At 48.2% G+C, this 132,677-nt stretch overlaps 2 protein-coding genes across 3 annotated transcripts; one reads left to right on the top strand and one right to left on the bottom strand.

The window, feature by feature from the left end:
* Positions 1-51,342: 51,342 nt before the first annotated feature.
* Positions 51,343-89,256, top strand: Daam2 (dishevelled associated activator of morphogenesis 2). Its single transcript, XM_013029623.1, has 24 exons — positions 51,343-51,554; positions 54,300-54,389; positions 54,490-54,564; positions 55,126-55,220; positions 58,157-58,490; positions 59,824-59,934; positions 61,209-61,312; positions 62,264-62,330; positions 63,417-63,534; positions 65,893-66,031; positions 66,746-66,804; positions 66,945-67,129; positions 67,439-67,738; positions 71,999-72,106; positions 74,629-74,735; positions 75,502-75,586; positions 77,992-78,098; positions 78,245-78,333; positions 82,202-82,370; positions 82,539-82,646; positions 83,958-84,018; positions 85,416-85,547; positions 86,522-86,692; positions 86,811-89,256. The coding sequence occupies exons 1-24, from the start codon at positions 51,381-51,383 to the stop codon at positions 87,030-87,032; spliced, it is 3,210 nt and encodes a 1,069-aa protein (XP_012885077.1). The 5' UTR covers positions 51,343-51,380; the 3' UTR covers positions 87,033-89,256.
* Positions 89,257-91,167: 1,911 nt separating this feature from the next.
* On the bottom strand, positions 91,168-114,514 carry Mocs1 (molybdenum cofactor synthesis 1). 2 transcript variants are annotated; one of them, XM_013029621.1, is made up of 11 exons: positions 114,343-114,514; positions 109,687-109,813; positions 108,212-108,379; positions 98,724-98,888; positions 96,756-96,817; positions 96,364-96,475; positions 96,111-96,223; positions 95,586-95,696; positions 94,478-94,598; positions 93,975-94,022; positions 91,168-92,124 (listed from the first exon to the last, which is right to left on the bottom strand). In XM_013029621.1, the coding sequence occupies exons 1-11, from the start codon at positions 114,463-114,465 to the stop codon at positions 91,367-91,369; spliced, it is 1,908 nt and encodes a 635-aa protein (XP_012885075.1). In that variant the 5' UTR covers positions 114,466-114,514; the 3' UTR covers positions 91,168-91,366. The 2 variants fall into 2 exon arrangements, with proteins under 2 accessions (XP_012885075.1, XP_012885076.1); XM_013029622.1 differs by having other exon boundaries at positions 92,037-92,124; positions 93,960-94,022.
* Between the last annotated feature and the right edge of the window lie 18,163 nt (positions 114,515-132,677).

Here is a 132,677-nt window from a genome sequence, read left to right as displayed (position 1 = left end):
TGTTGACCCACACGGGGCTGCAGTGATGGCCTGGAGCATGGAAACATAAATGGACCATTTCTTCATCTGGGCTGGGAATTTTATCCCCCCCCCCAAACACACACACACACACACACACACACACACACACACACACACACACACACACAACTGTGCTATTCTTGTCATGGATACTCTGACTTCAGACTCCTGAGTTTTCAGAAGTTTTCTTTCCCATCCTTGGATGCTTAGGGAATACTTGTGCCCCCATCAGGACAAAAAGAGGAGAGGAAATTCTCTTGGATGTTAGCACTCAGTAAAGTAGAGGCTGGGAGGGCAGGTCCCAAAGGAGGTGTGGGAAGCAAGATGCTTTTACCTTTTGAAGGCCAGTATGCTCCTTGAACTTCCTCTCTCCCTAGTCCCTACCTCCAACACTGTTGAATGAATGCCGAGGGAACAAGAGCAGAGGATACTGAATGAAGAGTAAGAAAGACTTAGAATAAAGAAAGCAAGTGGAGGCTTTCTTCTTGGATTTTTGTGGAGCCAATTGAAAAACACATTTCACTGTTCTCCCTCATTTCCATTATTTAAAAATAGGCTATACCAAGCGCCCTGGTGGCTCACACCTGTAATCCTAGCTACTCAGGAAGCGGAGATCCGAGGATTGCAGTTCGAAGCCAGTCCAGATAGGAAAGTCTATGAGTCTCTAATCTCCAGTTAACTAGCAAAAAGCCAGAAGTGGTGCTATAGAGCCCAAACTGGTAGAGTGCTAGCCTTGAGCAACAAAGCTTCTAGGACAGAGCCTAGGCCTTGAGTTTAAATCAAGGACTGGCAAATAAAAAGGGAAAAAAGGATGGAAGGAAGGAAGGAAGGAAGGGAAAGAAAGAAAGAAAAGAAAAGAAGAAAGACTTCATAGGTGGGGGAAGGGACCCATACCCATCAGAGAAGGACTTCTGGAAATATTCTCATCCCAACATCTCATCCTTAGTGGATGCTGAGAGCCAGAACGAGGCTTTCAACTCTCAATGTGTGCAGTTGCTCCAGCAAGGCTCAGTAGAATCCTGCTTTTCCTGGGTCTGCTCTAGGAGTTACTTTACCGGCCGTAGACCCAGGCCCAGAGCTGGGGATGATGTAGACCCTCACTACAGAGAATCTTCTCTACTGAAATGAACTCAAGGCCTTGCACTTGCTCTACCATGTTGAGACACGCCCCTAGTCCTTTTATGCTTGGGTTCTTTTTGAGATAGGGTCTCACGTTTTTTCTTTGGCCAAGGACCGCCTGGACTGTGATCTTCCCATTTACACCTCTCACCTAACTAGGGTGAAAGTCAAGTGCCACTGGGTTCTAGCTTGTTTTGGTTGAGATGGAAGAGGGGGACGGGTTGTAAACGTTTAGCTTTGAGCTGGGCCTTGAACTGTGATCCTCTTTGAGCTCTGCCTCTCAAGTAGGTTTACACGTGTGATTCACTGACCTAGTTAAAGGGAACGTTGTACTTTCACCCTTCTATTTCCAGCCATCAGGTGCCTGTGGCATTTCCTCCCCCTTCCAGTCTAGCCTCATGTTTTCCATGATTACAGGTGAACAAATAGAGTTTCTGGGGCTCAGGTCACTCTTATATTCCTCTCTCTAGAAAGAGAGACCAGTAAGGATCATCCATAAGTATGCCTAGTCCGTTATCCCTGGGGTGAAAGTAGTCCCCAGGCATCTCCTCTATAAGACCCTTCTAGAACTTGAGTTACCCAATCCTGAGGACAAAAGGCAGCAGAGCAGCATGGGTGTGAAGGGGTGGGGAGGAGAAAGTCAAGGTGGTTCCTGTATGTGTGTGGGGGCGGTTGGGGGGGTGAGGGCGGGGGTCAGGATCTAATTGTGTTTTGAAGGACAAGTCTGAGGGCAGAGGTTGCTTAGGTAGCCATTGCTGGTGGAAGGTGCTCAGATCAGACTAAGGGGGAAATCCAATGGGCTGTCAAAGATGGGAGTTTTGACCCTTATGGACATCTCCTGTGGGTGTGGGTGGGAGGCTGGGCAAGATGACTCTGAAGAGGGACAGGAGCATCTGATGTTGCTTGTGAGCAGCTTCAGGGCCTCTTGCCCCATCCCGGGGCTTCTAAGTTATCCTTCAAGTTGACATTTAAGACTTTGAAGATCACATTTGTTTTTGTTTTGTTGAAACTCTCTCTTTAACTGTGGCCTGGGATGACTTTTAAGCTTTTAAGAGGCTCAGCCAGTGGCCAACTTTGCTTGAGATGGCCCAGATTTTTTTTTGGGGGGGGGTGGGATGGGGGAGGAGGGAGGTCAGTTGAATTCTTCCCTCCTGGCAGCATCTATTTCTTCAGCTCTCTGTTCACATTTTTTTTTTGGTTTGTTTATTTTGTGTTTCCTTATGTGGTTCTAAAACTGCACAGTCAAGATACTGTGAAGGGAGGAAGTGCCTTTCTTTGAACTCGCATATCATTACGACAGAGCTGCGCCAGGCTTATCGGAATATGAGCAATAGCACGTGTGGCTATTGAGTTTCTAGGTTCTCCCTTAAAAAAAAATCTGGACAAATGAACATCAGGGCATTTGATGTCTCTTTAAATCTTTGCCCGAGAGTTGCTGAGTGAGTTGTTAAAGGCCCCATGTTTCTAGGGAATGAGCTTTGGAATCAAGGGTACTGAGTTCTGAGTTCTGGCACCATGAAGTCAAGGGCTGTTCAAATCTCTCTCCTCCTCCTCTCTCTGTTAATTGAGCAAAATAAGGATTCTTATTCCTCACAGTTAGTTCAAGATGAGATGAAGTTATCGACGGGCAGGGTCTTCAAAGCTGCTCTGTGTTGAGCCAAACGTTAGTGCCTTTCCTGTCCATAGTTTTGAGCTCCCAGGAGTACTTGTGTGTAGACACTTGTCCATGAGTCAAAGAAAATAAGCCACTTACTGAAGGCTTAACTCTACTGCCCCAAAGTCACTCTGGAGATGAAGACCTTTAAGAAAATTGCAGCACAAATAGTCTTTCCATTGCAGGTAAAAGGTGGTCCCTCCCATGTGACCTTTGACTGGAGTCAGTAAGGTCACCAGATCACTTACCCATGAACTTGGACTATGAAGAAAGTCATACATCTGACTTTAGAAATTCCAAATGTTGTCTTGGTTCAAAGATAAAAGTCAAAGCTTGTGGAAAGAAATAATTGAGGGAACGCCTATTCATGTACGATCATTTGTTGTGATAATTTACGATCACTCAATAATAATACACAGTTTAATGACAATATTCCCTTACATTTGTATAGCATTCTACAATTTGAAAGGCCCGTGGTTTCACTTAATGTCACAATACTATGAGATTCATATTAACCACACTTTATAGCCCAAACTTGGAGGGCTTAAAAGATTTATCCCATTTCACATAGCAAGAAAATGGGAAAAACAGGCGGAGTGGGGGGTGGACAGGAAGCAGCTCCCAAAGCAATGGGTCTCCATGCTACACATTAGAATCATGCAGAGAGACTGTAGAAATACTTGCGCCCACCCTAGGATAATGAAATTAGGCAGCCGTAGTTTCGTAAGTCTAAGTTGAGAACCACTGTCCTAAGGAAAGAGTGGAAATCACTAAACGTAGTGCCTAGGATACCATACACAGGGAAAGCAAGCAATAAGACTTGACTAGGATTTAAGTTCTATGAGAACCTAAAATAGTACCGAGAAGATAGTCAGTAAATATTGGCTAATGAATGAATGAATGAATGAACAAAATGCTGTATGATAAGGCAGTGACAACTTGAACCTGTCACCTTATTGGATAAAGTTTTATTTGAACAGAGCCACATCCATTAGTTTATGAAGTGTCTTATGGCTGTTTTCAGGCTGTCATGACAGAATGGAATAGATGTGGCAGAGACTATATGTCCAAGAGAGCTAAAAAATTTTACTCCTGTCTCCTTACCTGAAAGGTGGGCTGGGTCCTGCTCTGGTTCCCAGAATGAACACAGCAAATGTATTTGTGAAGAGAAGATTATAGACATCTATTAAGAATGGAAGTTCTAGAATCAGAGAGAAAACCCATGTACCATTCCTGGATCAACCACTTACCTATTTCATTATGAGACTCTGCAGATTATTGCCTCTTTGACTCAGTTTTCTCTTCGGAGACATGGGGATGGTAAGAAGATAATACCTCCCTCACAGTTTGGTGGTGAGGATTGTGAGCCCTGGGTTGAAGGCTATGGCTATGACTGCTGTTGTACTTTATAACAGTCGGCTAAGTTTCAAACCAGTGTCACAAGACAGACAAAGGATGTAGTAAGAAAACAATTAGCACTAAAGTAATCTGGAATGTCAGAAAATGATGGGAGGTTTCTGAGATGTTGGGTCATTACAAGACAGTAGGAGTCAGGCCCAGGATGTGCCAGTGAGGTGCTCTTTCACAGCTGACTGCATTGTCTATCTACAATTCCTATCATTCCTTAAAGGCTCGCTTAGCATTTCTACCACCTAATATACTCACAAGAATGTCCCACCTCTCTTTCCACGTTTGTAGTTCTCTCTACTGGGTGTGTCTGTCCTGGCTACTCATTCTTCTAGGCTTGCGCAGACATCCCTCTCCAACCTTCTCTGCAAGGCTCCTCACGACCATCCCTTCCTCCGTAACCCCATGATCTTGGCACACAGTTCCATTGTGACATTTAACACAGTGCACCATGGTCAAGGAAGGACTAAGTCTCCTTCATGCCCTCTACATGTGTTGGAGTTTATGGAATTCAAGTTGCATTGTAGAATGCACATTTTAAGCCAAAGAGCATCCAAGTAGTGTCTATAGATCCTTAATCCAATGCAGTGATACCCACGAGACTTGCATAGGTATGGAGGAAAAGTACCAGAGAGAATCACCACAACTAGTCACATGGACAAGAGCTACTGGGTGCAGAAACCAAGTAGACTCATTGTTTCCTCATCTCTGTACTCTTTGGCGGCATTGCAGTCTGGAATGCTTCTCTTAGTGGCTAGCTAGGGACAGGGAAAGATAGAAAAAACTTAGGGCCAACTCTGACTTCTTGTCAGCAGATGTGAAAAACTGGGTTTTTGGGCTCCTCTGACTAAGTGCCAAGATCTTTGGGAGTTGGGCTGGGCCGGTCAGCTTTCATGGACACAGTAAGAAGGAGAAGCTTGGTCACAGATAATAGCAACCAGCAGGTGATCCCTGGCTTTGCATCAGCCTTGCAGATTCTAGTGACAATTTTATTTTGGCAGCAATGACCTTGCACGCATAAAAATGTTAAAAAGGAAGTTCTTTCTAAGTCATCATGGGACAGCACATAAAAGTCTTCACCTTGAATTAAATATTTCTTTAGGTCTTCCCCCAAATGGACAATTAGGGGCTGCCTCCTAAGAGGGAATGGAAGAAAGAGAATGAAGTAGCATTTTCATTTGGCCCTTTACTACATACTTGGTGCATTGTGGGTAACTTTGTATATAATATTGTTTCCTTGATCTTTCCATATTGTGAGACAGTTCTTCCTTGCTTAAGCATGGGAATCAAAGGCAGGTAGAAATTTAATATCTCCTTCTATGCCCTGGTAACTAATGTTGATAGGCTTAGTAGCATGTGTGTCTTTCCTTAACTTGTCCTCTGCTCATAAAAACCAGCAGGTATGCGTACAAGTAGGGAGTATCTTGCTTGAGTGCTTAGGTTTTCTTTTTCTTTTCTTTTCTTTTTTTTGGGGTGGGGTGGGGTGCCAATACTGGAGCTTGAACTCAGAGACTTGTGTTCTTGCTGGCATTCTACTACTTGAACCACACCGCCACTTCCAGCTTTTTGCTAAATAATTGGAGATAAGCCTCTCTAGGATTTATCTGCTTGGGCTGGCTTCAAAGCTCAGTCTTTAGATCTCAGCCTTCTGAGCAGCTAGGATGGAACTTTTTCTTGTCTTGCTTTATTTTTTAATATCCAAACATCCATGGCTTTCTGTATTTGAGATCATGTCTGGCCTTGCTTCCATCAATCTCCTCCATTGGGGTCACCCCGAGTGACCACCTTCAGTCTGCTAGATCAAGCATGACCCACCACCAGGAAAGCTTTGCTTTGGCTCACAGGGTGTGTGGTGGGGTGTGTCCAGCCTGCTGATGACTCTGGAGCATGACTTCCCTGTGTGTGAGCTCCTGAGGGTCCAAGGAAGCTGTGGAACACATTGGGCCCTGTGCCTGCCTGCTTTCATTCACCTGAGGTAAACTTACCGACATCAAAGATTGGTTTGGCTTCTACTAATTTTGGAGGGTTCAGTCCATGGTGAGTTGAGCCTGCTGCTTTTGAGCCTGTGGCAAGACCAAAACTCATGACGGGGAGCATGTTATGGAGCCAAGCTACTTGTCTTGTGGCTTGGGTGAGAGAAAGAAGAGGAAGAGACTGAGGGTCCGCCATCTTATTGAAAAGCATGCCCAATGACCTAAAGGCCTCTCATAATGGCTTCCACCTTTACCACATGGGCCCTTGGGATACATTTCAGATCCAAATGATAGCCCAGCTTTTCCCCTTCACTAGTGCTAGCCTGTCTTCCTTACTCACTGAACATAGAAGAAACATAGCCTGGGGATGGAGCCTGCAAGACAAGATTGGAGAACAGTCCTGATGGGGGAAAAAATCAGACAGTGTAGCATCAGGACTATGAATTTGGACATTACACTCAGATTGTCTGGTTGAGTCCACATTTTTGTGCGAACCATGACGCTGACTGTCTTTAGGACCAGATCTCCAGCTGCAAGGAGTGCTGACTATAGTCATTCCTCTGGGGAGACACCTTTGCTGAAGAGGCATTTCCCTACTTGTACACCCAGTGGGAGCTAAGAAGGCCTGGGGCCCCTTATCTAAGAGGGGAGCATCCAGCTTCAGGCTCCCCCTGGGGAGATGGGGCTGCACTAAAGCTCCAGAACCCCCCTGCCCTCTTACCACAATTCCAAGAGCCTTCCCAATAAACCTCCTGCCCTCTCTCACACAGTCTGTCCCCCGGTATCCGTTTTAAAAACTTTTTCACCATTTACTAACCCAGCCTTGTCTGTGCCCTGGTGTCTGCGCTGTGAATTACAGATAACAGCATTGCTTTCACACAGGGCTGTCAGCAGAGTCAATGGGAAGGTGCCTGCAAAGTGCTTGGCCCAGTGCCTGGTAAAACTCTACAAGCTTTAATGGCTTCAATGAATTTGGGAGGAATCCATTGTTTTCTAGATTACTGTGGTCGCTATGTCTGAGTAGGAAAATGTGCACTATTTTTGCCTCTGTCTTTTGTTCCGGGTGCTTTCTAGGTGGCACTCAATTGATATTTCTATGAAGAGAATCGTGTAAGTGGGCAAGGGTGAGCTCACATCTTGAGCTACATTGCCAGATGCTTCTTTAGCTCCCACCCCATGCTAATTGGAGATGAGTGGATGTATGGAGTTATACACAAGACCACATAGCCTTGACAAGGTCCTGCCTGGACAGAGGGCTGGACAAGCTGGCCTTTGGGAATTCATTTTCACCTAACTGGGGTTTTTGCAGGATGAAATGTGTGTCTTGCGGGGAGTGGGGGATGTAGGAGGAGGCTGTTGGCCCCCTAGGAGTTGCTCTGTGGCTTCATGGGTCTTTCTACCAAGACTTCATTCTTCCCTCTGTGTGGTTATCTCTTGCTCCTTTGTCCCAAGCACAGGGAGTCTGTTTCTCTACCTCAAGCATAGGGTCCACTTTAGGACGTAGTGACAAACAGGTTAGTTCTGTGTCTCCCATTTTTTCTAAGGGAAGAAGCAGGTACAAATTGGTAGTGCAGGGTCCTGAGGGCCTGGTGATAAACTGGAATTGCTGTGATACTTCCATTTTTCCTGGCCTTCCTTTCCAACCGCTGGCATGTTCTGGGACACCAGCTGGGGAGGGAGTTCTCTAGACCAGGTACTGTGCTAGGTGATTTGTTTGTTTTGCTTTTTTTTTTTTAATTCCCTCTACTTCAAGTCTTCATAGCAATCTCATGAGGTGAGTGCTGCCAGACTCTCTTACAGACAAAGAGACTGAGCTGCAGATGAGGAAACCTGACTGGCTTTGCAAAGAGGCTACAGGAAGAGGTGGCCACGCTTTGCAAAGATTATACAGGAAGAGATGACAGATGATCAGAGTCAGCATACGGAAATCAGGGCTGCCCGAATCACACTGGGACCTCTGGTGACTTGTGATTCATACAAAAGAGACAGGAAGGAATATGGCAACTCAATGACCTTGGGAAGGCAAATTGCTTTCCTGCCCAGGGGCTGTTGGAGAAAGTCATAAATTTCCTGGAAGGCAAGAGAGACCGTGTAATTTGCTGTCTAAACCAGGACTCCCTCAAGAGTGAAAGGAGAACTGGCTGGATGGGACAGCGAGGAAACAATTCTGAGCACGACCCTGGGATGTGTGCCCCCCCCCCAGCCCAGGAAGGCTGAGTGGACATGGCTGTACTGGTCAACAAAGCTGTTTAGGTTATTTTTAACCCTTTCAAAATCCTGTCTGGCGTTGGCCCTGAAGCGCTGTGCCCTTCCTCTGCTCCGTTTATGCAAAGGTAGAATTTGACCTTCTTCTGTGCCTCTCCACACCTGACAAGGTGCACTTCCACTGGCACTTCCAGTTACCATGGTGACTCATCTGCCCATGGAGCTCCCAGAAAGCTAGGCCCGCCTTTGCCCCCATGGCTTTGACAGCCACTAGCCTGGTGACAGTCCAGAGCTAGTTCTCAGGGAAAACTTGCTAAATGGAGGTGCCCTTTGTTCATGTGTTCTCCCCTTCATCATTCATTCATTTGTAAACATAGAATAAGAGCTTAGTTGAGACGGTCCTCTTTTTTTTTTTTCCAGCACTAACTACTATTCCACTGGTCTAGACAGGAGGTCAGTAGTATGCATGTGTCTCTGTGTATGCCTGTGTGTACATACAAAAGGACCAAGAATAACAGGTAACAGAATATCAGGACCCAGGTTTGAATTCCTGCCTTCCATAAAGTATGGAGCATTTGTAAGCCTTCGTTTTTACCAAGTGTACATGGAAATGTTGTGAGCTCACAGTGCTGAGTTGAGTTTGAATGCTGTAAGGCCTAGGAGACGTACTTGGTACACTACAGAATGCTGTAGAATTCTCCGTGTTAATGGTTTGGGTTGCCCAACAAATACTCAGGAAGGTTTCAGGTAGTGGGCAGTGTGTGCTGAGTGAAGTGCCAGGAAGGCACCCAAGGGAGAAGAGTATACTCTTGTTCTGCACTCTTCAGGCCGGTGACAGCGCATATGGGGCAGGTCTGAAGGACGAGGAAGTGTTTTTCATAGATAAGGAAGTGATCAGCCGATTCTTCAAGGCCTTAGAAATTTGCCATGGGTGAAACTATAGATGCTGCCACCAGCAGAAAGATGGGCAAGTGGTTCCCAGGGTACCCTCTGTTTATGTCCGTGTACCCATGTCTTACAGATAAAGGATCTAATGAGAACACTTGGAACTCTTATGCAGTATTAGCAGGGTTTAAAAGGAGGCATTCTCCACTTGGCCTAGGGACTCTTAGAATTTCCCCTCCATACACTCCGTCTCTAATATCATAGCTCATTTAAAAGCTCTTTGTCTCATAGCCATTGTGCAAAGGAAGTCTTCCTTTCCCCTTCCTTCCACAGCCCTTCTTCCCTCCTCACATTTTCCAATGAAGATGTAAGGAAGTGTCTGACTCATTCCAACGTTTACCAGGAAAAACCCTTTTGGTTTCTCACAGCATGGGAATACGGTTCTGTGAATTATTAAGGTGGTTCTGAGGAATAGTATGCAGCTGAGAAGATGCCCCACCCCACATGGGATCGAGGGAGTACATAAATCCAGATCACAAAGAGACTCCCTGGCAGCATCACATTGGCAAAAAATTCATATTCCTTGTGGTAGATGTAGAGCAAGAGGTAATTCCTGTGGTCACCCCTGGAGGTGTGTCTCAGGAGCAGGGCAGTTTGCATTATTTAATAACCCTGGAGATGACATATCCCAGGGCCCAGCAATTTCACTGCTGTGCAAAAGAGGAGATATGTTCAGGAATATTTGCTTCAGCAACCCACCTGTCCATCACCGACTGGAAGATTGGTTAAATGCTTTGATACATACAAACGATGGCATCTTAGGCCACGCAGAAGAAAGAGGAGACCACTCTCGGGAGGCACATGCCAGTCAGGCTAGCTCTGAAGCAATATTAGGTGCAAAGAACAAGTTGCAGGAGCACGCCATTGCTACTCAGGCAAAAATAATACTCTCCTTTATTTATAAATATTTTCAGTGTAATTACAGCATAAAGTCGTGTTTGGGGAATAACCATAAAATTCAGAGAATTGAATTGTGGTAGAAACATTAGGAGAAGTCTTCTGCTACTTTTTTTTAATTTCTTATACTGAGAGGTAGATACACATGCATGTATTTGAGTACCTATATCTTTTAGAAATGCAAAATATTTTTAGTTCAAAAAGTTAGTTTAAAAAAAAACAAACTTTTCTTCTCAGCTTACTTGGGAGACAGAAATTGAGAGAATGGTGGATCAAAGCCAGACAAAAGGAACGTTCACAAAACTCCATCCCGATCAATAGCTAGCTAGACATGTTGGTACTTGCTTGTTGTCTCAGCTCCAAAGGAAACATAAATAAGACGCTCACAGCCAAGGCTAGCAGGGGCAAAACCATGGGATACCTTATCCCAAATAACTATACTATAGTTTTTGGAGAAGAGTCTATTTGCAAACATCACATACACCTAAAATGTCACAGAAGGACCTGGGACAAATGGAAAGCACCTTTCTATTCACAGGTTTTCACATTTGCCAATGTGCAAATAGATGTGAAAAGCTTGAGGTATCGCTTTCATGGTAGTGTGCTTCCCTAGCAAGCATGAGGCTCTGGCTCTGAGGTTTTTTTGTCTTGTTAAAAAACATTTGCTGTAAAGGTGATGTACAGAGAGGTTACAGTTACGTAAGGTAATGAGTACATTTCTTTTTGAACAGTGTTACCCCCCTCTCCCTCATCCTCCTACTCCTCCCTAACTCCCCTTCTCCCCCCACCCCAAGTTGTAAAGTTCATTTCCAACATAGTGCCTGTTGCATTGGTTTACCTTTCTCCCACCAGTTATGTGATTCCCCTTCCCTTCCCCAACTCAGATGAACTTATACACAAGACCATGATGAGAAATCAAAAAGTGTCAACAAGGAATAAACCAAAGGAAGAAAAAAAGAAAGAAAAAAGAAATAACTGCAAATAGCATACTAAAAATACATCTTCTTTCCATTTCTTGGGATTCATTTCGATAAACATCATTTTATATGGTCATAAGCATATAGGTATTGAGCCATTGTGATCCTCTTCTAAGAATATCCTAGACATATTCTAGTTATTCCAAAAGAGGGAGACCATGTAGCCTATGTTTCTTTGGACCTGGCTTCCTTTGCTTAATATCATTTTTTCCCAAATCTTTCCATTTCCTTATGAATGGGTAATGCCATTCTTTCAGATGGAAGCATAGAATTCCATGATATATATATATATATATATATATATATATATATATAGTTATAGCACATTTTCTTGATCCATTCATCTACTGAGGGGCATCTGGGTTGATTCCATATCTTAGCTATGGTAAATAACACTGCAATGAACATGGTTGTGCTGGTAGTGTTAGTGTGGCCTTGTTTGTGATCATTTGGGTAAATGACCAGGAATGGGATTGCTGGTTCATAGAGGAGTTCTATGTTTAATCTTTTGAGGGATTTCCATACTGCTTTCCAGAGTGGTTGAACATGTTTCCATTCCCACTAACAGTGTAGTAGCATTCCCTTTTGGCCACATCCCCACCAGCGTGTTATTATTAGTTTTCTTGATAATGGGCATTCTAACTGGGGTGTGGTTGAATCTCAATGTTGTTTTGATACGTCTTTCTTTTATGGCCAGAGATACTGACATTCCTCATGTGTCTATTGGCCATTCTTATATCTTCTTCATAGAAGTCTCTCTTTAAGTCTTTAGACCACTTTTTAATGGAGTTGTTGTTTCTTTGAGGATTTTGTTTTTGGAGGGTTTAGTTTTTTTGAGCTCTAAGTATATTTTAGATATGAGGTTCTAAGTATATTTTAGATATGAAGCCCTTGTCTGATGTATAGCTAGTAAGGATCTTCTCAAGGTATTTTTTATTTTTAAGTTTATTTTTAAATGGGCACAGACTCCTCATCTATCTCCTCTGCCCATTGGCAAATAGATGTGAAAACCTGTGAATAGAAAGTTGCTTTCCAGGGGCTGGGAAGGTGGCTCAGTGGTAGAGTGCTTGCCTTGCATGCATGAGGCCCTGGGTTTGATTCCTCAGTACCACATAAGCAGAAAAAGTAAAGCTGGAAGTGGCGCTGTGGCTTAAGTGGTAGAGTGCTAGCCTTGAGCTGAAGAGCTGAGGGACAGCACCCAGGCCCAGAGTTCAGGCCCATGACCAGACCCAAAAAAGAAAAAGAAAGGTGCTTTCCATTTGTCCCAGGTCCTTCTGGAACATTTTAGGTGTATGTGATGTTTACAAATAGACTCTTCTCCAAGATGCCCTGTGAACTTGGCAACCACTCCTGTCTTTGAATTACAAATCTTGGCCTGATTTTTCCCCCCTTTTCTGACTCATGAATTTGTTCCATAGTATTTTGACAGGTAAACTAAAGTCAGAGCAGAAAGCCAGGCAGCAGTTCTCTGTCCTTCCCACGTCACAGATGTTGACGTGTTCTCCACTCTCCACCCATCCCTTCCTTGGGAGTACCTGAGAATTCTCACCAGAGTTACAAACTGACCACAGCCCTGGTCCAGGCATCGCTTTGTTCAGGTCCACTCGTCTCAAGTGCTTCTCAGAGCCATTAGGTGAAGGATTCTACTCTCCTTCTCAAACAGCCGGCTCTCCATGGTGCAGCTTTTCATCTTCTAACTTTTATTCTTACACAGCCAGCTCTGCTTACTGGATAGATACCCTGCTCCCCTCTCCCACCCCAGAAATTGCTTCACTTCCCTTTCTTTGAGGATGGAGCCAAGCTGACTTCTGGGAGTCTTACTGATTCCCAGAGTGCCGCAGACTCAGCTCATTTGTGCACCTGCCTCTTTCTTGCAGCCTCTCTCCCTCTATTATAGAACAGCCCCTCGCCTCTGAAATCTGACCCAAGTCCTCTGAGTCACATGACTTTCACTGTATTGTCTTTGAGGGCTCCTGTGCTCACTTCTGCCCTTGACCTGCCCTTGACCCTCAACTCTCACTTCTAAGGCAGTGAGGCTCATCCATCCAATGGGCTGGTGCTTGTGCTGGGTGGTTTTTCCTGTCACGTCCTGCTGATTTATATCACATACAATTAATTATCTTCATTAAGAAGATGAAACTTGCCAGGCACTCATGGCTCACGCCTGTCATCCTAGCTTCTCAGGAGGCTGAGAGCTGAGGACTGTGGTTCAAAGCCAGCCTGGGAAGCAAAGTCTGTGAGACTCTTATCTCCAATAAACCACCAGGAAACCAGAAGTGGTGCTGTGGGTCAAGTGGTAGAGCGCTCACCTTGAAGCTGAAGAGCTTGAGGGACAGTGCCCAGGCCCAGAGAGGAGGAGGAGGAGGAGGAGGAGGAGGAGCTCACATGCAATTGGGACTTATTTGAGCAAACCCTGGTTGCTCTGAAAATGTAAATTGCAGCCTCCAAGACTGAGCATACATCCTTTCCATCAGAGGCTGGTAGAAACTCCTACCAAGGCTATCCCTGACAAGAACTCAATGAAAGGACTGTTTACTGCGGACAGCAGAGAGGAGAGAAGCTGGGGAAGTACCCCGGGCCCAGCAACACCGGGAAGCTGTTACTATTCCCATGCCTGGAGGGGAGGGAGGGAGAGGGTGAGAAATAATGTCCCTGGGGTATCTCTCTTCCTGCCCTCCAGTCCTCCATCTGCTTTCCATAGATGAGTTCCATTAGCCCCTGAAGCTCTATATGGGGCATGTATTCCATAACGGTCAGCCTATGGGCCTGGTATGTGGTGAAGAGGGATAGGGAACAGATGGAGAAGGGCAGGCACCATACCTTCTTCCCAATGCGTTGAAGCTCAAAAGATCAGACAGAAAGAGGGCCTGTCTCTGATTCACCCTGTACTAGCTTTTTATGCAATTGAGCCTATGGTTTTAGGCTTCCTGGCTTCAAGAGACTTAAATGATTAAGTCAGACAGAAGGTTTGGAGGAAAGGAGAAACTGACTGATGGTTGTGGGTCAAAGGTTTTGTTCTATGTTTATTTTATTTATTTTTGTCAGTCATGGGGCTTGAACTCAGGGCCTGGGCGCTGTCCCTCAGCTCTTCAGCTCAAGGCTAGTGCTCTACCACTTGAGCCACAGCATCACTTCTGGCTTTTTCTGTTTATGTGGTGCTGAGAAAATGAACCCAGGGCCTCATGCATGTGAAGCAAGCGCTCTACCACTGAGCCACCTTCCCAGCCCTGTTCTATGTTTAAAAGGAAGATGTTTTTGTTTCTTGTGTGTGTGTGTGTGTGTGTGTGTGTGTTAGTACTTGGGCTTGAACTTAGGACCTTTCACTCTTGACGCTCTACCACTTGAACCACACCTCTGCTTTGGCTCTTTGATGGTTAATTGGAGATGAAGAGTTTCATACACTTTCCAAATGGACTCTTTTTTTTTTAATGGAAGGAAGTAGTTTATTCTTTTTTTTTTTTCAATTGTGAAAATGGACTCTTTTTGAATGGACTTTGGAATTGCCATCCTCACATTTCAGCTTCCTGAGTAGCTAGGATTACAAACATGAGCACCCGTGCCCAGCTAAGGAAGATGTTTCAAATCACACTTGGGAACAATTCAACTCAATTTACTCACTGGCCCACAGAGGGGAGGGGCCTTCCCCACCATGGCTGAGACCTGAGCTGAGCCCGTCTGCAAGCCACACTTATTCTGAGGGTCTGAAGGGCTCTGAAGAGCATATGAGTGGAGGGCACCCTTGGCGGGGGCTCCCATGCCAGTGTTTTCCAGAGTTTTCCTCCCAGCTCTGCCTCTTGGGTACCATTCGCCACCCTCCCCAGAGGCTTTCCTGATGTGCCTGGTCTCCTGTGAAAGCTGTGATTGGTGTCAAGAGGCAGCCTTGACCGAGTGACCCACTTAGAAATGAAAACTTGATCTTTAAGCACCGTGGCAAGGGACACAGAAGGCAGATGACACGTCTGCACTCCTGAGGTAGCGAGCCTGCCCTTGAGAGAATTGCCCATCTGTTAAGGGAGTCTATCTGTGTACTCCAAAGGGAAGGGAGAGCTGAAAAGCAACACGTCAACAGGTGCGGTGAGACTGGGCAAGGCCAGGTTGCACTTGATCAAAGGAGGTGATGGATGGAGCTGTTAGAGTTTTGGGGGAGGGGCTTTCAGAGCAGAGCCCCTCTTCTGCCATGCGGGCCCCACATGACTTTGGATAAATCACTCAATTCCTTTCCATAGACCTCAGGTTCTTCACCTGTCCAATGGGCATGATAAAGGTGTGCTCCTCATTATGTGAGTGCAGGCTTAGCACAAGACCACCCATGCGAAGCACAGAAAGGCTTAGCTGGGAGCCAGTGGCTCACACCTGTAACCCTAGCTATGCCGAGGCTGAGATCTGAGGATTGCTGTTCAAAGCCAGCCGGGAAAGGAAAGTTGTGTCTAATTAAGCAACAAAAAGCCAGAAATGGAGGTATAACTCAAGCGGTAGAGGCTGGAGTTTGGAATCAGCTAAAAGGATAGTGTCCAGGCCCAGAGTTCAAATCCCTATACTGGCGCGCACATGTACACACACACACACACACACACACACACACACACACACACACACAGAAATATTCAACAAAAATTGGTTGTTAGCAATCTGATTTGTGTTTTGGGAGGTGTTCATCACTGCTTAGGAGAATTCCAGAGAATTCCAGAACACTGGGCCGGCTCCTTGGGTGTCTTAATTTTTCTCATTCATTGCCCTCTTTTGACCAGGGTCACTGGTCTCAGCTCTCTTGACTCACACCCAGGACCCACAAAGGACCAATGAAGGACAAGAGACGTTGGAGGAGCTGGTTGTGTGGTCCCTTAGAGCCATGAGAAATCTGAAGAGGTCATCTAGCCTAGTGCCAGTTCTCACAATGGCTCTAGAGAAACAAAAGTTGTGCCGGGCACTGGTGGCTCATGCCTGTCATCCTTGCTACTCAGGAGGCTGAGATCTGAGGATTGTGGTTCAAAGCCAGCCTAGGCAGGAAAGTCAGTGAGACTCTTATTTCCAGTTAACCACCAGAACACTGGAAATGGTGCTGTGGCTCAAGAGGTAGAGTGCTAGCCTTGAGCAAAAGAGCTCAGGGACAGCACCCAGGCCCTGAGTTCAAGCCTCACGAGTGACCACCCCCCCAAAAAAAAAAGTTGTGTAAAGCAATTTAAGCTCGGTTCCTTCCTCTTCCCTCCTTTTACTTCCCACAGGGCCCCAATACTCAGAGAGTCACCTCCATAATAAACTGACTTCAGAATTTCTAAACTAGCAGACTCTCCACTTTATTTATCCAGAGGGACTTTTTTTCATGAGATACCCCACAGAACTAGGTTTTGAGGTTGTATCCATTACAATTCAAATGTATTTCATGGAATAGAAACCCGAGTAGAGCTTCTTTATCAAGTTGGGTTTTAAGAAGTGTTTTCTTGTAGACAAGTCTACGGTGCAGAGTTGGTGGAGCAGTTTTGCAGCGCCATCCGGTGCCAGGTTCTCTCTAACTCTGCTCTGCTCTCCTTTGGTCTTTGTGCTCATTGCCCAATGGTGACACAATGGCTATGTGACTCTCTGACCTCACATCTGCTTTCCTGTCGGGAGGAAAGTACATGTAGTTACTTCTGCTCTCTTGAATGGGCTTCTGTCGATGCCCTATGCAGAAATAGATCAAAACTGTGTTCTGTGGAAGTCCCCAAAATGCAATCTAGATGAAAGCTGAGCCTTTCTGAGCAGGACATGTTATTGTGTCAAATGAGAGCCAGGGGCTGTTTGTATGTAAGGAGGAGAGAAGAGGCGGCCAATTAGCCTTGGGTACCACACCGACAGGTCTCACCTTCTCTTGTAACAGTGGATTCTCAAAGCATCCCATCCAAGACAAAATAAATACAGAGAAGCAAAAACCTTTGCAATCAATAGGAAATCACTAGGAAATACAAAGCAGAAAGCCACCAGGGCTTACAGCCGCACATGGATGAGGCAGCGGGGCCTGACTCCCCAGTGGCTGGAGTCCTGTGGCTGATGACTCTGAGCCTTGGTGCACAGAACTGGCTCAGGCAGAGGTGCCAGGGAACTGTGACCCAGCATGGAACTTGCCTCGCCCCTCACCCTTACCAGCCTCTAGTCATTCAGGGAGTGGCTGGAAATGGGACACAAGGGCCTCTCCTGGCCCTGTGGGCCAATGTGCCCTCTAGAGCTCTTCTGCAAGGGTCAGGCTGAAGCCAGGCCTCCTTTCCCTCCTTCCCTGTAGATTTCCCCTGAGCAGGAAAATCGTAGATTTACTTCTAAGGGATTTGATCCATACTTTTTCCACAAGCCTGCTGTCGCCAGAAAGATTTTGCTTGGCTTGGGGACATAGGAGAAAGGTTGATCTTTGGCCTAGGGATGGAATTGTAGAGCTTGAACTTGGGGCCTGGGCACTGTCTCTGAGCTCTTTTCGCTCAAGGCTAGCACTCTACCGCTTTGAGCCACAGCACTGCTTCTGGTTTTGTAGTGGCTCATCGGAGATAAGAGTCTCACAGATGGGCTTTTCTGCTGGGTTTGAACTGTGATCCTCAGATCTCAGCCTCCTGAGTAGCTTGGATGACTGGTGCCTGGCTTGGAGGTGCTAGCAAACAAGAATGAGGAGATCTCTCTCCAAGGGGAGGACGTTTCATCCCAACTCCAGCATTGGGCTGTGTAAAGTGTGTGTGTGTGTGTGTGATGAGTTCCCTCTTACAGCCATGGCAGCTGGGTATTTATAACTGGATGCACAGAGTCCTTCTCACACATGGCTCTAGAAAATGAGAACCTCATGTGGAGTTTGTTTAGTTTTGCTCCCCGCCTTCTCCATCCATCCCAAGCCTCCAGCGCTTAAACCCCATGCTGTAACCAGAGCCACCGCTGTGTGGAGGAGCGTGGCTACCACGGAGAGGTTATGTAAATTCACCATTGGCTTCTCCTCTCCAGTCAGGCTACAGGGACTGCTGGGGAGAGCTTGGGGGTGGGGAGGAGATGACAGTAAACAGGCAGACCCCTGCACCACTGTCCTCACCAGAAAGTCGCCCCAAATGAGCCCCTGCGGAATGAGCGTTCCTTGAAACACCTCCTCTGGTTCCCTTGGCATGTCTGAGCTCTTTGGAGAGGACAGATTGTTCTTTTCCCCAGTTGGTCTGGGTTCTTGGGTCAGAGGATGGCCTTCTCAGTGGGCCAGAACTCGCTGGGCTGTGGTCTGTTTGCCCCAGTCACTAGGGTTCTCCTGGTGGGGTGAGATGGGGTGTGATCCAGGTCCTTCCCTTCCCCCCGCCCCCATGCACACACACAGTGGATTCCAAACTCCTCGAGCTGCTCAGGCAGCAAGCAGGCCCCGGGCTCTTCTACTGTTTCCTGAGTGGTAGATATAGTTGCAGACTGCTCTAAGGGGAAGAGATGGAAGAATCTCTATAGTTGGACCCTTTATGATTTCTTCCCTGGATGTAGAGTCTGTACATCCATGCGTCCACCCTAAACGGTGCAGGTCTTGGAAGATGGATGTGTGTGTCTGGTGCTTGGTGTTAGGTTTTTAAAAAGAGGTAGCCGAGTAAGAACTGCACCAGCACTCACGTGGTATTCAGGTAAGGGGTAGGTTTATTCAGTAGACCTGCTGGGACCAGGCAAGGTTGGCACTCCACGTGGCTGGGAAAGGAAAGAGGAAAGAAAGGAAAGAGAGCGAAAAGAGCTAGAAAAGGGAGAGAGAGCAGAGAGATAGAAACGAACAGAGAGCTAGAAACGAACAGAGAGAGAGCTAGAATAGAACAGAGAGAGCTAGGTAGCAGAGAGAGCTAGAATAGAGCAGTGAGAGAGCTAGAATAGAACACAGAGAGAGGTAAGAACAGAGAGAGAGAGAGAAGAGAGAGAGAAGAGACAGAGCAGAAAGAGCAGGGAGAGCTAGAAAAGAACAGAGAGAGAGCCTGGGCCTGTGCTAGGCCTTATCTAGGGTATGGGCGGGGAAAGGTGTGGCCACATCAAATTCAGATGTGACCTCAGCGGATGCAGATGTGACCTCTTCCAGGTGTCCCAGTTGCCTAGGTAATGCAGGTGGAGACTTTGCTGCGAGGAGGGTGGAGTCTGCTCGCCATCCAGGAGCGGACCTTACACTTGAGGTTATGGTGGTCTTCCCCATTTCCTGGTCATGCCTTTGGCTGCCAGACTTTCTGTAGCTCTACAAACATCTACTCTTTAATCCCTCCCCCTCCCCTTCATTATTGTGGCCCCTCTGTGTGTTGGGCTGAGCACTTGCGCAGTCTTGCTGTAGCTCGGCCAAGTGGCTATGATCCTCTTTCAGAGAGCTGAGGTGACATAACCTGGCCACAAGGTCCATGCCTGCTGCACTTTACCCCCCCCCCCATAGGTTCCAGCCATTCTCCTGGGTGGTGATCTTGACAACAACCACTGGATTCCCACTGTGGTATGACCCTCCCCCTCCGCCAGACCTCAGCAAGCATCAATTCTGCATCTCTCACCTCTATCTACAGAGTGTAGAGGCTGGTGACTTCTGACCAGCTGGTAACTTGAAACTATCTAATTCCAGATCTCATCCCACCACCCTGGGCTCAGAAGCTCTGTTCTCACCAGCTCCTCCTCCTCCTCCTCTTCTTCCTCCCCCTCCTCCCCACCTCCTCCTCCTCCTCCTTATCCTCCTTGTCCTCCTCTTCTTCCTCCTCCTCCTCCTCCTCCTTCTCTCCACCCCTCACTCCATTGTGAGTACTTGTGAGTTTCCAAACCTAGGGGAGAGCCAGCCATTCATTAGTTCTTTGTCTTGTTTCCAAGAATCCCAGATAGACAAGAATTCCTCATTGAAAAGCCAGGCATTCCTGAGGAAGTATCTGTCACCAAGAACAGCCAGCGAGCTGCCTCTCACTGGGAAATGGGCTCTTGAGCCAACCCAGGAAAATGAATGTGGATTTCAGACCCAGAGGGAAGAAGATTGATTCTTTCCAATACCCCCCCCCCACACACACCCTTTGCCCATTCTCTAGCTACCCACCCTCCCTTCCCTCAAACCACAAGTGAGGAAATTGCCTTCCCAGGTCATCTGAGGGTATTAACCACATGACATTTTCCACTGGCTAGAGAGGGAGAGCAGAGGCAGTCTGGGGTGGGGTGTGCATGTGTACCAGTTCTGATAACTGCCTCCCCCTGACCAGCCACTTTATGTGGCAGGAACAATACCTGTATGAAGAGTCCTCTACAGAGAGAGTTTTTTTTGGGGGTGGGCCTAGATCTCCGTGGGGAGGAAATATCTCTTCCCACTCAACTTTACCCCAGTGTCTTGGATGATATCCTCAGGAACATTTAGAAAGTGACACACGGATCCGCTGTATATCCTACACAATTAAGAAGACTGAGGGAAGGGGTACGTAGGGGTGGGATGGATGAGAACATTGAAAGGGGTGGTGATGTTGATCAAGACCTATTGTATTCATAAACTGCTTTGGTTAAGTGGCAACCTCTTTGTACAACTACTTAAAGATAACTATTTTAAAAAATGAGTAGAAAACTCTTGGGGGAAATAAAAAAGAAAAAGTATGTGCTATGCACACCAATGCATAGCTTAGACACCGAGAAGAAGAGCTAAGACGAAGTTCACGAGTTAAATGGGCAGGGTAGGGTATAATCAAGAAAAGCTTTAGTAGGATATAAAGGTGTGTGTGTGTGTGAGTGTTAAAGCAACTTCCTCTCCTGATTCTAAATGCCCATTTCAGGCTTATTATAGAAAACACCTCAGAATCAAGGGCAAAGGAACTGAAATCACTGTCCTGCATAGCTTCCCAGTTCACGAAAGCATGTGTTCCCTGATCACACATCTCTCACTAAGTCTTGCTAGATGTAGGTCACTGAAGAACCAGCAGGTCCCCTCCTGAACAGCTAGCCGTGAGGATGGCAGCTGGGCTGAATTCTCTTTAGTTCCCCAAAGGAAGTGAGGAGTTCCAGCCCCAGCCCCACAGACGAATCCCCTTGGCTCTTCCTCCAGGAAGTCTGCCAGCTTGGATTCCATTGAATGCTGGTCTCTGGCTTCCTCCATTCTTTTCTGTACAAAAGACTCCAGAGCCACTCAATAGTTGACATTGTGATAGGCATTGTCACCTGAGGAGGCCTGCCTTCTGTAGAGATTCAGAATAAGTGAGCCAATTCCTGCCCTCAAGGGGGGGGTGGGGGATGGGGGCGGGGGTCAGTGGTTCCTACACTGTGGGAACTAAAGCACCAGCAGTATCACATACCTTGGGAACTAGTTAGAAATGCCAGTCCCTGAGCCCATGCCCAGCTCCTGTATGAAACTTATGGGTACAGCTCCATGGCACAAGTTCAGTCAGACTCACATGGAGATTCTGGTACACATCCCAAACTGAGAAACCACCAGTCTCCAGATTCTAAAGAGTGGGTGGTAGGTATTTTCCATGTTGTCTCCACCTCCAAGTCCCCATTTCTACCCAATTAAGATGACTAATTAGCTCGGTGCCTGGTGGCTCATGACTGTCATCCTAACTACTCTGGAGGCTGAGATCTGAGGATTGAGGTTCAAAGCCAGCCTGGACAGGAAAGTCCATGAGGCTCTTATCTCCACTTAACCACCAGAAAATTGGAAGTGGAACTGTGGCTCAAAGTGGTAGAACACTAGTCTAGCAAAAGCTAGCACAAAAAGCTCAGGGACAGCACCTAGGCCTTGAATTCAAGCCCCATGACCACCACCACCACCATCACCAACAAAATTATTAATTAGCCTTTAGTCACAGGCAGGGTGACCTAGAAGTTAATCACATGAATCTGGATTTCAATTCTGTTTCTATTCATTCGCTCATTATGTGCTGTCCTTGAGTGAGGGGCTTAGAGTCCCTAAGCCTAGACCACTTTCCCCTTATGAGGGGTAATAATGAGATCCCTGCAAAGAGCCACTGTGAGTGTTCAGTGAGACTGTCTATGTTAAACATTAGAGCAGAGCCTGGCACTTAGTAAGCCCACAGAGAGTGTTGTATACCATTACTGGATGCCTGCTAAACAACTCTCTTTGGTACTATATTGATCTACATGCAAATGTATACACACACACACACACACACACACACACACACACACACACACGACACCCCCCCCATCACCACACACACACACACTTGTACAAGGACCCTCTGAACCATGGTTAACTTCACTGTGGTTTGGAGAAACAGTGTGTTTATATTACAACAGTGCAAACAATTTGAAACAGAATACTAGACACCCTTGTGCTAAAGGAGATTGCTTGGCCTTCCTCTCTGTCCTTTGGGGCTCTCTCCTGGCCCAGCAACCCAAACAAACAAGTCACTGCCCTCTTTATCCTGTGGAGTGGTGAGATTTTCCATTCACCAGCCCTGTCCTCAACCCTGCTTCCTGGCTTCAGTTTGAAAATCTTAAAAGACAACTTCAAAATAATGGACAATTTATTCTGATCCTTATGTTGAATTCCTCCCCACAAGGGAAATAAAGAATGGCCATGAGATTTAATTCCCTACTGGTGTGAACTGAGGTAGAAGTCAGTGGTATGGTCAATTTGGATTTATTTGTATCTGTATCTGAGTCTCTCTCTCCCTCTCCCTCTCTCTCTCTCTATATTACATATATATATATATATATATATACACACACACACATATATATGTGTATATAGATAGATAGATAGATATCTCCTATTGAAGCATATCATTTTCTAAGTGTTCTTCGTTTTGAACCTTTATGTCCTGATAACAAGGGATTTAGTTTCCACCAGAGTTTCTCAACCTTAGTGCAGGGGCAGATAATTCTTCATTGTGTGGGAATGTCCTGCATGTTGTAGGATGTCCAGTAGCACCCCTGTCCTCTACTAAATAGATGCACTAGCATTCCCTAGTTGGGACAGCCTAAAACATCTCCAGACATCGCCCACTGTCTCATTGGCAGAGAGCCACTGGTCTAAGCCAAATTCTTCGTGAGATAAGTTAAACCCACTGTACTTATTCTGCCCCAGGGTTTATTCCTGCCGTGTCCTTACAGGTCAGGGATCCAGATGCATCCATTGACAAGAAAGATGCAGAGTCTACCATCTTTGCTCTTTAAGGGGATGCTGGGTGGTTCCATTTCCTCATACTTTCTCATACTTAACTCACCTGCATTTGATACCCTGACTGTCCCCCACCCCATCCCTCATCTTCATCCCATTCCATTCCCCATCCCTTCCCATCCCCCATCCTCTCCCAGCCCATCCCATCCCCCAACCCACTCCACCCCTCATCGCATCTCCTCCCACCCCACTGTCTCCAGCATCCTCTGTGATTCTCTGGGCTCTCCATGCAGTTGAAAACGGCACACGCAGCCAGGGGATGGCCTTTGGGTTTTGACTTATAAATACTCATCATCTCATTTCTAGTCCCAGGAATTTTTTAAAACTCATGTTTAGCATTCTTGCTGCCGTAGTGGAAACTTTTGTTCTTTGGAGCGCTTCCCACTCTAGGCTCAGGTCAGATTCCTCAGCAGAACTCAGCATTTTCTAGGGAAGTTTCACCAGTGAGATTGTACCTTTGATGTCTTCATACAACTGCAGCTGAATTCTGGGCGAAGACTCCCAGGACCCTGAGACAGACCTAGGAAGCTGAGCAGCTGGAGGAAAGGCTCTCAATGGGACACCAGGATCAAAATCCTTTTATGGCTCCATTACTTTTCTGGGTGTCTTGTCTCAGGAAAAGTCAGGGTTTTAACCAGTCTAAAGTAGGTTATGCTTGATAACACATGGCCCCACCTTCTAGTGACTTACAGAATATAGAAGTTTATTTCTTCCTCATGTTGCCTGTCCCATCATAGATGGATCAAAGGGCTCTGCTCATGACAGACCTTTAGAACAAGCACCATCTTAAATCGCTCTGTGTCCAAGGAAAAGAGAGCTGGTCCTGCCAATTAAAAGTTCTAGACTACCAGCCTAGTGTTGGTGGCTCAGGCCTTTGTAATCCTAGATACTCAGGAGGCTGAGATTGGAGGATCATAGCTCAAAGCCAGCCCACGCAGGAAAGTCTGTGAGACTCTTTATCTTGAAAAAAGCTAAAAGTGGAGCTTTGGCTCAAGTGGTAGGGTACTAGCTTTGAGTAAAAGAGCTCAAGGCCCAGGCCCTGAGTTTAGGCCCTAGTCATGGTATGTATATGTGTGTGTGTGTGTGTGTGTGTGCATGTGTGCGCGCGCGCATGTACACACACGTTCTAGACTACCAATAACACTTGTGTTATGCCTTTCCAGAGAAACAGAACTGACAGAATTTACAATCGGTCTGTCTAGATTTACTTTCAGGAGATGGCTCACACAATTTCGAGAGAGTGGCAAGTCTAGCATGGGGGCAACGTTAGTGGCCTTTGTGTTTTTTTCTCTTGGGTTTCCGCTGATTGGAAGAGACCTATGCCTGCTTTTGGTTCAGGTCTACTAATTTATATGTTAAGCGTGTCTAAAAAGATACCTGTATAAAAAACATTTTGACAGTGTTTATTAGCCTTTCTTTTCTTGTCTTTTCTTTTTTTGTCAGTCATGGGGCTTGAACTCAAAGCCTGGACCCTGTCCCTGAGCTCTTTCACTCAAGGCTAGTTAGTGCTCTATCACTTTGAGCCACAGTGGCACTTCCTAGACTGGTGTTTAACCAAATAGCTGGCCTTGCGGCTTGGCTAAATTGATACATGAAATAAAATCGCAGCCGTAACATTCCATTTCTACTCTTTATTCATGGCTAGAATTAGTCATGTGGCCCCATTCTGATACAAATGCTCAGGACAAAGTATCATCGGGTGCCTGGAACAGGGGGTGGGAGAACGATAATATCTGAGCACTATTCCCCAGCATTACTGTAAATAATTTTTACCTAAGGATGAAGGAAAGTAGCAACCCATGGTATTTTTGTGGCTCTAGGATATATAAGACTGGGCTCAAGAGACTTAAAAGGAAAGTTGGAAAACAGCTGGGTGAACTTGGTAAGAGAGGACAAACTTCCTTCTCCTCCTGAGATTGTGAATGGCAGGACCTGGGGCTGAATTCTGGTGCTTCTTGCCCGTGGGCTCAGCTGGGCCCATGTGAGAGGCAGACAGAAGCAGGGGCTGACTTCCACTGGGGAGTGAATCTTGGGCTTAGGGGTGGCTATGTTAGCCTTTCCTCTAGTGATTGTCCCCCTTGAAGTAGGGAGCTGAGAGCAGACATCTGGACACAGCTAGAGCCTGGCCCAAGCAGTAAAGATGGAGTGTCCATGCCAGATTTCTTCCTCTTTGGGGCGGGGTGGGGGAGGGGGAACAAATTTGGTCAGGATGGGCTGTTTTCAGAGATGCCTGAAGCAAAATGACATTTGCAGCCTGAGGGTGAAGCGACCCCATGTGTCAGTCTCAGCAGTGGAATCTAGCCAATTCTGTGTACCCTTGGGACAAGAGGACAGACCAGGCCCTGGGCTTGCTCCTCAGGACCCGGGGTAGTCTATGCTGTCCCTTTGGACTGGGAGCAGCTGCCCTGAGCAGTGGCGGATAGTGTCATAAGGGGAGGGGGAAGATCTGCCAAGGGCAGAGAAGAATGGAGAGTCTGTTATGGCTGAAGCCTGGGAACATGGCCTGGAGGGGAGGCCCACGCTGCCCAAGCTGGCAGCAGAAGGAATGGGCCAGAGGTCCATGTCACCGTGTGAATGGAGCTGTGCCAGCATCCTGCCCTGTGTGGAGCTCACGGTCCTCTAGTTCCATTTCCTGGGCATGGATACAGGTGGGCTCCTGCGCTTTGAATGCCAGGATAGACTGTGGAGAGCTGATCTGGGCTGAACGGAGAGGAAGCCTCCCTGGAGGAGGCAGATATTGGAGCAGCCTTGGTTCTGACACTCACTGGAGGCTAAAGTTTACAAATCACAGAAGTCCTCTGCTGAACTGTGCTCTGACTGATGTTTTCTGTGCTTCTCTCTTGCATTGGGTTGAGGAATTTCCCCAGCTGGAACATGCCAAGAAGGAATTGAGAGGGCATAAAGTGCTGGAGAGCTGACTTGCCTATGGGAGAAGGCCATCTTTGTGGAAGGGACAATGGTAGTCGCCATGTCTTTTGTACCTCGAATGCTTCGGTCACCGAGCCAAAAGCTTACGGTCTCATTTAGTGCTTATAGGAATGAAGAATTTCCAAATCGAGGCTCAAAGGTTATGCTGCTTGCCTAAGAGGAACAGAGCTGATAAAGTGCAGAGCCAAGACCAGAACCTGTTCATTCATTCATGCATTCAATCATTCATTTTATTTGTTCAACTCAGTTGAACTAGTGGCCTACCTTGGACCAGCCAATCCACCAGCCTTGAGCCAGTGGCAATCACCAAAGACACAGGAGGGGCAAAGGCTTGGGAAAGCCAAGGGTCAGCCTAACTCCATGGCTTGGGTCCTCACTCCCATCCAGAGAGTTTTGCCTTGGAGTCCAGGGAGTTGGGGGTATAGCCATGCTTTCTCCAAGGTCTGAAGGCTCTGCTGGAGAAGAACGTTCATTTCCTTTAGAAATGTTGCAGCTTTTGTTTTCAATTTAATAGTAATATAAAAATTATGAACCCACAGAACAACCCCTATAGAATTTACCATTGGCATGAGATTTTTTGTCCTCAAGTTTGCATGTGTGTGTGTGTGTGTGTGCGCATGTGTGTGCGCAAATTGGCATCAAGTGGTTTCCTAAAATGATAGTGGCTAAGTTTCAATGCTTTGTTTTTTTAAAGGAGTTGGTGCATTGTGTGTTCACAAGGCCCAGAATTCCAAAGGTTCACAAAGGCAATACTTCAGTAAGGGAAGACTGCTCTAAGAAGCCATTGCCCATGGTCCCCATCCTTCCTCTCCCCTTCTTTTCCTCCCCTCTTCTCTAGACTCTGCTAGACAAAGCAGGATCTAAACCTTGCAGTTTTTTGGTCTCAGGTTCAGCATGGGCTCAGGGCAAAAACCCAGAGAGGATTGACCCAATTAGGAGAAAAGGAAGAATTGCTCCATGCGCTCTATTTCCGGTATTTCTGACCTCTGCAAATCATTACTCCTCTCTGACCCTTTACACAGAAGGGACAGCTTCTCTGGGGCTGGGAAAGGAAGGGGAGTGTTGGGCTTCCCTGGAACAATCCTAGCCAATCCACACATAGCCAGGGCTCACTGTGCTGGCCTGGTTCTGTGATCTTCAGATGGGACCCCCCACCAGTGGAGGAGGTTGTTGCCTCTTCCTCCTGCTGCTGAAGTTTAGGGTCTTGTTATGAGGTGGTTTGGGTCATGCGGATTTCTATATATCAATGTGTCCCCAGTGTCTGGACACCAAGCTCAGCTAGGCCTGGGCAGGCATCTTAGGCCCCCTTATCCATTGTCTATTGGAGGCATCGGCAAAAATTTCCCGCAAAGGATCGGAGGGTAAGTCCTTTGAATTTGGGCACCATGAGATCTGTCTTGCTACTCAACTTGCTGAGGCCAGGAAGCCTCCACTGACATCTGTACATGAGTGGGCATGGCTAGTTTCCAGTGAAGTTGTAGATGCAAAAGCCTGTAGTGTTCATTTTGGGTTTCACTAACCCCTGACCTGGATGGAGTTAGCCCCTGCTGGAAAACATGGCTAGGACCCCATGGCCGGAGCTTAATGGGGTACTACAATTACAGGGGCATCTTTTTATAGTATCATGAACAAAACTATTCAGCCACATAGCACTGCCTTCCTGCCTTGAACAAGCTCTCCCTCCCTCCTATCTCCCCCCCTCCACCCCGCTTTCTGTTTGGTTGCTGGTCTGAGACTTGAACTTGGCCTGGGCACTGTCCCTTAACTTGTTTTTTCCTCAAGGCCTGGTTGGCACTTTATCACTTGAGCCTTCAGTTCTGGGTTTTTTTTTTTTTTGGCTGGTTAATTGAAGAGTCTCATGAACTTTTCTGCCCAGGCTGGCTTTGAACCTTAATCCTTAGGTCTCAGTCTCCTGAGTAGCTTACAGGCGTGAGCTACCAGCACCAAGTGCGCGTTCTCTCTCTCTCTCTCCCTCTCCCTCTCCTTACGCAGAGGAGTTTCTATTCAAAGTGCATCTTGATTAGTGTCACCCTTTCATCATGCTCCTCATCCTTACCTTCTCCTCTCCTGCTCTTTGCTGTGACTGCCTCATTTTGTGCATTTTCCTAACATCATCTCCACAAAGGATTCTAGCTCCTTGCCTGACAGGAAACATTGTTGGAATAAACTGGGATGACCTCTCCTTCTTTGGAGCCTAGGCTGCCACAGAGAGGGGTGAGAGGTGGGTGGGGGGAGGTTGGGGGCTCTCTTGTGCCATTTTGGGCGATCAGGATCTCATCACCTGTTGGGTACTGAAACATCTTGTAGCTAAATCCATCACTGTCACCATAACCTGAGCCATGCTTAGCCCCTGCACCCCAAGATCAAGTGTCCCTGTTTGTTTTGATGCCCTGTATGGGGCCTGAGAGAACTTTGATTCCAAAGCAATGCTTCTTTAGTTCTTCCTAGCAGCTACTGAAAGCCAAGCCCCTGCCAGGCCTGGGCTCCCATGTTAGCTTTTTCAGTTAATTAAAAAAACAAACGCTGGTCCCTGACAGAGATGGTTCTCCAGCTGGGAACAGAGGTGCTTGCCCTCCATACTGGAGAGGCCCGTCCCTCCAGTGTCTGAATAGAGAGTGGCCTTGGAGAGGCATGCAGGAGCCAGTGCCCACCTGCTGATGCTCTCTCAGTAAGACAAGGTGCCCAGGAAAGCACATGGTTGGGGAGTCAACCCCTGGCAGGGAGCAGAGAACAGTTTTTCCTCTTCCCACCCCCTCCACGATGTGTTTGGACAGGGTGAAGGCCATGGAGAAGGGCCAGCTGGCTGGGGAATGGGAGAAGAGACACAAAAGAGATATTCTTGGGACTTGCTAGTCTTTTGTGTAGTCAGGTTATCACAACTGCCTGTCTACTAGAGACGAGTAATAAGGGGGTGATCTGGGGATGGCTTTGGGGTCCCGTGTAGCTGAACTGACATCTACCAATGTGTGTGTGTGTGTATGGGGGGCAGAGTCCAGCTCAAAGGGGCTGCTGGTCCGCGCAGAGCTTTGGTGCACGCCGAAGAAGGATTTTCTTTCTCGGAGAGAGCACCTGTTAGCCATATCTCAGAAGCAGCCCAGTTGCCTGGGGTGCTGTTTCTGAGCCTGGCTGCACATTTGCAGGGTGCCTGTTGTCTCCATCACTTGGAGCGGGTGTCCCCCTGTATGCCCCTTGCAGTGTAATTGGGTCTGGGGGCGGTAGGAATACAAAGGGGACCGACCCACTGCGTGTATGTGCACCTCCTCCCCCGGCATGCAGGCCTGCCTGTGCGATTCTCTCCAAGCTCACAGCTTGAACCTTCCACGCCCCCAGAATAGAGACCCTGCCTGGTCCTGCGACTGCTAGATGGCCCAGGTAGATAGTGTGGGCTTTGTGAACCTCCAGTTTAAAATGGGAAATGCAGCTATTGCCATTTTTTTTAAGTATCCCAAAGGTGTGGCGGTGTTGGTAAATATTAATCAAAGCGCATGGGGGGGCCTGGCTCGGTAGACCAGCCTCCTCCTCCTCCAGACATCTATCTTGTGCAGCTGCTGCCTTGGGAATCCGGCTACCCTAAAACATGCTTGGGAAAAGTCACATCCGCACCCAGAGGCCCAGGGAGGAAACGGCTGCACAGTCTGCTCTTGGTATCTGGGGTGACTGGAAAAACAGGGAGAGGACCCCCCACTGACTGTTGGTCGCAGATGCTTTTTAACCTCTGAAAGCGTCCACCTTATCGCTGGGGATCTCAGGGCTTTGTCCCTGTGTGAGTCAGTGCCTCACTTCCTAGTTCATCGAGCGAAGCCCATTAATGAGCTTGGCCACCGTCTCCTGGGGAAAGCCAGGCTCTCAAATGGTGCATCTGGGTGGCGTTCTGAAGCTGCAGAGGGCTTTAGGAGAGGCACCGTTCTCTCTCTCTCTTTTCCTCCCTCCCCTTGTTCTCTCCCTCCTTCCCTCCCTACCTCCCTCCTTCCTTTTTTCCTTCCTTCCTTCTTTCCTTCCTTCTCTCTCTCTTTCCTTCCTTTTCATTTCTAAGTATACTGTAAGCTTCCAAGAGAAAACTTGAAATAAAGACCAGAAGAAGTTGTTAGTTTCTAGAATAGTAGAGATCCTACTGGAAAGAGAGAGGTGGTATAGCTTCAATCCTAATAAAGTTCCTTCCAATACTTAGGGAATCTTGGCTAATATTTTGGTAATTTTAATATTTGTTTACTCTTTTTTTGTTGGTCTGAGATCAGAACTTGAACACAGTACCTGACACTCTCGCTCAATGGCTAACACTCTACCAATAGAGCCATGCCTCCAACCCCGAACATTTTATTTTTATATCGTGTTTTTCTTTTGGTCATCATTTCTAGTACATACACTGTCTTTAGCAGAAAGAACCAGTCAGGGTTTTCCTGCTCTGTTGGATGGTGGAGGGTTCTGGGCTGTGAATTGGATGGAAGGGGTTCTCGACACAGCTCAGACCTGGTCCTGGGGTCCTGGGGCATGACCTGGCTTGCTTCTGGGGCATCGCCATCTTCAGTCACGCGTAGTCAGCCGTGCTCTCAACATCCCGTGCCTCCAGGCGGCTGTGCAGTGCCCATGAAGCAGGAATCAGAGAAAGGGGTTGCTGAGTTCAGGTTAGGAAGGCTCAGCCAGGGCTGGGAAGGTGGCTCAGTGGTAGAACGCTTGCCTTGCATGCCTGAGGCCCTGGGTTCGATTCCTCAGCACCACATAAGCAAAAAGAAAAAAGCCAGAAGTGGCGCTGTGGCTCAAGTGGTAGAGTGTTAGCCTTGAGCTGAAGGGCTGAGGGACAGCTCCCAGGCCCAGAGTTCAGGCCCCATGACCGGACCCCCCCCCCAAAAAAAAATTGTGGATAGGAAGGCTCAGCCATCCAGGGAGGAACAGGGATTGGGGCTGAGTTTGTGGAATGACATTTTTTTGCTTCAGAGAAGATCAGTTCTCACACCTCCACTCTGTATGGGTATTGTGGAGGTGCCCTGGACTTCAGAGGCAAATGGCCCCCAGCTCCTCTCCTTGGGGTGTCCATGCGCTCCCCTCCCCTCTTTTGTGGCTTGAACTTGGGGCCTGGGCATTATCCCTATGCTCTTTTTGCTCAAGGCTAGCGCTCTACCACTTGAGCCACAGCACCACTTCTGGTTTTCTGGTGGTTCATTGGAAGTAAAAGTCTCATGGACTTTCCTAGGCTCCTGAGCAGCTAGGATGATAGGCGCGAGCCACTGGCGCCCCGTATCCCTCCTCTTCTTGACAGTGAAGTTTGCTTTCTTTTGACCTCCCTTGGTGGAAGCAGACCAGGGAGAAGTTCGGAAGATTCCAGACCCAGTTTAGGAATCTCAAGAGAGCGACCGGACGTGATGAAGTTCTGGCTTCCCAGGCCATCTGTGCTTGAGCTGTCCAGGCTCACTGGCTGCGCTCCTCCTCTTCCTGAAGATTCATGCTAGAGAGCAGGAGGCCACTCTTCAAACTCCAGCTCAAACGCCACCACTTCTGGAATGCTTCTCCAACCCTTCCCCCAAGGCACGGGTCCGCCCAATGGTGAAAAAAACCACGATGCTGCTCAGTTGCCCAGAAGCTTCCAGAATGCAAGGATCTGGCAAGCTTCAACGTACTATCTTACTCTGTCTTTGTCCTCTTGTGCTGCTATGACAAAATGCCATAGGCCCAGCAATTTGTAAATAACAGGCAGTAACGTCGAATGGTTCTTCAGGCTGTGAAGTCTGAATTCAAGGCACTCATGGGATAGTTTCTGGTGAAACTTGACCTCTGTTTCCAAGATGGCCATCTCCTTGCTGGTAGAAAGACAAAGGGCAAAAATGGCCTATACTAGTTCCCTCCAGCCTTTCTGAGGCATTAATCCCTTCATGGAGGTAGAGTCTCTCCCCCTCCCCAACCCCTCCCCCTACGCAACACGTCGGCTGGCGGTCGAAACCCCGCCCTCCCCCCTCCCCGTCGTCATGGCTACGACAGAGGAAAAGCAAATGATTGCATAATCCTAGTGACAGAATCAGGCTCATGGTCGATCCTCAACTAAATATTGGCTGCATTCATGACAAATGAATGAATATACAGATAAGAACCAGCTGTGTTATTTTTGCCACAGTTTTTCACTGGTGTTTGGATCATCTGCCCAGGTGACAGTCTCGGGAGATCATGTTTGCATGGACCTCTGTAACTGGCATCTTCTCCATGTGTGTGGTCCACGGCAGGTGCCTGGAATGGACTGTGTATTCCCGATGAAGGGTCTCAGGCACCATTTTGTGCAGATACTGCATCACACACATCTGCTCCTCTCTCAGTCTGCTCCTGACCATTGTCCCGAGGGGGTGCTGGGGCAGGCGGGTGACCTTGAGAGGAAGTTGGCAGAAACACACAGACTCCCAATGGTTGTTCCCATGCTGGAGGCCAAGAGAGGTACCTTGGTTGGCTCTAGGTAGAGTAACAGCCTGGGATGATTTTCCTCCTCATGGAGAGGAACTGGAGCAACTGGAGTTGGGTTTTTTTGGTGGGTGTCAGTGTGGGTAGGAGAGGAGGAGCCAGATCTCTTCAGAGCCATCTTTCCTCCAGCAAGTCTGCTCCAGAAGCACATCCTTCTTGCATGGGTGTCTCTCCCCATTCAAGGCACTGAAGATCCAGATAGAAACCTGCTCCTTGCCCTCCGAGGGCTTAGTGTCTCATACAATCCCTACAGATTGACAGAAGGAAGCCCTCCCTGGTGCCACCCTGGCCAGCTCACGGTGAGAAATACATCCCCACGCATCGACTCTTTTTTTCTCCCCAAAGGCTTGCCCCACAGCGCCTTGGTCCATGTTCCCAGGTTCAGTTGGAAGTCATTCATCTGTGCTCACGTGTCTGCCCTGTGCATCACAACCTGGGTAGAGAGACCGCTGCCCTCACACCCCGGCTTGTTCCCCCGGGGCACCTGTACTGACCAGGCCTGTGTCCTCCTGGTTACAAGCAGTGCCTAAGACTATTCAGAGAATGGGGCAGGGGTGAGGGGGTCCGTAGATGAGTGTGGAATGATGGATGCTGAGACCTAATGCTGGGTTTCAGTCAGCCATGCAGGGGGATGGGCTCTTAGGGAAGTGGCTGAGCAATGAGACCATGGTGAGACATTGGAGCAATGCGACAAGGCTCTGATTAGAGTCATGGTTCTTATCTTTGTTCTCTGTGATCTGGCAACACAAGGTTCATTAGCTCTTGTACCCACGGGCTCCCCGGACTGGAGACAGGTGGGTGTCAGGACTCACGGAGCTGGGTTCTACGTCTAGACCCTCCCGATGCTGAGATCTGCATTTTCTTTCTTTGTGAGTAAGGACAGACTGACTCTCTTGTCCCTGGAGTCCTGTGGCAGCCCAGCTGATGGCAGGCCACGTGGGAATAGCTGGGAAGCAAGCTCAGGCCTTGGGCCCACCTCCTCTGAGGCCAGGATGTGGCGTGGGACCCGGGCAGGCAGAAGTTCCCACTGCTCAGCTCCTGCCCTCCCCAGAGCTCCAGGCCTAGGCAGCCACTCACAGCAGGAGGGGTGTGGAAACTCCAGCTGCCGAGGGCGGGGTGGTGTCAAAACCACATCAGGACCATGGTACCCCTGCGAACATGCACCTCTGACAAGCTTGCTGCACCTGGATAGCTGCCAGGGGGCTGCAGCCCAGCCCAGTTTTGATGGGGGCTGGAGGGGGGTGGGATGGGGAAGAGTTGAGGGTTAACCATTTCAGGCCCTGTCTGAATCAGCCCCACACTGGTCATCTCCAACCAGCTAGCATTCCTCCAATCACATGGCAAGGGGGGAGTGGCCACGTGTTACCCATGTGGGGGGTGGAGGCATCAACTCCATTTTCCACGAGTCCTAGCTCCTGCCATGAATGATGGGTAGAATTGTCCCATGGAGCTCACATTCTGCTGGCAGAGAGGAAATCCCTGTGTGGAACAGCCTGTCTGATTGAGTGGGAAATGAAGGGAGATGGTATAGACAGAGCCAGGGTAGGGTCTGTGTACTTGCGGAAGAGCCCGTTATCTGCACGGGCCCTGGTCACCGGGCACTGCTTGATGAGGCAGAGGAGTATTGGAATATTCACGTTCAGATGGGGACACCGAAGCCCAGGGAGGTTCGGTAACTTGTCAACATGGCCTCTATAGAAGAGATGTCAGGCTGGGATTTGCAGGGAGACGGTCTGACTCTCCAGTCCTGGCTGTTCCCTCCTGCCAAGGTTACAAAGATAGGAAGGGTGGGAGGGGGCGGGGGCTGAGAAGATCCAGTAGTTCTCAGCTGGATAGGTCCTGGACAGAGGGGTTAGGGGAGGGCTTGCCATGTGGGGAAAGGAACAAGGAGGGGCTGTTCATTTTCTCTTCTGGAAGAGTGTGAACTCCTTTGTCTTCTGACTCCAAATCTAGTGCTCTTCCCTGCTCCCTGAAAGAGGGCAGAGGCTCTGTGCTTTCCACATCCCTGCTGTGCGTGCCACATGGTGGCTGGTTATAAAGTAAGGACTAGGGGAACATTTGTGAATGAACAAATGTATGAATGAACAAACACGTGGAGAAAGGGACTTTGGCAATCATGCGTGGTTCATGTGTTATGGTTTAGTTTCCTTCTCTCCCCCCCCCACCCCGCATCCCCAGGTACATGTGTGGAATGTTTGGACCCCAAGCTGATAACCAGTATTTTGGAAGGTTCTGGAAACTTGAAGAGGTAGAGGTTAGCTGGAGGCAGTGGGTCACTTGGGTGCTGTGTCTTGTTCTGAGACCCTCTCTTGTTGCTGTCTCTGCTTCCTGTATGCCACAAAGCCAGAAGCTCCCATTGCCGTGATGCTTCTCATAAACAGGCACAGGGTATCACGTGACCACAGACCGAATGCTCTGAAACCATGACAACCCGGATAAATCCTTCCTCCCTCAAATTGCTGGTGCCATGTGCATCCTGTCAGGGCCATGTCTGGGTAACTAATGTAGAGGAAAAGCCCTGGGCGTGGCTATGAAGGAGGGGTAGGCATGGGTTGGCACAGGTGGTGGAGAGGGCCTTGTGGTTGGATGGTGGGGAGGGAAAGCCCTCTGTATCCTGTTTTGGGACGTTCTCACCATGATGCTGCCACTCCTGGCCATCTTTGGGGAGCCGGGAGAGGGTGGTGGGAAGTCATGAAGACTCGGGGCTAGAGAGTGGAGGGTTTCCCCCCTTTTTGTCTCCCTCCCCCCCCCCCCGCCCCCAGCACTTAGGTCCAGAGGCATTGCTGAGATTCTTGGAGTCCCTAGGGGAGGGATGGCGATGGGGAAAGTTTAAACAAATGAGTCTGGACACAGGCATGTGGAGTGTGGCCCAGAGCAGGGGAGGAGGAGGAGGGGTGGGGGAAGCAAATTGCAAGCTTTCGGGAGAAGGCGGTTCTATTTCGGGTGCCCGAATCCCAGTCCCTCTGCCGGCCGTGCTGCGCCGACCCGTGTCCTCTGCCCACGACTCCCTCTTCCCTTGTTCCTCCTCACGTCTGGGTCTTGGCCTCTGCTCTATTTCTAGCTCACGTCCCTGCGTGCAGTGTGTATTGGTTCTGTTTTGAGTTGAGTTCTGTCTCCTAGTGGTTTTGCTTGCAGTCTACCCTCCCTTTCCCAGGTTTCTCGAGGAAGCCATCCCTGCACACCAACAGGAGAGAGGAGAGCTGCCCACCTGACCACATCCTGCAAGGGGGGTGGGGGTGTGGAGGAGGGGGAACGCAGGAATTTCAGGTGTCCATAGTCAACCCACAAGAACACCTGAACTCAGCGCCACCCATGTCCCTCCCTGTTCAGCAGTTGCAGAAGCAGAGCCCTGGACAGGCTGGGGAAACCAAGGCCATATGCCAGCTGGTGGCAAAGCCATGCTTATAAACAGCCTGACCAAGCCTACCAGTCAGGCCCATGGAGTCTCCTCTGTACACCAGAGACTGTGGAGAGCGGGTGAGAAAGCGGCTTGCTGCTCCCCAACCTGAGAGTCATGTCTCGGGTGGGGAAGGAGTAAGAGGTGATGAGAGAGGAGAGCTAGGAAAGCCAGGCAGTGGTGCAGACAGGTAGCTGGAGGAGTGGTTTTGGTCTAAGGCCACGAGAAAGACAGGAGAGCAGTGGAGGCCAGAAGAAAGGGCTCAGCCCAGCCAGGGTGGAGATCTGCCAGACCAGGGAGAGATGACAGCGCCTGGCACTTAGAGAACATGCAAGCTCAGAGAGGGGTGAGGCCAGGGCAACGCTGCGGCCTGACTCCCAGGACTCTGCACGCCCGGCATCCGTCAGGACCATGATAGTCACACCCTGAGCCAGAGAGGAGCCTGAGTTCACTCTGCTGGGCTGCCACAGGAAGCACTTCCAAGGGGAAGTATCTGATGTGGAGACTGGATAATCTACAAAAGAGAAAACCCTCTGTGTATGTGTGTGTGAGAGAGAGAGAGAGACAGTCAGACAGACAGAGTCAGAGAAAGACAAACAAAAACAGACAGAGACAGAGGCAAAGACGTTGGACATTTAAAAATTGGAAACGAGAGCAACAGATATCAAATATCCCATGTTCACCTGGGAATTCCCAAGTTCGATATTACCATCTTGCATTCACCTGGACTATTTCAAGTTTGCTGTAACCACACAGGTTTAGGGAGGGGCATTCCTTTGCCTGGTGTGGCAGAGGTGTTTGGCACAGGTCTGGATGTCTTCTGCAAACTGCAGAGGAGAAAGTACTGAAGGGGTCTGAGTCCCTTGGGTCTGCACAAAGATGTTTACGTATTTTCATTTTATCGATTGATTTTTTTTAAAGATTTCTCTTGGCTTTGAGTAGTTGTACAAAGGAGTTGCCATGCGCTGAAGCCATTTATGAACACAGTGAATTCTGATCAACGTCACCATTGTCAAGATTCTTACCCACTCCTCCCAACCCACCGTGTCCCTGGCTTACTTTTAGGTTATGTACTGATTTTTTTTTTTAACTTTTAACAAAGCCGCTCAGGTTTCCAGTGCAGTTTGATCTGTGGATTTCTGGGAGCGAACCCCTTTCTCTTGTTTCTCTCCACATTGTCTTTAGCGTTCATTCGTGCAGGGAGATCTTTGAGGACTGAGGACGCACTGTTTCTAGGACCTTGCAACAGAAGCTGCTCTCCTGAGGCCAAAGTCTAGATGGGGTGGAGAGAACGGAGTTCATTAATTGCTATTATATATTATATATATATATATATACACAAATATATGCATAAAGAAACATCAAATAATGTGAGGGACCACAAAGTAGTATCTTAGCAAAGTGTCTTTCAAACCCAGCAGAGAGGAAGTACTTTTGGTGTTGGGGTGTGGGGGGTGTAGCCTAGTAGGAGAGGTTAGGAAGGAAGGATGCTTAGTGGGAGTGGTTTCTGCATAGGAGGGGCTGGATGAGGACGCAGAGGTGGGCACAGGATGGGATGGAAGGAGAATCGAAACAACAGAATGGGAACAGAACCTTCCCTTGTGATGCGATATTCCTAAGATATTCTCCCGCTTTTATGAATTAACCATTGCAGAAGGCCGAAGGAAGTACGATCTTCCTGCAAGATTAACGGGACCTTGTCAACCTCCCTGCCGTGTCTTAGAGTGGATAGGATAGTCAATTCTAGAAAAATGCAGCAATTCATATAATCTGTTAGTTTTTATCAAATTCCGGTGGGTGGGTTGGGGAGTAGGAGACCGGAACAACCGTGCCCTCTGGAAATATCAGTCCCCGGAGAAATGGGAGGAGAGAATGGGACACTGTGATTGGAAGCTGGGGAGCTTGGAGTGGAGGAGTTAGGTGTATGGGGAGATAGAAACAGCCCAGCAATGAATGAGAATCAGATTAAGGCGGGGCAGGCAGGAAGCCACCCAGATTAGAAGTAACTTGTCTGTTTGGTCCTGCCCATTCAAGGACTGTGGGTAGCTAACAGTTTTGGAAACACACAAGGAGTGGCTTTGCTGAGCTGCATTTCCTGGGGCACACTGTCAGTGCTGGCTGGCTGCTGGAGAGACGGGCTGGACCGCTGCGAGGTATGTGGTGGGCAATGTAGAAGGCAAGTATGCAGGGCTCCTTGTTGAAAACTTATGACAAGTTTCAGGATGGCAATTGAGTTTTAGGCTAAGCCAAGTGTGTGCCCAGAGAGGCTGAATGATTCTGGCATCATGCGGTGAGATGTGGGCCGGGTTGCTGGCTGTTGCTAGAGCACCGGGCTGCTCTTTGCAAGTGTTCACTTCTTTCCTGAATGCCAGACTGGGAGATGGGTGAAGCATGAGGCCCAGGGGCCACAGGAGATGCCGTGGCTCGTTGTACACGAGGATGGGCGCTACGGTCATCTCGGTGCAGTGGAAAGGCTGTTTTTGAGTTGGGGCTTAGTCAGATGGGCAGAGGGTGCACCTGTTTTATAAACAGATTTACCAACTTGGGCAAGACACTGGCCTCCTCTGAGCCTTTTCTTATTTAACACAGAGGTGGCTCAGTGGTAGAGCGCTTGCCTTGCCTTGCATGAGGCCCTGCGTTCAATTCCTCGGCACCACATAAGCAGAAAAAAAGCCGGAAGTGGTGCTATGGCTCAAGTGGTAGAGCACTAACCTTGAGCTGAAGAGCTGAGGGACAGTGCCCAGGCCCAGAGTTCAGGCCCCACGACCGACAAAAAAACAAAAACCCCAAAACAAAAAAAAACAAAAACAGGTATCACTAGACTATTTTGCAGGATGGCTGGGATGGTTAAGTGTAATATTAAGTATCTAATTTTGAGTCTGGCCTTGCTCTTGGCAAAGTTAGTATCCTTTCTAGAAATGTGTTGAATTTTTATTTTTATTATTTTAATTGTGGTGCATTGTAATACTTTGGGATATACTATTCTCATCAATTTTTGTTTTTTGTTGTTGTTGTTTTTCTATCTCAGGCTTCATAGAAGACTAGATAATAGAGACAGAGGCTGGGACAGACACACAAACACACACACACGCACACACACACACACACACACGCTGAGTGGAAGTTGGCTGGAATTAGATGGTGTGTTACAGGAAACAGGTCCTGTTTGGCCCTCATCTGATGGTTTTGAACCCGAGTCCTCACTGGTCTGAAGTCCTGTCCTCACTGGGTCACTTTGAATGAACGGACAGACCATGAGAGCATCCTTTGAATGGCCTACCCCCAAACCATTAGGAGGCTCACCAGGAACCAAAGTAGAGACATAGCATTTCCCTGCAGAGTTTGTTGCTTGGGCAACTCCTTGTGTAAAATAGGTGTGGGCTGGTGAGAAATGGGCCTGGGGCTGCTTTCCAGTGATCGAGCCATTTCCTCGATTCATTGAGTTGGGGTGCTGATGGCCGGGCTCTCCTTTCTGCTTAGATTAGAAAGTCAGAGCACTCCTGGGGATTGGCTTCTTGCAATGTAACACACATAATCACACAGCCTACACAAAAATATTCTATACCTACACACACCACACACCCAGTGCCTACACATACATATCACTCTATGTACACACACTCACCATACATGCACATAGACTGTACCAGTAACACATACATACATACCCCTACCACACATACACACATACAATCTGTACACACACACACACTATGCATACAGCATGCACACTAGCACACCACCCACATGCACAATCACGTGCTAGCATGCATTCATCTCTGCCCTCCCTTCTGCTCCCTCTGTCCTGCAGCCTTTACTGAACATCCCTTACTGTTGTTGCTCAGTGCATAAAGTATCAGCCATCTCTTTTACCCCATGGGGCCTGCTCCACCTCCTCCTGATACCTTGCTCTGAAGACGGCACCATTCCCAATTCATCTCAACATGCTCACGGATTCCCGGGCTGTCTTCCACACGATTGATTGATTTATATATTTTATTGTGAAAATACGGTACAGAGGGGTTACAATTACATGGGCAAGATAATGAGTACACTTCTTATCAAGCATTGTTGCCTCCTCCTCTGTTTCCCCTCCCATCCCTTCCCATCTCCACCCCCCCCCTCCTCCCCCAAGTACCTGCTATTCTCATTTCCCAGGGGCTCCAGCTGCAGTCAGTTCAGCCCGGCATCTAAAGGCTTCCAAGGGGAGGAGCCATCTTTGTGCCTGGATGTGTTCCCCTGGGCTTTGTGCTCACCCCTCACTCAGCCCTGGGGACACGTTGGCTTCTCCTCATGCTGTGTGGGCTGAGCCGTGAACTGTGGCCATTGCTATAAGGAGGCAGGGGCTAGGGGAGAGGAAGAGGGCTCAGTTTGAGGCCATCCCTCACCCTGACCCACCCTCTCCCTCCTCCACAGGCAATTTTTAGTTTCTAAAGGTTAGTCGGCATTTTCTAGAATTTTAAGTAAGTAGAATCACCTACTATATAGCTATATAGCTATATAGCTTTTTTCCCCCTTCTACTTTATTTTGCTTAGCATACTTATTCTGAGATTCAACCACAGAAGGCATAAAGCAGCAATTTGTTCTGTTTTCCTTGCTGAGTAATATTCTATCATACATTTTATTGATTCACCCATTGGTGAACATTGAGGCTGCTTCTGATTTGGGGCTGTTACGTACAAAGTTGTGCTGAGCATCCGTAAAGACTGTGTTGTATTGACACATTCTTTCATCTCTCCAGGACAGACATTGAGGAGCGGAAAGGGAGGATCATAGGTAGATGCGTATTTAACTCTTCAAGTGACTGAGGTGGCTGTGCCATGTTCTATTTCCACCCTCAGCAGTGCACATACGGAGGTTCTGGTCTCCTGTGTACTCACCACCCCCTTCGATGAAGATCTGACTTTGAGGCTCGGTTGGTGTGGAATTGGTGAGCCCCGCCCAGTGGCCACATCTATGAATTGGAGGAGGTGGCTTTTGCTTGGATGAGGGAACCCTTGAGAGCTACTGAACAAGGAAGGCAGAGCCAGGTTCTTCTACAAATATACCCAAGAAGCCTTTCCAGGAGGCTGGGAAAGGGGGAGCTGAAAGATGTGTCAGCATGTAGTCATGTGGGGGCCACACCAAGTTGGGAGTTAGGGCTTGATACATTCTTGACATTTGTGGAGAAAAGATGCCCACACAGGAATCAGAGATTCCACATGGGAATCAAAGAGCAACCCAAGGGAATTCTGAAGTAGGAGACTCCGGCTCTGCCAGGCTTGAGTGGTGTCTAATGTAAATGTCCCGTACCAGGCCGGGCACCAGTGGCTCACACCTGTCATCCTAGCTACTCAGGAGGCTGAGATCTGAGGATGGAAGTTTGAAGCCAGCCCAGGCAGGAAAGTCTGCGAGACTCTTCATCCTCACTTAACCATCAGAAAACTGGAAGTGGTGCTATGGCTCCAAGTAGCAGAGTGCTATTCTTGAGCAAAAGAGCTCAGGGACAGTGCCCAGATCCTGAGTTCAAGCCCAACAACAACAACAACAACAACAATAACAGTCCAGTACCAAAGGCAGTGGCAGCTTAGAGTAAGAGTGGGAAAATCCATAGTGGTTGAGTCTATGACCCCTGAATGGATAATCAGCTAGTGGGATGTGACTCATCTCAGTCAGCATATTTAACACTTTGTGTATTTTGTGGCACAGATCCAAGCAGCAGGCAGGATATGGGGTTTAATTAACTCATCGACAGACAAGGCGTAAAGAAACCATGCTCTCTTGCCCACCCGCATTCAGGTAGACTGTTAGAGCACTACTATGTGTGATCCTAGTTTCCTCCATTCTGCTTCTCTTACGGCTAACATTTTTCATGGGAAAACAATGAAAACTGCCAGGCACTGGTGGCTCACACCTGTAATCCTCGCTACTCAGGCTGAGAACTGAGGATCACAGTTTAAAGGCAGGCTTGGCTAGAAAGTCCCTGAGAGTCTAATCTCCAATTAACCATTTTAAAGAAGGAAGTAGACTTGGGTGACTCAAATAGTAGAGTCTTGAGCAAAACAACAACCACCAAAAAAACTTAAGAGAGAGCACCCAGACCCTGAGTTCAAGCCCCAGAACCAACACACACACACACACACACACACACACACAAACGTGCGCACGCACACATGCATACATGCACATGCACATGTGCATGAACACACAATCAGCATTGTTTTCATCATCATCAAAACTCAGACTAGGCATATGGAAAATTCCAGAAAGAAAATGGTAAAGAAAATCACCAAAGACTTTAGTAATTTAAAGATGATTGTGACACCAGGTTGTACATATGTCCGACTGTCTATCGGTGCACTATTAAGTACTATCAATCAGTTCCCCATGAACCTGTCCTTATGTGTTAAGATTGTGTAACCCTGAGGTGGTCTTCCAGCCCTGAGTTCTAGGAGCATCTCTGCTCTATACAATGCCTCTCCTAGAGTAAGCAGAGGGCTCAGGTGGTCTGAACCTCCAATGAGACAGGTTCTGTCAACATTTCTCACACTCAACTGTTTATCCTTCCCTTGTCATAACTATAAGTCCACCTGTTGTGGATATTCATTTGTTTAATCCTCTCCCTTCCAAACCAAACTGCATTCCTTTTTCCTGTGTATTTTTCTAGCTCTTAGCACAGGAATCAGTTGGGCAACAAATATTTGTTAGAACAAATCAATGGACAGAGGAAACTGTGTGAACAGAATGAGAGGCGTGATCTTGAATTTTACCTTTTTATCCACAATTGCTTTCTAAGAAACAGCTCATTTCCTATTGCTGCCCTTCCCTACAATGTAGTCCAGGATTTATGTCCAGCAAGACTCTGGACCTCAGCCAGGTACTTCTCTTTTTTTTGGATTTAGGATGCTAAGAGGGAAAACTGGAATATAAGAACGCACAGTGAGCAGGATAATGCCCATCCCAGGGGTGTGGAGAGGGCAGATGGGTTTCAAGTAGGCCTGTCCTTCTAGAACCTTAGAGATCCCACCCTAAGAAGTGACAAAATGCTTGTCATGGAACCCCGGGAGAAGTAGACCAGGAGAACTGAGCAGTGAAGCCTTCTGTCATCCCTGGGTCACAGAATAGTGAGGTTTTCTGGGGAAGACCAGGAGTGACATTAGCTGTAACCCCCTTACCACCTCCATGAAGCACCTATCTGCCGGACCTGGAGGAGGAGCTTGGCTTTCTGGAAGCTGAAGGGATGAGGCAATGTGTTTGAGTGCCTGGAGTGTTTCCCCTTGGCCAAGAGCCCCAGACCTCTGGCTCAATGTGCAGCGGAGCTATGGGTGTTGAAATTTCTTCTCCTCTCACTTTACAACTGCTGGCCAAGCAGAGCTCCCGTCTGCTCCTATCATTCGTAGTCTTGCTTCTATGTGTCCAGTCTAGGTCCCTCGTCCTGACACGTGCCAACATCTCTGATAAACCATTGCCTCCTCTCCTTTTGGGGCAGTCCAGGGCCTCATTCCTTTTCACCCAGAGACATGTCCTAATCATTCCCTCCTTCTGTTTCTCTCCTCCCCCCCCAGTAGTGCACCCCACCAGAAATGTCTGTTTGAACCCTCACTCTAATTTGGTATAACATTCCTCTGTTATAAATCAACACATTCAGCAACAAAAACCCAAACCCTCAACCTTCCATGATCCCCTTCCTTGGCCTGGTACTTGCTTTTCTTTCTTTGTCCTCAGTCCTGTTTCCCTTGCTCACCTTGGGCGTTGGTTGACACCGAGTCCTTGTTCTGGCACACCTGTGTTGAAATGCCTTCTGATCTCCACTAGCATATGCCAATGTCTTTCTGCCTCCAAAGCCTGGTTGCAATATCATGCCTTCTGGTGAAGGTTCCAGACGATCCCAGTCAGAAGTCACTCTTTCTCTCCAGTGATCCCTCAGATCCTTACCTGACATATCTCCCCAACAAGAAGATTAACTAGGTAAGGGTGAAACTTAATATTTACATTGTCCAATACATATAGAAATTGCTTTGTAGATGGTAGTCACTTGGCAATAGTGGATGGATAGAGGGAAGAAGGGAGGAATGAGTGACAGATGGATAATGGGTAGATAATGGGTGGATGCATAGGTGGGTGGATGGATGGATGATGGGTAAATAGATAAGTGGATAGATAGGTGGATGGATAATGGATGAGATAGCTGTGTAGATAGATGGATGGATGATGGGTAGATAAATGGGTGGGATAGGTAGACTAGTGAGTGGATGGATGGATGATAGGTATGATAGATGTGTGATGGATGGATGAATAGATGGCTGATGGAAAGAGTGCTTGATCATGGCCTTAGAGCGCTACCATCTCTTTGATTCCTGCCTATGAAAAATTCTGTAGTGGAAGAGAGTTACTAGGGGTGTGCGTGGGGGGATGGGTTTCAGCTTCACCTTTTCCATAGGACACTATTTTCTTCTTCATTTCCTTAGTCTCAGTGGCTTCTCTGTGAATTCCCACCCATGGCTAGCACAGAAGGGATCTGGGGTGGCAAGCATTTACTTTTGCTTTCTCTGTGTCTCCCAGAGCACAGGAGAAAGCCATAAGTGTCTGTTAAGTGTCTGTCCTAGAAAGAGAACTCATTTCTTTCCTGCAATGTCCTTGTCTCCTCTCCAGCCCTGCTGAGACTCACTCTGCCAGTCAGAAAGTCAGGTGGCTCAGAGCCTGCCTGAGGCCTCTGGTAGCAATGCCCTGCTAGGGAGACAGGCCTGGACCCCCTTGACCACATGGCCCAGTGTTGCCTGGGAGAAAAATAGATGCACCAAGAGGTAGTTGGTCTGCTCTCCATTTCCTGTTCTAACCCAGGGTGCTCTTAATCCTAGTATCCCTCTCCACAGAATGCCACATGGGGACAGAATAGCTAGTGTAGGTCTGAAGATCTAAGAGCCCTGGGCTCACAGCATCTTTCTGCACCTGGATTTCCTCATCTGTAGAAAAGGATGGTGAAAGTCCCCGAGAAACCTGGAACGTGGCAGGTACTTAATCAGTGGTGATGATCACTTCCTTGTGATCAAAATCACTGGGTGTGGAGCCAATGAGCCAGACAGGACACGGGATGAGCCAGTATGACAGGCTAAGCTGCACCAAATGGATGCTTATGTAGATGAAAGCTAATTAGATATTGTCGATTACACAGGACCCAACCTAATAACACAGAGGCTCACGGGCTGTTTTTGATGAGCGAGGTAGTGAACATTCTTAGCTATGTGGTACCTATGGTCTCTGTTGCACGCAAATTGCCAATAGTCAATACTTAAACAAATAAATGTGATTGTGGGCCACTAACACCTTTTACAATGGCATTCTATGGCCCAACAGTCATTTGCTGAGGCTTACAATGCTTACATAAAACATGTTCATATGTGAAGAAACTCTGAAATACATAAGTTAGGCATTGATGTGGCTATTAATTTTGTGCTTGATGTTTTTCAGGCATTGTTCTAAGTGTTTCACAAAATACTAGCTAATTTATAACAGCCCCATGCTCAACATACTATTCTTTTTTTCCTTCACTTCACTGATGAAGAAACGGAGGCTCAGAGAGGTGAGGTAACTTGTTTGGAGTCACATAGTCTGAGATAATTGCAATTGCCCAGAATCCACCTGCATTTGTAAGGGTAGAGTTGGGCACTGAAGGTTCAGATAGCATCATTGGGGAAGAGGTGGGTATGCATAGGGTTTGGGGGTAGGAGGGCTAGGTCTGTTGCTGTCCACCGAGCATGAGAAGCTGGTCTGCACAAGATGAGGGCAGGGGTGGAACAGGTTGGCAGAGGGGAGGTGGGTAAGGAAAAGCCTGGGATAGAGAGGCTCAGGCAGTTCCTTTGGGAGCTGGCCCTGGGTAAGGTCATTTCCTAGGTGACCCCCAGCAACCCAGGAGGGTCAATGCACCACTTCCTGCTGAGAAGCAGGAAATCGTTTACATTCCTACGTTCCAAGGCAGTAGTTTTGAGAAGTTCTGGGTCCCATTCCCATCCCTCAGCAACTGGAGGGAAGAGGAGGACAAGGAAGAGTCTCTCTACTTGTATACCCTGTCCATTCCTTTTCCTAGTGATTTAGCCACAGAAGAACCCAAGCCAGGACATTGGCCTTGCTCACGCCATACTCTTCTTCCTCTCTATGCCTTTGCCAACCATGCCTCTTCCATCCCTTCCTTAATTCTTTCACCTAAAACCAACTCAATGTCATCTTCTCCTGGAAGCCTGTCCTGACTTTTCCTTCACCAACCCCTGGATGGACTGAGTCTCCCTGTCCAAACACCTCTCTAAGCTAACTACTTAGCAGGCTGAGATCTGAGGATCAACGGTTTGAAGCCAGCCTGGGCAGAAAAGTCTGTGTCACTCTTATGTCCAATTAACTAGCAAAATGCTGGAAGTGGTAGAGTGCCAGCCTTGAGTTAAAAGGCTAAGGGAGAGTGTACGGCCCCAGAGTTCACACACACACACACACACACACACACACACACACACACACACACACAATGTAGCTAGATCCCAGTTTGCAATGCATAGCCAGGTCTTCAGTATTAGCCTTAATCTGCTTTACTTAACTCTGAGCAATAAACACTGATGCTATCAGAGTTTTGAAGTCCTAAAGTGCAAACGTTGCTGAGTGGCGCCATTAGGGGTCAGGGATTGGAAGTAAGGGTGATCATTTTCATCTTTGCAGACCAAATGGGGGAGGAATGAAGTCAAGTAATAGGAGGTCCTGGCAAGCTTGGGGCAGAATGTGGGAGAGATGCTGGTACAGGATGTGGAGAGCCCCTGGGAACAGGACATAGGCAGTGGGAAAGGTCTTTCGCTGAAGCCAGCCATTGCACAGGGAGGAAACAGACTCAGAGAGGAGAACACCATGGCTAGAATGAGTCTCAGCTCAGAGTTGGCCTACCTCCACTGTATGGAGGGGCTGACTGATGGCCAGGATGGCAGGACCAACCTCCCTCCTCACTGGCATGTTTATGGTTACCCAACCGCTTGGTGTCAGCCTTTGTTTTAGCACTGACAGTCCTGAGACATCCCCTGTGCCCCAGGAAGAGAGGAGAGAGAGGGGGACAGCACGTGGAGGGCAGGTGCTGCCACGGTGATGGGGGCACTCCATGGAGGAAAACATGGGTGATGCAAGAGGCAGCTTCAAATCGCTCCAGCCTGAATTCGCTAGTCCCCTGCATTGCCTCTGCCCTTGCTTTTGTTTTCCTGTTGTGTCTCTGTTCTTTGAGATGGAATCTGCCATTGCTCCTCTTTCTAAAAGACTTGCAGGAACAAATGATTCTGGCTACTTCAACTTCCCATGCTCAGTCTGGGCTTAGTGCCCAGAACTAGTTTTTCCTTTCTTTTTCTTTTTAAGTTTTATTTTATTTACCATCAACACGGAACAACCATATATATATATATATATATACATATATATACATATATATATACATATATATATATACACACACACACAACCATATATATATATAATTTATGGAGTACAATACATTCTTTTAATATGTATGTATATATGTATATATACATTGTGTAGTGACAAAATCAGGGATAATTAGCATATTAACAGCTAATATTCAATCAAGTATTACTTGATATACTTTTTGAAGGAGAGGGCTCAGAGCTCAGACTAAAGCTGATTTCCTCTGGTCTCGATTTCCTGGGTCTTGAAGGTACCATTGGGTGATTTCTTACATCTGATTGAGCCAATTCCTAGAGACCAGCTCTCAGCAGCCCTGTCTGGTCTGGCAAAGGGCTGCCACTTTAGACAGAGCCAGTTTCACCTTGTGAGAATGGGTTCCACCCGCCATGTTGGTTTCCATCCAGAGGCCCTGAGCTTTTTACTTTCATGGGTTTATCTGCACCCCATTGAGGAAATGGCTATTTTTGGGGACAGATTATGGTGATACGAATGAGGAACCTGGGTTTCTGAGCAATTAAGGGACATTCTTAGAGTCATCAGCTGGTGAGGCAAAGCTGTGAGTTAAAGCTCAGTCTGTCCAACCTCCAGGCCTCTGCTCCTGCCTCTGTCAGCAGGAAACTAGGGTGAGGGATGGTGGATCAGGATGGTGGATGATGGAAATGATTCCTACCGACAGGGGAGAATCAAGCAGCCTTGGGGGTCTCCTTTAGCTTGTCCTGATCTGTGGGAGCCTTTGAGACTTGGAATATTTGCAAATGAGCCGTAGGCATTGGGCCTCTCCAGTGGAAAGAGTTTTTGGAGGGGGGAGTGATGGCGGGGCAGGGGGCTGGATGGAGCAAAGATCCACTGACAGAGTGGGTATGTTGTATGTTGGAGTTTTAATCCCAACTATCTCTAGCTGTGTGACCTCAGATAGGACATTTGCTCTCTGGATCTCAGTGTTCTCCTCACTACCCTGAAGCTCCATGCTTTCTGAAACTCCTTCCTGCTGAGAGCCTGTGGTTTCAGTCTTAGAGGTTCAAATGTAACCTCAAAAACAGGGAAGAGGAAAACAACTAAGCGGAGCTCTTTGGGAGGGGGCCTGTCTTCAGGAACATACGTAGCTGTCATACAGGTTGGCCCTTAGAGGTGTTAATACACCACACTCCTGAGAGCCCAAGGCCCTCTTCTTGGGAGGCGGGACTTCCTGTCTAGAGGGTCTGTGTTCATTTCTTCCCACTTCCCCACCCCAGGGCCACTCTACCCCCTTTCCCCACACTCAGAGGAAATGCTGAAACATTGGAGAGCAGGTACTGCAAGGAAATGACGAGTCAGAGCAGTCATGGCTGTGAACAGCTGGTATAAGACAGAACCAGGGCGCGCCAGCCATTATTTACCTTCGATTCCTCCTGGCAAAGAAGGCTGAGGAGGGAGAGTAGGGTGGAGACAAGAGGGTAAGGGAATAAAGGCAGAAAGAGGGGATCACAGGCCCTCCTAGACCCAGCCCATCCCTTCTGGAGTCCCACCATGCTGCCTGTCCAGGCTCCCTGTGGCCCCCCGTGAGCTTCCTGTGCCCTGGACCCTACCCAGTCAGCCTCTCACTGCATTTTGGAGGCTAATGAAGCAAAGAGGATTCACTCTGTGTTCTGCACCGTGGGACAGGGAACCCCTAGCCTCCCTGCCTGCATGCCTGTAGACTGGGTGCTGTGGGAAGCCATCACCATGGCTTTGTCTCACCGACACGTGACCTTGGCTGCCAATTCCCACCAAAAACCCCCAAGTCTCCTTGTCTTTTTTTTTTTTTTCTACCAGGATTGCTGTTTATCTTCCCCATGTTTCTCCAGCCTTGGAGACTGCCCTCCCTACAAAGGTTTCTAAGTACCTATCAACTTCAAGGACTTAGACATTTCAGTCTGTATTTCTTGGTTTAATAAGGACCCTCACCTGTGCTGGGAAAGGACTCCACCGCTTAGGTCATGTGTCTGTCCTTTGCTGCTTTAGCTTGGTTTTCAGGTAAGGTCTCAAGCTTTTGCCTGGGCTGGCCCTCAGGCCACAATCCTCCTATCTCCGTCTCCTCAGTAGCTGGGATTAGAGGGGTACACTAACACACCAATCCTCACAAGCTCTTTATTAGCTACTATGTACAGAGTGAGTGCCTGAGGGATAGAAGCTAACCAAAAAACATAACACATCCTTCGATACTACACTGCACTTGAGGCTTGCTGGAGTCTATTTACATGACACCTCAAAGCTTGTAGAAATAAAACTGGACTCAGTAGCAAGCTCTAGAATGATAATTAAAATGAATTATGTCTTCTATGAGAGGCCAGATTAAGATGACACTGAAGTTATTAGTTTGACTGTGAGGAGTTGAGACATAAAGCAGAATTCTGTGGATGTTGTGGAATCCATTAGGAATCACGGATGCCATCTTTTACCTTGCTTTCCTTCTAAGGGAAGATTCTAGAGCCTAGTTCCAAGGTATTCAACAGATTTAGCATCACTTGTGTTTCACGAGACTTTAGAAAACATCTCTCAGGTTGTCTTTATGGAAAAGGAGAGTTGGGAAAGAGTTGCCACGTGGATTTAGAGCTGGTGTCTGGGCTGTGTCCTCAAGTATCTGCACACAATTCTGGCATGCCAGAGGGTTATTTTCTTATTGTAATGACATTTATGTTCTTCTTGTAATCAGCAGTGGCATGGGTGACACCATGCAGAAATTCCTTCATGATTCAGGTCTTAGAGAAACGGCTGAGGCAAAAATACTCAACAAGGATAAGAGCAGAAGCTCATATTTATATCTAAAAAGTTCAAGTCTATATGTATGGGGTGGGAAGAGTCTGGCGGGCAGCTGTGGGAGTAGAATGATTGTCTTCCTGTTGAAGCTACCTGGGTAGTCTGTAAACATTCTTAGGAGCCAGTGGTGTAGGATGCTTTGGCCCTTAGGAGGCCTCTGGGCCAGTGGTTGGTGTTAATCTAGCAGCTGTGCAGCCATGATGTCTGGAGCAATGTTTCTTTTTCTCAAGCTGGTCATGACTGAGCCGGGCTTCTCATATGGCAAGCTCAAAGCCTTAACTTTTTTTGCTCCAATCACTGCCCAACTGTTGGCTGGCTGTCAGTTCCAGTAGCTAGCCAGATCTATGTCCTCTGTTCTTGGTTGGTGTGGAAAGATGTGATGCTATTTCTTCCAGTCTGTTGAAGAACTTCCCAATGGTCAGCTCCATCACCCAAGATCCACTCTCTTGATACTTCAGGTGACCTCTCTGAGTGTCCATGGCCTCCTTCTTCGAGATGCTCAAGTGAGCCCTGGCCTTGTAGGTCATATAAATGTCCCTGAGTATGACAGAGTGGGCAGAAACCCAAGCAAGACTCTGAATCCTTCCATCCTCAACCCCTTGGAGGGCCCCTGTTTTAAGAACTGGGCCATAGAATAAGCCTGGTGTTTGCTGTTAGCCAATGTCCACTCTTCCCTCCCCATTGGATAAATACATCATCCCCAGATCACAAAGTGAATCAGGTGAGTCAGCAAACACTGCTGGACACGACTCTCCCAGAGGACAGGGATCAGAACTCCATCTGCCCCATCACGAACAGCACCAGGTGATCACTAGATCTGACCACCGAGAAGTCATATGCTGGGAAGACAGTCTTCCTCTCTTCTATGGGGACTGAGGGGAGGGAATGGGAAAGTGTTGTGGTGGGAACCACTCAGGGGCCCGGGTGGGACAGATAAATGATTCCAGGTAGGAGTTGCTACAGGAAACAGAGAGGCTGAAGAGGCGGGGGCGGGGGTGGCTGAGGGACGAAGCGGTTCTGAAGGCAGAGTGGCCTCTGTCTGCCGTGCCTGACCACCCATGCTTTCTCTCCCGCTGCCTAGATTGCGATGAGGACCTGAGGCATCTGCCTGCTGACCTGCCCCAGCCCACCATGGCCATGGCCCCCCGTAAGAGGAGCCGCCATGGCGTGGGCCTCCTGTGTTGCTTTGGAAACAGCGACCTCTCGGAGATGGACCTCCGGGACAGCAGTGCCCTACAGTACATGGAGTTCTCCAGCACCATCCCCAACCCAGAGGAGCTCAATGTCCGCTTTGCGGAGCTGGTGGTGAGTGAGCGCTGGGGACGGGAAGGGGTTGATGATGTTGGATGGACAGGAAGAGTGGGACAGAGGGCAGGGCCTTCTCTCAGAGTTCTTCCTAGAGCTGAGGTGGGCTTCCCAAGACACCTCCACTATGTGGGGGAAACAGAGTCTCTCTCTCTCACCAGGGTGGGTACCATGAAATGTTCCCCAAAGAGAACATCCACCTCCTACTGCTCCTAAGTTCTAGACCACGTTGTGCCATGCTAAGGGGCTGATCCAAGCTATAGTGAAACAAGGCAGCAAGGAGACTCAAAATATAGAACTTTCATTCCTTTTTCTCTCTTGCTTTCTAGAGCTTGCCCGGGATCTCTTAATTTCAGGGGCAAAATAGTGTCTGTTCTATAGAGAGACACGGGCGCCTCACTATGGGGGTGAGATTGGCTAGAAAGATAGAAGTCAGAGCACATCCTGGTTCAAGATCTTGGATACTACAGGCCACCATAGCTCTGACATTCACTGGAGCATGAGATCTTCCTGATCTGCCATGCCCGGGCAGAACTGCATACCACCTGTGTCTATGAGAAGCTGTGCACGAAACTTCACATTCTCACCACAAGGCGACAGAGCAGGAAGGATGTGTGGTTCTCCTACTAGGAAGCCTATTGATGAGATAAAGCCTGCACAGCAAAGGAGGTCCCAGACAGGGACACAGGGCCTGTGTCTGGGTATGCACAGCTCTAAGCACAAGTTCATGTCCCAAGAAACTTAAATGCTTATTCATTCTCTTGACAGGCCAGTTGTCAAGCCAATACTGAAATAGTGCTGTGTTTTGGAATGTGTTTTCTTAACTCATATTTGCTAAGAGATGCATCTGGTCAAGGCAATCCAGCCCTTCAAAATACAGGGTCACTAAAAGATGAGACCATGACAATTCTATAAGAAAGTTGTCCAACTTCCTCTTCATGTCAAGTTCAGGACAATTCATTGTTTCTGATTTCTACCTTTCTCTGGGCTGGGGTCAAGAAATGAAGTGTTTGCTAGTGTTTAGAATCTGGTTTAGATTCTGGTTTAGTGTTTAATATCAGGGATATTTTCTTGAGTAAAATACATGATTTTTTTTGTTGTTCTGGTCCTGGGGCTTGAACCAAGACTCTAATTTGTTTTGCTTAAGGCTGGCTTACTACTACTTGAGCCATACCTCCACTTCTTGCTTTTTGGTAATTCATTGGAGATAACAGTCTCACAGACTTTTCTGTCCAGGCTGACTTCAAATGATGATCCTCAGTCTCAGCCTCCTGAGTAGCTAGGATACTACTGGTTCCTGTTGGTTCTGGAAGTTTTGACCAAGGATATTCTTGGGATAGGTAGAGAGCGGTTCTGCAAAATCAAACCAACCAACTATAAAAGAAGAAAAAGAAGAAGAAACCCAACCTTTGCTGGGCACAAAATTAGTTCCCAAGGCAGGGGAAGGGATGGACCTTATTTTAAATCATTGTTGTCCAAATAGCAGCCCCAGAGCACCTGGGGCTATTTTCCTCTCTATACTAAGATGAACTGTAAGTGCAGAGTACACACCAGGTTTTGAAGGAATCTTATCTGATACTTACTGATCATTTTTTACACTTATTATGTGTTGAAATGTTCATATTTTAGTTATATTGGTGGCAATAAAGCATAGTAGTAAAATCGACTTCACCGAGTTCTCCATTGTGGTTTTTAAATATGACTAGGAAAACAAGAGTTAAAAAGTACATGTTGCTCATATCCTATTTCTATCTGGCAGTTCTGGTCACTGTGAAAAGTCTTAAATGTTTCTTTGGAGAAAATAGTATAGACTAAAGATGATAGCTACTGAGATTTAAGACCCCCTGCTTCTTTATAGGTTGCTACCATGGTTTATCCTACCTGAAAATGTAATGGTAGTAATATTACACTTTAAGGTCTTAATGTGAGTTTTGCTTTTGCTTTTGCAAAGGCTCACTGCTGAGTTGAAAAACATACTAGGTCCCCCATGGCCTGTAAACTATTTTTTTTTTAAATGGGCCATGGAATTGCTCATTATCTACAGGATTAAATGCTGGTTCAAAAAGAGAAGAATTTGGGGAGCAGCCAGTACAGCTAAACCTATAAGGTCACCCCAAACTACCTACAGAGTGACTCTAAGATATGACCAGCTCAGCAGCTCACCAAGTCTTGGGGAGCCCTGAGCTTTGAGGGTGCACACTGTCATCACTTCATTCCTCGTGGAATGGCATGACCTTCCTACTCCACTCAGAACCCACTCACCAGCCCCCCCAGCCCATGATAAGACCCAAGTGAGGGAGCTGGGGAATTTCTGGGAGAGAGTCTCAAGAGGCTTGAGGGATGAAGCAGGGATCTGGGCGAGGAAGGACCAGATCTGTAGATTATGCCTTTCTTCCTCATACCTTGACCTGCGCCGTGGGTAAGATTAGCTAAGACCATGGCAGAAAGACAAGGGACCCTGGGCAAGAAGATGAGGGAGCAGCAAGGCTATGCCCAAGGGCAGCGGATAGGGTGGCCCAGAGGAGGGGGAGCTTGGTGGAGACATGGTGGCATGGACAGGAAGCAAGGGATCATGGGTAGAAGAAGCGCAGGTTTGGTTGAGGCCCTGGCCTGTGTGATGCTCTTTGGGAGGAAGATGACAGGCTGAGGGGCAGGGTTGGAGGCTCGCAATTTCCTGTGGGGTTGAGTATTCTGATCTCAAGCATCCTTGGGGGACAGACAGGTTTCTTTCTGTTGTCTTTGCAGGATGAATTGGATCTCACAGACAAGAACCGGGAGGCTGTGTTCGCACTGCCGCCTGAGAAGAAATGGCAGATCTACTGCAGCAAGAAGAAGGTGCCCTTCTGACCACTTGCCTCCTCCCTCCCTCCTTCACCTGACCCCTCCCTCCCCCTGTTGTCATGCTGATCAGCCCATACCATCTTTCCTGTTCCAGGAGCAGGAGGACCCCAACAAGCTGGCGACCAGCTGGCCTGACTATTACATTGAACGCATCAACTCCATGGCCGCGGTGAGTCCTGCTCCTCTACTGCCCCAGCTACTCCAGTCCATGGGGGGAGGGGAGTGCGAGCCCTCCACCCAACTGCACTTGTACCTCATTCCCTGGGCCTCTGCAGCTCTCCAGTGCTGTGATGATCAATGGTGGGGGTGGGGGTGGCGGTGTGGACTCACAATCCAGCCCAGGCAGGAAAGCCCGTGAGACTCATCTCCAAGAAACTATCAAAAATGACATAGTGGAGCTGTGGCTCATGGAAGAGTGTGAACCTGGAGCAAAGAGGCTCAAGGACAGGGCCTGGGCCCTGAGTTCAAGCCCCAGGACTGGCGGGCACACACACACACACACACACATCTCTACATCCCATAGTCATTCTCAATAGGCCACTGAGACTCCCCATGTCACAGATGGGGAGACCTTGTGTCTCTCAGAGTCTGACTCTGTCCTAGTAAACCATTCTTGTGGCCTCGCCCTCCCTGAGCAAGGGTGACCCTAGAGTCACATCTGGGTTTGGAGTGCATACAGCGGATGGAGAGTTTGGTGTAACTGCTTCCCTCGCCCCCTGGCTGGCCTCAGATACAGAGCCTGTATGCCTATGGTGAAGAGGAGATGGAGATGAGGAACAAAGTTGTGGAGGACCTGAAGACGGCTCTCCGGACGCAGCCCATGAGGTAAAGTCAGGCTTTCCCTTCCTTCTGTGTCTCTGCCCAGTGCATCCCTGCTGTCTCCTTGGCCAGCTCCACTCCCAGCATTCCCTAGAGCCCACCTCATCCACTTTACCTTCCAGTTCCTCCTACACTGCTTGGAGGCAGGAGGGGAGGACAGGAGGGGAGGGCGGGAAGATGAACACAGGAAAGTGAATAAACCTCGGGTCCTGAGGAGCTCTCTAAAGAGGAACTGAAGACAGGTACTTGGTGGGGGAGAAAATAGAACAGGAAGTGTATAAGAAAGAACTTCCTGGGGAAGGGAAAGGGCTGAGGGAGCGAGGTGGGCGTGCTTGAGAAATTCTCCTACCACTAGGGGGAGATGTGGAGCCCCTGGGTGCGATGAAGCCATGTGAAGCAGAAGCCCTGTAAGCAAAGAACAAGGAAAGGGTGGATGGCTGAATGTCCCAATGGCCACCGGAAGATCTTACCCTGTTTTTCCAGATCACAGACTGCAGGGTCCACAGAGGGCCAAGAGACACAAGGGGTTTCGTGTATTTAGCTCTGTCCAGTGTTGTGTTAAATCTTCAGCAGTTTTGCAAACCAGTTGTTCAAGTTAGCTTTGATTAAAATTTAAATTACATGCACCTGATGACTAGGTTATTCTGTAATGATTTAAATTATGTGCACCTGTAGCTGAAGAATTTATATCAAAACAATCTTTTGAAACATATCACTCTCTGACTACCTAATTATTTTTCCAGATTGTGCCATTATATATATATATATATATATATATATATATATATATATATATATAAAAACACATTACTATGAATCATGTTCTTGAGATCACAAACAATGTATGTGCAAGGCAAAGATCCTATACCATGGTGAATCTCTCTCCCAGTCCATGTCCAATGACATCATTGATAGCTATCAAGGATATTATCCATTGATCACCAAGGCTGTCAATGATCGTGAAAGCTTGGGATGATCTGCTAGGAATTATAAACAGTCCTGGTCAGGAAAACGGGTAAACAATACAATCAGGTCTTTTTCATTTCTTTCCCCAGAGGTCTCTGATGTGACATTTATAGCCATCTGCTTTGGGGAGGAGTCTGGTATATATGTGTATAGTCTTGCTCTCAGCTACAGGAGCCTGAGAACAGACATTATAAGGGACAGGGGCACGTCTATCTCTGTGACCCTGGCTTACAGTGGGGTCAGTCTGAGAAAGAGAGATGGAAAGGCTGAGGTAGCCAAGATGTAAGGGGGTTGAGGAGTGTGGGCAGGCTCATTTCCCACAGCAATTGATGATCCCTTAATAAAATTCTCATCCCAGTGCCATTGTGGAAATTTAGTGGGTTACAGAAAAACATATAATAGAAACAAAAAAAGGTGCTTATTTTTAACTGAATTTGAAAGCATATTCTCTTTGTGTTAGGTATATTTACACAACAATATAAAAGACTTACAGATCCATTTCTACAGTAATTCTATATAATGTTCCCTAAGGTAAATTTATAACAATTTCCTCAGATCATTAATGATCCTACTAACTTAAGGATTCCAAACCCTTTTGTTAAAAAAAAAAAATGTGTATGTATTACCATACACCTGGCACCCGGAAGAAACGTATAGACCACTTGTCAAAAATGATGCTTTAAAAGAATAAAATACATAAAGAGATAAGGTTAAAGAATAAACCAAACTCAATTAAACTACAGCTGGTGTGTATTAAAAATGCATGAGATAAGCCATAACTGTGCCGCAGTTTTATGCCTGTAGTCGTGAGAACTGGCAGCGGGTCTGATAACTGTTATAATCTTGAAGTACTGATAGGGGTAAATGGCATTCGAGCCTCCCGCAACAACTATAATTGGATAGGAAAATAAAGTGATTTCTTTGGGTGAGGAAGCTGCAGATTCCGCTAATAACACTGATCTTTATAGCCTACATTCTTCAATGGGAGGCAAATGCTAAATTTCGATGAGCGATTATTAAAAGCAAAAATGTAATTTTCTTTTTTTCCATCTGAGTCACTGGACGCCGAGTGCTATCTCTAGGCCTGGCAGGGGAGCTCAGGACTCAGGTTAAAGAGATCCAGACTAAATACTGCTAGCTTTCCTAAATCCCCCGAAATATAGTTTCCTACTCTTGCTTCAGCAATTCTAATCGTTTCCTTGACTAGTCCTTCTTATCATCTAACTAGAATTCTCTGAATGTAGTCTCAATGATCATCTCAATCCATCTCAATTATTTTTTTTAATATACTGATATTGGAGATGTGTCTTCGGGCTTACTGGCTGTCATTTATGATCGTTTCTTCACCTACATCCTATTTTAGCTATGCAATCATGGTCAAGGATATGCAAATGTCCCGTGTGTCCGCTTACCATCGTTGTGGCCAATTACCTGAGAAAAGCAACCGAAGGCAGAAAGGGTCTATTTTGGCTCACCAAAATAGAGGGCTGCGGCCACAGTCACGTGACCTGTGTTTCTGGGCCCCAGGTCAGATAGAATATTGTGGATCAGAGGCTGTTCAACTCATGGAGGACCCGAAGCAGAAAGAGACTGAGACACATGGGAGTCTAAGAGAAGATACAGCCATCAAGGGCCTGGCCACTGTGACCACAGTTTCCTCTAGTTAGGCTCCACCCCCTAACATTTCCAGAACCTTCCACAGCAGTACCACCAGCTGGGGACTCAAACCTTTGGCTACAAAAGCCTTTTGGGAGACACTTCATATTCAAACCATAACCCACAGTATTTAAAATGCAGAGAAAATGTCGCTCTTCTAACCGGTGTTGTAAGTGCGTTTTATAAGTGAGCTAAACGGTCACTGTAGGTAGGGCCTGGTATACGGTGGTGCACAGCTGAGCGGGGTAACTTTGCAAATACCCAATGGAAGGAAATGCCCGACGCCGGTTCACTTTTCTGTTGACGGCTCTGGCTGCCAGGTTTGTGACCCGCTTCATCGAGCTGGAGGGCTTGGCCTGTCTGCTGAACTTCCTCCGGAGCATGGACCACGCCACCTGTGAGAGCCGCATCCACACCTCCCTCATCGGCTGCATCAAGGCTCTGATGAACAACTCCCAAGGGCGGGCTCACGTGCTGGCGCAGCCCGAGGCCATCAGCACCATCGCCCAGAGCCTGCGCACAGAGAACAGCAAGACCAAAGTCGCCGTGCTGGAGATCCTGGGTGCTGTGTGCTTGGTACCTGGAGGCCACAAGAAGGTACTGCAGGCCATGCTGCATTACCAGGTGTATGCGGCAGAGCGAACACGCTTCCAGGTGAGGAGCCACCCCCAGTCAGGGTGGGGCCGGGGAAGGGGGGGGATGCCTGGTGAGAGGGAAGGGCTGAGGACACCTTAAGAAAAACTGAGGGAAAAGGGGACACCATGACAGCTGAACCCCTGCTTGGAGAGCAAGAGAAGACAGGGACCTGAGTGGACCGTGCCTCAAAAGACATGAGTAGGCCTCCAGAATTGTGGGTTTGCCTGCCAAGATGGGCCCGTGCTCCTTACTAGATGGCGGGTTTCTAGAGGCTGGAACATTGGTTCGATTCCATTTTGTGTCTTTACAGCTCTGAGCTCAGTAGGCAGCTCATGACAGGGACTCAGCCAGGAATTGTTGACTTAAATGCAATTGCTAGGGTCAAGATTTTAGGCCTAAGGTCTAGGCCGGTGCTTAGTGTGAAGACACTGGGAAATCACACCATGTGACGTCTCTTGTCTTCTTTCTGACCTTCCCAGGAAAGTAGAAATGGAATAAACAATACATATAAAGTGTTGTGGGCTGGGTAGCTAGCTCAATGGGTGAGTGCTTGCCTTGCATGCATGAGGCCTTGGGTTTGATTCCTCAGCATCACATAAGCAGAAAAAGCCAGAAGTGGTGCTGTGGCTCAAGTGGTAGAGCACTAGCCTTGAGCTGAAGAGTTGAGGGACAGCGCCCAGGCCCAGAGTTCAGGCCCCACAACCTACCAAAAAAAAAACAAAGTGTCTCAGCACAGTGCCTGCCAGGGTGGGTGTTTGCTCATTCTGACATCAGACATTTTTGGTTGCCTGCACTGTGCAGAAAATGTGGCCCCTAGCCGGGTGCCGGTGACTCACGCCTGTAATCCTAGCTACTCAGGAGGCTGAGATCTGAGAATCATGGTGCAAAGCTAGTCTGGGCAGGAAACTCTGTGAGACTCTTATCTCCAATAAACCACTAGAAAGCTCAAAGTGGAGCTGTGGCTCAAGTGATAGAGTACTAGCCTTGAGCTTAAGAGCTGAGGGAAAATGCTCAGGCCAGAGTTAAAGCCCCACAACCGACCCCGCTCTCCTCCCTCCAAAAATAGTGGCCCCTGATGCTTTGTAAAAGATGTACAGGGTGGCTGTGGAGCTGGTGAGCCACACAGAAAACAGCACAGCACTGCCCAGCAATGGACACCAAGCTCTAAGCCAGAGGAGGTTTTCTGTCTGTTTGTTTGTGGCATCCGGGAAGTCTGAGAAACAGGATTGTGGAGAGAGAGGATGGAGGGGACCTCCTAGATGGATGGAATATCAGGAGCTCAGGGGCGGAGGCTGCTCTTGTGAGGTCCAGAGCCTCCCCACAACGACTCCTATCCTGTCTTCCTCTCCAGACTCTGCTGAATGAGCTAGATCGAAGTTTGGGGCAGTATCGGGACGAAGTGAACCTGAAAACGGCCATCATGTCCTTCATCAACGCTGTCCTCAATGCTGGAGCCGGAGAGGTGAGGCTGCTTTGCCCTGCCCTTGCTGCTGCTCCCCGATTAGTAGGCGTAAGTGCGTGAGGCCTTCCTGGCTAAGTGGCAGAGGGAAGGGAGGGGACATCTGGTGGTGGGCCATGCCTGCCGCGTCATCTCCAGGTTATCTCTTGGGCCTCTTGTCCTTTACACTTTGAGACAGGAAAGAACAGCCTGTCGGGGGGCTCACTGCTCCAAGGGTAACCCCAGGTCCCTAGGACCTGGCCTACTTGTAACTCCTTCTGTCTTATCAGCAGCTTTCAAAGTGGTGATGATTGCTAACTGGCTTTGAGTCCCACCACATCCTTAAGGGTTTTGTCTAAGCTGGAGGGGGCTCCGTGTGGTTTCCTTCATCCACTGTGTGAGTCATGGACAAACCTCCAGAAAGCCTCGCTTGATGATGGCTCAAGATAGTGAGAGATTACTTATGGGAGGAGGGCAACTTGGAGCTCTTCTTTCTAGAGCTTTCTAGAGATGAGCTTTCTGGATTTCTTTCTTTTAGCACCTTCTGTTAGGTTGTATGGCATCTGATTTCTCTTCTTTGGGGGGTGAAGTGAAATTCATAGACCATGAAGAACTTGAAGATTGAACTAATCTCTCAGATTCTTAAGGCAATCAGATGTCCCCAGCAGAGGGCAACTTGAAGGACAAAAGGGGCAAAGACAGCACATTCATGATCTCTACTTTCCCTTCTTCTTGAGCAGCAAACTTTTTTCCTTGCATGCAGTCTTGATGATCTGAGTTATTGAGGTTGGCTGGGGGAATATTCTGTTGTTGAGATGTTCCTACCACCTGGGTTGGGTCAGTACCAGCAGTTTATGGCTGTCATTCCTTCTGATCAGTTGGTATCAGGTAACGTTTGAGAATATCACTTACCTCCATGGGTAAGGAATGGTATGCCCATTTTCCAAATGAGGAAACAAAGGTTTTTGCCAAGACCATAAACCTAGAAAGTAACAGTGCAGGGATTTCAACCAGGCTCCATCTGACTCTTAGCTCCTAAGATGGCACTCTATATATCCCTCTCTAAAACCGTTCTTTAATGCCAGAGGCTGAGAGAATGCTGGTGAGGGGGCTGCAGGGAAGAGAGGTGGGAAGGCTCAGGGGGGCTGGTCATGGGCTTGCGGTAGAGAAAGAGTCAGGTCAAAGGCTATCTTCTGTCCTTCCTGGGAACGTGCGGATGTGAGGAGGAGCAAGTCCACTAGGGATTCGGTGGACATAAAACAGGCCAGCATGTCTGATTCTCTCTTGGCAATCTCCAGGACAACCTGGAGTTCCGCCTCCATCTCCGGTATGAGTTTCTGATGCTGGGGATACAGCCTGTGATCGACAAACTCCGGCAACACGAGAACGCCATCCTGGACAAGTAAGTCCCGGGCTGCTCAGATGCATTGCGAGCCTTTGGAGACAATGCCTCGGACGGGGAGGGTCAGAACCTTGGTTTACCAAGGGCTGTTCTTGTCCCTCCTCCCCCACTCCCATGGAGGCCCACAGAATCGGTGCTGTGTAGGGCAAACCTGCTGTTGCCCATCTTCTTGCAGAGAGGATGTTTAAGACCAGTGAACCCAGTGGTCTTCCATCATGGTGACATTGCCCCCTAGAGGACACGTAGAAATTCATGGAGGTGTTCTTTGGTTGTCACACTTTGGTTGGTTGAGGGGTGGGCACTGTAGGTATTGGTTGCTAGGGATCAGGAATGCTAAACACCTTGCCAGTGCACTCAGTTGGTTATATCCCAGTGGTACAGGTTACTTTTACTACACTGGGTTTTAAGGGAAGGAGGATGGATTGTTTCCAGTTGGAAGGTATTTTGATGAGAGATGAAAATGAGAGATTAGCTTTGAGGGCTGACTTGGGACCAGTATGAAGACCCTGAGGATGATGGATGGATCGGGTATAATCCTTGACTGAGAGTGCTTTTACTCCCCAGAGGGCCCTCCACCCCCGAGAAATGCCAGGTGTTTTGCGGTATCACATCTGGGGACAGATGTGGTATCTATTGGGTAGGGCATAGGATGCTGCTTAAACAAGCTGCAGCATGTAGGTGGAGGACAATCAAGGTGAACATATCAATACAGTCCCTCAACGTTGAGAAACACTACAGTGTTTCTGTAGATGTGCAGAGACCTTCCTGAAGAAAGGCCGTAAGATCTCCTAAGGGGAGGGTGTGGCCTCCATCAGGCTGCTTCTTCCTCACCTTGCCTTAGGCTTACCTGAAGGAAGCTTCCACATTTAGCTGGTAGAGGGGTGGAAAGGAGTCTATCCATCAGCCAAGGCTGTCCTGTTACATCCTCTCCCCCACCCCTGTCCTATCCAGGCACTTAGACTTCTTTGAGATGGTCCGAAATGAGGATGACCTGGAGCTGGCCCGGAGGTTTGACATGGTGAGGACCCTGTGGGGGTGAGCCGATGGCGGGGGGGGGGGGGGCAAGGTAGCTCCGCTGTCTGCTCCAGGCCCTGTGTTTGGGTGGAGGTGGAAGGCTTCAGGGTTGGTTAGGTCTCTGGTGAGACCCCAGTGGCCAGATCTTGCTTCTGAAGCTCTGATGTGGTATGCTGGCTCTGGTCCCCTCACCTGCTGGGTCACAGCTGGTTACCTGCCCCTGAGGCGATTTACTTGGTTGGAAAAATGCCTTTCCTGGGGCTGGCTTTCCAGTGATTTTTCCTGAATCACCTTCCTCCATCCTTAACCACATGGTGCTTAATAAAACAAATTAATATTTCACAGGAGCCTTGGAATCCTAGTAATCCACACCTCTGATGCTTATAAAATATATTAGAAAAATCCTACCCAGACCGCAGCCTCCTGGGCAGTGCCTCACACATATAAAACCCCACTCATTTTGTTCTCCCGTACATAGACTTCCAGGTATGGAAGCTAGAGTCATAGAGCACAAATAGCTGGCCACCCAATTAGAGAACACCTTAGTCTACAACCTGGGTGGTGGGCCTGTGTCATAGGTCACACGTTCTACCTCAAGCCATGTGCTAGGCCATAGGCCGTGTGCTATTTTGAAGCATCTGTGCCCTGTGCTTCCTTCCCTCAGTTTGCAACTGCATTTCTCAGACAGGGATGAATAGTTTTGACTCCCTCCTTCCCCAAGGGCAGACTTGTGAAAGCTGGAGGTATTTCTGGTGATGTCAGTGGGAGGAGAGCTCTTGGCATCTATCAGGGTAGAGGCCAAGGATCCCGCTAAACACCCTGCTGGCACTGGACAGCTCCTGCAATAGGGAAACATCTGGCCAAGAAGCCAAGTAGTGCTGAGACAGAGAAACTCTAGTTTATGTAATTAACATCTCTCCCTCCCCTTTTTCTCTGTCTTCCTCCCATGAAGCCCAGGTCACAGGCAGGGGAAGCAAAGGTCTCCTAGGACTGGGTGTCTGGAAACTGTCTTCTCTTCATCTCCTTATTCTTTTCCTCTGCTTCTGGCTCCTCCCCTTCACCGTGTGCTCCGTTCCGCCCTTCCCCCCAGGTCCACATCGACACTAAGAGTGCCTCCCAGATGTTCGAGCTGATCCACAAGAAGCTGAAGCACACGGAGGCCTACCCCTGCCTGCTCTCTGTCTTACACCATTGTCTGCAGATGCCCTGTGAGTACCCTGCACTGGCTGTCACCTAGTACCCGGGCCTGTGTCCTGGTCAGGCAGGTAGAGATGAAATCCTGCAGCTGGTGTGACCACACTCCTCTGTGTTTGCCCCGGGGAGGCCAGGCCCATGACTCAGACTCCTCCCTCCTTGGGATAGACAGGAGGTCCATGGTCACTCACAGGAGGAGCTGGGAATTTGTCCCTGAGCAACTTTGGTAGCTTTAGTCCAATAACTAGTAGCTTGAGCATCTCGAAACCAGATTGCTCTGCTTTCAGCCAGACAGAGAGGCACCGAGTCCTGTTAGTTCCAGAAAGAAGAGTCATGGTGGGAGGGTCTCCCACATGTGTAATCTACTTGATTTTTTAAAGTTTTATCAATTCTCCATCTATTTCTTGCTGACTCCCAACCTTGGCACCTTTGCCACCGCCTTTCTTTACAGATACCAAATAGCTTCTCATGAGCAAATGGCTCAGTTATTAAGATCCAGTGGTACACTGGGATCCAATCAATGACACATACTTCGGAATGGTTACCCACAATGCAGTTGGAAGTGAGCTTTCATTCCACCACGGATTGGGCACTTTGGCTTTTTTCAAACTAGGATATTTTGAGAATCCTTGTTATCTACCACAATGGGCAGGCTCGTCAGGCTCACCATGATGTTGATGGCGGTGGTGCTGGCGATGACAGTGATGGTTCATGGTGACAACTATTGTGTGGCAGGTTTTTTTTGCCAGGCATGATGGGAGGTACTTTAGCATACTGTAAACCTCAGAATGACTTGAGTAATTCTCACATATTATCTCTCTTTGTGTTGAGTTCTTTACATGCAGAAGGAATTTTCCTTTCTCTGGGGCACAATTTTTAGATGAAATGTGTTCTGTCTCTATGAATGAGTTACCTGGCTTTAGGCTGTTCCCCTGGGTGGAAAGGAAATGGACAATGCTGCTACTTAGCAATGCATTTGTGGACAAAGGTATGGAAAGTACTGAGAGTCAGAGAGCTGGGCCAGGAAGCCATTACTTCTCCAAAGCTCGTCCCAGAAGTTCTTTCATGGAAGATATTGAAGGAGCCTGGAAAACCTGACTATGTGTTTGCTCTCCAGTGGTTCCTGTGTTTGTTGGTCCCTGGGCAATATGAATGGGTCCCTCTATTCATTCCAAATGAGGCACTGAAGAGATGATCAGCCAATGTCTAGGTGGTGGATTTGATGTGAGATTATCCTTGTTGACTTCCGCTGGTCAGGAGAGAGGAAATGTTTGGGATCAGGGACTAAGGGAGGATTACTGGTGGTTGTCGTGTGAAAAAGCCGACGTCTAGCCAGGCTATGAGTGGATGAGAATGGGGCCTTGTAGGAGGGACTAGCCACAACATGACACCTATGTCTTCACAATTCAGGGTCATCTCTACCAAGAAATCTCTCTAGTTTTCCATCAACCATTTCTTCTTCTTCTTTTTTTTTTTTTTTTCCCAGTCATGGGGCCTGAACTCTGAGCGCTGTCCCTCAGCTCTTCAGCTCAAGGATAGTGTTCTACCACTTGAGTCACAGCACCACTTCCAACTTTTTCTGTTTATATGGTGCTGAGGAATCGAACCCAGAGCCTCATGCATGCAAGGCAAGCACTCTACCACTGAGCCACCTTCTCAGCCCATCAACCATTTCTTTAACTCTCAGTGCACATCTGTAATCAGTTTCTATCCTTCTGTTTAGTCATTGTGTAGATAATCCTGAAATCATTTTTTTTAAATTTCCCTAAGCTGGGTGCTGGTAGCTCATGCCTGTAATCCTAGCTACTCAGAAGGCTGAGCTCTGAGGATCATGGCTTGAAGCCAGCCAGGGCAGGAAAGTCTGTGAGACTCTTATGTTCAATTAACCATCAAGAAAAGCTAGAAATAGAACTGTGGCTCAAGTGGTAGAATGTTAGCCTTAAGCACAGCTATGGTCAAGGACAGCTCCCAGGCCCACAGGACTGGCAAAAAAAAATACCCTACAGGCTTCATTAGGTAATATTTTAGAACAGGTGTTTTAAAAAAATAGTATAAAAAAGTAATCTGCCTTCCCTAGTCCGACCAGAGTCTCAACAGGAAAGCAAGCAACCAGGAAACATCTTGTGGAATAGAAACATATGTCCTGGGTCTTGGCCATCCACAGAAGGTCAGGTGTAGGTAACTCAGGAGATGACTCGGTTTGTGAATCTTCCTTAGCACCAGTAGCATTTCTTCTTCCATCTGTCTGGGAATTTCTTGTGTGTGGAGGATGGGCATGCCGGCAGCCTGGACCTGGACGGCCATACCAGGACAGGACTTCTGGTAATGCCACAGCTCAGTACAGTGGATGGTACATCTATCTCATCCCTCAGACAAGCGGAATGGTGGCTTCTTCCAGCAATGGCAGCTCCTGGATCGCATCATCCAGCAGATTGTCCTCCAGGATGAGTACGGCGTAGACCCGGACCTGGCTCCGCTGGAGAACTTCAATGTCAAGAACATTGTCAATATGTGAGTTGTGTCTGGCATGCCTGCCACCCCTCTGCCCTCCCTCCTGGGCTGGGTCCCCCACCGTGAAACCTCAGTTCCTTGTCCACCCAGACGTCCCCAAATGGGTCTTCAGTGGTTTATTTTTTTTCAGTCTCTAGGCTCATGGAGAAGGTTTGTCTCTGTCTTGTCTAGTGTGACAACCAGATGGAGCTAATGAAGATTTGACGCGGGGCTAGCGTGGCTGAGGGTCCGAAGTTAAATTGTATTTTATTTACATTTGACTGGCCCTCTGTCACGTGGCTAGTGATGATCATATTGGAAACACAAGTGTGCAGGGGCTCTTCTCAGTTCTCAGTGATAGCCTGCAAGGGTTGGATAGCGGGAGTGCAACACATTCGCATGGAATGTGTAAGAGTGCTACGGTGCGTGGCTAGCTCCAGCCCTTCAGCTTGCTGTCATATGGCCTTCATGATCTCTCATCCTCATTCTGGTCCCTGGGTGCAAGTGCACCATCAAGAAGTTGGATGATAAAGTCTTTGGGGGTTCTTTCTGCTCTGAGTGGTCACCTGGGCAGGCCTGGGGGTTCAGAGACACAGCTGAGAAGGAACCATTCTGGTTTCCTTCATGTGATGGAAGGTCAGGGTAGCAACCTAGGGAAGAGACATGGCATGTCTTCTGGGATGTGGTGGATGGCTGACAGCAATCACATGGCCTCTTCTCTTCTCTGCCCTTCAGGCTCATCAATGAGAATGAAGTGAAACAGTGGAGAGACCAGGCAGAGAAGTTCCGGAAAGGTGAGAGGCTCTATAGATCCTGCCAGGTGCTCCCCGGACCCTTTCCCCATGAGCCCAAGACCCCATCTCCTCCTGCGGGGGAAGGACACGCACTGAGTGTGCTCATCTCCCATTTCCTCTCGGGGTCTACTGCATTGCAGAACACATGGAGCTTGTGAGCCGGCTAGAGAGGAAGGAGCGGGAGTGTGAGACAAAGACGGTGGAGAAGGAGGAGATGATGAGGACGCTGAACAAGATGAAGGACAAGCTGGCCCGGGAGTCCCAGGAGCTACGCCAGGCCAGAGGACAAGTGGCAGAGCTGGTAGCCCAACTCAGTGAAATCCCAGTATGTGAACAGTGCAGCTGAGACCCTGGGCTTTGGAAGGATGGGGAGGGGGCAAGGGGCGGAGGAGGTGTGAGGAGGAAGAAGGCCTGCCTGACTGTGTCCGTCTTGCTGTTTCATTGTGCTGTGTGTGTGTGTGTGTGTGTGTGTGTGAGAGAGAGAGAGAGAGAGACAGAGACAGAGATTTGGACATTTTCAATTTGAAGAAGAGAAAAATGTTGAAATGTGTGTGGGAAGTGACAGCAGATGGAGACTTAGACTGACCCGAGATCAGTACGGATGACTGGTTTTAATGTTTCTGTCTCCTTACAGACAGGCCCCTCGTCTTCTCCATCTCCCCCGGGAGGCCCACTCACCCTGTCTTCCTCCATGACAACCAGTGACCTGCCTCCACCCCCACCCCCTCTCCCCTTCTCCTGCTGCCCCCCACCTCCCCCGCCACCTCTTCCGCCTGGCGGGCCTCCCACCCCCCCAGGAGCCCCACCGTGCTTTGGCCAGGGCCTGCCCCTGCCTCAGGACCCTTTCCCCAGCAGCGAGGTTCCACTCAGGAGAAAGCACACCCCCCAGCCTTCCCACCCGCTGAAGTCCTTCAACTGGGTCAAGCTGAACGAGGTGATTGGCTGGAAGGAGGGAGCGGGGTTGGTCCCTTGTAGCCAATGGCAGGTGGGCACTGGACTGTGGGCCTGCAGTCAGGCAAATCCTCCCCAGGTTCTTTCTTTTATATGTGTGTGGGGGGTGGGGATGAGGCGGGAAGGAGAGTAAGAAGATGAGCTTTTGGGAGAACATCTACCCTGGGAGGGACACTGAGCAGGTGGGTGTGCTGGAGGTGGCAAAGCCATCTGCAAATGAACTTGTGTGTGCCATAGGTGAATAGAGCAGCGGACAACAAAGCCTGGGCCAGGCCAGGTCCTTTCCAAACAGGACAGGACTGAGCAAGGATTTCCTGGGAGAGGGTTGACCTGAGGGAAGAGGTAGAAGATGATATAGGCAGAGTTTGGGCTAAGGTTAGGATCAGGGCAAAGGGTGCAAGGGCTGGAGTTTGAAAGCAAGATGAGGCTCTGAGTCATCATCCCTGGTCAGCGCTGTGCACATGGGTCACATTTCTGCACCTGTAGTGAGTGTCCTTGTGAGGACTGTCCACCAATACTCTCCAATCCCAGGCCCTCTCATGGGAGTTCATTTCTCCACTGGACTCTTCGGAGCATCAGAATGTCCTGAATCTCATTAGATCCCCAGCAAGGAATCAGCAAGTCTGATTTTTAGAGGACCTTATCCCCTAGGCAAATACAGATATGGCAGCTTGTTTCAGTTAGCCTGATTCCTACCCCTACTTGAACCACATCTGTGTAGAATCTAGCTTGGTAGACTCATCCATGGGGACTTTCTGCCTTAGCATTGTAGGTGAGCTTCTGTGACGTACGTGGGGAAGACATTCTGGGTAGAGAAGAGATTACTAAGTAGTTGTGTGTTTGTTATGTGTTCCTTCCTGGTGGTAGACCAGTTGGCTAGCCAGGCTGAAGTCTGTTTCTAGTACAACTTCATTCTGGAGGATCCGATGGCTAATGATTTCAGAGAGAGGTAGCAAGTGTCCTATCCTGGGAATGTGCAAGAGCTAGCAAACTGGGGGAAATGGCCAGAAAACAACTAGAGAACCTGAGGATGCGTGGAGGGAGAGGTGCTAGCCTGCAACCACACCTGGTTTGGCTCTAACTAGAGTGTGGATCCATTTATCACATCATCCCTTTTGTCAGTACCACGGTTTTCTTGCTGTAAGGAGATCTCCAAGCTCTTTTCCACCTCTGATTCATCATCTAGAGGAAAATATGCCACAAGGAAGCAACCCGTTCATAGTCTCCAGGGCAGCCGGTATCATTTCCGATCTGCGTGATTTGCATTAGAGTTCACTTGCTCATGGTGTTGCAAAGCAAAAGCATTCATGTTAGAGGCATCTGCGCTGCCCAGTTATACTCCGTGGTTGGGGAGTTGAGAAAAGCTAGTTGCAAACAAGCAAGAGGCTCGCAGAACCAAATGCCGTGGGCTGTGTGGAAATAGCCATCGCTCCACAACAGAAATACTGTGTTTTTGTATTGTGGTTTAAAGAAAAAGTAGAAAGTTTTGTCTCTTAGACTGGTAGCATATAATTTAAGTTTTAAAAAAATTGGTAAGTTACAATATGCCTCCAAGGACTACGGAATATAGACAGGACAATGAATTAATTTTTGTGCATGTGATGTTTTCATTGTGGAGAGGTTCATGCTTAGGATTTTTTCCAGAGTCTGATAATGCTGAATTCTACAAGATGTACTCCAGTAGACCAGAAGAGTCCCCCCCCCGCTTTGTGCTACTACCAGGGCTTGAACTTGGGGCCTAAGTGCTGTCCCTGAGGTTTTCTTTCCCTCTACCACTTGAGCCACATCTCCACTTCTGGCTTTTTGCTGATTTATTGGAGATAAGAGTCTCACAGACTTTCCTACCCGCTGGTTTTGTACCAGAGCCCTCGGATCTCAGCCTCCTGAGTAGATAGAATTACAGGCATGAGCCACCAGTACCTGGCTGGGAACTCTTAATAAATAATCATATAATATTAAATTAATTGTTAGTGGCACTTCTGTGTGTGGTGTAAGTGTATTATCTCAATTTTCAGTCAACTCAGGGAGGTGAGCATTACTGAGACTCAGTTTCTTGTTACGTGACCCAGGATAAAAACAATCTCTCTCCGTTATGGCAGGATTGGAAATGTCAGCCTGATCCCAAAGTCAACGCTCTGTGCAGGAAACACCATGAAATGTGTTCCTGAGAAAGATTGGCTTGGCATTGAGGATATATCTTTAAGAGGGCCAGAAGTCTCAAGGATCTAGACTAGAGATGACAGAGTTTTGGCCCAGAGCAGTGGAAAAATTAAATTTGAGAATTGCCACAAAGATGGGCGTGGCAGGCTGACAGGGCAGAAGTATGGAGCATATAGGGAAGGGCCCTACCTGTCTCTGGCTTCCGACCACATGATTTCTTCACAAATCACCCAAATCATCCAAAGCCATGCTGGGTCTCTGCATAGGCTGTCTTCAGGACAAAACCAGAGAGGGGCACAGGTGACTTCATCTTCTGTCTCATGGGAAACTTTTCTCCGTGTTGAACACCAAGCTCTTCTACTCCAGCAACTTCCTTCCTTCTGGCCCTGGCCTTGCCGAGGATAAAGAGGAAGGAAAGCGTTGTCTCTGGGGGATTCCCTCTCATTCTCCACCCCACAATAAGATACTCTGGGTCCCTCTGGTTACCCCATGGGGGTGCTGCTTACCTCCCTGAATCCCTGATTTTAGTTCCCTTCTCATCCTCTCTCTACCCTACCCCCCCTTTTTTAAATTTTTGGTTGGTCGTGGGGCTTGAACTCTGGGCCTGGGCGCTGTCCCTCAGCTCTTCAGCTCAGGGCAAGCACTCCACCACCTTAGCCACAGCACTACTTCCAGTTTACTGGTGGTTTACTGGAGATTAGAGTTTCATGGACTTTCCTGCCCGGGCTGCCTTTGAACTGCGATCCTCAGATCTCAGCCTCCTGAGTAGCTAGGATTACAGATGTGAGCCACTCGCTGGTGCCCAGCCCCATCTTCTTTCCCAAGAGCTGGGGTTCCCCTCCCCATCCTCATTCTTCTAGCCCACACATGGGTTCTCTCTGTGTCTGATCTCTCCCTGTGTCTTGCTTGTCTCTCATGCACAGGCGCGTACACACACATACACACACAGAGTGGTTGTTTCTGCCATGAAAAGAATGTGTCTGTGTTGGGCTTGGCCAGTTGCCTGTATCCCTTGCTGCTCCCTAGCTTCTCGGCCCGGCATTCCACACAAGGGTCCCTGGCCTTCAGAAGGCCACAGGAATGTCCCCTCCCCTCGACTCTGGCCTAGCCTCCCCTTTCCAGAGTTTAAGAAAATAAAAGTGAGTGAAAGGTATGCTTCTCCCTCCAAGCCCGCGAGGGGGAAGGTAGGGAGGAGGCGCAAGCATCAGGAAGGTTCCTTGGCTGCCCTCGAGGCAGGGGAGAGCAGGGGAGAAGGAAGAGCCACGCTCTGGATGACGTGCAGGTCTCTGGGAGGAGGAGCATTGCTCAGCACTTTCCTTGAAGCCATCAACCAGGTGGGCAAGGTGTTGTAACGTGTTAGGGCAGTTTGGGGCTTGGCTCACAAAGCTCCTTTCTAGGCCCTTCTGGGCAAGAGTTCTACGCAGAGATGGAGTGATGCCTCCATTGAGAGACCGGTGGTATGTAAACTTTAGGGGCCTTCCCTGGGTCTGACCAACAGGAAGTTGTGGCAGAGCCTGGATCCTCTGAGCAGAGTCACTACAAGGACCAGGATGTCCCAACCTTTGGCATAAGTCTGTAGGCAAACCACTGGTCAAGTTCTGGGAGTCCCGGAAAGGAAAGGGGTGTCTCAGATCTAGGAAATTCATCCTATGCAGAGGCTTCCAGGATCCCCGATCCTTCCAGTGCTTTCAGTCTAGGACAGAAGTAGCTTCCATCCAGCCTCGCCCAATATGGAGGGCAGGCCAGTGCCGAGGGCCCGGGGAGCATTGCTTCTGCTGTTGCTTTTGCAGACGCTTACAGGCACCTCCTTTCACACTTATCCACCCATCACTCAGTGCTTCTGGGACGTGCTTGCTCATGGCCTCTTGGGAAAGGGAGAAGGAGATCATCTAAAGCTCTACCCAGGAGCAGAGTGTCCAAGGAAGGCAGAGGTTTCAGGGCGGAGAGGGACGAAAGGTCTGAGAGGCTGGCTATGGTAGCATGGGCTTCTGGGGCCCAGATGGGGTTAAAGAAGCAATGGGTGGCTGCGCGGTGAGGGAACTGGGCCCCACCTGTGTTGACTTCTCCTCGCTCTGGGTCTTAGGAGCGTGTCCCTGGCACTGTGTGGAATGAGATGGATGATACAAAGGTATTTCAGATTCTGGATCTGAAGGACTTTGAAAAGATGTTTTCAGCTTATCAGAGGCACCAGGTAAGACGCTGACTCACGCTGTTCCCAGCTCTTGGGTTCTGACTTCTGTACAGACACCTTCTCAGCTCAAACCTAGTCCCTTTTCTGTGTGTGCTGGGCCTAGCGCTTCAACGCAGAGACTGGTGCTCTCACTTTTCTTCCACTCAAGGCTGGCACTCTACCACTTGAGCCACACCTCCACTTCCTCAACCCTAGTCAACGTATTCCTTTCCCTCTTTCCGCCTTCCCTTCGGGCTTTCCTCCTCCCCTCCCTGTCTTCACGTTTCTTCCTCCCATATTTACAAAGTGATTTCACGTCTTTATTTTTTTCGTGGTACTGGGTTTGAACTCAGAGCCTCACACTTGCTAGGCAGATGCTCTACCACTTGAGCCATACCTCTAGCCCCTTTTTTTGCATTGGTTAATTTCAAGTTAGGGTTTCACTTTATGCCTGAGCTGTTCTGAGCTTCCCACTTGTACTTCCCATGTGGCTGAGTTTGGGAGGATTCGAACCTTGATCCTCAGATCTCAGCCCACTGAGTAACTAGGACTACAGGTATGAGCCACTAGCATCAGGCTGGCTATTTATTTGATTTTAAAGTGGGTGCCCAGGGCATCTGATTCCCTACCTGTAATTCTAGGGAGCATGTTAGCCTATGTCCCTGTCAGGCTGGCATGGCTCAACCATGAGACCCCCTAGTTTGCATGACTCCCAGGCCAGGGTCCTGGGCTGGCCTCTCCAGGCTCTAGAACTCTGAAGTAGGTTGGGATAGACCGGGTCTGGAGCTTACATAAACTGGACTCAGCATCTCCCAGCTTGGTGAGTTGAGACAATTGAAGTCTGAAAGGCCTTTCTTCTGTCCCCCTCAATTCTGAGACCAGTCCATGCAGCCCCTTGCTTGGGCCTGGTCTCTACAGTCCCAGCAGCAGATCCCGGAGACGCTGTAGCTCTGGTCACTTCCTCTGTCTGTTCCTTGGGCAGTGAGTGAGCTATAGGGCAGAGGAGGTCCTGAGAGCTGTGGTCTTTCCTCCAAGCCCCAGGTAGCTTTTGCCTTAGCAGCTGCAGCTCTGTCAGTTGCAGGCTAGGCCTCCTCCGCCCACCCCCCCCCCCCGCTTAGACACCAGAGAACAGACAGGCAAGAGCAACTTCGAGTTCGAGGGTGCCTGCTTTCCTAGCCTCCTTGGAAAGGACTCACATGAGACCCCAGCTCAAGTTCGTGTCTCTCTGGTGTTCCTCTCCCTTCCTCCCTGGGGGTGGGGGGGTGGGATGGGGTGTGTGTGGAGGGAAGCAATGGCCACTGCCTTCTCCCACCTTCTCAGCAGAGGAGAAAGGAGAGTGAGAAGTCAAGACCCAGGGGCAGGGCAGCCCAGGGCATGCACCCCAGGGTGCATGGGGTCTGCCCAGCCCTGGCTGACATGCAGTAGTGTGTGTGGGGGGGGGGACCTGCTTTTGTTTGGCTTCTCTGCAGGTGCATGTCTGCTAGGAGTAGCTTCTAACCATGGGGGGCAGGGAGGAGGGACTGGGAGGGGAGAGTGTTTCCGGAGACGGTGTGGACAGAGGAAAAGGCTGAAGGTCTCCCCCTCCATCCGTGCTACTGGTCCTGGGTCCCTGAACCTCTTGACTAATGTGTTGCATGTTTAATTCTCTATTGGCTGTGGCTGCTACCTGTCTAGGAGCTGATAACTAATCCTATCCATCAGGTGAGTCACTCTTGGGATTCTGAATATTCCAACCCCTAACCACTGTCCTGGGCTTTGGCTCTGAACTAGGCCCAGAAGAGGGGAGTTTGTTCTTGCTGCCTCTCACCTTAGCACCCATCCTTGTAGGGAGCATGCGGGTGGAGGGGGAAGTTCCCCGGGAGAGAAAGAGGAAGTGTGGGAGAAAAGCAACCCTGTCTCTGTCAGCAGTAGGAGGGAAAAGAAAGCCTCTAGGTCTTTCGTCTCCTCCACCACCAAGCCCAAGGCCAGGCTCTTCTGTCTGACTGACTGCCAAGGTTTGGCACTGCATGATTCCTGGGGCAGAGTTCACAAAGATAATGGTGTAAATGATAGTTACCTAGAGTTGTGCACCGTGGAACCAACCTGTGCTCAGAATTCTACCTCAGTTTCCCCACCTCCGACCTTGTGGATGCCTTTACCCTGGGCATATTGAGGTGTGCACCTGTCCCCAAGCATAGCAACCAATGACCTCTGTGGACTTTGGACCAACTTCTCATCATGATCTGAGGAGGCCCTGGGTGGTGGTGGTGGGTTTGATCCTGTGGGAGACAAGATGACTCTTGTCACCACCACACCATTGAAAGCCAGAGAGATCGTTCCCACCTTCCCCCATGGCAGCCCAGCCCTTCCCTAGGTTGCTGAGACAGAAAGAGAAGGGGGTCCTTCCTATCCCATAGTAGAGTCTCAGAGCATTGACCACAAGAGACAGCTATCTTCTTCCTCTCCTTCCTCTCCTCCCCAGTTTGGAAGGAGGGTGGCCGCTGGGGGTGGGGAGTGAGGCCCAGAGAAGACAGGAAAACACACCTCTGCCTCATTGTTCACAGAAAGAGCTGGGCTCCACGGAGGACATCTACTCGACCTCCCGAAAGGTCAAAGAGCTGTCAGTCATCGATGGCCGGAGAGCCCAGAACTGCATCATCCTTCTCTCCAAGTATGTCAGGCCCGCCCTGCTCCATGAGCCCTGGCCCAGCTGGCTTCCCGTGGGAGGGGACAGGGACCTTCCATGACAGAGAGACCAGAGACACAGAAAGTGCTAAACAAGGTGCTGAGGGGCTGGGCTGCAGCTCCCTGGTGTAGCTTGCAAAACCCAAGCCTCCTCCCGCCCCCATTCTGTCCTGCATTCTCAGGTTTCCCGTGGGCGTGCTCACGGAGGGGATGGGGAAAGGGACAGCCAGTAAGACCGATTGGAACAGCTGGGTGGGAGCTGGGTGGGTCAGAGGTCAGGAGACCCTGTCTCTAGAGAAGAAGAAGGAAAGGGGAGAAAGTAGCTGCTCAGTCAGTGGCCTGCTGAAGTTCTGACCTCCCAAGGAGATGTGGTAGAGAAGGAGGAGGACCAGTCAGAAACCCTCTGGCTATTTCTTGAGTCGGCATACAAGATAGCTCTCTTATTTCCTGATGCCCCACCAACTTGGACAAAGCCTCAAATGACACACACACACACACACACACACTCACTAGGGATCTGAGTCTTTATTAGTCACTATAATGCTCGTCATGGGGTATATGGAGTGCGTCATATTAGTTTAGTCTGAGACGTCTTCACAGAGGAGGCCATGAGGGAGGACCACCAATGATTCTCCAGTCCATGGGACGGGGTGGTGGCAGGCTGAGGCAGCCGCATCCGACAGAGGAGATGAGGAGCCTCCCTGAACTGAGGGCCCGCCAGGCTGCTCAAGGTCGCTCTCCTTTTGCTGCAGGTTGAAGCTTTCCAACGAGGAGATCCGGCAGGCCATCTTGAAGATGGACGAGCAGGAGGACCTCGCTAAAGATATGCTGGAGCAGGTGAGGACCCTTGGGGGAGGGTGGAGAGGCAGCCCTGGGGACAGTCACAGGTCCCCTGTGAAGCTGAGACACCTGGGTCAACAGAAAGCAAGAAATTAGAGAGAAGGTTTCTAGAAACTTCTCTGGACGAGCCTTTCTCCGGAAAAGGCTTCCAGAGATCTTTGAGGTGCCTAGAAAGAGATAGGAGGTATAAACCACCCTTGGTCTCCAGACCAAGTCAAAACGGACAGCAGTCATTTCTCCTCCAAATTGCTTCCCTTTCAGTGTGTTAAGGGCCACGTAGCAAACCACACACAAAGGAACATCAATCAGACTTTGCTAAAAGGGACACCACTTTCCTCCAGAAGGCATGGACTAGCGGGGAAACACAAGTCAAAACCTAGAAGATATTATATATGGAAGTTTATAGAGAAATATATTTATATATGGGAATATATAAAATAAATATATGACATATAAATATATTTATATTTTCATATTTATACACACATATATACATGTAATATCTATATGCTTCAATCAATCATCTATCATCTAACTATCATCCATTACCCATCATCTCTCTGTCATCTAACTCTATCTACCCATTACCTATCAATTCTACATAACTCTATTTTTATGACCTATCTTCTATCTACCTATTATCTATCACCTCTCTAACATCTCCTATTTACAATAAAGAACTCTACAAACCAGGGAGAAAGTGGCTAGCCACTGAGCTTCAAAAATGAGCAAAAGAGTTGAATAGCTACTTTATAGAAGAGAGTTTCCCAGTGGCTCATCAGCATATGACAGGTGTGCAGTACCACCAGAGAAACCACCATGTGAACTATGGTGTGGGGACGCTGGACTCCCACCAGAAAAGCTAGTACGGAAATGACTGACAATGCTGTGTGTGGGCAGGGATGACAATCACTGGGGATTCTCATCAGCGCAGTCATTTTGGAGAACTATTTGGCAGTACACAGTAAGGCTGAACATACACCAACTTTACCACCAATAATCCCACACTTAGATATATACCCAAGAGTATATACCCAGGATAAATATGGACTGAAAGACATGCACAAAAATAGTTCTAGAATTGTATCTGTAAAACCCCAAAGTATGAGCAGCCCAGATCTTCATCAATAGGAAAGTGAAGAAATAGGCTGTAGTATTATTTATTCAGAGTACTACTCAGCAATAAATGAGAGCAACATATCAATACAGTGTTCAGCATGGATGAATGGTAGACTTTGCTTTGAGAGAAAGAAACCAGATGCAAAAAGAGCAGCGACTCAGTTCATTTTCTGTACATGTAACAAAACATCTGGCGCTGGTTAATTTATAAATGATAAAAGTCCGCGTGACACTCACAGCTCGGGAGGCTGGAGAGTTTGGAAGTTGCTTGGTATCTGGTGATGGCGTGTGTGCAGGGACATCGCATCGCAGGCAGGATGCGACAGGTGTCCTAATTGTGTCTCTCTTCTTTCTGGTATCGGCCCACTGTCATACCACATCTGATCCTAAGTCCCTCCCATATGCCTCACCTCCAGACCTCATTAGCCTATGGGATTGGGGGTTACATTTCCATGCATGAACTTTTGGAGGAAGTATTCAAAAACAGCATCCAGCTTGAATATCCACCAGTCAGTATGACTGTATCTTTCTAAGCCCATTCCCCGTCATTTTCTTGTTTGCTTGATTTCTTTGTTGGCAGTGCCCTGCACTTGCCAGGCAGGTGCTCTACCACTTGATCCATGTTTCCAGCCCTTTTAGCTTTGAAGATGATGATGATGATGGTGATGATGATGATGATGATGGTGATGATGATGATGGTGATGGTGATGATGATGATAATTACTGGTGGTTATGGAACTTGAACTCAGGGTCTGAGTGCTATCCCTGAACTCTTCTGCTCAAGGCTAGTGCTCTACCACTTTGAGCCACAGCTCCATTTCTGGCTTTTGAATGGTTCATTGGAGATAAGAGTCTCACAGGGACTTCTCTGCCTGGGCTGGCTTTGAACTGCGATCCTCAGAGCTCAGCCATCTGAGTAGCTAGGATTACAGGCGTGAGCCACCAGTGCCAGGCTATTTTTTAAATATAGGATCTCACATATTTTACCCAGGCTTGCCTGGACAAGATCCTCCTATAATTGGTGACAAGGGGTCTTGTGAATCTTTTTGCCTAGGCTTCCCTTGAACTGTGATCTTCCCGCCCTCACCTCCCATGTAGGTGGGATTATAGATGTGAGCTACCATACCAGCTCTCTCTGTAGCCCAGACTGACCTGGGATTTAATGTGTCGCACAGATTACGATCCTCCCCCATCAGCTGCCTTCTCTCCATCTTGAGCCCCTGAGAAATACAGGTTTCTTAGGCATTGAACCCTCATACCGGTTGCTCACCAATTTCCTGTAGCTCCTCAAGTTCATTCCAGAGAAGAGCGACATTGACCTCCTCGAGGAACACAAGCACGAGATCGAGCGGATGGCAAGGGCCGATCGCTTCCTCTATGAAATGAGCAGGTCGGGGCAGAGGCCTTGGCAGGAAGGGTTAGGGTTGGGCTTGGGGTGGTAGGGTCTGTCAAGGAGACCCGGAAGGGATGGGAAGTGGGCCGGTTCAAGAGGAGGCTGCAGGAGACCTCTGGAGCTGTCTCTTACCCCGTCTACAGGATCGACCACTACCAGCAACGACTACAGGCCCTGTTCTTCAAGAAGAAGTTCCAGGAGCGGCTGGCAGAGGCCAAACCCAAAGTGGAAGGTAGGGCGGATGGCTGCCTGGGGCTTGGGGTAGAGAGGTATCTGAGCATAGGGAAACTCCTTCCCTACTCTTGATCTCACCCCAGCCCCCAACAAAGTCAAGGACAAAATCAGAAACAATGGTTATCATTAGAAGATGTTTTCATTCAGATTAGCCTATGTGCCAGACAGGTGACACACATCTACACATCATTCAGACATCCCAGGCAGGGGTGTCTGTTGGTGCCCCCAGAGTGAGATAGAAACAATGAGATAGGAATGCCGTATCCAGCTCCTAGAACCGGGCCTGGCATGCCATCCTCACCTACTGGAGAGCTATGAGTTTCCCAGAAGAACCCTGAGCACATTCCTTGAGCGTGAGCTATTTGAAAAGGAGGCAGTCACATTAGGTGATCGCTGCTCACATCCGATTTTCTGAGTCAGGGAAACCTGGTCCCTACAGGCCACCGTGGATGAGACATGGATTATTCAGTGACAGGTACACGCTGAGCGTGGGTGCTGTTACAGCCCTCCATGGCCTTCTTCATCTCATCTCCTAAAATGGGACAAGGGTCCTTTGCCCATGGAGATGCAGGTGCACGTCCTCCTCCAACCCCATCCCTTCATTCTTGTCCTGTGGGACAGTTGCGTGTGGATTGTGGATGGCAGAGGAAGGAAGGGACAGGAGGTTGTGGGAAAGACAGGTAGTGTGGACTGATGGGCAGACCTGCAGTGGGAATGGGGGAGGTGGGGAGGGGACAGAAACAAGAAGCTGGGAGGCTCTTTTGGAGTGAGAACAGGAAGACTGTCCTGAATCCAGAGGATGCCAGGCAGGGGGTGCCCGAGCAGAGCGTGAGCACCCCCTGCTGGACAGCAGGGTCACATAGCACTCCCAATGAGTGGCCCTACCTGGGGATCCCTGGGCCTTTTGGGGGGGGTGGGGAGGATTCTGGGTAGGGTGGAGTGTGCAAGGCCTAAAGGCAGACAGATGCCTTGATGGGTAACTGATAATTGGGATCATTGGTCTCAGGGAGAAGGAAACACATCAGCGGCCAGTCTCCACTGGGCAGTTTCTCCTTGTCCTGGCCATGGGTGAACCCTTTATCTTCAACGTTCTTTCTTCCTGCTCCTGGCAGCCTTAGGCATAGATAAGGGGTTCAGGCCAAGATGTGGGTGCTCAACTATTTGTGTCTCTTGGGTCAGTAGAGCAAATATGAGCCATTGGTATTTGGAGCTGAGAATCAGAGTTAGCTTAGCCACCAGAACAGTTCAATTTCCGATCAGTTCCTGCCCCCAGGAAGCTGCACCTAGGTTCTCCCCAAGAGCCAGTCAGTCGTTGCTCTGTTAAAGTCTGTCTTTAATAACAAGCTATACATGGAGCAAGTCATGTTTGGTAGAGCAAAACTGCTGGGGGAAACCCACAGTCCTCTTATCTGGGCTGTGTAAAGAATGCTCAGCCTTGGCAAAGCTGTTCTTCTTGAATGGCTGAGCGCTCAAAGAGATACCCAAGCTGTATTTTGTAGAAGTGGATCCATGTGCTTGGCTGGGGTAGGCAGCCAAGGATTGTCCAGGCATTTGGGTTCATCTCTCTCCTTCCACTTCTCCCAGTAAGTGTTTCTGAAGTAGTTAAGATTGAGCCTACACCAGCTGGGTGCTGAGCCATTCACATCCACCATTCCATGGGGGGCTTGGGGTCAAGCTGCTAAAAGCTAATTCACCAAATCCGACAAATGTGATAATTCCATGAATGTATTCATGAGCATTTCCCTGAATACATTCTTATGAATGTGTTCATCGCTGAGTAGACCAAGTGTACGGATTCTTATTATAAACATATTCACTAAATATAGTCGAGAGGAACATAGTCGCAAATGTGATAGTCTTATGAATAGATTCATGAATAGATTCCTCTTGTGAATGTATCTAAAAATGTCAGCATCAAATAGGGGAGTTTTCCCATTTCTGCTGATTTCCTATGAATTCTTGTCATTTTCTGTTTTGCCAACATTGTTAGCACTTTTTAGGAAGATTCCTTTGCAGACTTTTTTTTTTCCCAAATAGCAAATCCCCCAAGCAAATAAATTGCTGGGAACATCTATAAGTCATTTTTTTGGGGGGGGTTCCTGTCGTGGGGCCTGAACTCTGGGCCTGGGCGCTGTCCCTCAGCTCTTCAGTTCAAGGCTAGCGCTCTATCACGTGAGCCACAGCGCCACTTCTGGCTTTTTTTTTTGCTTTTATGGTGCTGAGGAATCGAACCCAGGACCTCATGCATGCAAGGCAAGCGCTCTACCACTGAGCCACCTTCCCAGCCCCTATGAGTCATTTTTTCCCCAAATAACCTTTTTTAAGATTGACATATGACATGCATGTATCCTAAGTACATGCACCAAAATCGTAAGAACCTTTACCTGATGAATCATTATAAAGTGAACCTCTCCTTGTATAATCAACCCCCAGGTGAAGAAGCAGGTTTCCAGACCCCAACTCCTTCTTTTACATCCTTCTCCTATACCTCCTGGATACTCCTTCCTTGTTCCCTCTTCATCTAATTCTGGGCACTGTCCCCGAGCCTCTTAGTGCTCAAGGCTAGTGCTCTAGCATGTAAGCCGCAGAGCCACTTCTGCTTTCTGAGTAGTTTATTGGATAAGAGTCTCACAGACTTTCCTGCTTGGGCTGGCTTTGAGCCCCGATCCTTAGATCTCAGCCTCCTGAGTAGCTAGGATTATAGACCTAAGCTACCGGTGCCCAGCTAGTAATTTTTATCTGTCTCCTTCTGTTCAATATTATGATTGTGAGTTATTCCTACAGATACATGTAGTAGTGAGAACCACATTTTATTTCATTATACAGCCCCACCATAATTTATCATAATATTTTCATTATACTTTAGAAACCCTGGGAACAATCAAATTACCCATTCAGAAGAATGGTGCTTTTAGGGCCCAGACTGTGCATGCATTTAACTTAGAAGCTACTGGTCAACCCTTACTTGTTTCTCATTCTTATGCCTTCCTTTTCACTTTTAATTCATCTAAATTGCTTTGGAAGTTCTTTGGTGATGCAGTTTGTTCTTGTTTTGCAAACGTTCAGTGCTGAGTTTTTCTTTCATCTTAAAGGAGTAAACAGCATCTGAAGGAAGTTTAAATTTGGCTTCTGCCAGAGATTGGAGGTTGGCTGTCTTCTTGACACCACATTTAATACTGAAAAGCATATTCTAGCACTAGTAGCCAAAGTCTCATGGAGGAACTCGTGTCTCATTTCTGCGCATTCACATGATCACGTGGTAGCTAAGGAAGGGCTGGAGAAGCCGCAGCACAATGAAGGTTTTCGGTACTGTCTACCTTGCTTTTACATTTCTAGCCAATGGATCGGTTAAACACTGGAAGGAAATGGCTGGAATGCCCCAAGGTTAGAAACATTTTCAAAATGATATTCAACAGAATGCCGAATAACTTATTTCATCAATTCTAAGACCCCCATCAACGGCGGGACAGAAATAAATATGGGAATAATTATAAACAGTAACAACTTACATGTTTAATCAAGGGATTTTTATTAGCTTCCCGTCCCCCCCCCCGAAGCAATAAAATTCTGAATTGCAAAATAGTCAGGCACACCCCATAACAGATAAGATGGAGAAAGTTCTCAGAGAGAGCCTGCACACCTTGAGGAAGGGCCATCTGCTGACCCGGCCTTTGGTGAGTTGGTTTGCTTCCTCAGAAGTGGGGAAGAAGAGAGTCTTGCTGAGAGTGTGTAGGGTCTCTGACTTGCAAACACTGGAGATGCTGAGCAGCCCCTTCCCGAACACCATTGCTACAACTTCTAAGGTACAAGGGGGCTGCTGGCTGGCCCATTCTGCATGGGGATGTGACCTGGCCCTCCTCCCCCAGCCATCCTGCTGGCCTCCCGGGAGCTGACCTGCAGCAGGCGGCTAAAGCAGATGCTGGAGGTGGTCCTGGCCGTTGGCAATTTCATGAACAAAGGGCAGCGTGGGGGTGCCTATGGGTTCCGGGTGGCCAGCCTCAACAAGATCGCAGACACCAAGTCCAGCATCGACAGGTAGGGACCATCTGCATCCTCCGGGGTCTCTCCTGTCCCCCGTGACTCCTTCATCCTTTCCCTCCCTGAGACTCCTTACGTCCCTTCACATGCCACCTTCGCTTCCTCCTGTCCCCTGTCCCCAGTTCCTTAGCCCCTCACCTCTGACTGGATCATTGTCATCCATAGAAACATCTCCCTGCTCCACTACCTGATCATGATCCTGGAGAAGCACTTTCCCGACATCCTCAACTTGCCCTCGGAGCTGCAGCATCTTTCAGAAGCTGCCAAAGTCAAGTGAGGCGCCCCTCCCAGACCTCCTTCTCCCCACTGCCGCTGCACCCATCTCCCTCCTTCAGGGGCCCTGAGGAATGGTGCCTCAACCCTGAGGGTATATGCGTTGGAAAGAACAAAACAAAGTATGCTCTTAAATCCTGATTCCCGAGACACTTCAAGAAAATGCCGATATAGAAAGGATGCCCATATGATTAATCCAGTCTCCATGGTGGGTGAATGGAACTTAACCCCGGCAGGGAACGCTGGGAGCTAGCGCAGAATAATCACTCTGCTGAGCTCACCCAAGGGGTGAATTACATGGTGTTCCATTGGTTATTGGTGGAGCAGCTTTGGCTAGGGCATAACTGCCTGGCCAGGGGTACAGGCAAGAGGGGGCTGGGTCAGAAAAACATCTTTCCCATTGAAGAGTGAGGGCTATGCATTATAATGGACTATGTATTATAGTGCATCTACAGCAATCAGACTGGGGGATAGTGTTCTCCAGTAGACCCGGAAATGCCGTTGATGGCTAATAGGTATCAAAGGTCACTGTGCTGAAGATAATGCTGTGTCAGGTCACAGATTAGGTAATTTATATTTAAAAGCAGCAATAGAGGTTTGATGACTCCTGAGGATTGGAAGCCCAAGGCAGGTGTGGAATTGGCACCTGGATCTGCTCTGCTTGGGTATACCAGGATGGAAGGTACTGGCAGGGCAGGACAGAGCAGGGAAACCACTAATACCATTGCAGGCACCCCACCCTGGTGACCTCACAGCTCCCAGTTATCTCCCAGGGCTCCACCGCCAAAGACCATTAACATGAATTTGAGCATTAGGTTTTCCTTACATGAACTTTGGCAGCACCTAGAAACCAAATTGCCCTGCTGAGAGCCAATACGTTTACCTGGTGATAATAAAAATCAATCTAAGCTAGCGGCCAGGTTTTTGAAGCCTTCTGATATACTACACAGCAGTTCTGACCTGAGAAGAATCTGGAGAAACAAAACACTCCCCCCCTGTTCTTCTATAGAAGCACTTATGGGCATGGAGGGAAGGGATTTACCAGGCTTCCCTCATAGGAGTGGCTTAAGCAGCCCCAGGGCCCAGATCTACCAGCCCCTCAGGCCATTGTACTTTAAACTGCCCTCTCCTCGAAGGTATTTCCAGAAAACACTAATATAGAAAGAATGCCGATATGATTAATCCAGTCTCCGCGGCGGGTAAGTGGAACTTAACCCTGATAGGGAACTCTGGGAGCTAGCGCAGAATAACTGTTCGGCTTCTTCCAGCCAAAGCTGATGATCAACTTTCCCTCTTCCATCTCCCCAACAGCCTGGCAGAGCTGGAGAAGGAGGTGAGCAACCTCAAGAAAGGCTTGCGAGCTGTGGAGGTGGTGAGTACATTGTTAAGATTCGATGGGTGAAGAAGATGCGCAGACTGCCACGGCTGGGAATGACAGGGGGGCCCCAGAGAGCAGAGGCAGGCAGGGACCTGATGCATCGATGAGAACTAAGGCTCCTGGCTGCTGTGCCGGAAGAATCCAACACAGTGGGCACAGCCCTTGGGAGGGGGTGATTGGATTGCTTAGAGCTTATGTTCTGACACTAAGCAGGGAAGACATCTATCTATCTGAGACAGCTTCCTCTCCCGGAATGCCGTCACCTGGCCGTAACACGGAGTGTGCCCTTGGTCTGTTGCATGGGTCAATCTGATTCCAGTGGCTGGGGAAGTTGAGCGGTGGCTCAGGGCGGTTGGTAGTAGGGCAGGCATCCTTCCCGAGCCAGTGCAGAATCTGAGGACGGCCCTGTGATCGGAGCCTCGGGTGTCTCAGACAGTTCCAGCTGTCATGACAAGTCTTATGAACAAGACATACTTCTCTTAGTTCTGGAGGCTGGGAAGGGCACCATCGAGATGCTAGAAGCTTCCCTGTCCAGTGGGGGCCCATCCTCCTCACTCTGTCCCCACAGGGTGTCAAGAGCAAGCAGACATCCCAGAGCCTCTTTCCTAAGGGCGCTCGTCCCATTCATGAGGGCTGTGGCCTGCTGGCCCTGTCACCCTCTAATCCTGTGTCCCCCAAACTCTTCACCTTGTGGGTGAGGAGATCAACACCAGAAGCTTGGGTGAAAATATTCAGACAGCAGCACCGTGTTTCCTGCTCCAGTGGTTTCTCCGTTCATCTCTCCCTGGCCTCTAGGCTGGCCAGTAGCTGGGACATCTTCTCTTTGTCCCTCACCCTGAGGAACCACAGACCTTTCCCATGTTCACCATGAGGGAGGGGAGGCTGCGGGGAGAATGGACTCAGATAGAGGTTAAGTATGGGCAGAGCCCCTGGTGGCCATCAAGGGTAGTGGAAGAAGGGACACTATTTCCAAATTTCCCATTCGACTGTCCTGCAAAGTACTACTGAGAAGAATGATCGGTGGTCCAGTGACATGATCAGATCAGCAGCTGGGAGCTGTAGAAAGGCATCCCCTTGTGTACCAGCCAGCTGAGATGGTGTCCCACTGCAGACTTGGCTCTCCTGGGCCTGGGGTCGACCTGAGCCTGCCATTTTGTGAGATCTCCCAACTATCTCCTAGACAATGGAAGCTGGCAGAGGTGGGGAAGGGAAGGACACAGACAGGTGGCTTGGTGGACAACTCAGAGTCTTTTGCCACCTTAGCACTGTGAGCTTGAGTGTTGCCTCTTCAGTATCTTGTAGATGATGGGGGCTAGGGGTGTGTATGGCCTCTGAATTCCCAACATTCTCAGCCCGTATCCATCTAGCAGCTTTTTCCTCTTCTTCCTCAGGAACTAGAATATCAGAGACATCAAGTACGGGAGCCCAATGACAAGTTTGTCCCCGTCATGAGTGATTTCATCACTGTGTCCAGCTTTAGCTTCTCAGAGCTGGAGGACCAGTTAAATGAGGCCAGGGATAAGGTAGGAGGGGCTTAGGCCCCACCTCTGACTTTGCTCCTCACCTGATCCCCACCCCTCTGCCCCTCAGAGCCTTGGATTTAACTACCATCACCCCTACAAGACAAGCCACGATAACCACCCACTGTGAAGATGTCTTAGGTGTTGGGCACCACCTTAAGTGTTGAGAGGATTTGTCTCACTCACTGTCTACCTTATGGATAGGAAGTTAATCTCATTCAATCCCTATGAACAGCAGGGTGTGAAATTATTTGCCCAAGAATGTCCAGATGTAAATGACAGAGCTGGGGACCAATCCTATCTCTTCAGCTCAGTTTTGGTTTTGGTGGTTATACCTCCATACAGAGTCATCTTTTTATTAGGTGCATTTTTTTTTAATTCAGGAGGGCTAGGTGGGACCAGAGTTCCAGAATTTCTATCAAGCTCCAAAATGGTTCACCAGTGGCTGGTCCAAGGACTATGCCTTGTGTCATAACATCTTTCTTAGCAACATCTTGTGGGTTGAATTCGAGAGGCCTTAGAGAATTAGAGCTCTCAGTGAAAGTCTGCACAATGCCTGGCACATAGGAATAGAGCTAGGCCTTTATGCCCATCAACTTATCTGAGTTCAACAATAATCCTATGACATTTATCTACCTGCATTTTTCAGGCAAGCAAGCTGAAGCATAACGGGATAAGTAAGTAACCCAATGACTAGACCACTTCAGGGGGACCTTTTGAGTCCTGATCAGGCAGTTTCTGACTTTAGAAAGTTTCCTAAGCTCCAAGGGGGACTGTCAATCAGCTCCAGCCCACCAACTCAGCAATCAGCCCAAGGCTTCCTTAGTTCAGCCTATGCTTTAGTAACAGGGCTTTGCTGACCCCTGATCCTTTCATCTCAGGCTTAGGGCTGGGCTCTGCTCTGGCTGGAAGCCAGTTAACGGCAGGTCCACCGTATTGGATGATTCTCCACTACCTTGTTCCTGTTCTCTGTACAGTTTGCCAAGGCATTGGTGCACTTCGGGGAACAGGAGAGCAAGATGCAGCCAGATGAATTCTTTGGCATCTTCGACACCTTCCTGCAGGCCTTCTTGGAGGCCCGGCAGGATCTGGAGGCCATGAGGAGGAAGAAAGAAGAGGAGGAGAGGCGGGCACGAATGGAGGTCATGGTGAGTGAGGCTGGGTCGGGACGAGGGGGGGGAGGCAGGTCTGAATGGGGGACAGGGTCTCTACCGTGGAAGTGTGGGATGATGACTCATCTCCCACCCCCCTTTGCACCCCCTGCAGCTGAAGGAGCAGCGGGAACGGGAGCGATGGCAGCGGCAGAGGAAGGTCCTAGCTGGGAACACGCTGGAGGAGGGAGGTGAATTTGATGACCTGGTGTCGGCCCTGCGTTCCGGGGAGGTTTTTGAGAAGGACTTAAGCAAGTTCAAGCGCAACCGCAAGCGATCCGTGAGCCAGGCGCCGGAGGTCACCCGTGAGCGAGGAAGAAACAGGCTACACTATTGACCCGAGGGCTGGGCCGGGCCGGTGGGGGAGCTGAGTGGAGGAGGTGGTGACTTGAAATAATCTGGTGCTGGGTTTGGAGCCCTGGGCTGGGTCCTGGGGGGCTGTGTGTGGCTGGACCGGGTGCTTCTCCACACTTCACCTGAAGGGATGTCTCTTACCTCCCTTGCACATTATTATTATATTTTTCCAGTCTCTGGGCACCCAGGGGTCATTCTGAGGTTGGCTTGGATGTCCCTGGCAGCTCCTGGCCTCTGGCTAGGTGATCTATGCAGAGATGGCACTATCCCTCATGCCGGGCAGCCAAGTGGGTGAAGAACTGTTCTAAGTCAAGACAACAGATGTCTGTGGGCCTTGTCCTCAGCTCTAGGGGGACGGGAAAGTGACCGACATGGACCTGAGGGACAAGAGAAGAGAAGCGAGGCCCCCATCCCTCCAGAAGAGGCTCTGTGAGCACCATATCTGGACACAGACACTCCTCTTGAAGGGAAACAGAAGAGGCATTAGGCATGCTAGCTAGATCAGTTCCTGGTGTGTGCCAGGAACGGGAGCATTGACAAGACAATGAGGGACCAAAGCCATCGGGACAGAGCCTCAAGGCCTGTTTCCTCCAGAGCAAGCCCTCCAGCCTCTCCTCCTTCCCTCAGTCCCACTTCCTTCCTGTCTACCAACACATGCTCACAAAACTCACCCTTGGGTTTCCAGCACTTCCGCTCACTGCCAGGTACGAGGGGAATCTGGACGGAAAAGGGCCTGAGAAACCTCCTCCATCACCACACCTCATGCTCTGGCCCCTGAGGATCCTGTAGCTACTCTCTATACCACCTGACTATCCTACAGCAAGGCCGTGACCACCCCCTGTCACCCTGGGTGCTCAGTCGGCCCCTCATCAGAGGACATCCCCGCGATGCTCAGGAGTGAGCCCCAGGGCTACCACTTCATGTCACTCACTCAGACACCCGCTCCCTTCTCTAATACCGGCTCCCTGGCAAAGCCACTCTGCGGTCTGTAGATTATGTGTGCTGGTTCTATGTGGTCCTGAGGGCCAGGGTGTGCCTCAGCCTTCCAAGGAGGCATTTGGACTGGTGTGGGGGGGAGGTTGGGGGGAAAGAGGACAGATTGAGGTCACTGGAGAGATGAAAATGGAGGAGAGCTCACTTCCTTGGGAGCGATCACTGCTGAAGGAGTCAAGAGAGGAAGACAGAGGCTTTCACCAGCTCTGGTGCTTCACCCTGATTTGTGGGAGTCCATTCTGGCTCTGCTGTCGACTGCTACCTTCCACGCTGGCTGTGGTGGTAGCATGCGGGCTGATGTATGTACAAGAGTGGTTTTTCTACATGGAAGGAGGCGAGGTCAATCCTAGCAAGGTCTTCCTTTCCATAGACCCTCATCTCTTCTTCTATGAGGTGAGCTGCCTGAGCCTCCTGGCCTTTCTGCCCCTCCCCTTTCTAGTTCTCATCCAATCCCCTGCCTGGCTTAGGATCAGCACCTGCAGACAAGTCTGCCGGACTGGACCTACTCATCAGCTGCCCGTCTTCTCTTTCCCTATGTGAGATTCCTGGGGCGAGACCATAGTAGCTGCGTGCATGTGTGGAAAGTGCACAAGGTGAGCCCAGCACGTGCATCGGTGGTGCAAGCGGGGCAGGCAGGCGTGTTCCGCCAGGAGGGATATGAGCAAGTATATACCTGGCTGGCACAGGTGTGAAGCGGCCACCTGAGATCCAGGTGAGAGCGAGATGGTTTCTAGGAAGAGCATCTGCCGAGAGCTGCATTTCCCCCTATCTGCACAACAAATCTTCCCACTTCCAGGAGCAGGCTCTGGGGTGATGGAGAGGGCGGGTTAGGAACTCTTAAGCTCCTCTCCCCAGGCTGGCCACGCTGAGCCTTCCCAGGGAACAGGGGAAAGTTCTGCTTCCGTCCATCAGACACATCCACATCCTGGCATTCCCACGTACGATGGAGGACCCGGTATGAACCAGGGAAGATGAGTACGAGGCTGTTCAAGACACATTGGCTCTTCAGAAAAGCAGTTTTGTTTACCTGTTTACAGAGGACAGTATATTGTTCCAGAACCCAACTTTCTTCCTGCCCACCCCTCAAACATTGTTTTCTTCCCTATTTATTATTTCCTCGATTTGGCCAGTGGCTCTGATGTTACGATGCCGCTGCCAGCAGGTCCCAGCAGCGCCGTGGACTGTGGACCGTTGCAGTCGCTCAGCAGGCAGGGTCCGTGGCCCCGTGGGGGTCACAGGTCACAGGATCAGTCCCTTAGGTTAAGTGATTGAGACTGTGGCTGAGTTCTTTGGTCTTGCTTTCTCTAGCGGGGGGGACAGGGGCCCACTTTTTGCCACCTGTGGATCCTTTTTTTCCCCTTTCCCTCTAGCTAATTTTGTGTCCAGTGTAAAATTCAGTCAAAACCTAATACAACCCTCTCGGCAGCAGCATTCTCCACCCCCCCCACACACACAAGGGATGTCTAGGTGTGTGTGTGTGTGTGTGTGTGTGTGTGTGTGTGAGTGTGTGAGTGAGTGAGAGAGAGAGATTGTCCATGTGGATGGGGAAGGGCTCTCCATCCCTTTGTGAACTGGGGTGCTGCCACTTTTCCCCGGGGACCTCTACCAAAGGTACCAAGGCTGCTGCTCTCATCAGCTGCCTCAGATGACAAAATGAGGCTCATGTAAAAAAAAATTCGTTTTTTACTTGCACCTTTTAAAAAAAGAATATATTGTAATACTAAAAAAAACCCCAACAAACTATTAAAATCCATACCACATACCACCCCTACCCAGCCTGTGTAGAAACGTGTGTTGTCTTTCCATGAAGGGACTGGGTGAGGGGTGGGGGGAGGGAGGATGGGCACTATTGCCAGCTTATGCCAGCTCTGAGACAGCCAACTGCTGTTTCCAGGAATTCTGCAAGTCAGGTGAGTAGCTTGGATTCAAAGTGTTTGTAATGCAGAAAACCACCAGAGAACTGGCTGTTAACCATCTGCCAGCACATGGGCACAGCACAGCGCAGAGGGGTCAGGGCAGGGAGTCATGGTAAGGGTAGACCCAAAGAAGACCATCCACATTAAGAGAACTAGCAAACCAGGCCAGTCAGGTTGGTGTGTGTGTGTGTTTAACCCAGCTGCTCTAATTCAGATCCTCATCTCCAATAGCCGACGATACCTGCAAGGAGCTCTAACATTTCTATACCTCCTGCCCCACACTGGTATCTTCCAAGGGGGAAGGAAGTACACAGGGTATCTGCCTCTTGGCCTTTCCAACTGCTTTCCCCTCTCCTCTTGAAGAGTGGGTCTGAGGATGGAATTGAAGGGTGAGGGTAGAGATGCAGCAGCCCAGTACGCTCCCCACAGACAAGAGTCCTCATTCTCGTATCTCCAAAGTTGGCATCGTGGCTTTGTGTGTGGTGTGGTGATGTTAATCTTCAGATCTCTTCTTTCCCTGCTTTGTGTCAGAGAAGAGGTGTGAGTACACCTGCCATGAGCATGGACAGGCGTGGGATAAGGGGTCAGTAGGAGTTCCCAGGGCCCATGCATGCATCCTGTTTAGGGGAAGAGGATAGAGGCCAGGGTTCCTGGCAGGTCAGTGCTCTTGTTAAGACAAAAGCCTGCAAGTGGCAGGCACTAGCTACTCAGGAAGCTGAGATCTGAGGATCACGGTTCAAAGCCAGGCTGGGCAGGAAAGGCCATGAAAAACTCTTATCTCCAATAAACCACCAGAAAACCAGAAGTGGTGCTATGGCTTAAGTGGTAGAGGACTAGCCTTGGGCTGAAGAGCTGAGGGACCGTGTCCAGACCCAGAATTCAAGCCCGTGACTGACAATAATATTAATAATAAAAAGCCTGCAAGTGTGAGGTGCATGGACTCAGGCATAGGGGGCCAAGGGGCTCTTTGGGGAGAGGAGGGAGAGGGCAGGGCTGTGGTTTTACAAAGCTGCCAGAGAGAGAAAAGTTGTGATACATTCTTTATGCAAGCGTGTGCTTTCCCCTTCTCAAAGTGGGTACCTCTGCTTAATGAGCCCTTATTCCCTCCCCAGGGAAGGAGAAGAGGGAACCCAAAATGAGGAGTTGTGGGCTAGGCTATCTGGTTGTCTGTAATCTTGAGACAGGATTTTCTGGATATCTACTATTGCATTTTTTTTTTGGCAACTGCTCCATTGCTTTGGAGTCCTGGAAGGCTTCAAGACTTCCAACATCCTCAGTCAAAGGAAGCCTTGCAGGTTATTGTAAACCACTCAGCAACAAAGGGTGCTCTTGGAGGAACCCTGACATCCATCCCAAATGCATCATCTCTGGGATAGCTGCTTGGGTAAGGGGGAGGGGAGAAGGTGCTCTAGGCCCGATGGAAGTCTCCCCGCTGGCCACCGGTCTTGCTGATGAGCCTGATGTCCCCCACCGTGATGTCCCGGCTGACAGCCTTGCACATGTCATACAGGGTGAGGGCGGCCACGGCAGCGGAGGTCAGCGCCTCCATCTCCACCCCGGTGGGGCCGCGTGCCCGGCAGGATGCCTGGATCACCGCGGCGTGACGTGTGCTGTCCAGCTCCAGCTGGATGTGGACGTGGCTCAGGGCCACATGGTGGCACAGTGGAATCAGCTGGCTGGTCTGCTTGGCTGCCTGGATTCCGGCCAGCTGTGCTACCATGAGGGCGTCACCCTTCTTCAGCTGGTTTTGCTGGACAAGCTTGAAAGCCACCGGCCCCAGAAGGACCACCGCGGAGGCCACAGCCACGCGGTCTGTGTCTGGCTTCTGGCCCACATCTACCATAGCCGCCCGTCCTTCTGAGTCCACGTGAGTGAGCTTGTCTGAGGTTGACCTGGGTCCTGAAGGGGCAGCAGAAGCCCCGGACCCCGGGTTAAGGCACTTAGAGTTGGTGTCTGAATCTTTGTGGGAGCAGTAGCATCTCCATGGGGATCCGGACCCCACCCGTGGTGGAGCCACAAGGGTCTGTGGGGCTCTGTATCCTTTCCACCAAGTTGCCATCTGGTTAGGAAAACTCACTCTGGGTGTCAGACCCAGAACACGGAGGGGATCCCGGGAGGAGAGGCTCGAACTGACTGGGGCGGATTCTTGGAGCTTTGAGGACAACCCTGGAAGGCAAGGAGGAGAGGGGAGAGAGACTAAGCCCAAACAGCAATCCGCTCCCCACTTTTTCCCATCCATCTCATGTTTTCTCTTTCCCATGGTGGGGGGCGAGGAGGTGGAGGGGGAGAGAATGGAAAGCTTAGCATTTAGAAACAAAATAGAAAACAGACCAAAAATAAGTCAAGTTTGTAGCTCTCTGCCAGTTTCTGAGATGCAGGGTCACTCCTAGGCCCACCTTCACACATGAACTTTGGTCTCCAAAGTTCTATGAAGCACAGCCTGAAGGCTTGGATCAAAAGACCTCTCAATGTCTCTTCATTTTTTTTTTTGCAGGGGGGGGTCTGTTTTAGCTAGAGCTGGATCTCACCTTGAATGACCAACTATTCATTCTTTTTGTCTTTACATTCTTTAAAGAGTTGGCAATCATGTACTTTACAGACCAGACAGGAGATGAAATACTTCGTCTGCTTAATAATGTCTGCGAAGGTTCCTGCAGCTGCCCGCCCCCCGCCCACAGCGTACACACAAACTGACAGGCCCATTGTGATGGCCCAGGCTGGTGTTACTTAGAGGTTGGTCCAAGGACCAACCAGCATCCTCTGAATGCATCTCATCCTGGCCTTCATGAATCTCAAACCCCAAGTGGTTCAGACACCCAGAAAAGTCAGGGGACCCTGTCCTTAGCAACTCTTCTTTTATGGAAGGCAGATAGGTAGAGAGATTCTGAGGACATGAATGGTCTCCTAGCCTCTAGCTTCCAACATCCTGAGACCCCAGCTTGTCCATGTCAGAGGTCTATCTTCCCTTCTACAGGGGCCTTAAGGACCCCCCGACCCCCGCCTGGCCACAATGGTACTTCAGCTTGGGTGAAGACCCAGCCAGATGACCACAGTGCTGGAGGTGTGGGGAGAAGGAAGATGGCCAGATTTCTTCCCACAGTCTTGCTTCCCTTGTCCTGCTCCGGGTGGCTGGCGGGCTGAGTGGCCCCTGGCCTATCTCTGGCCCATCTCTGGCCCACCCCAGCCTACTTTCCTCCAGACCACCGGGCTCCCTCTGTACCCACCTCTGGAGAAGAGAGCCCTCTCCTCCAGCTTTGTTCCGTGTGTTCTCTTGTCTAGGACTCTAATCAGGGGGCCTAGATCTGGCCCAGGGGTTGAGGCCTCTCTTGCTTGGCTCTAGGCATTGTACAGAGGAGCGTGGTAAGGAGCCCCTCCAGCAGTTTACAAACAGGCATTTTCATTTAGTGCATCCTACACTCATCAGACGTGTCCTGTATGCGCATTTGTCCTGGAGTTAGGAAACTGGACACTGGGATTTGGGCCATCTCCTCGCTCAAACCATGAGTGCAATTATCAGCTATCTGTGTCAAGTTGTACCTGGTCCAGATGCTAACAACATACCAACCATCAGGATCCACACACAGCACGTGCTCAAGACCACTCCAGACCAGAGGGGAAGGGATACCTGTGACTGGCTGTCAGCGGGGAGACGCCGGCGCTGAAGTTAAAGCGCTGCTTTAACCAGGAGCTCAATTCTTAGGATGTGCAATCATTAAGTCTGGAGACCCCCCCCCACCCTTTCTGCACATACCCCCACTATCTGGAGAGGGAGGAAAATGGTCGATTCTGGGGGCATGAAGACCAGAGGAGTTGAGGACAGGAAAGAGAAGCAACAGTACAGGCTTAAAGGGACAAGAAAAGACGAAAGAGAAATAGAAGAAAAGTAAGGGTGAGAACACCAGGATGTGATGCAGGAGCTCAGTGCCTGAACCCCATCCCTCAGGAACTCCCCCCCCACAACCTGATACACACACGACAGACAAGGGCGGGTGGTTACGTACTGCTGGGTCACCCACCGATGAGGATCATGGGCCGGTTCTTCATCTGGGCAATATTGAACATGCCTGGGGAGAGGGAGAGATGAGGGAGACAGGGAGAGATGGGGGAGACAGGGAGAGATGGGGGAGCAGAGTTCACAGAAACGCTGAGCCACTGGCACCCTGACAAAAGCCCCCGCCCCACGCATCAGTGTAAGGTCACCCAGAAAGCAGCTGGGGGGGGGGGGAGAGCAGGGCTCTGTCTTTCTTACCAAAGGCAATGTGTGCGCAGTGACACCCCTCTCTCTGAATTCAATAAAATAGCCCAAGAGGATTTCAGGGAGGGAACTTGCTTCTCCCAGGTCAGTTACCCCCAAAGGGGGACTAGGATGGCACCCCAGGTCCAGAGCTCCAACAGGGGCGAGGCAACAGCAACACTCGGACCCACCTGGCCCACTTCCTCTCGTCTGTCTTCTCCCTCCCTCCCTCCAGACCCCAATCCTGCTGATGATGACACCCTCACCATCCTACCCCACCCTTACCTGCGTGCTGCCTCTTCTTCCTACCCACAGCAGCCCCTATGATGCTCAGAAGCTCCTCCTCCGAGGCCCCTGCCCGCAGGTGGTCCCGCAGGGATACCTCCGAGTTCCCAAAGAGGCAGACCTGTGTGTGGGGTGAGGACGGCATGCCTCACTATCTGAGCCTCCACCTCCCAGCCTCCGAGCAGTTACCCCAGAGCCCCCCCCCGCCTCCAAGCTTAGCATCAGTACCAGCCCCCTGAAATCCCCAGAAGGATCCTGAACCTGAAAGATGGAGACTCAGCAAAACAGAGCTTTCTCAAGGCCCGTGTCTGAGTCAGACTCCTCTCAGTGTTTGCTGTGTACTTTTAAAAAAGAAGAAATCGCATTCAAACTTGACTAGATGCTCCCCAGCTCCAGCAAGGGGCTGGGTGCCACACATGCTCAGAGGTGGGTGAGGTGGATCGGGAAAACCAGGCATCATGTGTGCTAGCCCTGTACCAGGCACTGTGGACAGAGACAGATCTGAGAAGCCCAGGAGGGCAGAAATGGCTGGAGAAGAGAAGATCCCGAGGACAGAAGGTTAAGTAACTACTTCCCTGAGCCAGCTGTCTCTGGTCTCCACCTACACAGCCCCCAAGTGACACTGCCCTTCTCTGGTACTGTGAGGACCTCCTCTATGGTGTCCATCTTGTGGGCTCCCCTTCAGCTAGCTTCTGCCTGAGAGCTCAGAAGAAGGGGGAAGCTCATGGGCTCTCCCCTGCAGGCCCTCTTTGGACTGAGGGGTTCCTAGCCATAAAGGCAATGGGTCCTTTCCTACCCATGGCGCTGAGCACACAGAGCATGCTTGTGAGATGTGTCACGGATGCCGGTTGCATGGTGGCGCCCACAGTCTGATGGAATGGGCTGACCAGGTGGGGTACCGCACACACAGATCCTTTATCCCACCCCTCGGATAGCACTGAGTGTCGGAAAGGGCTCTTGGTAAGCCGGAAGTGACTGGAGGGTCCCCAGGAAAGAAACCATAGAGACTAGGTGTTGACTCTCATACAATTGTTCCAATCTGACATCAGTGATTGGTCCAGCCAATCAGGGAGCTCAGGCGGGAGGAGAGACGGCCCGGCCCATTCACCTTGAGGTTGCCGTCAGCTGTGATTCGAAGTCGGTTGCAGGTCCCACAGAAATTCTCAGACATGGATGTGATAAAGCTGACCTGGCCTTGGAAGCCAGGGATTTTAAAGGCCTAGGGGGAGAAGGGCAGCAGAGTGGCCGGGGTGGCCAGGAGTCCAAGCTCTTTGTCCCCGAGGACTCCCACTACTCAGCCCTCTCTCAGCAGAGCCCACGGGACGTGGCAGCCAATACTTCAGTGGGACGGCTGACCCGTGAGTCCCTGATCCTACCTGGCTCGCCCTATAGGAGCCCTGCCACAGACAGACAGGCCAGCCAGAGAAGACCACGTGGAGAAGCGGGGTAGCACTGGCTGTTGGGGTGTCCTCTGAGATGTTACCTACTCCCGCCCCCCCCCCACTGCCTGCCCAAGCCTAGTCTGCTTCCACCATGACAGGGAGGTGGTCACAGGGCACGGGTTACGGCGACTCTGACCTCGCCATGCTGGCTGCCAGCGTGGTCCCTGGGCCCCGCCCGCTCTGTCTCTAACCTTGGCAGTGCTGGATTCCTCCTCTGGCAGCGTTTCCAGCTCAGGCCACCGCTGCTGGATGGTATCCAGCATCTCCTTGTAGCTCACCATCTTCTTGAAGTTCCACTTGTTACCTGGATTTCATTGGGGTTGCCGGGGGAGGAGGCAGGGGCTGAACCAGAGTTGAAGGGGCTCCGACCCGGGGGGGGGGGAGCACATCCTGCTCACACTCGGCTCTGAGAGTGCCCCACCCCCGCCCCGGGGCACCACTGACCGTCGAAGGGCATGTACTCTATGAAGCGCATGTCCAGGGGGAGGCCCTCGGCCAGCGCCACGAAGTCCAGGAGCTCGTCCTCGTTGACGCCTCGCATCACCACACAGTTCACCTGGACGGCATGGGGTGGGGGACACCATTGGGACTGTCCCTGTACGTTCTCCCATGGGAAAGAACTCGGGGGCTCTGGCACCTCCAGAGGGCCTCCCTGGGGGCCGCAGGCCTCACCCCTCCCCACCCAGGTGGGACAGGCCATGGGGTCTCCCTTGGCCTGAGGTGCTGCAGGAATAAAGGATGGGCTCCCTGGCCAGGTGAGCGGGGTGTCAGTGGAGCGCTAAGCTGGGGTGGGGTGGGGGAGGTCCGAAGTCAGCATGGCGGTGGCAGGTTCTCACCTTCACGGGGTTGTAGCCCAGCTCGATGGCCTTGTGGATGCCCTCCATGACCTTGTGGAAGCCTGCAGGAAGAGGGGACGTCACCCTCCAGGTCTTCATTCCCTCAGCCCCGCCCCAGTCCACAGGGAAGCTCAGGCCTTGTCCTGAACTGGCCAAATGTTTCCTGCAAGGGGCGGACAGTAGGTGCTTCCAGTGTTTCAAGCAAAGAGGCAACACTGAGGAGCTAATGGAGGTTATGAGCCATGAAGCACTTTTTGAGTAACTTCAATGTAGGACAGTAACAATATATATGTGTATGTGTATACACACACACACACACACACACACACACACACACATATACACTATCTATCTATGATTGACAGGATGGCAGCATGGAATCCTGTTTGTAGGATATTGTTCTGCTGAACTTGTAGTTTCCTTCCAGTGTTCCCGATCATCAACAGATTACAAATGCTCCACAGGCAGGCGTTGGATCCTGGACCCTAGCATCTGACCACTGATCTTGGCAAGCCCTCTCATAGTCTAGATGAGGAAACTGAGGCGAGAGAAGACCTTCCTGCTGGAGGCCTCATGCTCGAGTTTGTTGAATGCAGGTTTCCTCCATGGCTCCCCCAGTCACAATCCATCTTTCATTCACTTGAACGCTGCGAGCACTGCGGTGGTGTCCTCTCCTCACCTCTCCCTTCTCATGCTCTAGCCCCTGATCATTTGAGCACCAAGGGTCCCTCTCCCCTCCAGGCTGCGCAGCCTGTGGGAGGCCCGGAGGGAGGGGACCAGGGAGGGCCTTCCTAGCTTCCTTCCATTGTTCTCAGGTTGCCTGGAGAGCTGGAGAGCAGGCAGAAATAGGCAGTTTTCACCCCAACACAGCCAGTCAGCCTGTGTGATGGCGCGTGCTCTGCTCCAAAGGCAAGGCACACACAGGAACATGAATGGAGGGATCCCCTGTCAGGAGGCTCTGTCCCCAGCGAGCATGTGGTTGAAGGAGATGAGGGCCAGGCTCACAAAGACCCTTTCTCCTTCCCACTTCCGAGTCCTGTCCCTGCTCATGGTCTCCATCCAGGGGGATGGAGGATGGAAGGCCTCCTCCATGAGGTCCTCCTAGAATTCTGCTCCAAGTTGCCTCCCTCCAGTAGCACTTCAGTTGACATAAGACCAACAAAGGATATCCTCTGGGCTTTTACCTTTTGGTCCTCAGGAGCCAAGAGGGCCAGGAATACTGAGGCCTGTGTGCCTGCATGCTGCCTATCACACAAGGCCCGCCCTTGGTGGGGAAGGAGACATAGCTGGTGCTTAACATGGAAGGTTGTAAATGCCAGCTGAATACCAGGAAGAGGAGGATGGCAGGGCTGATCTCGACAGTGTTCCCAAAGAAAGGAGTGGGGAGTTGAGTTGGCTCTGCCCAGCATCCTTCTCACCTCCAGTGTCCTCAGTAATGGTCATCCCCCCCTCTCCAAAGGCCATCCAACCCCAAAGACTTTCCACATGAAGACCATGGCCAAGAGAAGCCAGGCACTGTCCCAAGGAGACCTGCGGCTTGAGGCTGGCTCTGGCTGTCCCCAGATCAGATCTAGGTGAGCACAGGGCCATCCACGGGGACAGGACTGGGCCTGGAGTCTCAGGGTGTCCCATGATGACAAGAAAAGCCCACCATGCTCAGAGCTCACTACAGGGTGATGAACTCAGTACCTCAGTACTCCATCAGTTGTCTAGGTGTTCAAACTAAAGAGTCTTTCATTCTGTTAACCCCCTTAGTCCGGAGCAAACTGGGGGTGCAATAGGGAACTGGTGGATCACTTCATTAGCATTTAATTCCCCAAATCCCCAGCCGATAATTGAAAAGAGCTAGAGAGTGAGCAACAGGTGCCCCGGTTCATCCATAATCCAGGTACCATGAGAAGGTAAGCTTTCTTAGCCCAGACGCGGAGGGTCCTGAGAGGGCCTTGTTCCCATGCTGCATCTGCTCACCTTTCCTGCGGACGATGAACTCAAACTTGGCGGGCACCAGAGTGTCCAGGCTGATATTGATGGCGCCGAGCCCTGCTTTCTGGAGCTGGGGCAGCAGCCGGGCAAGGTTGATGCCGTTGGTGGTGACACCAATGGTCCTGAGTCCCTCCAGCTGGTGGAGCCGGGCTAGAGAGACAACAGGGAGACATCAAACCGTCTGCTTGTGGTGAGGCTGGAAGAGGCGCTGGGAGGCAAAACTTGTAGTCCAAAAACAATGGAGGGAAAGGACTCTCAACAAGCTGTGTTAATAGGAGACTAAAACCATGCTAGGAATAACCAGAAGAGGAGTCCCTAGGTAATCCCTCTGTGCTAAGCACCTTGCTTAGCACAGGCCTGCTACAGGCTTGGCTTATGGCAACCTTAGAACAATGGCTATCCTCACATAGGAAGGAAGGAAAGAGACTCAGGAGGAAGACGTTCACTTCAAGTCATACAGCTAGTGAGAAGAGCAGAGTTGAGCGCACTTGATTCTGGAAGTATGCATTTAATTCCCAAGTACACCAGTGCTGTGGCTCTGTGCAACAGAAGCAGAAGGATTCCAACGAACTGTGACTGCCACGCCTAGAAGAACAAGATCTGAAAATCCCTAACTACACCGGGAGGAAAGACAAGAAAGCCACAGATAGCCCAGAAAGGTAAAGAAATACAGACACAGAAAAAGCAGAAAAATCGATGACTCTTGAAAACAGTAATAATAATAATGAAGAAGACAAGTGCCTGTTAGCACCTCTTCCCCATAGATGCCAAAATTTATAGGTTCTCAGGCCCCTGTATGAGATGGTGGAGTATTTTTTTGCACATAATACTATGTACCAGCTCAACCTGTTTTGCTCATGACTGGTGCCCTACCACTTGAGCCATGCCTCTCCGGGGAGCTTTACATGTGGAACTTGACAAAGCCTTTGACCTGAATCTCTACTTCTGAGAATCTAATCTAAGGAAATAATCATGAATGTGAATATTTACCTCCAGGAGGTTTTTATTAGATAACAATGCATAGGAGAGGAAAATGAGTTAAAGTGGGTTTTTCTCTAGATGGCAGGATATTATGCAATCAAAAGTGGCTGTGTAACTTAACATGTGAGGCACGGACAAATGCACAGGCTGTGAGGCGGGGAGAGCAGGTGAAACAGTGGGTACAGAGAGCCAGGGCGGCAGGCTGCCAAAACGGAGCAAGGACAGGACTCACAAAGCAGCAGCAGCCACGTTCTCTACGCTCATCTCAAGCACACACATATGACTTGTATGGACAGAAAAGTTAAAAAATGGAAGCTGAGGAAGAAAGAAAAGAACCTCACTCTTTTTCTGCCATCGCAGAAAATGAACAGTGACAAATCAACCCTGGAGACACATACAACCAACGGACTTTTTCTTTTTTGTGCCAGTCCTGGGGCTTGAACTCAGGGCTTGGGTGCTGTCCCTTAGCTTTTTTGCTCAAGGCTAGTACTCTCTCCCTTGAGCCACAGCTCCACTTCTGAATTCTTTATTGGAGAGAAGAGTCTTACCGACTTAGGATTCTGCCCAGGATGGCTTTAAACTGAGATTTTCCGATCTCAGCATCCTGAGCATCTAGGATTACAAGCATGAGCCACAAGTGCATGGCTAACATAAGGACTTTTAGAAAGGAAAAGAAAACCTTGAAAAACCTTATAGGAAGGCAGCCCACTGTTTCAGGGAAGGGGATATAGCCTGGGGAGCTGGTGACTGGCAGAGAATGTGAGCAGAAAGAGAAAGCAAGGCACTGTGAGTGGTAAAATATGGTAAAAATCTTCATATACTTGAAATTCAAAATGTTACTCGTACACATCTCATGAGTCAAAACAATGTACAAATGAAGACAAAATTTAAAATGGAACATAAAGTAATAGTCTTAGGCAGGAGAATAATGAAATAGAATATAATATGCAATAGAATACAGAATTTCAACAATTCCAAAAGTTGGTTGGTTGAAGGCTTAGTAATATAAACTCTGACAAAATGTATTAAGGAAAAAGAGAGGAAGGCTAGACAGTGTGTGTAGCTCAATGGTAGAGAAACTGCCCAGCACACATAAAGCTCTAGATTCCATCAGCCGAGGATGGAGGGAGGGAAGGGGAAAGAGAGAGTGAGACCCCCCCCACACACATATAGAAATGAAAAGACAGGGAGACAGAAGCAGACAAAGAGACAAAGGCATAAATCAAAAAGGTTTTTGTGTTTTTGTTTTTGGGTCCAGTTGTGGGGCCTGAACTCTGGGCCTGGGCACTGTCCCTCAGCTCTTCAGCTCAAGGCTAGCACTCTATCACTTTAGCCACAGCACCACTTCTGGCTTTTTTTCTTTTTTTTATTATTTTATTTATTTTTTGTGTGTGTGGCTTTTTTTTCTTTTTGCTTATGTGGTGCTGAGGAATCGAACCCAGGGCCTCATGCATGCAAGGCAAGCTCTCTACCACTGAGCCACCTTCCCAGCCCCTCAAAAATGGTTTTTTAAAAAGCAAAATTACTAGTAAATACATATTTAAAAAATATGATCACTACTTTGTACTACCAAATCTGAAGTCAGGAATACAGGACACACTTCTCATTAGAAAGATGTATCAAAACCGCCTCCAAAGGAAAAGTAGAACTTGAATAAAATGACACGTCCTAGAGAAACTGAAGCAGCAGTTCCAAGAAAACTGTTGTCAAGAAAATCCCAGGCACCTTGAGTTTCATAGATTGAGATCTGGAAAACTTTGAAAGATGTGATTAACACCAATTTCTAGAGTCTCACAGACAACAGAACTTTTTTTTAAAAAAAACAAAGTCTCCCAGATAAAATAAGAATGAACACTAGCTTATTCTTACCCAAAGCAGCTAAGCCAGGCATGAGGAAGGAAAACTACAGACCCATTTAATTATAAAATGCAGACCAAAACAAACAAACAAAAACTTATGCAAAATACTAGTCAGGGGAACCTAATAGTTGTGGATACACCATGATCTGCCAGGATTTATTCCAGGTGTTACTTCAGACAATCTATACATGTCCCTCAGAATGAGAAGAAACCTATAGGTCATCCTGTTATATGCAGAAAAAGCAAGTGATTAAAGATGTAAAACCTTAGTCAACTAGAAAAGTAACTCATTGGACAGATGTTATTTGTGAAAAGTATATAGGAAGCATCATTACAGATGGGGAAATACGAGAGCATATCCCCATTGTTACTGCTCTTCATTACTATTTGCTTGGCATCCTGGCCATGGTAACAGACAAGAAAATCAGGGGAAAAAATTAAAGAAAATTTTCCTACCAAGAAAACCAAATATTTAGTTACAGAAGATACAGTTACTAGTATAGAAAATTTAGAGGACTCTAAGACACACTGTAATACTGCTAGGAGAGTTGGTAGCCTGGTAGGATAAAAGAGGAACATATCAGAAACAAACTAACAAAATCAGAAAATGTGATTTCTTTAAAAACAAAATGACACTTGGGCTTGGCTTTGGCTTAGTAGTGTAGCACTTGCCTGACATGTGCAAGGGTGCTGGGTTAATTCAGCACAACCAGACAGAATAACAGAAAACAAAATTGAAAACACTTTATGTTTCAGGATTCTCACACCAGATGATTAAAGAGACCACAACAAAAGATTACAGTGAAAGAACCCAATGGTGTATGTATGTATGTGTATGTATACAACTGTAGTGTAGATATACAATATATATATGATATATCATATTACTATAGGAATATAATGTATAATGAATGACTATTATAATTACATGATATATAATATATATGTTATATACATATAATATAATAATATTTAACATATTATATATAATTAAATATATTATATCATCTATGACCAAAGACACACAGAAGAAATTAATTTAGGGGCCCATGACACCAGAGAGGAGGAACTACTTTGTGAACATTTTAGTTCTAGAGAGAATCAAAATCAGAGGCCAGCAACAGACCAGGAGGCCTGAGCAAACAGCAGGGCAAAGAGGAAAAGGACTCAGGAAGGTAGGCGCTGTGGGCAAAAAACGATGCTAATTTTCTAATTCCATGCTATTAAAATCCCAAGAGGATTGCCCAGGGCGGGTGAGAAGCTGCCACTCTTAAATTTACAGGGATAAGGCTTAATATAGCTAAACCACTGTTGAAAAAGAAAAAAACAAACAAACAAAAAGGATTTGCTCCAACAGGTAATGGTCTTATTATAAAGCTACAGTGATTAAGATAATGCGAAGTTGGCACAAAGACAGAAAAATTGACCAGCAGAGCAAAGCAGAGGCTGCAACGGATCAATAGCTTCAGGGCAGATTGATGAAGGAAGCAGCGGCTGTTCAATATGAGGAACTAGAAAACGAAATCAGCCATCTATATGGAGAAATATTAAATTGGACTCCAAAAAAATCCACAGATGAACTGAGGACTTAAATGTAAACTAAACTTAATGACACTTACATTTAACTGGGAAACATATGTAGTTGATTTGCCCTTGGGCTAGGTGTTTCCTTCACAATCTACAAAAAGCACCAACCATATAAGAAATTGCTGATCCATTTAAGAACGTCTGTTATTGAGAAGAAACATCCTATAAAATGTAGTGTTTTTATTTTTTCAGATTGGGACAAGATACTTACAAGATAGATAAATAACCTTTATCTATGGAGGTGAAAAGGCAAATAATCATATGAAAATATGCAATAGACATGACCAATTATTCTACAGAGACAAGGGATACACACGGCTAGCTCACATGTATGGAGATGCCCGGCTGCACTATTAGACATGGTGAAACAGTGCAAGGAAATCAAATTTTATACTTGTTTGGCCGGCAACAATCCTGAGCACTTGGGTGGGAGTGGAGGAGGCCCTCTTATGCAATGTTGGCAAGAGGCACAGGTGCGAACCACCCCAGATAAAATAATGTCATTCAATGCTTGATAAGCAATGTACTTGTTATCTTGCCCATGTAATTGCAACCCCTCTGTACGGTATTTTCACAATAAAAAATAAAAATTTAAAAAAATGTCATTGTCCAGTCATTTTCCAAAGGTCCCCATTCACATAGCAATTCTATCCCTATGGAAACTGCACACTGGGAAGTGCAAACGAATATATGAACTCAAAGCAACACTAGTTACCCCAGCAAACTGAAACTGACTGGAGTACCCAGCTGAAGGGATGATGCATTAGAACAGTAGCTCCCAGCAAAATGGAGAGGTCTACTCTTTGGATGTGAGGTTTGAGTTTCACTGCAGTCAAAAAAGCCAGCCCTGAGAGACTACACACAGCACGGATCCTTAAAAGTCACCTAGTTTTTTTAAAAAGCAAAAGGATGATAAACATTGAAGAGTGCTCAGATCTCAGGGGGGTGGTGGGGAGGGAAGAGGGAGACATAGCCAAAGGCCACAGACATGGGAAAAAGTTGTTCCTGTGTTCTTAAGTCTTCTGGAAACATTGGTGGGGCAGTGGATTTCCATGAACCAAGGTGAGCAGTTTCGTAGTATTTTGTGGATCCTATTTGTAAAAGCAGAAGAAAATACATGCCAATGGCTTCCCCAACACCCAGTTGGGTGTTATACTGTGAAGTCTGAAGAAAGGAGAAAGGGAGAGAAGAGAGGAAAAGGAAGAAGGCAGGTGGAAAAGACAAGGGAGGGATAAAGTAAGGGAGAGAAGGAGAGAGGAGAGGAAGGAAGAGAAGGGAGAAGGGAGGGATGGAAGTAAGAGTTGTAACGCTAAATGACTGAGGCGCAGTCTAGCTCATCTGACAGCCAAGTCCTTTCTGAAGTCAGTATTGAAACAGTGCTGCTGACTTCCCTGATATGCAGTTCTTTCTTTACCTCTTTTGTAAAATCCCTAATGCACTGTCCAACGGGTAGATGGCTAGCCACAGGTTATTCCAATTTAAAAGGTAATAACACGACAAGTTTAGGTTCTAGGGGTTAAAGACTTCTCATTGCTGGGGCAAAAATACCTGAAGCCTGTATTTAGGCTCACACCCTCAGAAGCTGCAGGCCACCATGGAGGGGGAACTCATACTGGAGCAGACCAGTTTGCATCATGGTGGCCAGCAAGTACAGAGAAAGAATGCATGTGCTCCCTGGCTTCCTCTTCCTCCCCAGGCTACATGTGCAGGACAAGTCCTCCCCCTCGGGGAATCTTCTCTGGAAATCTCAGGAGGAGGATCGCTCTACTAATCTCCTAGTCACTCCCCAAGCAAATCAACCTGACAATGAAGACTGACCAGCACACTTGTCACTTTAGCTATGGGTTAAGGTCTGGAGCATCTGCTGTGGCCACTGGCTATCATGACTTACAATTTGTAAGGTTCTAGTGGACAGTGCTACCTTAAACCCAACTGTGGGCTGGGGATGTAGCTAAGAGACACAGAGTTTTCCTAAGATGCATGAGTCTCCTGGACTCGATCCTTAGCACATAGTAAGGCTAAAATGAATACAAAATCCTTACCTTAGCTGTAAGGAAGGGGCAGAGGAATACCCAAATAATACCAGGCAGGCTGGAGAAGCACCACAGAGGCTGGGGGTCGGCTGAGGGCGTTACAAGTGACTGCAAACAGGGGGAGCCAGTGAGCCACTAGGTGCAGACCTTTCCCCTGATTAGGTCCCCAGTATGAGTTTGGGCAGGGCTGAGGCTCAGGGAAACCTGGCTCCTGCAATCCTTTCCCTCTGCTTTGGGTGAGAGACCTAGAGCAGGAGACAGAGTGTGTGTGTACACCCAACTTGACCTTCTACCCCTCCCTCCAACCCATCGCTCCTTCCTAACCAGCGTGTGCCTGGCATTCATCCCGTTGTGAGAGACGTGTCTTTGCTATCAAAGTATTTCTGCTTCCTTTCTGTTAATCTTGAGAGAATTATTTTTCTGAAGGGTTCTTGCTTTGGCCAGGTAGCTCAGTCCTTATTCATTAGATTTTAATTGCAAACCTCCTTTTCCTAAGCACTTTAAGACATCCAGTTAGAAGATCCTTTGTATTTTAATTACAGCCTGTTCATTAAGCCACATCCTTTTATAGATTGTGGATCTGAGCTCAGCCAATGTGAGCAGAGGACCGGGGCCAGCTGGGTTAGGGATAAAAGGAGAGCAGCCTGCCTGCTTTGTGTGTTTGCTTGCCAGATTTTTGGTTGATGGCGCACCCTTCTGCAGAAGTAAACTTTGCCTTGCCGAGTTGGTGTCTTTTATTCCTATGTGACACCCCAATATCTCAAGCTATTACTAATAACATGCCCATCCCAAGTCATCAGCCTGGTGCAGTGATCCCACAATATCACAGCAGCAGCTAATCCTCGGGGGAGAAAAACAAGTCCCAGGTTGGGTAAAGAACCTGAAGGGGTCCTGGGGACAGGGACTGTCCCTGGGCTGCCAATGGCTCTGTTGGTTCTTCCCACTGTGCAAGTCAGTCAGTGGCTTCCAGAGACAGCTAGGGGTACCTGAGACTGTTCAGTTATTTGCTGCCGCTTGGCCAGCCAGAGATCCATCCATCCTCCCTTCCTCCCTCCCTCCCCCCCTTCCTCTCTGGGCTCTCCCACAAGGCCCTGGCAAGCAGCATAGAGGTCAGGGTGGAGCCCACACCCTGGAGAGGGAAGAGCAAGTGGCCTGGATGATGGGGGCTGGGCCTGGCAACAGCTGGCCCTTTCCCGGAATCCAGCCTACCTTTCACCTCTTGGGAGCTGTAGAAACCCAGGGTTGGCTTGCTCAGGGCGGCTCGTCCAGCATCGAGCTGCTCCCAGGACCCCAGGTTGAGTGGCCAGTGAGGGTGAGGGGAAGTTGGCAATGGCTCATGGAGGAGGAGGGACTTTGAGGAGGCCCTGGGCTCCCACATATGTGGCTTCTCACTCAGCCTCAGGCTGTCCAACGCACTGGGTGGGAATCTTTAACAGCTGGGCTTCCCCCTCTGCCTGGTCTCTTGCGTCCCTGGCACAGTACTAGACATGTCAGTAGATACCCCAGACACTGTTCACCAAAGCAGCAAACAAGGCAGTGAACTGAGGTTGGGAAATCTCTGCCAGAGCAGCTGGGAGAGGGCCAGCAATAAAAAACGTAAGAAGCTTATTGTCCCTTGATTTCATCATCTACAAGCCGGGAGCAAAGGTCTCTCTGCCTGACCCTGGGCTTAGAAGAGGAAGGTTACAGAGCTACCCCTGGGCAGCCGCATGCTGGGTGGTCATGCTCATTTCCTCCTTTGGTTAGGGTGCTTACTACAGGTACACTGCTGCTCACTATCTAGCTGTAGGACACACACATTGCTATTCAAGCAAATGTGTCCCACTCCATACGCTGTACTTATATCCCTTCATTCACTCAACAGGTATCATTACCATCCAGCATGGATGCTGCAAACAGCAACACAGAGAGCTTTCATGCTAGCAAATGGAAGAGACAGACAAAAACTAAACATGCTGCTGGGTGCTGGAGGAGTGCACTATAATCCTAGCTACTCAGGAGGCTGAGATCTGAGGACCAAGGATCCAATCTAGTCTAGGCAGGAGAGTCCATGGGACTCGTCTCCAATTGACCAAAAAATACCAAAGGTAGAGACGTGGCTCAAGTGGTAGCGTGCTAAGCCATGAGTGGAAAAGCTAAGCAAGAACAAGAGGCCTCGAGTTCAAGCCCCAGTACCAGCAAAAATAAATAAATAATATAAACACACAACAAAGTAGCAATCCCAGAAAGAGGTAAGAGTCAGGAAGAAAACTAATCTGGGTTAAGAGCAGAGCTTGCCACACTTTGGAACATGGTCTTTGTTATAACTACACAATTCTGCAAGAGTGACCTTTGACTTATGCAAACGAATGTGCTTGGCTATGTTCCAATAAAACTTTATTGATGGACACTGAACTTAAGATTTCAAATGAGTATTGTGTGGAGGAAAAAAATTTTGTTCCCAACTATAAAATTTAGAAACATTTAAATCCTTCTTAGCTTGCCAGATTTGTTTCATAAGCTGTAGCTTGCCAACCCCTGGGGGAGAGAGCGGCTGGGTGTTAAACGGGATGCACTGTACACGGAAGGGTCAAGGGAGGTCTGGCAAAGAAGACAAAATTTGAACAGAGACCTGAATGAAGCCAAGCAGCGAGACTTGAGCTCCTCTCAAAGGAAGAGCAAGTACAAAAGTTCCCCAGGGAAACTGGAACGGGAGGACATGGGGCCAAATGGCCGAGGTGTCAGAGGGCAGCGGGATGCCAGTCATATGGGTTCTCCAATCAGGTTGTCAGTGTGACAGGGAGTCCTGGGGATAGGGCACTGAGTAGCTTTGTGAACTTGGGCAAACTAAATTCATTTTATCTCATCATCTCTTATCAGAATGAAAATACTACTTCGTCCCATTGGTCTCAGAGGGCAGAATTTGTTGAATATCGTGTCCAAGTGAGTGGTAACGGCCACTCTTAGCATTAAATTGGGGTCTGGCTGGATGAGGCAGGAGCCAGGAGAAGGGAGAGACGTGTGTCTAACTCACCCACAATGTCCACCACGTCCGGCCGAATGAGCGGCTCTCCGCCCGTGAGCCGGATCTTGTCCACCCCTTCTTTGACAAAGAGCCGGGCGAGGATCAGGATCTCTTCCGTGGTCAGTAGGTCAGCCCTCGGGGTCAAGGGGACACCCTCCTCAGGCATGCAGTACCGGCCTGAGGTAAAGAGTGACAAAGAGGTAGAATATAGATATGGCAAGCAGGCTCAAGAGCCCCCCTATTTCCCAGCTCCCTATTAGGCCAAATGTCATGCCCTCCCCCGCCACTGCCCCAAAATTCAGCTGGAAGATGACAGGACTTTCCACACCTGAGTGGTGCAGACACCCAGCTCAACTTTCTCATCTCTGAGGGATTAGCACCCCTCCCTTCCCTATCTGGCCTTGGCATCCTTCCTTGGTGGAGTTGAGGGTGTGGTGAAGGGCTGAGATCAGAGCCTGGCACAGGACAGGGAGATGCCCATGACGCTGGAGCCTTCAGCTCATGGGCAGCCCTGGAAAGGCCAGGATCCTGGGACCACTTCTGCAGCAATGTTCATCCTCCGAGTTCAATCTTATCTGTGGATACACCACAGGCGAAAGCAGTATTTTCTGTTCTCTTGAACCAAAAGGTCCTCAATTCCACCTTCTGCAGGCCAGGTTAGAGGAATCCCACTCTACAGATTGGAAAACTGAGGTGCTGCTTGATCAGGGTAGGGGAGCAGAAGGGAACAAATAGATGAGCTGTGGAGCTGAGGAGGGGGGAGGGCCCCATTCCCTGCCACCACTTTCTGTAGCACAGCTTTACCAAGGGTCCAGTCAAGTCACAAGATCATGTTCAATAGGAAAGGGAATCAGAATGCACGACTCCACGGGGTGTGGTTCTGCAAGGTGTGTATTTTTTCACCTACCAGGTATATAGATTCCTTATTGTGAAGTAGAATAGGAAAGGGGGAAAGGAAAGAAAGAAAGAAGGTAAGAAAGAAAGAAGCGGAAGTCCCTCTAGCGGTGGATCTACTCCCCAAGACAACCCTGCATGGCTTTAAGCAAAGAATGCTCTGTGTATTGGCCTGGCTCAGCCCAATTTACCACAGGACCGGGGGATCCATGGCTGGCATCGCATAGCACTGCCGTATATATCACATTTGTAATCCCATCCCACTGCCTATGGCCAGAATTCTGGACTTGGGGACCAGAAGAGAGTGGGAAGAAGGCGCCCTGAAAAGTGGGAGGCCCAGGACTCCAACTGAATTACCAATCCAATCACCATCCTGTTCTCAAATCGAATGCCCTGTAGGACCTAGCTCCCATAATCCTACCTGGAGCCCCACCCCCAAACCCTCTTGGTCTGGAAAGCAGGAGGTGGTGGTTGGAGACATTGGAAGTCAGAAGAGAGTGATGGAGGAGGATTTCTGGGTATGGGAAAATTCCAGAAGCCACTGGAGCAGAGGAACCACAGCCCTGAGAGGGCCCAGGAAGGTGACTCACATCGGAGGTTGCATTTCTCGGTGAGTGAGATCCTCAGGTAGCTGTGCTGCCGGCCAAAGCTGTCCGTGAGGAAGGCTGAGAAGGGGGCTGCGTGCTCCCTCAGGTACTGCAGCCTGGTGGGCAGTTCCTGCAAGGACAGAGCAAGGAAGAGGGATGGGTACCTGCTCTCCAGGGGCACGTGCACAAGCAGACCCACAAGGCACTGCTTTCTAGCAGTCTTGACCCACCATGCACTGCTTAGTGTGTACAGCTCCTCTAACTTTTCCTCTGGACTGACAGATTGGGAGACTGGCTGGAGAAAGGCTGACCAGCTGGGCACTCAGCTAAGGGAAGGATCAAAGGACAGAGGGCAGGGCCTTGAGAAATCAGTCCTTAATCTTCTCTGCCTTCTCCAGGGCCAGAAGGAAGGATTAGGCAGCCATTGTGTGGGACTTTAGAGAATAGGATCTCTGTTGCAAGCTCCAGCGGAGACAGGTTTACAGGAAGAGCTGTGCCCTCTTCCCTCCCAACAGCTACTTGGAATTTAGTGACTCGTTCATGGTGCCAGGCTATGACTCCTCACCCTACTACCCACCTGGGGTGGGGCGGCTGGATGAAGGAGGAGCCCAGACCAATCCAGGAACTGGGGGAAGGTCGGAGGGCTGTGGAGCGTGACACAGCACTATCTTAAAAGCAACACAGGGGTGTTGCAATCATCAAACTTGCTCTATTCTCTCTCTCTCTCTCTCACACACACACACCTGGACATTAGGAAACGTCATTCCCTTGTCTCTTTTCTCTTCCATCATTGCATGTCTTACTTTCCTCCTCCTCCTCCTGCTTTCTAACACTTTCTTTCAATCTCCTGAAGGAAAACCAATCCCTACTCAGGAAAGGCACATAGACAGGACTTAGAGGGAATTATGGGAGTACACAGCTGTCTGAGGCAATAATATTAAGTCCCAAACCATTCCTCATCCAAGGGTTCTAGCCTGGACCGGAAGTTTCCTTGTGTCCAGCACAGCATGTAGGAACCAAGTACTCAATGAATGAATAGGCCAACCTCCAATCTGATACATAGGCCCACTTCCAATTGAATCAGAAAGCTGGTGTTAAGTGAATGCAGTCACACTGAATTGCTCTGTTTCCAGGCTGGTCTCCGTGGCCAAAATGGTTTAGACTGGTACAAGATTCTCAATGTTGACAGTGTATCAATGTCATGGAAGAGCTTCTAGAAGGGCGGGATAGCAGAGTGCGGCCCAGAAGGTTCCGATGGAGTCATGCCTTGCCTTCTTCCTGTGAAGCTGGGGTTGGGAGTACCAGGACAATGCCAATATTGGGTGCCATTTTAACCGGGCGTTGGCAACGCTGGTGCTGAGCATCACATTTGGTGTAGATGCACCTGAATTACAAACTTGGTGCTGTTGAGCAAACAGCCTGGATTCTCTAAACTTTCATTCCTTCCTCTGTAAAAATGGAGACTTATATTATACCACCTAACTTAATGAAGATGCTCCTGCCATACCGCCACAATCTATGACCCTTTCTTACTGTAACTCCTACTTGGACGTATTCATTCATTAACGAAATACCCACAGGGGCAGTGTAATAGATGCTGTCATGGATTTCCCGGCTTTGTGATCAATTTCCCTGCCATGTCTTCCAGCCCTATTGATGGCAGAGGGTCCGAGGCTGGGAGTCTCAGAGAGGCCCTCACATCATTCACCCACAGCAGGCAATTCCCCAAGACCACTGACACTCCTATTCCTGACCAGGCATTGCTCTGCTATGGGTTATCTCACATCTACCCAATGACAATAGGATTTGGGAGGGAGGTAAAAAGGAAGTTTGCTCTGGGAAAAGACTCAGTCCCCAGGCTACCTGATTGGAATAAGGGCAGCTTCCAAATAGTTCTACAGTCCATACAGAGAAGCAGGTTATTAGGGCGGAAAAGAGCATATTCCAAACCCCAGTACCCATAAGCCCCAGTGTTCCAGCTACTGGGATAAGATAAACTAGGGTTTCCTCAAAATCAGTCTATTAAATAAGATGATGCAGGAAGGCCTGGTTCTTCTCGCTGGTATTCAATCCCTTCTGGCACACTGAGCTCAGTGCCTATGTCTTGCCCTGAGTCACCTTCTTGCTCTTGCCACAGGCAGTGTGACCCATGGCTTCAGGAGGGCCCCCAGTCTACACAGAGCTCTAGATAAAGGGATGTGCGGAGGCTGGGTTTACCCCCCCCCCCATAGGGAACATTCCCTGGGACCGCTCAATCAAGATCACCCACTGGCCTACACACCTCCGCATCTCCTTTGTACCTATGGAAGTAGCTCAACCTGTCCTTGGACTGAGTCAAGGTCCAGGTCCCTTGGTCACTGTCCACACATCCAGCCAGCTCCCCTGCAGGCCTTTCTTCTTTCTCATGCTCACATCCTGACACAACACAATGACAATGGCCTTCTGCCCTGACTATCCCCAAATAGGCCACCAGTGCCCTGTAAAGGGTCTGGAGAGGGACCCCATAGGAAGGGAAGAGAAGATGATGGGTCCCAGAGGCTCCCATCTCTGCTGCTGCCAACTGACAAGCTCTCTGGGTGGGCTGAGTATAGCTCATCACTGCTGAAATTCCCTTCAAGATGGATGGATTCCAGTGCCCTCTCCTTCTGCCTAAGATGCACAAGATGTAAGGATCCAACCCTCTGGATTTACAAACAGGAAGGGGGAGTAGCAGCCCGATAAAACTGGAAGGCCAAACCTTAGGTCTCTGTTCCATGTGACTCCTCACAGATGCATTTCAAGCAGCCAAAACTATCTGCTGACTCCAATGCCTTCCTAGCTCTATGTGAGACACTGACAAGAGATACCTAGAAAGGCAAAGGAGGGGCCCTTGGGAACTCCCCATCCAGAAACAGCCCCAAAGGAGATGGCTCTATCCTGAGTGTCATATCCCAAGTGGTCCAGGTGGATGGTGACAGGTGGATGGTGACTAATAGGAAACAGCAGGTGCCAAGGGCCACACAGATAGCAGCAATAATTGCAAACGTTTTCTAGGACACAGCACTTCCCTGAGCCAGGCTGAGTACCTATATTAATGCATAATCTCTACAACACCCTGTGAAATTGGTGCTATCACTCTCACCCTAGAGAAAACAGACTCTGAAAGGTGAAAGGACTCACTCGCTGAAACTCGTACATTCAATTAGGTGCCAGACAGGATTCTAACCCTCCTGCTCTGCTTCGAATTCCATGTTCTCCCTACTATATCACATGTGCCCTTGCCATGTATAGTGGGAGGGGGTAGATGCAGCCTCTCTCCCCAGGGTGTCCATAAGAAGATGCCCTGTTAAGACTTTCCATTCCTCACTGAGTGCTGGAGGCCTATAATCTTAGCTACTCAAGAAGGCTAATAGCTGAGGATTGGAAGTTAGCTTACTACTTATGCAACCCCAAGAGACTCTTATGTTCACTGAACCAGAAAAAAAGCCAGAAGTGGAGGTGTGGCTCAAGTGGTAGAGCACCAGGCCTGAGCTAAAAGGCTAAGCAAGAACATAAGGTTATGAGTTCAAGCCCCAGTACTGGCACTGAGAACAATTTGAGTTTCTGCTTCACTGTTTTACAATAACTTTGATGAGCTCACCTGGAAATGCACTCACCTTCCTGGAGACGGAATCAAGGAGACCACAAAGTAAATAATCTAGGCCAGGCCCTCTCAGGAGAGGCACAGATTAAGGAAGAAAGGGGATTATGAAACTTCCCTTTCCTTGCATTCTTTAAAGGTCTCTCAGGCCTGGCTGTTGTGTTTCCCCATTATTTACTCTAGGGAGTCTAGCTTTTCAAAGATACTGAAAAATTCTCCACTTTCCAGCAACTGTGGTTGCTTATCTGTGGATCCCAGAGGGGCTGAGGTCAAGGGAAAGCAAGCAGTCTGAGCAGAAGCCTGGCCCTCAGGGAGCACAAGATGGAGGAGTAAAATGAATCATGCAGAGAATCCCAGAACTTGTAGTTCTTTTCCTAGTGTCCAGGACTAGATTTCATGACTCTGGCAAAGAGATTTCACCAAATGAAAACAGATGCGTGTCCACAGAAATGTTCTCTTAATCACAACAGCAAAACAACGAACTGAAGACTTGGTAACAAGGCATTCTGCAGGGTGCTGTCAAGAATCCAAGGCGATCCCACCCCAAACTTTTTGAGAGAAGCAAAGACCTCTCAGCCTAAAGGCCAGACACGGCTCCGTGCAGGTCCAGAATGAGGCTGACCCCTTCCCCAAGGGGTCACGGGCAGAAAGAAGTTAGGACAGACAGCTACTGGTGGCACAGAGCTGACACCATTTTAGTCAGTGTCACACTGGGGAGCAGATGGGACCGGGGTGCAACACCTAATCACACACAGACACCCCAACTCTGGGGATGAGGAAGAAGAAAACGTGTCAGGGAGTGTGTCCAAGTCCCCCTTCCCTGGGGGCACCCCATGTCCTGCAAGGCTGAGACCTAGAAAGGGGGGGTCGAGGAGAGACTGAGAAGCCCCCCATCCACCCTCCTCCCCACCGCTCCCGCATGCCCAGGGTGCCCCCCCCACGGGCGTGGGGTGACGGGCCCGGTGACTTTCGGGGTGAGGAGTAGCTAGCAAGCCCCTCCCCCTTCCCCAAAGAGCAAGAGGCGGGCGAGGTGGGCTCACCTCCCTGGTGGGTGGAGGGGCCACCCCGGGGCGGGGCTGCGTCACCGGAGCCCCCGAGCTGCAGCCCCGGGTGCCGGACCTCACGAGCCACCGCAGCATCCGGAACGCCGGCTGCGCCGCCATGAAGCCAGCCTTCGGACAGCGCCGGCCCCGGACAGCACCGGAGCCCCGCACTCAGCTGCCGGGTCATCCGGGTAGGGCGGGGCGGGGGCGGGTCCCGCACAGCCAATCAGCGAGGGGCCGCGCCGCCTGGCTCTCTGGGATTTGTAGTCCATCCCCTGCGCACGCCCTGTTTTTTTGTTTTTTTTTTTCAAATGGACAAGCTTCAACTCCAGAGAACCAGAGACTTCAGCCAGGACTTGTTGGTACAAAGATTAAGGACAAGGGAATGAGTGTCTGATTTAAGGGAATGCCAAGAAAACAGTGATCCAGTTATTTTAATGTAGTATTCTTTAAAAAAAACATCCAAGTCAATTTAGAAACTAAGGTTTTGCTCTTGGATCAAGTTTATGGTGTCAGCTGGCTGCTTCACGGAGGTTGAAATCTCTTCTGAAGCATCTTCGTTTGCATTTACATGACTCACTTTATCCCAGTTCAGACTCTGGTTGTGGGAGTGTGAGGGCTCTGTCTTTCAAGACCCGCACTTCTCTGACTGCTCCAAAAGTACATTAAGCCTTGGCCTCTGCCTTCAAAACAAAAGGAAAAAGAGTGCATATAACTTTTGGAATGCTTCCTGCTCAGCAAGCATCACTTAATACAACAGTCCTGGCATGAAGACAATATTCATTGTACAGCTTAGGAAATATGCTTAGAAAACCTAAGTAATTTTTCCAGTTCTGCTGATAGATGTCAAAACTGGGTTTTAAATTCAGAATAATCTGGTTCCTACAACAGTACAGTTGACTCAGTATATGTTGTGGAGAGTGCTCAAGCTGTGCCTCTTTTAATACAGGTTTAAGTCTTCTAAGATTTTAAATGTTAATAAATGCATAACAATGGCTTAGAGAGTAAGAATCACTATTCAAGATTTCCTGTCCATTGTATCAAAAAATGCCACTGGTATTAGAAGAATCAAACGATCACCAGAACAGACTGATGCTTTCTGGAAATGAGACTATGGCTCTTGGCCTTGAAGAATTGACAAAACAGGGAAGCAAAAAAAACAACTGAATAGAAATTTTATAAATGTGGTGAGACTCTCAGAAAAGCTTTGATGATTTTAGCCTTTGAGTCAGACTGACTGTCTTATGGGTTTGCTTAAAGTTCAGAGAAGAGATTTCAACCTCCGTGAAGCAGCCACCTGACACAATAAACTTGATCCAAGAGCAAAACCTTAGTTTCTAAATGTTTAGTCAGCTCTGTATTAGTTTCTGATAGCTACAGTAACAAGTTATCCCAAATATTTAAAACAAAATTTAATTCTCTTACAGTTCTGTAGGACAGGTCTCGGAAATGAGTCTTGCAGGACCGAGGGGAAAAAAAATCAGCTTTTGTTGCCCATTTCTGTATCAGCCTTCCTTGGCTCATGCAGCCCTTTCCTCCATCTTCAAAACCAGTGGTGTAGCATTGTTTGTCTGACTGCCTGAAATCTGCCTTTAAAAAAATATGCCAGTACTGGGGCTTGAACTCAGAGCCTCAGGCTTTCATGTGGCTCTTTCAGTGAAGGTTGGTGCTCTGAACATTTTGACCTATACCTCCACTTTCAGCTTTATGCTGGCCAATTGAAGAGAAGAATCTCAGTGTTTCTTGCCCAAACTGGCTTTGAATCACAAACCTCAAATCTCAGCTGCCTGAATAGCTAGGATTACAGACCCCATACACCAGCTCTGCCTGGCTCTCCCTCTCTCTTCTACCTACCATGGTAGTTAGGAAGCACATAGCTCAGATGGATGTTTTGCTGTGAATCCCTTTTGTGGGATGATGGAAGGGCATCCTCCAAAGACAGGCGACAGGTGGTAGGGTAATGAGAGAAGTATCTACCAGCTGGCCTGCGACCAGACACTGGATGTAATGATAGTGTTATATCTTGGAAATGGATCAGAAGAAGCCCTGGGATGAAAAGATCCATATAGGATTTGTAGCCATATGGCATTGTCTCATTCCCCTGTAACAGGAGCCTCAATTGTACAGCCATTTAGATGAACACCCCTCCTCTCTGCCATCAGCAGCAGCGTATTTTCTTGGCAAATCGAGGCAAGGGAGACATTCTTCTAAGAACGTTTGAGAAAATATTGCTTCAACTATTTCTAGCATTTCTTTTTTCTTTTTCAACCTCAGTGAGTTCTTTATTTGGCCTCTTCTATTCCCTCCACACATCCGTTTCCACCCTGTTCTGGGTGACCTGTGCCAGGGGCACAGAAGGTGTTATCTTCCTACATTCATTCAGAAGGTATTATCTTCCCCCCTACATTCATGCTCTTTCTGGCTATGCTTTCCAAGTGGAACTGGTCAGTAGGAGCAGTGGCAGAAGAGCCACGAGCAGGAGGAGAGAGAAGTCAGAAGACTGAATCCTCCTGATCCTTTCTTACCCGGGGTTTGGCAATGTCTGAACAATAGTAGTTCAACAGCTACATAACTGCCACCGGTCTGACATGACTCTTGTGTCGCCATTTCAACTCTCACAGGGGCAGTCACACTCCTTCTCCCCCTTTTCCCTCCAGAGAGGGGTGGGATTTGCCTTCCTCTGATGATGCTCACCGGGCACCTTAGCATCCCTGCTGGCCCCTTTAATCTTGCCCACCTCTCAAAAACAGTCCCTTCAAAAGTCTCATCCTGAGTATGCCATCTGTCCTGGCTGTTTCCATGACCCATACAGGACTCAGGGGCTTTCTCCCTTCCACTGATGCCCATTGGTAATAGTGGCAATTATAACAGAAGGGTATCATTTTTTCTGATACACCTTCTGTGCTGTATGTTGTGAAGGTGGCTGCCAGTTCTCAATTATGTATAAAGATGGAAATAGCACCCAGTGTGTGGTGGTGAATGTACCGTAAGGTCTCAATAAACCTATAAATTAAAGGGGGCAAACCATATTCTTGATTTTTCCTTTCTTGTGAGGTGATTATCAGTCAGGATGGGCTAGGTGGTGCTGCTGTAATAAAAAACCCTCACATCTCCATAGTTGAAAATAACCACCGTCTGTTTTCTCACACGTGCTAAAGGTAGCTGGAGATTTTGTTTCTCGGCAATGTTGCCCTCACTCTGGGTTGCAGGATGATGAAGCAGTTAAGATACACACACACACAGACACACCCAGTATATATTGATGGAAAAAATAGGGCCAAATGCAGCCTGACTCTTGGGGTTTCTTTCTGGAAGTGGAACAAGCCACTTGGTCACATGGAATTTCAGAAGGAAGAGAATCTCAGTCTACTTGCAGAAAGGGAGAAGCAGCTATTGGTATACAGTAAAACAATCTTGCCACAGACACAAGCTTTCCCTTCAACTCTCTCCACCCATCACGCTTTCCAATCTCTTCCACCAATTCATTCCTGTCACACCCCTTGCGTGCTGAAACCAGCCATGGCAGCCTCAGGAGTCTGGCTTAGCTTCGGTCTCCAGGTTGTAAAGTGCTTACATCGGTGATCTCTTGTTGTAAGTCAGCCACTGACAAAACAAAAGAGGATTTGCAAAACCTCTCTTCAATCCAACCCTTCACAAACCACGGATTTCCAAAGTCAATACTGTTTTCGTAGTCATGGTAAGGTATGATTTGCTTGTCCACTTTCCTTCTCTTACTACTGTGTGGGAGAATTCAAAGGCAACACAAGGTGTGGTTCTCCCAGAGACTGATTTCAAAAGCAGAGAAACAAGAGAGTGGAGGTGTGGTTCAAGTGGTGGTCAAGTGCCAACCCTGAGCAAAGAAGTCACTCAAGAGTGTGGGGCTTTAGGTTGAAGCCCCCAAAAGCAGAGAAGAGTTTCCTTTGGTTCCCCCAGTTCTTTTCTGCTTCTCTGCTCTACATGTAGATATCTTCCACAATCCCCCAGAACAGTCGAGCGGGGCAGAACTGTAACTGAAATAACTACATTCTAGTATTTAAAAAAAAATTATCAATGTCAACATCAAGATCAATTCTAGGTAAATAAATTCTACTAGTTTGAATGCAAAATACAACTTTCCTTTTCTCTTTTCTAAAGAAGAGTATGGAGCTGAAAGGAATCAAAATACAAGTCCAAAAATCTCATGAGTCAAGGCTGAGGGATAGCTGGGTGTGTTGGTGCACACCTATAATCTCAGCGCTGGAGAGGCTGAGGAAGAAGGATCTTGTATTTGGGGCTAGCTTGGTCTGCATAGCAAGACCCTCTCTCAAAAAGGTTGAAGGCACCAATAGATATTGTGATGTAGAAATCGTATATGCGTGCATATGCATGATAACGTGATAGACAATGGTCACACATGGTTTGTAGTGGATGGGCATGTTTTGATGATGTTTGGACATACACTTTTCTGAAATAGTTTGGATCTGGGAATTAGACATAAGGGATTGTAGTCATTAGGAAAGATGGAATTAGGCCAATGGTAATGAAGAGAAACATGATTCATCGGCAAAAGATTACAGATTTCTAGTCTTAATCATCTCTTCATGGAAGAGCATGGAGTCCAAGAACAAAGAGGTTTTATTTATTTATTTACTGCCCAAGAAGATTGGTGTGTGAGGGTGGGTGGCCATCAGGTGCGGAATGCTTGACCTCAAGAAAGAAGTCTCAGTTGCTGCTTTGGGCAAAGGAATAGCTTGTCTGCATCTCAGACAACTTCTTTGGTGATGATGACCATAACCACCTCCACCTCCTCCTTCTCCTCCACCTCTGCTTTTATTTTTTGGTGATGCTGGCAATCAAACTTGGGTCCTAATGAGTACTAAACAAGCACAATCCTCCTGAGCAGCAATGTCTCGAGCTCTGACTTCTGAAGGCTGGCCTCTCTCTAATTTCTGACTGAGTTTGTCCAGTGGGAAGCCCTTGGTGGTGGGGGGGCAGAGGGAGAAGAGATATGAGGGGATTGGGACCTTGCTTCTTCTCTGCATGGCTGTGCTGGCGTCCATCCACTGCAGTCAAAGCTTTGGTGAAGGTTGTTTTCCGGTGTGGCCTGCTCCCTCCCTGGGTGCACTACGTGTCTCTCACCCCTCATACCTTCAGATCTACTATACTAACCCTCTCCCTGCCCGCCCCCCCACACACACATACCAGTCATGCTCATTCACTTATGAGCTCCAGGATACTTCACTTTCTTTGGTAACACTGTATGCCCAGCGCACATCTTTATAAATACCACTTTATAAAACTCTTCAAATTTGAGTTTGTTCTGTGGGTCCTGAAGGATACTGACAGGTTCAACTTTTAGCATTTTTTTTTATTGATCTTTGGGTTTCACACCAATCTGTGCTTAGGAGTTAATTGTGTTTATATATTGTCTCCAAGTGGTAATTTCATAGTGTAGAAATGGAAGCATTAAAAAAAATAGAACCTACTACTGAATAATTTTATAGACAAAATTTAAGGTGAACTTCACTTGGTGTGAATAAACAGATTCTCTTTAAGGTCAACTTCACTTGGTGTGAATAAACAGATTCTCTTCATTCTAAATCTTTCCTGGAACCATACAGGTACTATGCAGTGCACCTGAGGGGCGGCTGCCATGACAACAGAAAGTATCTCCTCATCCTGCCAACAGTAGAAAGTAGTACATGGACCAGGCTCTACCAGTACCCCACAGGACTGGGGAGGCAAGCCCTCACTGGGAAATATCCCCAACAATCACATCTATATACTCTATCAGTCCAAGAAGGGTCATGCAAACGTGGCCCAGAGAAAGAGGTTTCCACACAGGTTCAGAGGACACAGAGCTGAGATTGACCACGCCCAATGTCTCCCAGGCAGGGATGTAGAAGGAAGCTAGTTGCATTTCTTCCAGGCCTCAGAAGCCCTCCCCCCCAGTGAGAGCTCCTAACCCCTCCCCGGCAGAAGAGCAAGATGGCGCCATGGTCATGAGCATGAGCTCTAAAGCAAGAGTGTCTGGGGCCAGACCCTAACCTAAGTACTACCAACTGTGTGTGACCCTCATACATCAGTGTGTCTCTCTCTGCCTCAGTTGATTCCTTATAGAAGGGGGGATAACATGCCTGGCCTTGGCGGGAGGGAGTGGGAGAGAAGCTGGGAAGGAGGAATCCTGCCTGCTGCTCCACCTCCCTTCCAGCTCACTTCCAGCCAGACACAGAAAAAGATCATTTGATCTAAACCGGGAAGCTCAAATCCACAAAGAGAATGGATCAGTAGTTTCCATTGGCTGGTTCGGGGAGGGGAGAAGAAATGGGAAGATGTAGATCATGGGATACAAAACAACAGATGAGTGGAGGAGCAAGTCTAAAGATTGAATGTGTAACCAAGGAGAGACTGAAGGGAATGTACTGCATCCTGATAGGGATTTTTAAAAATAAGTAGACTAGCTGTACTTGTCATACACACACACACAACCATGTAAAATTAGTATATTAATCTGATTTGCTGTCATAGCCATTTTATTATCTATAAACGTGCTAGGATATGTGGTAGATTTCAAATATGCACTGTAAGATTAAAATCAATCTTGTAGCCAGGTACTTCCTAGCTGGGTCTAAGGTTCATGGCTCACCTTTAGGGCTATTTATTTTTTCTCCATTGTATAGCACATGATCAATAAATGTAGAGGAACAATAAAAGCTGGAGTAGATGCAGAACCACAAAGGTAAGGTCATTGGAAGGCTTTAATATAATGTACAGAGCTCCAGCATGCAAAGGAAAAGAACATGACCTAACAAGCCATTGGCCATGTCCCTGCCCAGACACAAAGAGGTAAAAGAACAAACTCTGTAATAACTTCTACCTCGCTGCTGATTCTGGTTTCATTTTCAGGAAGAGAAAGCAAAGCTGCAAACAGCTTTCATCTACAATTCCATCAAGCCTATCCAATCTTCTGTAATCCTTCAAGGAATAATCTTTGGGCACATCTTGTTCTCACCGTGTATTATGCCAAAAGACACAGCCCTTGCTTGCTTAAGATACCTTTCAAAAGGCCTTCCATGATGTTAGCCATAGAACTTGGTGAAGGAGCAAAGGAGTCATGGGTGGGACTTGGTGTGGCAGATATCCAGCTAATACTCCATGTTCCCTGGGCCTCCAGGCCTTCCAGAGTTCAAGGCAGCTGACACTGGCAGTTCTACAACATAGTGAACTCTGCCCACCTGCACCCTGGCGGTTTTCTCATGCCAGAAGAACTTGTTTGGCAAGTGCAAGGGGGTGAGTTTTGAGGCATGGGAGTTAGTAGAACCGTGGGAGCAGCCCTCTAGTACTACTTTAGGGTCTTGGCGAACAAAGACAGTTGGATGGAGAAGAAAATCGTCTTCACCTGCTATCTCTTCTTCTCTTTCTTTTCTTTGGTAGTACTGAGGATTCAATTCTGAGTTTTGTATTTATATCTTGAGCCATGCCCCCAGTCCATTTGTTTTTAGTTTATTTTCCATATAGGCTTTTGGGCTTTTGTTGGGGCTGGCCTTGGACTGTGATCCTCCTACCTCTGGCTCCTGAGCAAGTGAAATTATGGGTATGTGCCACCGTATCTGACCTCCCCTCTTGCTTTGTAAAAATTATTATAAAGGTGATGTTTAGAGGGGTTAATTTACATAAATCAGGGAAAGTATATTCCTTTTGGACAATGTCACTCTTTCCTTTGGTCTCTCAGTTTTTCCTTCCTGTTTCCACCCACATGTTGTCTAGTTCCTTTTCAACATAGTGTCTAGTGAATACTACTGCTGCATTTGTTCACCTGCACCCCCTCCCATTGTTTTCAGTTATGGGGCTTGAACTCTGGGCCTGGGCACTGTCCCTCAGCTCTTCGGCTCAAGGAAAGCACTACCACTTGAGCCACAGCACCACTTCCAGTTTTCTAGTAGTTTATTGGAGATAAGAGTCTCACAGACTTTCCTGCTTGGGCTGGCTTTGAACCGCAATCTTCAGATGTCTGGCTCTTGAGTAGCTAGGATTACAGGCGTGAGCCACCGGGCCTGGCTTGTTCACCTTTTGTCCCTCCATTTCTCTGTCCTCACCTTACCCTCCCAAAGACAAACAAGACAAAAAGAAAACAAAAATAGCAATGAAGGGGGGAAAAACCCACTCTTACTTCCATTCTCATCTCCCAATTATTCTACCTTCTAAAGGCCAGCTTTCGACCCTCTCTGAAATTAACGTTCAAAAGCCCTGCAAGTGTGTCCTATCATATGGTTACCAAGGACTCTCACCCTTAGACCAGGTTCCTCTCTTGGCTTCCTCAGTTCTCCTCTTACCAGTGAGCTTTCTACCGTGGACTCATCTGGAGCAGGGGCTCTCCTCTACTTTCCTTGTAGGTGTGCATGCCCCACAGCGTTCCAACTTAGCCCTCTTCTATTCTTCCTGGAAGATCTCATCAACCATCAGTGGTGCCCTGCCCTTGTCTTCCACCCGGGCTGTTTTATTGAACCCTTCCCCTTTAACTCTACTGGGTAGGAATCTTCAAATGATTCTTGCATCCTCCTCCGTGGCTGGACTTTTCCCTTGAAGTAATTTGGCAGAGGACAGAAATGAAGAGGTGGCCAAGAACAGATATGAGGTGTTTTTTGTTTTTTTTTTTTTGTACTAGGAAACTTTTTAAATTGAATAAAAGGTACGTGGAAAAATAAAATCATGGCAAGTTCCTGAAGGGGGTAGAGGAGAAAGACTTGAAGCAGGAGGAAGTAAACTCAGGTGTGGAAATACTTGAAGGCGTTGAAGAGGTAAGGTGATTGAGTTCCTGTTGGATCATTTCCATTTCCTCCTAGACCTGGGAGAATAAGATTATTGGCTGGGGTTGTGGAGTCATAGGGTTTCCAAGGGCCTAGGTAAAATTTGAGGCTGGAGCATCACTTCGGATAGATATATGCAATGGAAAGTGCAAAACCAATTTACTCAACAAAAATGCAATGAAATTGCCCGAGTGTTATTCTTGGAAGCTTAAAGGCAGATTTGGGTGCAGGCATTGTTTGCTCAGGACTGTAGCAGAGGTGATCGTGATTCTCTTGTGCTGCTTCTCGTGTCTGAGCAGTTACTGACACATCCCATCCATTCTGAGACACCCCAAAGGGTAGAGCAGCCCCTGAAGGTCATACAGAAGAGAGAGGCTATTTCCCAGAAGCCTTCATTTTCTCCTCGTGTCTCATTGGTTCAAACGCATGATGCGCTCATCCATGGCGATGCACCAATCCCTGCTGCCAGAGAAACAGGAGAGTCCATTATCTTAAACTCCTCAGTACACTCTTCAGAAGGAGGTCAAATCACCCGAAAACCATCACTAGGAAGGAGGAAGGGGCACTGCCTTAAAAGGAAATCTGAGTGCCAGCAAGAGGAATGGGGAGAAAGAATGCTGGGAAAACAACAAAGTTCACCCTGGTTTATAGCTGCAGAAATGTGAGCAGCCACGATGGAAAGATGGGCTAACATGTGGCGGTAGGGTGTGTGTGTGTGTGACTATGCAGGAGAGAAACGGTGGCCCCTGAGCCTTGTTGCTGTATAAATATGGTAGCAGTGAATGATGGATGGATCCAAAGTTAGAGATTTGCCAATTACACTTTCCATAAGGGGGAACTGGGCAAGATTCGAGTTGAGGGTAATAGAGTGCTTGAAGTGATGGATGGGGAAAGAAGGGAGGTTGGAAGGGAGCCGATAGGGTAGAGTAAATGGAGTGGGGTTCAGAAACAGTGTTCAGATGAAGACAAGGCTGGACTGGGAAAGGGGGTGGGGTAGAAAATGAGACCGCTGTGGAGGTCCAGCAAGCTAGAGGGGGTAGATGAGGAAGGACAGGCTGAGAGGTTGCCATTCAGAGTTCAGAGGGACCGCAGTGATGACAGGGGCATGGTGGTGGTGGTGGGGTCCCGGGTTCTATTTTCTAAATGAAGATGTCAAGATTTGTGTGTGTCAAATTATACCAGGCTTGATCACAGCACGGTTTCCACAAGCTCGCCGCAGAATCAAGGCCTGAGCCAGGTCTGCAGCATCTCTTATTCTTTTCTTTATTTTTTGGCCAGTCCTGGGGCTTAAATTCAGGGCCTGGGCTCTGTCCCCGAGCCTCTCTGTGCCCAAGGCTAGTGCTCTACCACTTGAGCCACAGTGTCACTTCCGGCTTTTTCTGTTGATGTGGTACTGAGGAATCGAACCCAGGGCTTCATGCATGCTAGGCAAGCACTCTACCACTAAGCCACATTCCCAGTCCTGTCTCTTATTCTGGAAGTGTTATTTTCTGCAGTTGTCAGTCCAGCATCTTTGGGTGGAAGGCTTCCTGGGCAGCTGTTTGCCTTAAAAGAGCCTTTTGCACTTCTGAAATCACCCCCACAGGGGAGCTGTCAAAAGGTTTGGTTATTTGTCTTTTCCTTTCGGAGTTGTGTCAGGCCTCCTTGCTTCTTCAGACAGAGGAATGACATGGGTGGGTGCTTTAACCACCTGTTTTTTTTTTTAGTCAAACTTGCTCTTGTCTCAGGAGATAGGTATGGTAGGATTTCGACAAAATCAGCAGACAGAAGGGGTGTAGAAGGAATTTAGACTCCTAGGTTGGATGACTGGCTGGTCCAGGGAAATCCATGAGTGTAATCCAGTGACCTCAATCGGCAAGGCCTCAGTTTCTACATGTGTACAAAGAGTGCTTTTTATACCCGGAGTTAGACAACAAAAATGATGGTCCATACAGCACGTATTAGGCACGGAAGACCACATGGGCTCAGCCCCAAGTTCCACTTTTGTAGCATGAAAGTACTCAGATGATGTATATAATAAATTTCCACAAAATATAGTTACAAACGTGGCGATGGAAAGATTTGAACCCTTGAAGTATAACAAGGGGAAGATCACATAACTTATATTCCTAGAGGCCTTGTGACCTAGCTTTAGTCATGAATGGCACTAATCAGCCCTGTGGACTATGCTGAGCTCTCTTATACAGGTTTCTGGGAGCCTAGTAGTTGTCTCAAAGATGTTCATAATTCGGGCATGGTGGCATATGCCTGTAATCCCTCATTCAGGAGGCGAAGGGAAGAGGGTTGGTAAGTTTGAGGCCAGCTTGGTCAACATAAAACATGAGTTCAAGGTTGGCCTGAGCTATGTAGTGAGGAGCCTGTTTCAAAAAACCATGTGCTTGGGTGGTAGAGTACTTGTTGAAAGCCTAGAGTTAGAGCCTCACCGTTGGGTGGCTACCTATTCAATTATGACAAGATGTTCTCTTGTTCATCTGAGTTTGCTTGTATGTTGATTGACAGAGGTCTTCCATACTTAATACAGATGGGTTTACAGACCTACCCATCAAAGCTACAGATCAGAAAAATAATGATTGTTCCTCAACTGTGTGTTGAAGGGTCTTGCCAGCACAATAAGGGAAGAAAAACAAAAGGCCTATACATTGGAAATTCAAAAAAAGATGCTGATCAATAGCAAACATTTTCCTTATTTATGTTTCCTACCCATCGTTTCATGTGCTGTTAGTGGCCAAGATCTACTTTGCTAAGGATTCATTTCTTGTGTTGTTGAATACCTACAACATACCCAAGAAAACAGTTAAACTAGTGCTCTGCGTCTCAGGCCTGAGGTAAGCAGGAGGAATATTTAAGTTTGGGGTGGTGCATAGGCTATGTGCGATAATGAAGTACCAGAGACTGCAATTGTTAAACTTTTGACATCAGGCCACTGAGACTTTATTGGTTTGTCAATGATGTCATAGCTGCCTTCATATTGGAGTCGGGGAAGGGATCTACACTGAATCTGTTCAAAGACTCGAGGTCCTTCCCTCTTAGGAGTCCATCATCTTTGAAGAAACTGCCTTTAGGTACATTTATCCAGGTTGGGAAAGGGATGGGGACAAGAAAGAGGCACAGAGGACTGGGTAAAGGGATCACAGGCTGGGCCTCTTGGCATTTTGTTTTCACTTACTTGAGATAGGGTCTGCCCTAGAGCTTTTCTCCTCCCCCCTCCATCTCAGCCCCCTCAGTAGCTGGGACTATAGGTGTACACCACTGTGCTTGGCTCCCCCTGGCATTTTGTAGGTAAGAGGAACCAGCACGAACTCCTCCCGGCTGCTGGGCTGTAAGCAGTAAAGCCCATTTGTCTCTTGCCTGGGTGTTCTGCATCTTCTGGAAAGATCCACGAAAATGTGCCAGACTAATTTTTTAGCTGATAAATATGGTAAAAAAAAATCTCAGATCCTTAAGTTTTTGAGTTGTCTGTTTAACTTTATCTTGACCAACACCGAGTAAGTATCTCTCATTCACACTCCTTGTCTTTCTTTTTTAATCCATAAGGAACTCCAAATAGTAGACTTGGTTCAAGCCAAAGTTGAAGCCTCATGCTTCACTTTAAAGAAAATAAATGAGGTAACAGAATAAACTGACGTTCTGGGCACAGGTAACCTAATATCTGGGCCTTCATGCTGTGTACCTGCAGTGTGCTGTTCACCTTGTAGCCTAGGAGTAAGCAGCATGGTAGCCTTAACAAGATTTCTCTGCTCCTAACACCAGCCATGGTGAAATACAGCATTACTGTAGGAAAAAGAGGGAACAAAGCCACCTATTCAATTATGACAAGATGTTCTCTTGCTAGTTTGATTTTGCTTGTATGTTGATTGAAAGATGTCTTCCATACTTAATATAGATGGTTTCACAGAATTATCCATCATACCTACATACCAGAAAAATGACTGCTCCTCAACAGTGTATTGAAGGGTCCAGCCAGCACAATAAGGGAAGAAAAACAAAAGGCCTATAAATTGGAAATTAAAAAAAAAGCTAGGACTTTATGTACAGATAACATCATTGTTTGCATAGAAAGAATGTAAAATAAAACTGCTGTTGAGCCAATCTTGGTCAAAAGGTAGGTGGTGACTATATAAAAACCCATTTCCATGTACAAGCAATGAGCGATTGCAAATTTAAGAAATGTCATGCACAAGACCATAAAAAAAAGCCTGTGAAATATTTAGCAATAAATCAAATTGAATATGTAGAGGTTTAGGCTCAAAACTATAAAACATTACTTACAGAAATTAAAGACTTAAATAAAAGGAGAGATACATGGTATTCAGAGACTAGAAGACTCAGAACTGTGAGGATGACACTTCTTCCCAAATTGGGCAACTTAATCCCCAAGTACCCCAAACACAGAAGCTCTTTGTTGTTGAAACAGAAAAGCCAATTCTGAAATGTATAAGGAAAAGCAAAGGAACAAGAATAGTCAGTTTTTTTTTTTAAAGAACAAAGTTAAAGGACTCACACTGTTTGATTTCAAGATTTTCTTTAAATCCCTAGCAATCAAGGTAGCATGAACTGGAAAAATGAAAGAAGAATAGATCAATGAAAGAGGCAGAAAACAATCTACACTTATATGGTCAATTGATTTTCAATAAATGTTGAATTTAATAGAGAACAGATGGTCATTTCGAGAACTGGAAATTAATCTATACCTGGTACCACAACATACCCAAACTAAATTGAAATGGATTACATTATTTAGTTGTCAAAATCCAAATCCTAGAAGATTTCTGTCGAAGAAAAGTCTTCATAATTGTAGTTTTGGACACAGAAACGCATGGGCCACACACAAAAGAAACAACTTCACAAACCAGAATTCACAAAATTTAAATCTTAGCCAGTTTCTTTCACCTCTGAGGTATCTCAGGATTCCAATGTAATCCTAGTTGCTCCAGGCATCATGCTAGAGGACTAGAGGAGGAGGAAAACTGCTAGAAAGGAGGGTAAGACTATATGTACTTGTTCTCTCCTATGGGATGAATTCCCTTCTCTGTCTGCTCGATTTTAGCTGATGGTTCTGGGTGGCTGCACCAATGTTTTTCTTGCATCTCCCTGTCCCTCTCCTCTTTAAGTAGTTATGCAACTCAACTCAACAGGTCTGTTTGTGCATGCAATGCATCTTGATCCGTCAGCCTTCTGACTGGATTTAGCCAATAGAGACCCATGACGTGCTCCAAAGTCTTTTTTTATTGGCTGTTGACACCAAGGCTCCATTCTCCAGGCAGCCTGCTCTTCCCAACGACTCCTACCAATGGAGTAGATTCTAGTCTTGGGTTCTTGTGCTGTTCTTCATGATATCTGGAAATTCTCCCCCATGCTCTGTCAATAGTCCCTTAGATATTAAAACAGAACAGAACCAAAATCCAAGTTATAGTACCTTCAATATGCCCATCCTCTCTGAAACCTTGACAAGGTTGGAAGCACAAGCCAACCCAGTAAGTCCCTCCCCTAAGGTTTCCGGTAAGCTCCACCCAATTTAGACTTCTTGTTAAGTTAGTCCTGGGGCTACGATCACTCTCCCGGAGGCAGGGATAGGTAGCTGACTTGTTTATTTGGGGAATTGACCATTGTTAATGGAGGAGACAGGCTATATACTGAGTAGGGAGACAGATGTCTATGTCAGAGAGGAAAAGAAAGTCTTCCTCCAAGGAAAGGAAGTTTTTTTATTTTTTATCATAGTGTATTCTGAGTGAGGAAACAAAAAAAATGAGAGGCAAGAAGAGTTAAATGAGACTTTCAGAAGATGAGGGAATCAGCAGTGGTTACACTGATTAAAGGATGTGAATCCTTAGATTCAATAATTTACTCTTTCTGGTGTTCTTGTATTTGATTTCAAGATCTTGTACTTGTTAGGCTGGTGCTCAACCACTTGAGTCATGCCTCTTAGATTCAGTTTCTGTGTGAGATGCTTGGCTTCAAACAGGAAGTGTTATATACAGAGAAGATAATTTTTTATTTATTTTAGATTTTAAAATGTTATTTATTAAAATGATGAATTAGCAGGGTTTTCCTTAAACTCTTAAATTAATCTTATGAATCTTTTTATACAGTTTTAAGCCCAGTGCGTTTTATATAAAGTAATTATCTTCAGGGAGCCTTATAATACAAATTGGGCTGATTATTTAAGAGGATTTAATGTTGATTAATGCTAAGTAAACCTGAGAGGAACAGACTAATTTCCTTGAACCGTTTTGAAAAAAAAAAAGCACTTGTAAATTTTGTTTTACTTTACTTTTAGAATGTCTAAACTCAATCAAGTTATGACCCAAGAAAAGTGACTTTCAACATTATCAAGCAACATTTGAATTCAAGTCCTCTTCACCACTTTAGCAATGATGATAAATTAAGTAACTTCCGGCTCTTACACAAGCATACATTCCAGTAGAGTCATCAGCCCATTTGTCACTAGTTTTAATATGCCAGATTCAATTATATTTTACAAACATTTGAAATACTCAACATGCAGAGATTATCCTGAATGGAACACATGCTCATTAGTGCCAGGGGTTTGACTGACGAGTAGTTTTAGGAGAAAGAGGTACCAGACCTACTATGTTTTGATGGGACTGTCAGTTCCTGAGCCAATGATTTATGATGGTAAAAGGACTGTCACATGAAGCAAGCAGGAGCAGCTTATTGCAGAGTGATACTTAGTACAAATTCAGATCTGGAGCATCTGATGTCCAGAGTGGCTCTTTCTTCTACCAATGGACACGGATTAAGAGTAGTGTTCAAAAATCTCTAGACAACAGAGACCCCAAGTCCACACCTTCAAGGCCCAGTCACACGCTGTCATTTATAATCTCTTTCAGTTTTGATTACTTTATGTAGAGGCCTCTGAATTCTACAATTCCCTAGTCAAACCTAGCTTTCATCTGGTTTTCTCCACTAACTTCACTATCTGACTATATTTTCACTTTTTTTCCCCCTAAAGGTATTGGCAGAAGCCATTCTTCTGTGCCCCCTTGCATTTGATTAGCTTTATGATCATGATGTCCCCAAATGGCATAAATAAACTCAAATATGTTTAGACACTTTGATGTTCAAAAACACAACTGGAAAATGACAGCTCATCAAAATGGTGTGACAAATAGGTTGTAGATGTCTAACAAACAACAATTAAGTATTATGTTAGGTGCTGAAAGTAATAATGAACCTATAATTTTATACTCAACCATAGTAGGGAATAAAAAAAAACACACAACGCACACACACACACAAAGCAAAACATAAGATCTTTCTTTTGGAAGGTCACTGCTACTTATGCGTTGAAGCTCAGGAATAAAACAGAAACGCATATACTCTTCAACTCAATATCCAAGCCCACTTCCTAATCCTAGGAACCAAGTAACTCAAGACAGTGAAGAAGGCTTAAAGATAAAAGGAGCTGGGCACTGGTGGCTCACACCTACAATCCTGACTCCTTAGGAACTTGAGATCTGAGGATCACCATTTGAAGCCAGGTTGAGCAGGAAAGCCTCTGAGATTCTCACCTCCAATGAACCAGCAAAAAGCTGGAAGTGGAGTTGTGGCTCAAGAAGAAGAGTGCCCGCCTTGAGCAAAAAGCCAAGTGAGAATTCAGAGCCCCAAGTTCAAGCCCCTACTGTTGTGTGCATATGAACGGGTGCGCACGCACGCACACGCACGCGCGCGTGCACACACACACATGCGTGCACGCGCGAAAGGAACTAAATTCATCAAGGAGGAAACAAGACCCCCAAGGTGGAATATAAGGAAATTTGATTACCAATTAAATCTGAGGGGCCATTGGTTGTTGAAAAATAAAACTAATCACTTTCTGGAGGTATACCCACAGTTGGGAATAAAATGTACACCAAGAAGCATCCAAAGAATGGGTGATCTGAATGCAAAGGTCGAGGCTTTGGCCGGGAGTAGGCCTTAGGAACTCTGCTGCAGGCCCCATGGACTCCCAGCCCTATCCAACCTGAACCTCAACTTCCTACGCAGTGGTGGCAAACAGTTTGCATCAAGCAGGCCGTAGCTGCCATTTAATTTGGTGGATACCATGGAAATGTGCTCTGCCCTGAGCTAGTACAGTTTGTGGGAGCTAGTACTCAGGGATAACTTTCAACCAATAGGGGAGTCTGGGGGTAAATACCCCATCTCCTTATCACCTAGTGGGGACATCAGATGACATAGTATTTGTCATGGGGCTTGAACTTGGGGCCTGGGCTCTGTCTCTAAGCTCTTTCACTCCAGGCTAGTGTTCTACCACACTGAGGCACAGAGCCACTTTGGTTTTCTGGTGGTTCATTGGAGATAAGAGTCTCACGGACTTTCCCTGCCCAGGCTGGCTTTGAACCATATCCTCAGATCTCAGGCTCCTGAGTAGCTGGGATTACAGACTCAAGCTACCAGTGTTGGGCAACACATTCTTCTTGATTGCTCAGAGGGTCTGGGCCTCAGCTGGTCACAAAAGTAAATGTGTCTATGAATACTCCCCTATAGTGGCAAGTCTCTCTTCTGCTCGCTTTCCTATTGCTTTGTATTTCCTAACCTCACTTCCCAAATGCCTGTCCCAAGGGCAGCTTTTGGAAGAACCTAAATAAGATGTTAATTAGCTTTAAATTTTAATTCAAGCATATGTACTACAATTTTGAAGAGTCATTACTAAAATGACACAGAATGTGATAATGTCCAAACAAGTATAGAAGAAAAAAGTTTAAAAAAACACCCACAAAAAAATCTTGTCAATAAAGCTGAGCATTGAGGAAAGAAATTTAAGGACAAAAGAGAGTAAATATTGTATTTGATAGATTGTTGTAAACTATACCTAAAGTTTTTCATGTGATTAAGAAAGATATTACAGCATGAATTATGAGAAGCATTGTAATTTCAAAGGCATTATGATTATGTGTCTTATAATTCATGAAATTTGGTGGCAGTAATAGTCTAGAAATAAATGTGAATATTCAATAATTATAATTACTATTGAGAGGCTGAGTCATTTAAATGATCAGATTGTCTAACGGCATTATGTTTAAAAGATTAGCTGTGTTTTGTGTATAAGTCATTTACTTCAAACATGATAGAACCTAAAGGTCATGCAGAGAACTGGAAAACAAAATACTAATGGAAACACAAGTATTACTGTCTGAAAAATGAGACAAAGCCTATATAAAATGCTTTTTATATGATCAAAGTTACTACATAATGGCAAAAATCTCAGTGCATACGAGAGACATGATATGACATTTCCAACATTACATACCTTCAACTTGAAGCCTGGAGCTGGGATTTCAGCTTTTTTTTCCCACCCCAAGAAGAGTGCAGATGATTCATAGCCTTAAGAAAGAAATGTGTGTGTAAATGCAGTGTTGAAGCCACTGCAATATTCTTGCACCAATTGCCAATTCACTAGTCAAACTGCTAGGCAGGCATTTTACCACCGATCCAGGCCTCCAGCCCCTTTTTTGAACTGGTTATTTTGAGTCTCACTGTTTTGCCCCGGTGTACATTTGGACCATGATCCTTTTTGTTAAATGC

Source organism: Dipodomys ordii, unplaced genomic scaffold (assembly GCF_000151885.1).
Source record: "Dipodomys ordii isolate 6190 unplaced genomic scaffold, Dord_2.0 Scaffold120, whole genome shotgun sequence".
Taxonomy (NCBI): domain Eukaryota; kingdom Metazoa; phylum Chordata; class Mammalia; order Rodentia; family Heteromyidae; genus Dipodomys; species Dipodomys ordii.
This window is presented reverse-complemented; position numbering and strand designations above follow the sequence as displayed.

Bases quoted from the DNA above. Each gene is read 5' to 3' on its own strand.
- Daam2 (XM_013029623.1), top strand. From the start codon at position 51,381: ATGGCCATGGCCCCCCGTAAGAGGAGCCGCCATGGCGTGGGCCTCCTG. The intron at 66,805-66,944 runs GTGAGAGGCTCT...ACTGCATTGCAG, and splicing joins GGCAGAGAAGTTCCGGAAAG to AACACATGGAGCTTGTGAGC. The intron at 86,693-86,810 runs GTGAGTGAGGCT...CACCCCCTGCAG, and splicing joins GGGCACGAATGGAGGTCATG to CTGAAGGAGCAGCGGGAACG.
- Mocs1 (XM_013029621.1), bottom strand. From the start codon at position 114,465: ATGGCGGCGCAGCCGGCGTTCCGGATGCTGCGGTGGCTCGTGAGGTCC. The intron at 96,818-98,723 runs GTGAGCAGATGC...CTCTTCCTGCAG, and splicing joins GTTCATCGTCCGCAGGAAAG to GCTTCCACAAGGTCATGGAG. The intron at 95,697-96,110 runs GTTAGAGACAGA...TTCTCCCCCTAG, and splicing joins AGGAATCCAGCACTGCCAAG to GCCTTTAAAATCCCTGGCTT.